The sequence below is a fragment of the Pristiophorus japonicus genome, chromosome 13 (assembly GCF_044704955.1).
Source record: "Pristiophorus japonicus isolate sPriJap1 chromosome 13, sPriJap1.hap1, whole genome shotgun sequence".
NCBI classification, from domain to species: Eukaryota; Metazoa; Chordata; class Chondrichthyes; family Pristiophoridae; genus Pristiophorus; species Pristiophorus japonicus.
Genome location: NC_091989.1, coordinates 131,115,758 through 131,259,936, shown reverse-complemented (window position 1 = coordinate 131,259,936; position 144,179 = coordinate 131,115,758).

The window sequence follows — 144,179 nt, the reverse complement described above, 5'->3', positions numbered from 1 at the left end:
CAAGGGGCCTCGCACAACGAGATTGCTAATTAATCCTCTCTCATTACACAACACCCAGTCTAAGATAGCCTCCCCCCTAGTTGGTTCCTCGACATATTGGTCTAGAAAACCATCCCTTACGCATTCCAGGAAATCCTCCTCCACCGTATTGCTTCCAGTTTGGTTAGCCCAATCTATAGGCATATTAAAGTCACCCATGATAACTGCTGCACCTTTATTGCATACACCCCTAATTTCCTGTTTGATGCCCTCCCCAACATCACTACTACTGTTTGGAGGTCTGTACACAACTCCCACTAGTGTTTTCTGCCCCTTGGTATTCCGTAGCTCCACCCAGACTGATTCTACATCATCCAAGCTAATGTCTTTCCTTACAATTGCATTAATTTCCTCTTTAACCAGCAACGCCACCTCACCTCCTTTTCCTTTCTGTCTATCCTTCCTAAATGTTGAATACCCTTGGATGTTGAGTTCCCAGCATTGGTCAGCCTGGAGCCATGTCTCCGTGATGCCAACCACATCGTATCCGTTAACTGCTATCTACACAGTTAATTCGTCCACCTTATTCTGAATACTCCTCGCATTGAGGTACAGAGCCTTCAGGCTTGCCTTTTTAATGCACATAGACCCTTTAGAATTTTGCTGCAAAGTGGCCCTTTTTGTTTTTTGCCTTGGGTTTCTCTGCCCTCCACTTTTACTCATCTCCTTTCTGTCTTTTGCTTCTGACTCCATTTTGTTTCCCTCTGTCTCCCTGCATTGGTTCCCATCCCCCTGCCATATTAGTTTAACTCCTCCCCAACAGCACTAGCAAACACTCCTCCTAGGACATTGGTTCTGGTTCTGCCTAGGTGAAGACCGTCCGGTTTGTACTGGTCCCACCTCCCCCAGAACCGGTTCCAATGCCCCAGGAATTTGAATCCCTCCCTGCTGCACCACTGCTCAAGCCACGTATTCATCTGAGCTATCCTGCGATTCCTACTCTGACTAGCACGTGGCACTGGTAGCAATCCCGAGATTACTACTTTTGAGGTCCTACTTTTTAATTTAGCTCCTAGCTCCTTAAATTTGTCTCGTAGGACCTCATCCCGTTTTTTACCTATATCGTTCATACCAATTTGCACCACGACAACTGACTGTTCACCCAGTCCTGCAGAATGTCCTGCACCCACTCTGAGACATCCTTCACCCTTGCACCAGAGAGGCAACATACCATCCTGGAGTCTCGGTTGCGGCCACAGAAACGCCTATCTATTCCCCTTACAATTGAATCCCCTTTCGCTCTCCCACTCTTTTTCCTGCCCTCCTGTGCAGCAGAGCCAGCCATGGTGCCATGAACTTGGCTGCTGCTGCCCTCCCCTGATGAGTCATCCCCCTCAACAGTACTCAAAGTGGTTTATCTGTTTTGCAGGGGGATCCCTGCATTACCTTTCTGCGCTGCTCTTCCTGTTGGTCTTCCATTCCCTATCTGGCTGTGGACCCTTTACCTGCGGTAAGACCAACTCACTAAATGAGCTATTCACGTCATTCTCAGCATCATGGATACTCCAGAGTGAATCCACCTTCGGCTCCAATTCTGCAATGCGATCTGTCAGGAGCTGCAGGCGGATGCACTTCCCGCACACGTAGTCGTCAGGGACACCAGAGGCATCCCTGATTTCCCATATCGTACAGGAGGAGCATAACACGTGTCTGAGCTCTCCTGCCATGACTTAACCGTTAGATTAACTTAAATTGGCAACAACAGTGCTACAAGTTACTCACTGATATAGAAGAGAAAAAAGAAAATCTACTTACCAATCAGCAGCATATCACTTACCCCCTTGACTGTGACATCACCTTTCTATTTCTTTCTACTTCTTTTCTGCCTTCTCCATGTAGCTGCACAAGCACGCCTCAGTCCCACAACCGCTCGAGATATCTGCGCTCCTCTAATTCTGCCCTCTTGAACATCCCTGATTATAATCGCTCAACTATTGGGGTCCGAGCCTTCTGTTACCTAGGCCCTAAGCTCTGGAATTCCCAGCCTAAACCTTTCCATCTCTCTCCCTCTCTCTTCCTTTAAGACGCTCCTTAAAAATTACCTGTTTGACCAAGCTTTTGTCACCCGCCCTAATTTCTCTTTATGTGACCCAGTGTCAAATTTTTGTCTTATAATACTCCGGAGAAGTGCCTCGGGATGTTTTACTGTGTTAAAGGCGCTATATAAATACAAGCTGTTGTTGTTGTAGATGAAAATGGCTGCTGCATTCACATTCAGGTTCCTGTTGTGGTGAGAAGATTGTAGTTGGATTCTATATCGAAAAAACAGTCCTCTGCAGGAAGACTAACCAAGGGGACGGTCCAGGATCTGGCCCATCTGAAGGTGAAGCATCTCGTACCTGTTCGCATTTACAAATCAGCCCAAGAGACGGCTGCTTACAATTGTTTCAAAAAAGAAGCAAAGCTAAATAAAACAAAACTATAAATCAGGGTGGTAAATATCACAGTAGTTCTGTTAACATCCGCAAAGAGAGAAAAAAACAGATGAACGTTTTACGTGCAGCCTCTTCATCAGAGTTCCAGTGGTTAAAGGTGGCCTGGCCTGAAAGCCATCTCTTTTTATATTGATATGGAATAGTAACCACGAGTTAACAACAAGATTTTTCTTTTAAAATCACTCTATTTCTAATATATCCTTACTATACAGTATAAATGCACACGAGGCCCATACTTGAGAGAAGGTCACTCTGTGACCAGTTACCTTTATTACCAAGACCTCCAGTGATGAAGGTGAGTGTAGCTTCCCCTTTTATACTGGAAAGTCAGGTTAGGAGTGTCTCCCACAAGTTCACCCCCTTGTGGTCAATGTTCTCACAGTGTACAACTTAGGTCAGCTTATACATGGGTTACAATGATAGTTGAATGCATGACATCACCTCCCCCCCAAAGTCTTATTGGGCTCACAGGTTAAGTCTCTCTGGTGGTTTATGCTTCCTTGTAGAGCACCTGAGTTGGGGCTCCGGTTGTTGGGTGCTGGCCTGAGTGTCTGCTGTTTGTGGTGCCTCAGGCCTGTCCAGACTGCCCACAGTGACTGGGCCCCCCTCCACTTGGTTCCGGTGTTCGGTCACCTGTGGTGGAGTAAACTCTATTTCGTGTTTTTCCTCTGCTTCTTCTATGGGGTTGCTGAACCTCCTTTTAGTTTGATCCACGTGTTTGCAGCAGATTTGTCCATTGGTAAGTTTAACTACCAAAACCCTATTCTCCTCTTTGGCAATCAGAGTGCCTGCAAGCCATTTGGGCCCTGCAGCGTAATTAAGGACAAAAACAGGGTCATTTACATCAATACATCGCGCCCTCGCATTCCTGTCATGGTAGTCACATTGTGACTGACGCCTGCTCTCAACAATTTCTTTCATAGTAGGGTGTATAAGGGATAACCTGGTTTTGAGCGTCCTTTTCATTAGCAGCTCTGCGGGTGGGACCCCTGTGAGCGAGTGTGGTCAGGATCTATTGGCCAACAGGAGGCGTGATAAGCGGCTTTGTAGGGAACCCCCTTGGATTCTGAGCATCCACTGTTTGATTATCTGCACTGCTCATTCCGCCTGGCCGTTTGAGGCCGGCTTGAACGGTGCCGTTCTGACATGGTTGATTCCATTGCCTGCCATGAAGTCCTGGAATTCAGTGCTTGTGAAGCACGGGCCAGTGTCGCTGACCAAGACATACGGTAGACCATGGGCGGCGAACACTGCCTGTAGACTTTCTACCGTGGCAGAGGATGTGCTTGAATTTAAAATGGCACACTCAATCCATTTGGAGTAGGCATCTACTACAACCAAAAACATGTTTCCCATGAAAGGACTTGCATAGTCCACATGAATGCGTGACCATGACTTGGCGGGCCAGGACCAGGGGCTAAGGGGGACTTCCCTGGGTGCGTTGCCCAGCTGGGCACACGTGTTGCACCTGCGAACACAAAATCCCAGGTCTGCATCTATCCCTGGCCACCAAACGTGTGACCTGGCAATTGCCTTCATCATGACAATGCTCAGGTGCTCATTGTGAATTTCTCTGATAAACATCTCTCTGCCCATCTGGGGCATGACTACTCGGTTTCCCCACAGTAGGCAATCGGCCTGAATCGAGAGTTCATCCTTGCGCCTATGAAACGGTTTAAATTCCTCAGGGCATGCCCCGTACGTGGCTGCCCAGTCCCCATTCAGGACACATTTCTTAACTAAAGACAGTAGCGGGTCTTTATTTGTCCAGACTTTAATCTGACGGGCTGTCACAGGTGAGCATTTGCTTTCGAAAGCTTCAACAGCCATGACCATCTCAGCATCATGCTCAGTTGCCCCCTCAGTGGTGGCTAGTGGGAGCCTGCTGAGTGCATCGGCGCAGTTTTCAGTACCCGGTCTGTGCCGAATTGTGTCGTCATAGGAGGCTAATGTAAGTGCTCCCACCTCTGTATGCGGGCCGATGCATTTGCATTTATGGCCTTGTTGTCGGCCAAAAGGGATGTTAGGGGTTTGTGATCTGTCTCCAGCTCAAATTTCCTGCCAAGCAGCTACTGGTGCATTTTTTTTACTGCAGATACACATGCAAGCGCTTCCTTTCCTACCATCCTGTAGCCCCTTTCTGCCTGGGACAGACTTCTGGAGGCATAAGCTACCGGCTGTAACTGATCATTGGCATTTACATGCTGCAACACACCCGACCCCATAGGACGACGCATCGCACGTTAAAACAAGTTTCTTACACGGGTCATATAACGTTAATAGTTTGTTGGAGCATAACAAATTGCGTGCTCTATCAAAAGCCCTTTCCTGGCTGTCTCCCTCGACCCAATCGCGACCTTTGCGTAGGAGCACATGTAGTGGCTCTAACAGCGTGCTCAATTTGGAAAGAAAGTTAGCAAAATAGTTCAGGAGCCCCAGGAACGAACGCAGCTCCGTCGTGTTATGGGGTCTGGGTGCTCTCTGGATCGCTTCCGTTTTGGACGCAGTGGGTCTGATCCCGTCTGCTGCTACCCTCCCCCCCAGGAATTCTACCTGTGGAGCTAAGAAGATGCAATTCGCCTTTTTCAGTCGCAGCCCTACCCGGTCCAGTCTGCGTAGCACCTCCTCCAGGTTGTGGAGGTGTTCTTCAGTATCGTGACCCGTGATGTGGATGTCGTCCTGCAAAACCACCGTCCTTGGAATCGACTTGAGGAGGCTTTCCATATTTCGCTGAAAGATCGCGGCGGCCGAACGAATCCCGAACCGACATCTGTTATACTCAAACAACCGTCGTGATGGTGGTCAGCTTCTTCGACTCACTCACCAGCTCCTGGGTCATGTAAGCTGAGGTCAGGTCCAATTTTGAAAAAAGTTTACCACCGGATAGCGTCGCAAAGAGGTCCTCCACTATCGGTAGTGGGTACTGATCTTGGAGTGACACCCGATTGATAGTGGCCTTGTAATCGCCACATATCCTGACCGACCCATCCGCCTTGAGCACCGGCACGATCGGGCTCGCCCAGTCACTGAATTCGACTGGCGAGATGATGCCTTCCCTCAGCAGGCGGTCCAATTCACATTCTATCTTTTCCTGCATCACGTACGGCACCGCTCTGGCCTTGTGGTGTACTGGCCTGGCGTCCGGGTTTATGTGAATCACTACCTTGACCCCCATGAAAGTGCCGATGCCGGGTTGAAATAATGAGTCAAATTTGTCCAGGACCTGTGAGCATGATACTCGCTCCACAGAAGAAATTGCATTGACATCGCCCCATTTCCAGTTCATGACAGTAAGGCAACTCCTCCCCAGCAGTGCAGGACCGTCCCCTGGGACAATCCAGAGTGGCAACCTGTTCTCCGAATCTTTGTGGGTCACGACTACCTACGCTGCCTAGCACCGGAATGATCTCCTTTGTATATGTCCGTAGCTATGCATCAATCGGCAATAATTTTGGCCTCCTGGCCTTGGACACCCGCAACCTTTCGAACTGTTTGATACTCATCAGGGACTGGCTGGTCCCCGTGTCAAGCTCCATTAATACTGGGACACCATTGAGGAGCCCTTCCATCATTATCGGTGGCATCCTAGTATATGAACTGTATATGTGCTCCACATGAACTCACTGAACTTCAGCTTCCAGCGATTTCCCCCCCTATTCATTTGGCCTCATAGGGCTTACATCGGGCCCGTCCTCGTACATCAACCTGGCTGCAGGCTTCCTGCACATACGCGCCAAGTGACCACTGACGTTGCAGTTTCTGCAGGTATATTGCTGATATGTTAACTCCCTGGTCGTTTTCCACATTTGAGCCAAGATTTTTGTCATACATCATTCTGGTCTCTTCCTCCCCTGAGATAAATGTCTGGGCTTCCAAGGTCAAGTCTTTGGTCTCAATCAGTTTCCTGAAAACCTCAGCGTGCCCGATGCCGTCAATAAAAAAATCTCGCAGCATCTCCGCTCTGCATGCATCTGTGAACTTACATAGGCTCGGCAGTCGCCGGAGATCTGCCACAAAGTCAGGAACGCTTTGCCCTTCTTGCCGCCGGTGCGTGTAAAACTGGTGTCTCGCCATGTGCATGCTGCTCGCTGGTTTAAGGTGTTCCCCGATCAACTTATTGAGCTCTTCGAACGTCTTGTCCGCCGGCTTCTCTGGCACTAGGAGGTCCTTCATCAGGGAGTACGTTCTGGATCCACAAACCGTCAGGAGGTGAGCCCTGCGTTTGTTGGCCGAATCCTGTCCCAGCCATTCCTTAGTGACAAAACTTTGCTGTAGTCTCTCAATAAAGTCATCCAAATCATCACCAACACAGTACCTCTCATCTGTGCTGCTAGTGGCCATGCTCGCGTGGTTTAAATCCCAGTTTCTTGTCGCCAATAATATGTCCTTACTACACAGTATAAATGCACACGAGGCCCATACTTGAGAGAAGGTCACTCTGTGACCAGTTACCTTTATTACCAAGACCTCAAGTGATGAAGGTGGGTGGAGCTTCCCCTTTTATACCTGAAAGTCCAGGTTAGGAGTGTCTCCCACAAGTTCACCCGCTTGTGGTCAATGTTCTCAAGGTGTACAACTTAGGTCAGCTTATACATGGTTACAATGATAGTTGAATACATGACAATTTCATTCTCAGTTGTTCCTCTGTTTCTTTCTCAATCCTTCAATCTCAGTGGTACCGTCATTCGCCAAGGTCACAGATGCCGCATTGATCTCACACTTGCAGCAACTTGTAAAGCAAAACATATTCAAGCTGAAGGGTGAGGGGAAACTGTCTAACAGGGCATGTTCCAGCAAAATCTGGGCCAGCAAATCTTTCAAAATCTGAAAAAAGCCAGGTTAATGCTTCCATACCCTTCATCAATCTATTTTAGATTTCCCTTTAATTTGTAATTTTTTTCTTTGAACTTGAAGTTTTTTTAATAGCTTGCTTTGTGAAATGGGTGTGCTGTCTTCACAATAATCTTTGAACATCACATCAAAGTCTAATCCTAGAAAAGACATTATTGCTCTTCTGTCCATCACTATAAAGTTGGCATATCAATGTGTGTCAATGTCCTATGACTGGTTACTTAATAAGTGAGGCACTCATCACTATCCTGCAGTACAGTGTCATCCACCAGTATTATGAGGTGTGCAATATATTGCATTTTACATGAAAGGTATCATCGGGAGTATAACTAGGCATGGATTTCAAATAAATAGAATACGTTTAATAGGCGTTAAAACAAGAAAATAAGCTCCGAAATAATTCAGTTACATGTTGATAGGTGAGGTCAATTCTTAAATGATTTATTGTCATCAGAACATCGAGATGAGACTTTCATTATAATCCCACCCACACATCATTATAATCCCACCCACATATCGATGCTATTTTTAAACAGAAAGAAAAGATGACGTGTTGGTATTTTGGGGCAGCACAGTTCTTTTCCCCAGTTTGGATGCTCCATCACTCAGAACTGCTCAAGACCTACTCTGAAATGTCCAATCATGCCTTACAATGAATTGCTAGTTTCAAAAATATATACAAAATTCATTTTTAGTTTATACTCTACTCCTGCTCACAGAATTTGTGCATCTTTTAGTTTTTGTGCATCCCACCAGAAAAGAAATTAAGAAACTAGCATCTGGGTAGACTTGGAAAGTATGCGAACTGAGTTGTGTGTCTTGTCAGCCTATTTCTCTATAACTTTCATAATCCTGCCACGTGAAAAAGGGGTGACGGCGTAAAGAAAATAAGACTTTGCTTGAACCTAACGACTCAAAAGATGAAAGGAATGAACACTTAGCTAGATGCAATTATTGGTTGACTCATCCTCTGCACAGACCCTGAAATGGCTGCCAATGCAGGGATAATGCTGGGGGTGATTGTCATAGGCTTGGACTCAATTACCATCAGTCTACTCTCAATCATCAATGCTATCAAGCGGCACTTACTCACCAATAACCTGCTCACTGATGTTCAGTTTGGGTTCCCCAGAACCACTCAGCTCCAGCTGTCATTACAGTTTTGGTCCAAACATTGATTACAAAAAAGAGCTGAATTCCAGAGGTGATGTGAGAGTGACTGCTCTTGACATCAAGGCAGCATTTGACCAATTCAGTGCAAAGACCAAGATCATCTTTAACTCAAGATCGGTCAGTACAAAAAACTCACTTCTGCAATATTACAGTAACTTCATGAAAAGTTTTGTCTAAGATGAGGGAGCCATTGTGTATTGAAGTAATAAAGCAGTTCTAAGTATAAATGGACATGGAAATACGAATAAAAATGTATCAATCCTGCTAACCTATATTTTCCTTTGCCCCTAATCTTTCTTCTCCATTTGTCTTTTATTTATAGCCTGTAATTTACTGTGTGCAATATTAGTGCACAATTGCTAATGCTTTTGTGTGATGTTTATTTACAACGGGTTAAATGATCCTATAAAATAGCAAAGAAATTCCATCGGAACATTGCACATGAATGTCCACAAATTAATTAAAATTTACCTTTAACCTGTGCAAATGAATGTAACCCTGCATTGAGGGAGGGACACTAACTACTCAGGATCTTGGAAAGGTCTCACTCCTTAATCTTTGTCAAGTTCTTTGTGCCTCGTGCTTTTTGATTCACCTCCAAGGGAATCTTGGATCATTTATGAAAGCTACTTCCAGCAATGTTCAAATTTTCAGGAGCTGCTGGATAGACCGTATCGCCACTGACTGGAAGCACACCTCACCAGTCACTGACTCAGCAATCATTTTTCAGGAATTGGCAGAAGTCAAGTGAAAGAAAAACTTGCATTTATATTGCGCTTTTCACGACCACCGGATGTCTCAAAGTGTTTTACAGCCAATGAAGTACTTTTGAAGTGTAGTCACTGTTGTAATGAGAAAAATGAGACTCATACTGCGAAGTGGAGACCTGTCAACTGCCTTTTGCAGCACTGAGCTTGATTCAGGGCATTAGAACTAAGCATTAGGATCCTAAAGCTTAGGACACCTCCGTTAGAAGCCTACTGCAGAGTGACTACTTTGGGGGTGATTGTCATGGGCTTGGGGAACATGAGAAGACTCAAGCGTAGGAAATAAATGATCTTTTACTCTTTAATATACTAGTGACACCTCACTACCCCTTCTCCGGGGCACTTCTGGCTCACTTGTACATTTCCATGAGTGACCTCTCAAACCATGCCCCTCTAGATCTCTCAAAATACTTTCTATGTTTTTCCTGCTTGTATTAAACTTGACTGGTCTACAGATTTCAGGTATGTGTCCAGAGTTTTTTTTAAAATACCAGTAGTTGAGTTCTGTTTTCCATATTCTAATCGAGAATCTCCCCAGAATATAGTAAATTTTTAAAAAGTTAAGCTTTCCGAATTTTGATGTCCACATGCTCTTAAAGTGCTTCAGTATTGCTGCACTGGTTTGTGATGGAGGAGCGGTGAGAGATCGTGGCGGAGGTGCGACAGATAAGGGTATGGGGCCTAGACGAGCCGAGGGCCCAGGGGCAGCACGGGCCAGCCCAGACTGTGACATGTGTGTGCACTAGGTCCGTGCAGCAAAGCAGGTCTCCAGTCGTCCTGGTTAACCCTTGCCACTGGATAAAGGCCGAGCTCTGCCAAGCCCATGTGGTGGCTGGTGTACAATGATCACCACATGTTAAAAAAATCCAAGCACAGGCATCTTTCACCCCTTCAATTGAAGTTCAGGACTGCGGGTCCTTCATTGAAACATCTGTGAACTCATGTGGAAGCAAGTCATCCTCGTTCGAGGGACTGCCTATGAATGCACCCAAAACTCGAATTTGTTTATGTACATCAAATTATGGAGCATGTTAGAAGGAGGGAAGATAGTAAAGACTTGCACTTGTCACACATATAGGGAAGGGGAAGAGAAAGAGAATTACAGGCTTGTGTTTACAGCTAAGGCAAACCAGAATTCAATGTTTAGCCAATAGGTGTCAGTATAACATTTATTCTGAGTATTTTATTTCAGATCTTAGTGTCTATTGGTATTATTTTTGCTATTAAAGTGATTGTATTTTTTTTAAATGGCAAAGTAAAATGTACAGCAAGGAAAATGTTACTTGGCTTCTCAGTCAGTATGGATGATTAATATGAAGTGTTTAATTTTGGTCTTTGGAGTTAACCGTGCTGACTGTGCCACAATAAAGCAGCCCAGTTTACCTTTTTAAAGACAGAAACTTGTTACAAAGAATGGTGGCAGCGGCCCTCAGCTAAGTCTTTTAAAGGGAAGAAAAGACGACAGGGAGGGGCTAATCGGTAGGAGAATGTCTGGGTGAGAGGGGTCATGGCGGTGATCAGGTGGCGGCGGGGGGAGGGGAGGAAATAGTGGCAACAGTCGCGGTTTGAACATGAAGTTGGGAAGTGCTCCACATTCAGGTAAGTATATTTTCTAAACTTACCTTTTTGGTGGTGGCTTGCAAAAGTCCCTTTAGAACCGCTGGTTAGGCTGCATGTAGACCTGGCTTTCCTGCACACAGCCAGCAACCCAATTCATGGCAACCCAATTTTGCATGGGGCGCCTCAAACAGGATTCAGGCCCCTTATTTGCATATACAAATGGGATCAACGCCTGTTTCAGGCATAGATACTGAACGCTTTATTTTTGCCTATACCAGTTGGAGCCTTAGTAAAGCGCCTTGGGTCGTTTTACTAATTTAAAGGCAAGTTGGTGTTGTTGTTAGGTGTTCATTTAACAGTCGACAGCGCCGTCGAATTTCTAAGTCAAGTCTTTAAAATCTTCCCTCCTCCCAACATGGTCTAGATCTCCGTTTGTTTTTTGGGGGGAGGGGGAAGAATTGATCCCAATTTGTTAGAAAGAATTGTTGTTAAAACTGAATGAATTCAAAGATCAGAAAGCCGGTCAGGGAAATGAATATAAGTCAGTATTGATAGTCCACTACCAACAGACAAAAACCTCTGACCTTTCATCTCACTCTAAGCTTATTGAACACAATGTGCATTCTCCGCAAGAAGTTTAATATGGGAAACTCAGTTAGAAAAGGTGCTAGAAAAAAGTTGTTATGTCTTGAATAAAGAGTCAGACTAGATACTGCAAGCCCAAAGTAAGGTGTGACCGTAGTCCTTTATTACAGATCTCAGAGTGCCTCTCCCACCTGTGAGGTCTCCTTATATACAGGTGCTCCCAAGGGATTGTGGGATCCCTTGGGACTCCCAGGGATAAGCCCTCTGGTGGTTAGACATGGTATTTACAGGTTTACATACATAACAACACTCCCCACCCAATGTCAATAGTGTAACTATTTATAATGTGAGTCGATCTGGGGCCTTCCTTTCCCTGGTTGATCGCCTTGGTGCAAATGCTGGTTTTGGTGAGTCGTTTGTTGGGCCTTCGCTAGGCTGCTCTGCAGCTGGCCTTGGTGGGCTGCTGGGGGTGGTGAGTCTTGCTGGGCTGCTGCGGGTGATGGGTTCTGCTTCGTGGTTAACCGCTGGGTCGGTTGCCACTTGTGAGTGTGTTGGGGGGTCGAAAAAGGTAGAGTCAATTGTAGGTTGTTCTGGATAGTCCGTAAATCTGAGTTTGGTTTGGTCCAAGTGTTTTCTGCAGGTGAGTCCATTTGTGAGTTTGACCACAAACACCCTACTCCCATCTTTGGCCAAAACAGTGCCAGCAAGCTGCTTGGGACCTTGTCCATAGTTCAACACAAATACAGGATCATTTATTTCAATTTCGCGTGACACATTTGCGCGATCATGATATGTATTCTGTTGAAGCCGCCTGCTCTCTACCTGTTCGTGTAGATCAGGGTGGACTAACGAGAGCCTTGTTTTAAGTGCCCTTTTCATGAGCAGTTCAGCGGGAGGAACCCCAGTGAGCGAGTGGGGTCTTGTGCGGTAACTCAGCAGGACTCGGGACAAGCGAGTCTGCAGTGAGCCTTCAGTTATCCTTTTCAAGCTCTGCTTGATTGTTTGAATTGCTCGTACTGCCTGACCATTGGACGCTGGTTTAAAAGAGGCAGACGTGGCATGTTTGATCCCATTGCGGGTCATGAACTCCTTGAATTCGGCACTAATAAAGCATGGCCCATTGTCACTTACAAAGACATCAGGCAGGCCATGCGTGGCAAACATGGCCCGTTGGCTTTCAATGGTAGCAGCGGACGTGCTTGCAAACATTATCACACATTCAATTCATTTGGTGTACGCATCTACAACCACTAAAAACATGTTTCCCAAGAATGGGCCTGCACAGTCGACATGGACCCTAGACCAAGGTTTGGAGGGCCAGGACCATAAATCCTCCCTGGGTGCATTACTTAACTAGGATCATGTATTACATTTGTGCATGCAGGACACGAGGTCTGCATCGATACCGGGCCACCACACGTGAGATCTGGCTATCGTTTTCTTCATTACAATGCCTGGGTGGGTGCTGTGGAGATCACAAATGAAGGTGTCCCTGCCCTTTTTTGACACCGCACCACTACCCGATTACCTGCTGGTACGGCTTTATATCTTCCTGCATCTCTAACGGGACACTAGACCAACTCCCGTGGAGCAAACAGTTTTTTACTAAGGACAGTAAGGGGTCCTGGCTCATCCAGGTTCTAATCTGTCGGGCGGTAACAGGTGATTGCTCTCGAATGCTTCCATTACCACAACTAAATCGGTGGGCTGTGCCATCTCCACCCCTGTGGTGGGCAATGACAGCCTACTGAGAGCATCGGCACAGTTTTCTGTGCCTGGCCTGTGGCGGATGGCGTAGTTGTATGAGGACAACATGAGCGCCCATCTCTGGATGCGACCGGTGCATTCGTATTTATCCCCTTACTTTCAGAAAAGAGGGATATAAGTGGCCTATAGTCAGTTTCCAATTCAAATTTGAACCCGAACAGATATTGATGCATTTTCTTTACCCCGTAAACACACCCGAACGCTTCTTTTTCGATCATACTGTAGGCCCTCTCAGCCTTAGACAGACTTCTGGATGCATAAGCAACCGGTTGCAATTTCCCAAATTCATTAGCTTGTTGCAATTCACACCCGACCCCGTACGACGACGCATCACAGGCTAGTACCAAAGGCTTACATGGATCGTACAAAACAAGCAATTTGTTTGAACATAACAGCTTCCTAGCTTTCTCAAAGGCATTTTCTTGGCTTTTACCCCATAACCATTCATCTCCTTTATGCAGTAAAGAGTGCAGGGGTTCTAACAATGTACCAAGACCCGGTAAGAAATTACCAAAATAGTTCAGGGGTCCTAGAAACGACCGCAGCTCCGTCACATTCTGTGGTCTCAGTGCGTTCTTGATTGCCTCCGTTTTCGAATCGATACTGTCCACCGTGATTCTTCTCACCAGGAATTCCACTTTGAGCATTTTAGCCTGAGCCCCACAAGTTTAAGCCAATTAAGAACCTCCTCCAGGTTCTGCAGGTGTTCGACGGTGTCCTGACCTGTAACCAAGATGTCGTCCTGGAAGACCACGGTGCGCGGGACCGACTTCAGCAAGCTTTCCACGTTCCTCTGGAATATCGCCATGGCAGATCGAATCCCAAACGGAGATCTTTGTGCATGTTGATGCAGGTGAAGCCTTTCGATGATTCTTCCAGCCTCTGCGTCATTTAGGCCGAGGTCAAGTCCAGCTTCGTGAACGTTTTCCCTCCCGCCAGCATCATAAATGGGTCGTCTGCCTTTGGTAGCGGGTATTGATCCTGCAGTGAGAAACAATTGATAGTTACTTTGTAATCACCACAGATTCTGACGGTGCCATCTCCCTTGAGGACTGGAACAATCGGACTGGCCCACTCATTGAATTCAATCGCCGAAATGATGCCCTCTCGTTGCAGCCAGTCCAGCTCGATCTCCACCCTCTCATCATGTACAGTACCACTCTCGTCTTGTGATGGATGGGTCGGGCCCCGGGAATCAAATGGATCTGCACTTTTGCTCCTTGGAACTTCCCGATGCCTGGTTCGAACAGCGAGGGGAACTTGCTTAGGAGCTGGGCACATGAGGTGTCGTCGACAGACGAAAGCACTCGGGCGCCTTCCCAGTTCCAGCTTATCTTTCCCAGCCAGCTCCTGCCGAACAGCGTGCGGCCATCGCCTGGTACCACCCAGAGTGGTAATCGCGCATCGCTTAATCGTAGGAGACCTTTACGGTAGCACTGTCAATTATGGGAATCAGTTCCTTTGTGTACATTCTCAGTTTAGTACGAATGTGAGTCAGGACTTGCTTTGAAGCCTTGCTGCACCACAATTTATCGAAAGTCTTTTGGCTCATGATGGACTGGCTTGCGCCCGTGTCCAGCTCCATGTACACCAGCAGTCCATTTAATTCAACCATCAGCATTATCGGGAGACACTTTGTGGTAAATTTGTGCACCCCATATACCTCGGCCTCCTCGGTCTGAGGCTCTGGTTCGTCATGATCCACCGTGGATCTGTCCTCCTCTATAACATGGTGGTTTGCAGGATTAGCAGGGTTTGCAGCCCACCTGCACATGCGTTGGAGGTGTCCCATTGTTCAACAGCGCTTGCAAACATATCCTTTGAAACGGCATGAATGGAAACGACGATCACCCCCACAGCGCCAACAAGGTGTTAATGGCCTTGTATTCACCACCTTTGATGGTGGACTCTGAGTCATCTGTGGACGTGCAGCTGCAGGTGTGTAAGTCCTGCTATGTACATTTCGATTCGAAAGCAACGTTACTTTGTTCACAGTACTTGCAGCAGCACTAGTGTGCTGAGAAATTTGTTTGGTATTGTCACTGGTAGCGATAAACACCCGGGCTATCGCTATGGCTTTACTCAAGGTTGGGGTCTCTACAGTCAAAAGTTTACGTAGTATTACTTCATGGCCAATGCCAAGTACAAAGAAGTCCTTGAGCATGTGCTCCAAGTGTCCTTCAAATTCACAATGTCCTGCAAGGCGCCTTAGCTCGGCAACGTACCTCGCCACTTCCTGGCCATCATAGAAATATAAAAAATAGGTGCAGGAGTAGACCATTCGGCCCCTCAAGCCCCCACCACAATTCAACAAGATCATGGCTGATCATTCACCTCAGTACCACTTTCCAGCTTTCTCTCCATACCCCTTGATCCCTTTAGCCATAAGGGCCACATCTAACTCCCTCTTGAATATATCCAATGAACTGGCATCAACAACTCTCTGCGGTAGGGAATTCTACAGGTTAACAACTCTCTGAGTGAAGAAGTTTCTCCTCATCTCAGTCCTAAATGGCTTACCCCTTATTCTTAGACTATGTCCCCTGGTTCTGGACTTCCCCAACATCGGGAACATTCTTCCAACATCTAACCTGTCCAGTCCCGTCAGAATTTGATATGTTTCTATGAGATCCCCTCTCATCCTTCGAAACCCCAGTGAATACAGGCCCGGTCGATCCTCATATGTCAGTTCTGCCATCCCAGAAATCAGTCTGGTGAACCTTCGCTGCACTCCCTCAATAGCAAGAATGTCCTTCCTCAGATTAGGAGACCAAAACTGAGCACACTATTCCATGTGAGGCCTCACTAAGGCCCTGTACAACTGCAGTAAGACATTGCTGCTCCTATACTCAAATCCCCTAGCTATGAAGGCCAACATACCATTTGCCTTCTTCACCGCCTGCTGTACCTACATGCCAACTTTCAATGACTGATGTACCATTACACCCAGGTCTCGTTGCACTTCCCCTTTTCCTAATCTGCCGCCATTCAGATAATATTCTGCCTTCGTGTTTTTGCCCCCAAAGTGGATAACCTCACATTTATCCACTTTATACTGCATCTGCCATGCATTTGCCCACTCGCCTAACCTGCAGCCTCTTAGCTCCTCACAGCTCACACCACCACCCAACTTAGTGTCATCTGCAAACTTGGAGATATTACACTCAATTCCTTCATCTAAATCATTAATGTATATTGTAAATAGCTGGGGTCCCAGCACTGAGCCCTGCGGCACCCACTAGTCACTGCCTGCCATTTATCCCAACTCTCTGTTTCCTGTCTGCCAACCAGTTCTCTATCCACGTCTGTACATTACCCCCAATACCATGTGCTTTAATTTTGCACACCAACCTCTTGTGTGAGACCTTGTCAAAAGCCTTTTGAAAGTCCAAATGCACCACATCCACTGGTTCTCCCTTGTCCACTGTACTAGTTACATCCTCAAAAAATTCCAGAAGATTTGTCAAGCATGACTTCTCCTTCATAAATCCATGCTGACTTGAACCGATCCTGTCCACTGCTTTCCAAATGCGCTGCTATTTCATCTTTAATAATTAATTCCAACATTTTCCCCACTACTGATGTCAGGCTAACCGGTCTATAATTACCCGTTTTCTCTCTCCCTCCTTTCTTAAAAAGTGGTGTTACATTAGCTACTCTCCAGTCCAGAATCGATAGACTGTTGGAAAATGATCACCAATGCATCCACTATTTCTAGGGCCGCTTCCTTAAGTACTCTGGCCTCGAGGATTTATCGGCCTTTAATCCCATCAATTTCCCTAACACAATTTCCTGACTAATAAGGATTTCCTTCAGTTCTTCCTTCTCACTGACCCTCGGTCCCCTAGTATTTCTGGAAGGTTATTTGTGTCTTCCTTCATGAAGACAGAACCAAAGTATTTGTTCAACTGGTCCGCCATTTCTTTGTTCCCCATTATAAATTCATCTGAACCTGACTGCAAGGGACCTACTTTTGTCTTCACTAATCTTTTTCTCTTCACATATCTATAGAAGCTTTTGCAATCAGTTTTTATGTTCCCAGCAAGCTTCCTCTCACACTCTATTTTTTCCCCTCCTAATTAAACCCTTTGTCCTCCTGTGCTGAATTATAAATTTCTCCCAGTCCTCAGGTTTGCTGCTTTTTCTGGCCAATTTATATGCCTCTTCCTTGGATTTAACACTATCCTTAATTTCACTTGTTAGCCACGGTTGAGTCACCTTCCCCGTTTTATTTTTGCTCCAGACAGGGATGTACAATTGTTGAAGGTCATCCATGTGATCTTTAAATGTTTGCCATTGCCTATCCACCGTCAACCCTTTAAAGTATCAATCGGCAGTCTATTCTAGCCAATTCACGCCTCATACCATCGAAGTTACCTTTCCTTAAGTTCAGGACCCTAGTCTCTGAATTAACTGTGTCATTCTCCAGTGTCAGACCTCTTCTACATGTAGAACCGATACCTCGCCATCAGAACGCTTTCCTTCAGGTGTAGATGCTCCCGGACCAGTTTGCGCAACTCATCGTACGACTTGTCTGTGGGTTTCACTGGAGCGAGCAGGTTTTTCATGAGGCCATATGTTGGTGTCCCGCAAACGGTGAGGAGGATCGCCCTTCGTTTGGCAGCGTTCACTTCTCCTTCCAGCTCGTTGGCCACGAAGTATTGGTTGAGTCACTCCACGAAGGTTTCTCAATCATCTCCCTCCGAAAATTTCTCCAGAATGCCCACAGTTCTCTGCACTGTTGTGATGGGGTTCGTCATCTGTATCTCATCACCAGTTGTTATGTCTTGAATAAAGCGTCAGACTAGATACTGCAAGCTCAAAGTAAGTGTGACCGTAGTCCTTTATTGCAGATCTCAGAGTGCCTCTCCAGCCTGTGAGGCCTCCTTATATACAGGTGCTCCCAAGGGATTGTAGGATCCCTTGGGACACCAGGGGATAAGCCCTCTGGTGGTATTTACAGGTTTACATACATAACAAAAGTGATGTTTTTCCAGTGGTTGAAGCAGCAAGAGGGAACCTGACTGGGAAACCGGAGCGGAGCCAGGGGATAAAGTACAAAAGAGAGAAGGCCCAAACAGAGTGTAGGGCTGATCAATCGCGGCACAACAAAATGGTGAAAAAATGACCTGAGGAATCAATGCAAATTTTTCATTTCCCTAAGCGGCATTACGTTTAAATACCGCTCCGAGAGCGGCCGACATTCCTTACAACACCTCCTGCAGCTGCTGGTGCTGATGCTCTGCGATGCTGCAATGGGGGAACTGAAGTTCGCATCCATGATGGTACCAGCGGCGTGTGCACCGTATGATGTCACAATCCTGGCGTATGGGGTTACCGATACCGCTAACCTGCAAGGCAAGTTTGCGGGCATCGATACTCTCACCGCGCCCGGTCACAGAGCCGGTAGAGCCCCGTTATTGCCCCCTGGAGGTACTAACGAGAGGTACTAAGGAGGCCACTTTCCCCCCGGCTGTTGCTTACCCCACTCACACATGTCACAGGGAGGTACACTGAAAATGATACTAAGAACCATAAGTTGCCAGTCAAAGTCCCGCAAAAAGTCTGTGGGCAGCTGTCAGCGTGATGAACGGACAGCACTGTTCCCTCGCCGCTGACCACAAAATCCAATCCATACATTTGGCCAAAATATGGGCCAGTATTGCAATGGAACTCAAATGATAATAATATGTTATATGTACGTTTCCTGTCACTTTTGCCATAGCAACACTCTGCACTCAGAACACTGCTGTCCAGGGTTGTTGAGGCAACAAAAAGGGCCTTTAAACTTTAAAGAACCACCTTGCCTGCACTGTTTGATGGCACTAGACAACGCGGGAGATTTCACTTCTTAAAACAATAATTTATTTTAGGCCCACTGCCAGGATGGCTGGCCATGTTACTCTGAAGCAGGCACCCAAGCAATTTCTCTTCCCACAGCCCAAGGCAGACATCCCAGCAAAGGATGACACACTGTCGGGAGTTCACCAAAATGATGGTAATGCCCTGACCTTGGGAAATCAGCTGTGGCCAGGGGCACAGCCAGGAGGACAGTGACAGCTCTACTCCTTAAAGTTGTATACCACTGGGCCCAAGAGAAAGCCTGCCTGAGTGTTGAGGGAGAGAACTCTTTGTTCTCCAATTAACGTGCTGATGACTTTATTACCACTAGATGGTGCAATGTGCACAAGATTTTGTTCAAACTGTATTTACTACATAACAATAACATGGTTTCATAAAATAATTGAAATAACACATATTTGATTTAAAGAGGTGGACTTATGACTCCACTACAACTTTTCTTTTTACCAAAAAATTGTAAATACCTCTATCATTTTTCACAAAATAAATTTTCACTGAGCAGTATTAATTATTGATTTGCTTTATTCTTGGACTTACCTTTAAATATATACACTACCATAAATTAGTATCATCTTTTTCTTAAGTCTAATAACATATGTCTTGGCCTTCACTATAAAGTCCACATCCTAAATGGATAGACACAAAGAGCCATTTTCCTTTATTATGAGCAGATATTACATTTTTTGTATATAGGTGTGAATCTCCTGTCACATTGCTTACAGTGAGTTGCAGGTTATGATTTGTGCCTTCCCTGCCTCTGTCATCCTTGAGTTGCTGGTAGTGTCTCTTTGCCCTCCCCTGTTGTTATCTTGTATTGTGGTAGTTCTGCAGTGTTGTTTGGCTCCTTGCTATCTCACAGCACCACGAACCTTCAGCTCTTCCCCTCCCCTATCATCCTCTCCCCTTTGCTCTTCTTGACCTGCCCCCCACTATTTCCTCTCTGTGTTCCCTTGCATTTGCTGTTTGTTTCTACTAGTTCTGCTGCCTTTCCTTATTTGCACTCCCTTTATTGCTCACCTTTGACTTGTGTCCATACACTTGCCATTACCTGTACCCCCACACCATTCTCTTTCCTGTCTTTAACCTTCCAGTTTACTTTCTCTCCATTCTTGTCTTTCTATTAGATTTTTTTTCTCTCTTTCCTAACTGTTGACACAGAGATGCGATGGAAATCTAGGTATGACTCAAAATCATGACATCGACACGAAGGTTACAGGTGAGCAGGAAGCGTGCGGATTATTTTTTTATTTGTTCCTGGCATGTGTGCGTCGCTGGCAATGCCAGCATTTATTACCCATCCCTAATTGCCCTTGAGAAGGGGGTGGTGAGCCACCTTCTTGAACCACTGCAGTCCCTGTGGAGAAGGTACTCCCACAGTGCTGTTAGGGAGGGATTTCCAGGATTTTGTCCCAACGCCGATGTAGGAACAGCGATATATTTTCAAGTCAGGATGGTGTATGACTTGGAGAAGAACTTTCAGGGTATGGTGTTCCCATGCGCCTGCTGCCCTTGTCCTTCTAGATGGTAGAGATCGCGGGTTTGGGATGTGCTGTCGAACCAGCATTGGCCAGTTGCTGCAGTGCATCTTGTAGATGGTACACACTGCAGCTACGGTGTGCCGGTGGTGGAGGGAGTGAATGTTTAAGGTGGTGGATGGGGTGCCAAATTAAGTAGGCTGCTTTGTGCTGGATGGTGTCAAGCTTCTTGAGTATTGTTGGAGCTGCACTCATCCAGGCAAGTGGACAGTATTCCATCACACTCCTGACTTGTGCCTTGTAGATGGTGGAAAGCCTTTGGAGAGTCAGGAGGTGAGACACTCGCCGCAGAATATCCAGCCTCTGATCTTGTAACCACAGTATTTATGTGGCTGGTCCAGTTGGGTTTCTGGTCAATGGTGACCCCCAGGATGCTGATGGTGGGGGATTTGGCAATGGTAATGTCATTGAATGTCATGGGGAGGTGGTTATTACACTCTCGCTTTTTGATGAAAGTCATTGCCTGGCAGTTGTGTGGCGTGAATGTTACTTGCCACTTATCAGCCCAAGCCTGAATGTTGTCCAGGTCTTGCTGCATGCGGGCATGGACTGCTCCATTATCGGAGGTGTTGCGAATGGCACTGAACACTATGCAATCAGCAAACATCCCCACTTCTGACCTTATGATGGAGGGAAGGTCATTGATGAAGCAGCTGAAGATGGTTGGGCCTAGGACACTGCCCTGCAACGATGTCCTGGGGTTGAGATGATTGACCTCCAACCACCACAATCATCTTCCTTTGTGCTAGGTATGACTCCAGCCAGTGGAGAGTTTTCCCTGATTCCCATTGACTTCAGTTTTACTCGGGTTCCTTGGTGCCACACTCGGTCAAATGCTGCCTTGATGTCAAGGTCAGTCACTCTCACCTCACATCTGGAATTCAGTTCTTTTGTCCATGTTTGGACCAAGACTGTAATGACGTCTGGAGCTGAGTGGTCCTGGCAGAACCCAAACTGGGCTTCAGTGAGCAGGTTATTGGTGAGTAAGTGCCGCTTGATAGCACTGTCGACAACACATTCCATCACTTTGCTGATGATTGAGAGTAAACTGATGGGGCGGTAATTGGCTGGATTGGATTTATCCTGCTTTTTGTGGACAGGTCATACCTCGGCAGTTTTCCACATTGTCGGGTCGATGCTAATGTTGTAGCTGTACTGGAACGGCTTGGCTAGAGGTGCAGCTAGTTCTGGAGCACAAGTCTTCAGCATGACAACTGGGATGTTGTTGGGGCTCATGGCCTTTGCTTTATCCAATTCGCTCAGTCATTTCTTCATATGGAGTAAATCGAATTGGCTGAAGACTGGCTTCTGTGATGGTGGGAACCTCACGAGGAGGCCGATATGGTTCATCCACTCGACACTTCTAGCTGAAGATGGTTGCAAATGCTTCAGCCTTGTCTTTTGCAATCACATGCTGGGCTCCGCCATCATTGAGGATGGAAATGTTCCTGGAGCCCCCTTCTCCTCCCGTTTAATGGTCCACCACCATTCATGACTGTATGTGGCAGGACTGCAGAGCTCTGATTTAGTCTGTTGATTATGGATTCACTTAGCTCTGTTTACAGCATGCTGCTTCTGCTGTTTAGCATGTAGTCCTGTCTTGCAGTTTCCCCAGGTGGGCACCTCATTTTTAGGCACACCTGATGCTGCTCCTGGCCTGCTCTTCTGAACTCCTCATTCAACCAGGGTTGGTCCCCTTGCTTTTTCCCTCGTGTTGATTCTCTCCCCACCCGCCGCAGGCCCGGTCTGGCAGCTATGTCCTTCAGGACTCGGTCAGCTTGGTCAGTAGTGCTGCTACTGAGCCACTCGTGGTGATGGACATTGAATTCCCTCATCCAGAGTAAATTTTATGCCCTTGCTACCCTCAGTGCTTCTTCCAAGTGTTGTTCAACGTGGAGGAGTACTGATTCATCAGCTGAGGGAGGGTGGTAGGTGGTAATCAGCAGGAGGTTTCCTTGCCCATGCTTGACCGGAAGCCATGAGATTTCTTAGGGTCTGGAGTCAATATTGAGGACTCCCAGGGCTACTCCCTCCCGACTGTATCATCATCATAGGCGGTCCCTCGAATCGAGGATGACTTGCTTCCATGCCAAAAAGGGATGAGTTCACAGGTGTTTCAGTGAAGGACCTAATATTCCAGATCCCGAACTATATCCTGAAGGGTGGAAGATGCCTGTGCATGGATTTTTTTAATGTGTGGTGGCTGTTGCACACCAGCCACCACACGGGCTTGATAGAGCTTGGTCTTGGTCCAGTGGCAAGGATTAACCAAGGTGACTGGAGACCAGCTCTGCTGCACGGACCTAGTGCGCACACAAATCACAGTGTGAGCTGGCTCGTGCTGCCCCAGGGCCCTCGCCTCAACTGGGCCCCAAACTCATGCCTCTGCTGGGCCCTGATCACTTCACTCTATGAACTCTCGCTGCTCCTTCGCCCTGACCTCGCCGCTCCTGCTGTACCTACCCACGCTCCACTCAGCGACCTGGATTTGGGTGACATCAAATCCAGTCGCCCTCTTCACAGCTCTGGCCCTCCTGCAGCAGCATGCATTGTATCTTGTAGTGGTCCCGCCGCCTTCACGCTCTTTTAAGGCCCCGACTGTAGACCACTGTGCCGCCACCCCTGGTGGGTCTGTCCTGCCGGTTGGACAAAACATACCCAGGATGGAGCAATCTGGGACATTGGCTGAAAAGTATGATTGTGGGATCAGGCTGTTGCTCGACTTGTCTGTGAGACAGCTCTCCCAATTTTGGCACAAGTCTCCAGATGTTAGTGACGAGGACTTTGCAGGGTCGACTGGGCTTGGGTGCCTCGGTCCGTCCAGTTTTATTCTTATTATTGCTTTTCGTAGCGGTTTGTTACAACTGAATGGCTTGCTAGGCCATTTCAGAGGGCAGTTAAGAGTCAACCATGTTGCTGTGGGTCTGCAGTCACATATAGGCTAGACCAGATAAGGACGGCAGATTTCCTTCCCTAAAGGACATTAGTGAACCAGATGGGTTCTTACGACAATCCAGTAGTTTCATGGTCACCATTACTGATGCAAGCTTTTTAATTCTAGATTTATTTAATTAACTGAATTTAAATTCCCCAGCTGCCATGGTGGGATTTGAACTCATGTCTCTGGATCATTAGTCCAGGCCTCTGGATTACTAATACCACTATGATACCGTTCCCGATATGCAGCATTTATTTACTTACTCACCTGTCGTAAGGAAAACAATATTTATTTATTTTCCAAGAATTAATGAAAAAACTTTCTCTGCATGGTCACTGAGGAGATCTCCTGCAAATCTCTTTCCAAATCCTCTCATTGCACCTACCCTGTTTTGTTGATCACATTTCAAGCGTAAAACCGTGGTGTCACACTTTGGACAGCACACCTGTATATATGCAAATTTCTACATCACTCTGGCACCTGACTAGCTCAAAAGTTCTATATCAGTAAATCAAAACAGACAAAGAGTAAACCAAACAAAGCACATAAAGTGAGTACATAAACTTCCACTGAAAAATGACGAAGGACATATGAATGCAACAAATGACAGTCAGCAAAAGCCACCAAGAAAAAGGGGAACCAGTGAAATTGTTTCACATACAGGCAACTCTCGATTATCCGGGTCCCGCGGGGATTGGGCTATACCGGATTTCTCCGTTAAAGCGAGTTGACATTACAGTTAATGCTTACAGTACTGCAGGTGTGCTCGAACCAATAGCTGCAGCGTATCTTCTAATCCTTGAATTCTAGTCCTCTAGATCTAAAGACCATTAGGCTTATTGATTACTTCCTGCAACTGTTCATGGCATTTTAATGAATTATGAGAGGCAGTGGACCTGTGTGCGAGCAGCAGCGGGAGCTGAGGCAAGGCAGAGCGCTTAAAAGCAAGGCTCAACAGGCAACATTCGAAAGGAACATCAGAGTTTCAAAGTGACGTCACACACACGGATTTTTAAATGCCGTTACAACGGTTTCCCATTGCATCCGTGTGTGGATAATCGAGAGTTGCCTGTATTTTCAAAATCGTTTTGGCTGCCACCTTGTATGGTCACTAACCTGTGGAACATTGCTTACAAATAAGGCTTTTAACATAGTAAACATATAAAAAATACTTAATTCCCAACAAACTCATTGACCATCAACTGTCAAATTGTCCGAGGTTTTGTGAAACTAAATTTCCCCCTCCAAAGGAGCAGGGGCTCCGTCAGGATCATGAGACGGGAGCTTCGTCCTGTTCCTGGAGTTTGTTTAGCTAGACTCTCGATCACAACGTTTTTGGGCTTCTGCCTGTGATAAAAAGTGAATTTTTACCACAGTTAATGTTTATCCATGTGCTAATGTGTTAGGAATGGTTGGAACTGCTTCCTTTCTTTTTGTGCATCTCAAGAGAACGAGAAAGCAATCAGCAGAGGGAAAGCAGCATGTTCGGGATGGATTATAGCATTATTTCAGTATGGAAGGAGTTTGTTATATTTGCTCTCTGAGTGCAGAGACAGCAGCGAGGCCACCTTTATTGCCCATCTGGAGTTGTCCTGAGAACATGGTTGAGGGGCTATTTGGACCCCCTATAGTCCTTGTTGCTCCCACAGTGGTGTTCGGTATGGAATTCAAGGATATTGACCCAATGATGATGAGGGAATGGTGACATATATCCAAGTCATAATGGTATGCAACTTAGTGGGTACTTTGGAGATGATGGTTTTTCCACAACATTCCTCCTCCTGTCCTTATTAGGCGGGAAATTGTGTTAGGGAAATTGATGGGATTGAAGGCCTGATAGTCTGCATCCCAGAGTACTTAAGGAAGTGGCCCGAGAAATAGTGGATGCATTGGTGATCATTTTCCAACAGTCTATCGACTCTGGATCAGTTCCTATGGACTGGAGGGTAGCTAATGTAAGACTACTTTTTAAAAAGGGAGGGAGAGAGAAAGCGGGTAATTATAGACTGGCTAGCCTGACATCAGTGGTGGGGAAAATGTTGGAATCAATTATTAAGGATGAAATAGCAGCGCATTTGGAAAGCAGTGACAGAATCAGTCCAAGTCAGCATGGATTTATGAAGGGGAAATCATGCTTGACAAATCTTCCATAATTTTTTGAGGATGTAACTAATGGAGTGGACAAGGGAGAACCAGTGGATGTGGTGTATTTGGACTTTCAAAAGGCTTTCGACAAGGTCCCACACAAGAGATTGGTGTGTAAAATCAAAGCACATGGTATTGGGGATAATATACTGATGTGGATAGAGAACTGGTTGGCAGACAGGAAGCAGAGAGTCGGGATAAACGGGTCCTTTTCAGAATGGCAGGCAGTGACTAGTGGAGTGCTGCAGGGCTCAGTGCTGGGACCCCAGCTCTTTACAATATACATCAATGATTTGGATGAAGGAATTGAGTGTAATATCTCCAAGTTTACAGATGACACTAAACTGGATGGTGGTGTGAGCTGTGGGGGGGATGCTAAGAGGCTGCAGGGGGACTTAGACAGGTTAGGTGAGTGGGCAAATGCATGGCAGATGCAGTATAATGTGGATAAATGTGAGGTTATTTACTTTGGGGGCAAAAACGAAAAGACAGAATATTATCTGAATGGTGGCAGATTAGGAAAAGGGGAGGTGCATCGAGATCTGGGTGTCATGGTTCATCAGTCATTGAAAGTTGGCATTCAGGTACAGCAGGCGGTAAAGAAGGCAAATGGTATGTTGGCTTTCATAGCTAGGGGATTTGAGTATAGGAGCAAGGAGGTCTTACTGCAGTTGTACAGGCCCTTGGTGAGGCCTCACCTGAAATATTGTGTTCAGTTTTGGTCTCCTAATCTGAGGAAGAATGTTCTTGCTATTGAGGGAGTGCAGCAAAGGTTCACCAGACTGATTCCTGGGATGGCTGGACTGACATATGAGGAGAGACTGGATCAACTGGGCCTTTATACATTGGAGTTTAGAAGAATGAGAGGGGATCTCATAGAAACATACAAGATTCTGACGGGAGGGGACAAGTTAGATGCGGGTAGATTGTTCCCGATGTTCGGGAAGTCCAGAACCAGGAGACACAGTCTTAGTATAAGGGGTAGGCCATTTAGGATTGAGATGAGGAGAAACTTCTTCACTCAGAGAGTTGTTAACCTGTGGAATTCCCTACCGCAGAGAGTCATTGGTGCCAGTTCATTGGATATATTCAAGAGGGAGTTAGATATGGCCCTTGCGGCTAAGGGGATCAAGGGGTATGGAGAGAAAACAGGAAAGGGATACTGAGGGAATGATCAGCCATGATCTTATCGAGTGGTGGTGCAGGCTCGAAGGGCCGAATGGCCTACCCCTGCACTTATTTTTCTATGTTTCTTCTTTATGGCAAAGGTTGCAAGGGAGTTTGATGAAATGCCACACAATATGCTTGCCAGCAAAGTTGAAGCCCATGGAATGAAAAGGAGTCGGCTGGAGGAGCGCTATTTAAAGGCAATTTTCACTTCAAGGACTGTTCTACCTCTTAACCATTCCTTTATTTCATTGAGGGCAGATTTGAAATGATAACATTTATCTAATTGCATGGGGTCTGTGTTGGCACTCGACCTCCTGCTTCAACGTCATTGTCGGAGGCTTCTTAGGTGAAGACAAAGGTGGAGAGAACGGCAGAGAGAACGGCAGAGAGAACGGCAGGGAGAACGGCAGGGAGAACGACAGGGAGAACGACAGGGAGAACGACAGGGAGAACGACAGGGAGATCGACAGGGAGAAAAACAGGGAGAAAGGCAGCAAAATGTGTCCAGAGGGCGAAGGCCCAACAGGGCTGGCATCAGGAGGCTTTATTCTTCCAGGGTATTCCGGCAGCAGTTCTCATGCATCAATTTCACTGAGGAGCAGTGTGCGCGAAGGCTAAACTTCAGCAAGGATGTGGCCACAGAGCTCTGCCATCTGCTGCAACCAGACCTCGAGCCTCAGACCAGGGTGAGGATTGCTCTCTCGGTGGCAGTCAAGGTCACCATCACGCTCAATTTCTACACCAATGGATCCTTCCAGTGTGCAACAGGAGACATCTCCAACATCTCCCAGTTTGCCGTCTATTGATCCGACCGCAAGGTCACAGATGCTCTCTGTACAGAAGGAGAAGGGACTACAGTTCCTTCCGTATGACCAGAGAGAAGCAGTACGAGTGTGCATGTGGCTTTGCCAGGATAGTGGGTTTCCCCATGGTGCAGGGCGTCATTGACTGCACCCACGTTGGTTTGTGTGTACCGCATAACAATCCTGAGGTATTCCATAACCACAAAGGCTACCACTCACTGTATGTGCAGTTGGTGTGTGGCCACACACGGTGAATCCTAACCGTCAATGCCCGCTATCCTGGCAGCAGCCACGATGCCAGCTCCCTTCCAGTCACCACATCAAGCTGGTGGCTGGTTGCTCGGAGATAAGGGCTATCCGCTCTCCACAGGGCTTTGACTCCCCTCTGCAACTCCAACACTTCTGCCTAGCTCTGATACAATGAGAGCCATGCCGCCACCAGGACTATCATTGAGCAGACCATCGGAGTGCTCAAGCAACGGTTCCGCTGTCTTGACCGCTCGGGAGCAGTTTTCCAGTAGTTGACTGAACGGGTGTCCCTATTCATCGTCGTTTGCTGCATGCTGCACAACCCTACCACCTCAGGAGGAGCAGGAGGACGAGGAGGAGGAGGAAAAGGAGCAGGAGCAGCAACAACAGCAATGGAGGAGGCAGCAAGTCCATCGCGATTCTGTAAGGGTGGTCCGCGACCGTCTCATCAGAGTTCGGTTCCAGCGAATTCCATCCCACTTCTCGGTTCCTCTGGACGTCCCCATGACCACATATATTTTACCTTCCATTCCAAAGCCCTAAAACTGGAATGAGAGACAACAGCAAACAATAATTATTCCAATCCAAATTTATATTACACCAACAAATGCTTACATAATGTATTTACTCCTTATATCCCCTCTTTGCTTTAACTATTCTAGTACTCCGCAGTATGTCCCCTGTGACTGCAGCACAACTGGTGGAAGGCTGCTGTATGTCAGGGCCAGAGACTACAGATGGCCTTGCAAGACTCCCTCGACCAACTCAGGTCTGGAAGGCCCAGCTGTAGACTGCACCACCTCAGGCTGGGCGGAGGCAGTCTGGGCTGGCTGGGTGATAGGCAGCGACAAGTGCAATGGTAGAACTCACGCGTGAACTCATCTTCTGGGGAGATGGCTGCCGAGGTTCCCTTTCCGCTTGGCCATGCTGCAGCCATTAGCTCCTGGTGTATCACCCAGTGCAGGCCCCTCTACTAAGCTAACCTCTAACGAACATGTAGTGCCAGTATCTGAGCTGGTGCCTGCGGGTGAGAGAGGCAATGATGCAGTGCTCGGTTCCTCCTCCTCCTGCTCTTCCTCCTCTTCCTCGCCCTCCAGAATTCTTGGGAGGCTCAGGTGCAACCTCCACAGCTTCTGCCTGGTTATCTGAAAGCATAAATGACACAAGACTCGAATTAAGGCGAGGGCCGTGGGATAGGAATGGAGCAAGGAATGCAGACAGTATCAGGAGCGTGAGTGATAAGGCTTTTTGGTGTGGGCGAAGTGGAATGAGAGAAGGAGATACCATTGTTGCCCCCAGCGGGGTTGACGTTGCCGCTGGCCATGGCACCCACCACCTGCCGGCTAATGAGCTTCACCACTCGCTTCTGCAGGTCAGACAGCAACCGTAATTCAGGTTCCCCTTCTTCAGTCCTCTGCTGCTCCCATCCATTATGTGCCATTTGGCCTGCAAAAGAAAGGAAGTCGTGTGAGTAAGAGTCCAGCTATGTATGTGGAAGGTGTACCCGCCATGGTTTAATAGCTGTGAATGTAGGCAAGGCATGGGATGAGGATGTGAGTGTGAGTATCTGCAGATGCTGGGTGGTTGAGTGGTGGTTTGCACAGTGTGCACAGAGGGTGAGAGGCTGGTATGGAGAAGGTGTGAAAGTATGTACTCACCTTCACCACCCGACAGAGGTTGTTGAAGATTTTCCTGCACTGGGTGAGGTGTCTCTGCACCGCTATGCTGGCCGGCACCTCCTGGGCTACCTCTTGCCACATGGCCTGGAAAACTCACGGAGATGGCCTCCTTCCCGATGGAGGGAACAGTGACTCCCCCCTTGTCTCCAGTGCTCCCACCAATGTCTCCAGATCCACATTGTTAAATCGTGTGGCCCTCTCCCTTGAAGGGGAATTTGCAGCAGCCATTTCAGAATATTCCTCAGGTCTACAGATCACTGACTGAAGTTCAACAACGCTGAAAATGAGCAGCAGCAGGTTGAAATCACCTCCCCTTTAAGAGCCAGATGGAGTCAAGGATTGAAGGCTGATTGCTGAATGGAACTCAGCTGAAATTGGGTAACTAGTTGTGAATAGTGCCCCTGCAGCACCTAGCTAAGGACATTAATGCCTCATTTACCGACCTCTTCAATCCTGGGCGAAAACGTCGAATTTCACACAATTTGGCAAAGCATCTCGCCAGGCGCTGAACTTTCTAAAAGTAAAAAGTTACTGCTCCAATCAGGGAGCTACCGAATTTCGCCCCCAAAATTCCTAGGAACTAATGGTGCTGAAATTCGGTATCACTCTGCTTGGGGGCAGTAACCGATGCAAGGTGGGTTTTCCTGCGCCCAGTATGGAAGTCCCGTCCTGCCTGCGAAATTGGGGTACCGCCCCTGAGAGGAATTGCAGCACAATGTCGGGCACTCCACTTCCGTTCGGGGGTGGAACTAGGGCGGTAAGCTCATCCAGTGCTATGTGGCTTCTCCGTGTAGTGCTGGCGCGAGCACAGGGTTCTCACCTTCCGTTAAAGGGAGGGCCGCTGCAAGCAGGGTCCTCCACAATATGCAATGGAAGGCTGTGCGGCACCACCCCATTACTTCTCGCCCCACGAGTGGAGTGCAGCCTGGGTCGTGACCCGCGAGGCTGGCGCTGATATTGCCCGTGGTGGCCTCACGAGCGATGACATCATCATCTCCAAGCTGTGGCCTGGAGGGGCTACCAGCGAGAGCAGGGTTCTCCCGGTTTGGTGCCTCTGCTAACTCCCACGCAATTTTGTGGAAGCTGGTAGCACCCCGGCCCCCCACCCCCCACGGGGCGAGGAATCGTTTACGGCCCGGGAGGCACAAACAATACAAATTTCTTCCCCACTATCTCTAAGAACATTTCCCATAAACTTCTATCCAAATCCTTCTGGTGCCACTTACACCCCTCCTCCACCCCAACAACCCCTGCCCCCCTGCCCTCACCTTCTTCCAGGTAGCCCCTAACTCACTGGGAGCAACACCACGGTCTATCTACTAGTTGCTCTCAAATATTTTAAAGTTATCTAAATACATTGGTTAATAAAATCCATTACTTCCATCTGTAGCCTTTAATGAAGCATAGTCTGAGTTCTAGTTATTAAACTTTAAAAAAATTAATTGTTAACTGAATTGTATAGAAAAACTAAAATGGGATTAAACAAATCCCGCAGGTCACAGGCTGGCTGGCTAAAACCTCAAAGTCATTTTTAAAGTGACAGAAACCAGTTCACCAAATGTAACCTTTAAATTTAGTATGGTTATTTATTTGCTCCAAGTGGTTTCAGATAATCACTATTTCTTCACACAAAGCATGTGCACAATGCTGCCATAATCAATTACACTGTCTTTTGAATCAAATTTGGACAAGTAAATTGAATCCTATTTATTTTGAGGGTGGTGGTTCTGCACAGTCAACATCAAGATCAAAGTATTAAAGAACTTAAGCCACCAAAGAAGATAATGTGACGATGGCGGAGGAAGCAGCTGTGTGGCTGAATAGCAAAAAGCAAAAGCAAAAAGGCAGAGGAAGTGCCGAATGCTTAACTCCGTGTCGCTTGGCCTTCCTCCTGCCTTCTCGGCTTGCTCTGCGACTTTTTCAGTTTTGTTCAACCTTCACACCTTTACAGTGAGACAAAAACGATCCCTCAAAAAAAAATTGTTCCCAACAAATATAAGCACCACAAGTGAAAACCTGAAGAAATAGTCCATTTTCCACAAGACGAATTTTTTTCAGGAAGCTAAACCTACATTCAATGCCAGCACTTTGATACCTGTCTCAGTAATTCTGCAAAAACACAAATCCACAAATCCAGCTCAACTAAAGTTCAAAACCACAATAGAAATGTACCTCGCCTTCCTGCACAATTGTACACATCTCCTCCTTATTTACAAATATATTGAAAGTAAGGATCTCAAATAGCAAAGATACTCAGGGTTAATGAATTTATCAAAAAAGCAACTTTCAGTGGCAGAATCAGTGGAGAAAGCGGATGGTTGGAGAATTGTGGTTATGGAAAATTGTAAAATGGAAATTAGTTGGGAGAAGATATAAGGAAGTTCCTACAAATTAAAATTTCCTTTTTCATTACTTTATTCTCACATTTATTATTTTAAAATCGAATTTATTCTTAAATATTGATTTCCAAATGATTTTTAAAATCTTTTTTCTCTTTGTACTCAAGTTACGTCTTTTATTACATACATCTGTAATTCTCGCAAAAAATATTAAGCTACTTAAAAAGTATGTCAACCATCAAGAAAATAATGTGGGCCCCAAAATTTCATGGGGTTCTGCCATAACCGTGAACCGGCAATGGCCCGATTGCACCATGTCATCTCCATTTCTAGGATTTCCCAGCCTGCTTTGTAAGTGGCAAAATCTTCAGCCACTTCTTACAAGGCAAACATCATCGGGGGCGGAGCTAGCTGATGAAGGCGTACCAGTTTCCTGAAGAGCATAAAGAGCAAGCAGCCTGGACCTTTGAAGAATGGTGAAGATATTTTTAAATATCTTGTTTGTCCCCCTTATGCAGGGAGCTAAAGGGGACATGACTGGAGTGTGATGGGGGAGAGGGGTTGGAGGAGGAGCAACTGCCCGATTTTCCAGTTGTATGGGTAGATAGGTACTCGAGATGTGTCCTCAATGATGCTTTCAGCCATCTACCTACAGCAAATTAGGTTCCCTCCCACTGACCTGATAAATTCAGATCAGCTCGAGGTTGATCCTGGTCGATCTGCTGAGATCATACCCCGTAGATTCTTGTGGCTGTCAACAGTTCAGAAAATAATTGAGCTGATAATATAGGATGGAAAAATCTCAATGATTCCTTCATATTCTCAGTAATACAGACACAAACACATTTGAAGGGACAATGCAGTGAGTTTATCCAGCTAAGTGAACTGCAAAACGTATTCTCACTTCATGAAAAGAAATTGTGATTTTATACAATTTGGGAACTTCCAAAGTAACATAATTGCTCAACTATTGATTTTTCCAGTGTGAATCTGCCTCCTCCACCTCCAAATTAACTCCAATGTGTTCATTCACAGCTTTGGCCCAAACTAAAGCACCTTGCATAACAATTACTGAATTCAAAAGCATAATACTGCAGATGCTGGAAATCTGAAATAACAAACAGAAAATGCTGGAAATACTCAGCAGGTCAGGCAGCATTTGTGGAGAGAGAAACAGATGCTGCCTGACCTGATGAGTATTTCCAATATTTTCCGTTTTTAATAACCAAATTCAATTTGGACATGGTTCTCAGTTGGTCTTTTGTTGCAATAAAGCATCTTTACTGGCCAGAAAAAAGCAGCAAATCTCAGGACTGGGAGAAATTTAGAATTCAGCAGAGGAGGACAAAGGGTTTAATTGGGAGGGGGAAAATAGAGTATGAGAGGAAGCTTGCTGGGAACATAAAAACTGACTGCAAAAACTTCTATGGATATGTGAAGAGAAAAAGATTAGTGAAGAAAAACGTAGATCCCTTGCAGTCAGATTCAGGTGAATTTATAATGGGGAACAAAGAAATGGCAGACCAATTGAACAAATACTTTGGTGCTGTCATCACAAAAGAAGACACAAATAACGTTCCGGAAATATTAGGGGACCGAGGGTCTAGCGCGAAGGAGGAACTGAAGGAAATCCTTATTAGTCAGGAAATTGTGTTAGGGAAATTGATAGGATTGAAGGCCTATAAATCCCCAGGGCCTGATAGTCTGCATCCCAGAATACTTAAGGAAGTGGCCCTAGAAATAGTGGATGCATTGGTGATCATTTTCCATTAGTCTATCGACTCGGAATCATTTCCTATGAACTGGAGGGTAGCTGACGTAAAACCATTTTTTTTAAAAAGGAGGGAGAAAGAAAATAGGGAATTATAGACTGGTTAGCCTGACATCAGTAATGGGGAAAATGTTGGAATCAATTATTAAAGATAAAATAGCAGCGCATTTGGAAAGCAGTGACAGGATCGGTCCAAGTCAGCATGGATTTATGAAGGGGAAATCATGCTTGACAAATCTTCTAGAATTTTTTGAGGATGTAACTAGTAGAGTGGACAAGGGAGAACCACTGGATGTAGTGTATTTGGACTTTCAAAAGGCTTTTGACAAGGTCCCATACAAGAGATTGGTGTGCAAAACTAAAGCACAAGGTATTGGGGGTAATGTATTGACGTGAATAGAGAACTGGTTGGCAGACAGGAAGCAGAGAGTTGGGATAAACGGGTCCTTTTCAGAATGGCAGGCAGTGATCAGTGGGGTGCCGCAGGGTTCAGTGCTGGGACCCCAGCTCTTTACAATATACATCAATGATTTAGGTGAAGGAATTGAAAGTAATATCTCCAAATTTGCAGATGACACTAAGCTGGGTGGCGGTGTAAGCTGTGAGGAGGATGCTAAGAGGCTGCAGGGTGACTTGGACAGGTTAGGTGAGTGGGCAAATGCATGGCAGATGCAGTATAATGTGGATAAATATGAGGTTATCCACTTTGGTGGCAAAAACACGAAGACAAAATATTATCTGAATGGTGGCAGATTAGGAAAAGGGGAGGTGCAACGAAACCTGGGTGTCATGGTACATCAGTCATTGAAGGTTGACATGCTGGTGCAGCAGGCGGTGAAGAAGGCAAATGGCACGCTGGCCTTCATAGCTAGGGGGTTTGAGTATAGGAGCAGGGAGATTGTGCTGCAGATGTACAGGGCCTTGATGAGGCCTCACCTGGAATATTGTGTTCAGATTTGGTCTCCTAATCTGAGGAAGAACGTTCTTACTATTGAAGGAGTGCAGCAAAGGTTCACCAGACTGATTCCCGGGATGCAGGACTGACATATGAGGAGAGACTGTATCGACTGGGTATGTATTCACTGGAGTTTAAAAGAATGAGAGGGGATCTCATCGAAACATATAAAATTCTGACGGGACTGGACAGGTTAGATGCAGGAAGAATGTTCCCAATGTTAGGGGAGTCCAAAACCAGGGGTCACAGTCTAAGGATAAAGGGTAAGCCATTTAATACTGAGATGAGGAGAAACATCTTCACCCAGAGAGTGGTGAACCTGTGGAATTCTCTTCCGCAGAGAGTTGTTGATGCCAGTTCGTTAGATATATTCAAAAGGGAGTTGGATATGGCCCTTATGGCTAAAGGGATCAAGGGGTATGGCGAGAAAGCAGGAAAGGGATACTGAGGTGAATGATCAGGCATGATCTTATTGAATGGTGGTGCAGGCTCGAAGGGCCGAATGACCTACTCCTGCACCTATTTTCTATGTTTCTCTGTTTCTATGTTTCTATCTTTGTTATTACTTCAGTAATGTATGCATGTGTGAGTATGCTCACAGATTTGTAGAGTTGTTGAATTGGGAGTGGCTTAGCCAGTCACATGATGTTCACAAGATTCAATAAACATGAGAACATAAGAAATAGGAACAGGAGTAGGCCATACGGCCCCTCGAGCCTGCTCCGCCTTTCAATAAGATCATGGCTGATCTGATCATGGACTCAGCTCCACTTTCCCGCCTGCTCCCCATAACCCCTTATCTCTTTATCGTTTAAGAAACTGTCTATTTCTGTATTAAAGTTATTTAATGTCCCAGCTTAAACAGCTCTGTGAGGCAGCGAATTCCACAGATTTGTAACCCTCTGAGAGAAGACATTTTTCCTAATCTCTGTTTTAAATGGGCGTCCTCTTATTCTAAGATCATGCCCTCTAGTTCTAGTCTCTCCCATCAGTGGAAACATCCTCTCTGCATCCACTTTGTCAAGCCCCCTCATAATCTTATACATTTCGATAAGATCACCTCTCATTCTTCTGAATTCCAATGAGTAGAGGCCCAACCTCCTCAACCATTCCTCAAAAGTCAACCCTCTCATCCCCGGAATCAACTAGTCATCCTTCTCTGAACTGTCTCCAAAGCAAGTATATCCTTTCGTAAATATGGAAACCAAAACTGCACACAGTATTCCAGGTGTGGCCTCACCAATATCTTGTATAGCTGCAGCAAGACTTCCCTGCTTTTATACTCCATCCCCTTCGCAATAAAGGCCAAGATTCCATTGGCCTTCCTGATCACTTGCTATACCTGCATACTAACCTTTTGTGTATCATGCACAAGTACCCCCAGGTCCCGCTGTAGTGCAGCACTTTGTAATCTTTCTCCATTTAAATAATAACTTGCTCTTTGATTTTTTTCTGCCAAAGTGCATGACATCACACTTTCCAACATTATACTCCATCTGCCAAATTTTTGCCCACTCACTGAGCCTGTCTATGTCCTTTTGCAGATTTTTTTGTGTCCTCCTCACACATTGCTTTTCCTCCCATCTTTGTATCATCAGCAAACTTGGCTATGTTACACTCAGTCCCTTCTTCCAAGTCGTTAATATACATTGTAAATAGTTGGGGTCCCAGCACTGATCCCAACTCTCTGTTCTCTGTTAGTTAGCCAATCCTCTATCCATGCTAATATATTACCCCCAACCCTGTGAACTTTTATCGTGCAGTAACCTTTTACTGCCAGTTCGGTTCAGGGGATCCATGATGAGGCATGTGATTGTGAGCCTGGTGGATGAACTGGTAATGTGTAGTGTGATTGTTAAACCTTTGCTAATAAACCAACTTGTTCAAAATAGCAACGTGTTGCTATGAATTCTTAAGCAAAGAACCCATGAAGCATATACATTACAACTTCAAACTCTTTATTTTCTTGAACCATTTCTTCTGCTCTGGCTGTTATTCCAGTGATTGAACATTTTTGATGGTGCTCGATATCTATGTTTCAGAACCCCTATTAGAGTACAAGGCTCTGTTGTTACTGAATCAGCCTTAATGTTGAACAACTCAATTACAATTTCCTCTATGTCAAGTAAAGTAGAAATGTATTAACTTAATGAGTCATGTGATGCATGAAAAGTAATTGGCACCATATATTGCTCATTGACCAAATCTGCTTCTACAACCAAATAATCAAAGTTATTCACTTTTAATTTCATTTAAGTAATGTTAAAGTTAACTGAAATGACACCACGATCGAAGATCTTCCAAGAAGAGAACAAGTCAATAGCAGTCTTTCTAATACTTGCATCTAGGTACCATGCACAGAGTTCATAACCTGTTTCAGCATTTCCCAATAGAAATAAAAGACACAGGCCTAGATATTCAGTAGCCCATGCAACCAGGCACATAAAATTTGTGCTGCCTGCTACTTTGCATGAATGTAGCATTCAGCTGAGCACTGAACACACTGTTGAATAGCTGAATGCTCAGCAGGGGCTCCAGGTTCGTACGAGGTTAGCTCCAATTAAAGCTAGCCTGCACAACTTAAAGGCAGTCTGCACCTCTGAAAGGGGAAGTGCCTCCTGCCTGCAACAGGTGCTTGATATGCTTGTGGGGGCTACTGTCAGAGTAATGGCTCAACAGGCCAGAGAAAGGGCTCAAGATTCTCCAATACAGCACTGGAGGCATTGATCCCAGAGGTCAACTCCAGGAGAGAGGTCCTCTTCCACACGGGGACAGGAGACCTTCCAGGGAACAGACAAGAATGCATTGGGAGCAGATAGCCAACCTGGTCAATGCCAGCAAACTAACCATGAGGACCTGGACTCAGTGCAGAAAGAAGTTTAATGACCTCACATGCATGGTCAAGATCAGTGAACTCATCTTCAAATGCCATATCCCACCATCTACACCACTAGCCTCATATACGGATCAATGCACCACACATCCATCACTCACCTACCAACAATCTCTACCAAACATGATTTAGACCTCACATTCATAGCTTCACCTCACCTGCACATTGGAAAGATTTAAACAGAGAGTTGAGGGTCAGATGGAAATGGATTTGGGAGATGACAACACATTCAAGAGCTTTACAGATGAGAGGCAACTTGGAAATGGGGAGGTAGTTTGCAAGGCAAAGGGGCTGAGGAGGGAGATGATGATGAAGATGCATTTAAAACGGAATCCAGCGTCGCACACCAAATCCAGCTTCCCCCACAGCACCGCCACGAACAGTTATCGCCGGAATGCCAGGTGGATCGTGATGTCAGTGAGTGTGCAATGCTCATTAACGGCCCAATCTGCAAAATTGATTGTCACCACCTACCTTAGTGCTGGAGGAAACAGCAACAGGGAGAGCTGGTGTGAAACATCAGGAAGCCGGCTCCAGGGACATTATTTAAAGGGATCATCAGTAATGAATCACAGCTGTGGGTTAGTGCAGTTTCAGTGCTTTCTTGTCAGCTTCACATAGTCCAACAGTCTCATTCCATGATTTCAAGGTTATTTAGTATCAGGAATGTTGTTGCAACTAAAAAGTAGCTACATTTAGTCTTTTAAAAAAATCAACTGCTACAACTAGTTACATTAGGGGGGCTGTACTGGCAGTTGACCTTGCCCTCCAGCATCTACGCTGGAGGGAACGGAGGCAGTGAGAAAGACTGGAGGAGGGCCATCAGGCTCTCAACAGGAGGCCTTCCCCTCTGAGGGTATTCCAAAAGCATTTTTCCTACCTCCAAAGGAGCAGTGTATTAGAAGGCTCCGAATCTCCAAGGAGGTGGTCACAGAACTCTACCACCTTCTGCAACCAGACCTCCAGCCTCAGATCAGGGCAACCACAGCTCTCTCAGTGGCAGTTAAGGTCACCGTTTCCCTCAATTTCTTCACCAGTGGATCCTTCCCATCTGCAACAGGAGACATAGCCAACATCTCGCAACTCACCATCCATCGTTGCATCTGGCAGGTCACAGAGGATCTGTACAATAGGAAAAAGGACTACATCCGCATCACCAGAGAAAAGCAGGATGAGCATGCATGTGGCTTTGCCAAGATAGTGCGATTCCCTAATATGCAGCACGCTATTGACTGCACCCACATGGCTTTGTGGGCACCGCATAACAATCCTGAGATCTTCCATAACCGCAAAGGTTACCGCTCACTTAATGTGCAGTTGGTGTGCGACCACAGACAGCGAATCCTCAATGTTAATGCCCGCTATCCTGGCAGCAGCCATGATGTCTTCATCCTGCGCCAGACTGGTGTGCCAGCACTCTCTCAGCCACAACGACAAGCTCACTGTTGGCTGGTCGGAGACAAGAGCTATCCTTTCTTTACCTGGTTCATGACTCCCCTCCACCATCCCAACACTCCTGCCCAGCACTCAAATAATGAGAGCCATGCTGCCACGAGGAACATCATTGAGCAGGCAACAGTTCTGTTACCTTGACTGCTCGGGAGGAGCCCTGCAGTGCTTGGCTGAGCAGGTGTCCCATTCGTGGTGGTCTGTTGCATGGTCCAAAACTTGGCCATCATTAGGGCCCAGCCCTTTCCACCAGGGATTGAGGGAGCACTTCAAGAAGAGAAAGAGGATAAGGAGGAGGAAGACAAGGAGAAAGAGGAAGATGAGGAGGACGAGGCGGACAAGTAGGAAGAGCAACCGGAGCGAGGGAGGAGGCAGCTTTCCATAAGGGCAGTTCATGACCGCCTCATCGGACCGCTGTTCGAGTGAATTAAACTTCAGATCCCCGTTGCTCACCACATCCCCATCATTCCATCCCTGTTGCTTGCCATTTCACAGCGCAAAGCTGAAAGGAGAGACAACTCAAAAGAATCCAAACTGATTTAATAAATTTCTCAATAATCAGTGAACACATATTTACAACAAAATTATTAACTATTCACCCTTGTGCAATCTTTCATTACTGTGCCTTTGCCTACTCTAGTGTTTCTAGGAAGTGTTGGTCTAGTGGCTGCAGCAGGGCTGGTGGAAGGCTGCTGAATGTCCGTGCGGGAGACTTCAGATGCTTTTGCAGGACATTCTCAACCAGCTCTGGGCCTGGAAGGCCCGGCTCTAGACTGCACCATCTCAGCATGGGCGGCGGCAGTCTGGGTTGGCTGGATGATAGGTAGCGCCAAGGGCAATGGCGGTGTGGTAGTGGTGGGAACAGGAATGATATTAGCCTGAGAGAGGACAGCAGGGCTCTGCTCCACTGACCCACTGCCACTCCGTGAGGGCAGCACCTCAACATCCCTAGCAATCTGTTGGAGCACTGATGAGGGCCTGCTAAGACACCGTGAAAGCCCCTTTGGATGGTGGTACACCCAGCCATGATGGCAGCAATCAGAGCTTGCATGGCATCAAGCTGAGACTGTTTGAGAGCAGTCTGAGCTTGGATGCCACCAAGCATAGACTGCATTACAGCACTGGGGCATTGCATCGCTTCTGCCGGAGCTGCAATAGAAGCTGCCAGGTCACCCACCACATGCGCATCAGGTCTGGGTCATCACAGCCTCTGGGAGCAAAATGGTTTTCGCTCGGGCATGGCGCAAAAAATCGCGGAATTGGTCGGGGATTTTGTAGAGGCGCTATGAGGTCATTGCCATATGCATCGTCCCCTTCCACCCCAGAAGTTAAATTGCCCCATGCAACCTACCTTAGTGCTTGGTGATGACAACGACACCTCCAGCTGTCGAATTGCAGTCGGGAACCAGATGGAGCAGTGGTATTTAAAGGCGCCATCTATGAAACTATTTTCTGTCGGACATTATTTTTTCTGCTTTCCAACAGAATCGCTGGTGGACCGGTATTAGAATTTTTACCTCAAAGTGTCTTCTGCCTCCTAACATTTCCCCTGTATAACTCACAGCAGTTTTGAAGTTAAAACATTTCTGTTGCTTCATGGGGGCTGTGCTGGCACTCAACCACCTGCTCTGACCGTTTTGGGTACTGTTGGGGGGGATGACTCAGCAGGGGAGGGCAGCAGCAGCCAAATTCATGGCACCGTGGGTGGCTCTGCTGCACAGGAGGGCAGGAAAAAGAGTGGGAGAGCGATAGTGGCAGGCAATTCTATTGTAAGGGGAATAGATAGACGTTTCTGTGACTGCAATCGAGACTCCAGGATAGTATGTTGTCTCCCTGGTGCAAGGGTCAAGGATGTCTCGGAGCGGCTACAGGATATTTTGGAGGGGGAGGGTAAACAGCCAGTTATCATGGTGCATATAGGTACCAATGATATAGGTAAAAAACGGGACGAGGTCCTACAAGCTGAATTTAGGGAGCTAGGAGTTAAATTAAAAAGTAGGACCTCAAAGGTAGTAATATCAGGATTGCTACCAGTGCCACATGCTAGTCAGAGAAGGAATTACAGGATAACTAAGATGAATACGTGGCTTGAGGAGTGATGCAAAATTCCTGGGATATTGGAACCGGTTCTGGGGGAGGTGGGACCAGTACAAACCGGACGGTCTGCACTTGGGCAGGACCGGAACCAATGTCTGAGGGGGAATGTTTGCTCATGCTGTTGGGGAGGGTTTAAACTAATATGACAGGGGGATGGGAACCTATGCAGGGAGACAGAGAGAAGTAGAATGGGGGCAGAAGCAAAAGATAGAAAGAAGAAAAGTAAAAGTGGAGGGCAGAGAAACCCAAAGCAAAAATCAAAAAGGACCACATTGCAGCAAAATTCTAAAGGGGCAAAGTGTGTAAAAGAGACAAGCCTGAAGGCTCTGTGCCTCAATGTGAGGCGTATTCGTAATAAGGTGGACGAATTAACTGCACAGGCAACAATTAACGAATATGATATAATTGGCATCACGGAGACATGGCTCCAGGGTGACCAAGGCTGGGAACTCAACATCCAGGGGTATTCAATATTCAGGAAGGATAGACAGAAAGGAAAAGGAGGTGGGGTAGTGTTGCTGGTTAAAGACATTAGCTTGGAGGATGTGGAATCTATATGGGTGGATCTGCGGAATACCAAAGGGCAGAAAAAGCTAGTGGGAGTTGTGTACAGACCACCAAACAGTAGTAGTGAGGTTTGGGGATAGCATCAAACAAGAAATTAGGGATGCGTGCAAAAAAGGTACAGCAGTTATCATGCGTGACTTTAATCTACATATTGATTGGGCTAACCAAACTGGTAGCAATACGGTGGAGGAGGATTTCCTGGAGTGTATTAGGGATGGTTTTCTCGACCAATATGTCGAGGAACCAACTAGAGGGCTGGCCATCCTAGACTGGGTGATGTGTAATGAGAAAAGACTAATTAGCAATCTTGTTGTGCGAGGCCCCTTGGGGAAGAGTGACCATAATATGGTAGAATTCTTTATTAAGGTGGAGAGTGACACAGTTAATTCAGAGACTAGGGTCCTGAACTTAAGGAAAGGTAACTTCGATTGTATGAAACGTGAATTGGCTAGAATAGACTGGCGAATGATACTTAAAGGGCTGACGATGGATAGGCAATGGCAAACATTTAAAGATCACATGGATGAACTTCAACAATTGTACATCCCTGTCTGGAGTAAAAATAAAACAGGGAAGGTGGCTCAACCGTGGCTAACAAGGGAAGTTAAAGGTAGTGTTAAGTCCAAGGAAGAGGCATATAAATTGGCCAGAAAAAGCAGAAACCCTGAGGACTGGGAGAAATTTAGAATTCAGCAGAGGAGGACAAAGGGTTTAAATAGGAGGGGGAAAATAGAATATGAGAGGAAGCTTGCTGGAAACATAAAAACTGACAACAAAAGGTTCTATAGATATGTGAAGAGAAAAAGATTAGTGAAGACAAATGTAGGTCCCTTGCAGTCAGAATCAGGTAAATTTATAATGGGGAACAAAGAAATGGCAGACCAGTTGAACAAATACTTTGGTTTTGTCTTCATGAAGGAAGACACAAATAACTTTCCGGAAATACTAGGGGACCGAGGGTCTAGTGAGAAGGAGGAACTGAAGGAAATCCTTATTAGTCAGGAAATATTGTTACGGAAATTAATTAGATTGAAGGCCTGTGAATCCCCAGGGCCTGATAGTCTGCATCCCAGAGTACTTCAGGAAGTGGCCCTAGAAATAGTGGATGCATTGATGATCATTTTCCAACAGTCTATCCACTCTGGATCGGTTCCTATGGACTGGAGGGTAGCTAATGTAACACCACTTTTTAAAAAAGGAGGGAGAGAGATAACAGGTAATTATAGATTGGTTAGCCTGACATCAGTAGTGGGGAAAACGTTGGAATCAATTATTAAAGATGAAATAGCAGCGCATTTGGAAAGCAGTGACATGATCGGTCCAAGTCAGCATGGATTTATGAAGGGGAAATCATGCTTGACAAATCTTCCATAATTTTTTGAGGTTGTAACTAGTAGAGTGGACAAGGTAGAACGAGTGGATGTGGTGTATTTGGACTTTCAAAAGGCTTTTGGCAAGGTCCCACAGAAGAGATTGGTGTGCAAATTTAAAGCACATGGTATTGGGGGAAATGTACTGACGTGGACAGAGAACTGGTTGGCAGACAGGAAACATAAGAACATAAGTACATAAGAATTAGGAACAGGAGTAGGCCATCTAGCCCCTCGAGCCTGCTCCACCATTCAACAAGATCATGGCTAATCTGGCCGTGGACTCAGCTCCACTTACCCGCCCGCTCCCCATAACCCTTAATTCCCTTATTGGTTAAAAATCTATCTATCTGTGACTTGAATACATTTAATGAGCTAGCCTCAACTGCTTCCTTGGGCAGAGAATTCCACAGATTCACAACCCTCTGGGAGAAGAAATTCCTTCTCAACTCGGTTTTAAATTGGCTCCCCCGTATTTTGAGGCTGTGCCCCCTTGTTCAAGTCTCCCCAACCAGTGGAAACAACCTCTCTGCCATGTTCTTGTCTATCCCTTTTATTATTTTAAATGTTTCTATAAGATCACCCCTCATCCTTCTGAACTCAACGAGTAAAGGCCCAGTCTACTCAATCTATCATCATAAGGTAACCCCCTCATCTCCGGAATCAGCCTCGTGAACCATCTCTGTACCCCCTCCAAAGCTAGTATATCCTTCCTTAAGTAAGGTGAACAAAACTGCACGCAGTACTCCAGGTGCGGCCTCACCAATACCCTGTACAGTTGCAGCAGGACCTCCCTGCTTTTGAACTCCATCCCTCTCGCAATGAAGGCCAACATTCCATTCGCCTTCCTGATTACCTGCTGCACCTGCAAACTAACTTTTTTGGGATTCATGCACAAGGACGCCGTTTGCGTGGAGCCTTTCCTGCGCCTCCTGCGGACGAGGTTGACGGGACTGGCTCTGCAAGGGCCGGGCGTGGAGGTCGTCCTCTCGGCTTACGCCGATGACGTGCTCCTCGCGGTAGAGGATCCCGCTGACCTGCGGAGGATGCGTGAGTGCCAGGAGATTTACTCGGCCGCGTCCTCCGCCAGGATCAACTGGGAGAAATGTTCCGGACTCCTGGTGGGTCACTGGCGGGTGGACTCCCTGCCGGAGGAGCTCAGGCCTTTTGCCTGGAGCACGACCCATCTCCTCTATCTGGGAGTCTACCTTAGCCCCGACGAGGGAGCCTGGCCGGCGAACTGGCAGGAGCTGGAGGCCAAGGTCGCCGCTCGCCTAGGGCGCTGGACAGGACTGCTCCGAGTGCTGTCCTACAGGGGTCGAGCGCTAGTCATAAACCAGCTGGTGGCCGCAATGTTGTGGTACCGGCTGGTCACTTTGACCCCTCCCCCTGCGTTTGTCGCCAAGATACAGAAGAAGCTGGTGGACTTCTTCTGGAACAACAGGAAGCACTGGGTCTCTGCTGCGGTCTTGAGTCTCCCGCTTGAGGAGGGCGGTCAGTCGTTGGTGTGCGTCAGCGCCCAGCTCGCGACTTTCCGTCTTCAGACCCTGCAGAGATACCTTTACGTCGAGCCCCCTCCTAGGTGGTGTGCTCTGGCGAGGTATTTCTTCCGCCAGCAGCGCGACCTCAATTATGACACGCAGCTCCTGTTTGTGAACTTGGGGGGTGCCAGGACCGCCCTCCGAGAGCTGCCTGTCTTTTACAGGGAACTCATCAGGGTCTGGAACAAAGTCTCCACCAAGCGCAGCTCTCCGCCGGCTGGAGTGGCGGCCGTCCTGCAGGAGCCGCTGCTCGGGAATCCGTACCTCCACGACCGAGGTTTTATGTGGCGGTCGGAAGAGAGGGCTGTGGCTGGTGAGGTGACCAGGGTCAGGGACCTGCTCGATGGCGGAGGAGCGGGCTGGATGGCGCCAGACATGCTGGCGCGGCGCCTAAACTCTGCCAACGTCCGCCACGCGGCCGATGCCATCGAGTCGCTAAAAACAGCTCTGGGCCCTGACTCCGTTAGGTGCATCGAGGAGGCTCAAGCACCGTGGGGAGATCCCGTCCGAACTGACCCCCGTCCGGACGGAATTCCTCATCGGCGCCAAACCCCGGAACCTCCCTCGGGGGCCGGCGCCTCACAACTTGAGCCGCCTCGGGGAAATCCCCTCCGTGCCTTTCAGTTCTGCGCGGAGGGGTTTCCTGTACGGGCTGCTCCTGCACACTCTCAACTTTGCCATCCTCGCCGGCCGTCCGGACACGCCATGGCGTACCATCTTGCTGTCCGGAGGAGGCGGGGGTCCCCGATGGAGGGCACTCTACGCAGGGGTCCTCCCACTATTCATCTGGGACTTGGCCTGGAGGGTGGTGCACGGAGCAGTGCCGTGCAATAAATTTTTAAGCCGGTTCACGGACTCCCAGGCCGCCTGCAATTTCTGCGGTCTGGAGGAGTCCGTGTTCCATGTTTTTATTGAGTGCACGAGGTTGCAGCCTCTGTTCCATTATTTGAAGGGGCTGCTCCTGAAATTCTGGCTGCACTTCAGTCCCACTCTCCTGATCTTTGGGCACCCTGTGTGGAGGGGAGCGGGTAGGTCCGAACGCCTCCTCATAGGACTGCTCCTGGGCACGGCCAAGGGTGCCATCAGCCGGTCCAGGCAGCGGGCGGTCGAGGGGGTCGTTCAACCTGACTGCCTGCCTCTCTTCCGCTCTTACATCCGGTCCAGGGTGTCCTTGGAGATGGAGCACGCGGTGTCCACCGGTACGCTCGCGGCCTTCCGCGAGAGGTGGGCACCGGAGGGACTGGAGTGCATCATCACGCCCGGCAACCAAATTTTAATTTGATTTTACGTTTTAAAGTTTAATTTGTTTTCATTGCAGGTGCTTTTAGTGTCCCCCTCCCCTTTTATAGGGGGCACTGGAAAATTTTGATTTTAGCGCCCCAAAAAAACCAAAAAAAAAAGAAAGAAAAAAAAAAGGGGCCTTGAAAATGTCTGCTGTGTCACCCAGGCGGGTGGCATGGTTTTAATGTTTATGTTTATTTTCAGGTAAACTCAAAAGAGTTTCATGCACAAGGACCCCCAGGTCCCTCTGCACCGCAGCATTCTCCCCATTCAAATAATATTCCCTTTTACTGTTTTTTTTCCCCAAGGTGGATGACCTCACATTTTCCGACATTGTATTCCATCTGCCAAACCTTAGCCAATTCGCTTAACCTATCTAAATCTCTTTGCAGCCTCTCTGTGTCCTCTTCACAACCCACTTTCCCACTAATCTTTGTGTCATCTGCAAATTTTGTTCCACTACACTCTGTCCCCTCTTCCAAGTCATCTATGTATAGTGTAAACAGTTGTGGTCCCAGCACCGATCCCTGTGGCACACCACGAACCACCGATTTCCAACCCAAAAAGGACCCATTTATCCCGACTCTCTGCTTTCTGTTAGCCAGCCAATTCTCGATCCATGCTAATACATTTCCTCCGACTCCGCGTACTTTTATCTTCTACAGTAACCTTTTGTGTGGCACCTTATCGAATGCCTTTTGGAAATCTAAATGCGCCACATCCATCGGTACACCTCTACCCACCATGCTCGTTATATCCTCAAAGAATTCCAGTAAATTAGTTAAACATGATTTCCCCTTCATGAATCCATGTTGCGTCTGCTTGATTGCACTATTCCTATCTAGATGTCCCGCTATTTCTTCCTTCATGATAGTTTCAAGCATTTTCCCCACTACAGATGTTAAACTAACCGGCCTATAGTTACCTGCCTTTTGTCTGCCCCCTTTTTTAAACAGAGGTATTACATTAGCTGCTTTCCAATCCGCTGGTACCTCCTCAGAGTCCAGAGAATTTTGGTAGATTATAACGAATGCGTCTGGTATAATTTCCGCCATCTCTTTTAATACCCTGGGATGCATTTCATCAGGACGAGGGGACTTGTCTACCTTGAGTCCCATTAGCTTGTCCAGCACTACCCCCCTAGTGATAGTGATTGTCTCAAGGTCCTCCGTTCCCACCTTCCTGTGACCAGCAATTTTTGGCATGGTTTTTGTGTCTTCCACTGTGAAGACCGAAGTAAAATAATTATTTAAGGTCTCAGCCATTTCCACATTTCCCATTATTAAATCCCCCTATTCATCTTCTAAGGGACCAACATTTACTTTAGTCACTCTTTTACGTTTTATATATCTGTAAAAGCTTTTACGATCTGTTTTTATGTTTTGCGCAAGTTTACCTTCGTAATCTATCTTTCCTTTCTGTATTGCTTTCTTAGTCATTCTTTGCTGTTGTTTAAAATTTTCCCAATCTTCAAGTTTCCCACTAACCTTGGCCACGTTATACGCATTTGATACTCTCCTTTATTTCCTTGGTTATCCACGGCTGGTTATCCCTTCTCTTACTGCCCTTCTTTTTCACTGGAATATATTTTTGTTGAGCACTATGAAAGAGCTCCTTAAAAGTCCTCCACTGTTCCTCAATTGTGCCACCGTTTAGTCTTTGTTTCCAGTCTACTTTAGCCAACTCTGCCCTCATCCCACTGTGGTCCCCTTTGTTTAAGCATAGTACACTCGTTTGAGACACTACTTCCTCACCCTCAATCTGTATTACAAATTCAACCATATTGTGATCACTCATTCCGAGAGGATCTTTTACGACGAGATCATTTATTATTCCTGTCTCATTACACAGGACCAGATCTAAGATAGCTTGCTCTCTTGTAGGTTCTGTAACATATTGTTCTAAGAAACAATCCCGTATGCATTCTATGAATTCCTCCTCCAGGATACCCCGTGCGATTTGATTTGACCAATCAATATGTAGGTTAAAATCCCCCATGAGTACTGCCATTCCTTTTTCACATGCCTCCATTATTCCCTTGATTATTGCCTGCCTCACCGTGAAGTTATTATTTGGGGGCCTATAAACTACGCCCACCAGTGACTTTTTCCCCTTACGATCTCTAATCTTCACCCACAATGATTCAACATTTTGTTCATTGGAGCCAATATCGTCTCTCACAACTGCCCTGATATCATCCTTTATTAACAGAGCTACCCCACCTCCTTTCCCTTCTTGTCTATCTTTCCGAATCGTCAAATACCCCTGTATGTTTAATTCCCAGTCTTGGCCACCCTGCAACCACGTTTCTGTAATGGCCACCAAATCATACCCATTTGTAATGATTTGTGCCGTCAACTCATTTACTTTATTTCGAATGCTGCGTGCGTTTAGGTAGAGTGTTTTAATACAAGTTTTTAAACCATGATTTTTAGTTTTGACCCCTCCTGCAGCCCCTATATATTCATTGGCCCTTTTTGTTTTTTGCCTTGGGTTTCTCTGCCCTCCACTTTTACTCATCTCCTTTCTGTCTTTTGCTTTTGTCTCCTTTTTGCTTCCCTCTGTCTCCCTGCATTGGTTCCCATCCCCCTGCCATATTAGTTTAACTCCTCCCCAACAGCACTAGCAAACACTCCCCCTAGGACATTGGTTCCGGTCCTACCTGGGCGCAGACTGTCCGGTTTGTACTGGTCCCACCTCCCCCAGAACCGGTTCCAAAGCCCCAGGAATTTGAATCCCTCCCTGCTGCACCACTGCTCAAGCCACGTATTCAACTGAGCTATCCTGCGATTCCTACTCTGACTAGCACGTGGCACTGGTAGCAATCCCGAGATTACTAAGAGAGTTGGGATAAACGGGTCCTTTTCAGAATGGCAGGCAGTGACTAGTGGGGTGCCGCAGGGCTCAGTGCTGGGAGCCCAGCTATTTACAATATACATCAATGATTTAGATGAAGCAATTGAGTGTAATATCTCCAAATTTGCAGATGACACTAAGCTGGGTGGTGGTGTGAGCTGTGAGGAGGATGCTAAGAGGCTGCAGGGTGGCTTGGACAGTTTCGGTGAGTGGGCAAATGCATGGCAGATGTAGTATAATGTGGATAAATGTGAGGTTATCCACTTTGGTGGCAAAAACACAAAGGCAGAATTTTATCTGAATGGCGGCAGCTTAGGAAAAGGGGAGGTGCAACGAGACCTGGGTGTCATGGTACATCAGTCATTGAAAGTTGGCATGCAGGTAGAGCAGGCGGTAAAGAAGGCAAATGGTATGTTGGTCTTCAAAGCAAGGGGATTTGAGTATCGGAGCAGGGGGGTCTTACTGCAGTTGTACAGGGCCTTGGTGAGGCCTCACCTGGAATATTGTGTTCAGTTTTGGTCTTCTAATCTAAGGAAGGACGTTCTTGCTATTGCGGGAGTGCAGCGAAGGTTCACCAGACTGATTCCCGGGATGGCAGGACTGACATATGAGGAGAGACTGGATCGACTGGGCCTGTATTCACTGGAGTTTAGAAGGATGAGAGGGGATCTCATCGAAACATATAAAATTCTGACGGGACTGGACAGGTTAGATGCAGGAAGAATGTTCCCGATGTTGAGAAGTCCAGAACCAGGGGACACTGTCTAAGGATAAGGGGTAAGCCATTTAGGACTGAGATGGCGAGAAACTTCTTCACCCAGAGAGTTATTAACCTGTGGAATTCTCTACCGCAGAGAGTTGTTGATGCCAGTTCGTTGGATATATTCACGAGAGAGTTAGTTATGGCCCTTACGGCTAAAGGGATCAAGGGGTATAGAGAGAAAGCAGGAAAGGGATACTGAGGGAATGATCAACCATGATCTTATTGAATGGTGGTGCAGGCTCGAAGGGCCAAATGGCCTACTCCTGCACCTATTTTCTATGTTTCTATGTTACCATGAGAGGATGCTTAGCCGAAGACAAAGGTGGTGGCAATTTTAGAGGGAAAGGCATCGAGAGAGTGAGAGAGAAAGGCAAAGATAAAGAGAGGGAGCACTACAGGGAGAAGGCCATGGATAGGTACAGGGAGAGGTAAAGGTAGAGGCAGAAGACAAAGACAGTCAGCAGCACAGGGAGAACCAGAGTCAGCAGCACAGGGAGAACCAGGGTCAGCAGCACAGGGAGAACCAGAGTCAGCAGCACAGGGAGAACCAGGGTCAGCAGCACAGGGAGAACCAGGGTCAGCAGCACAGGGAGAACCAGGGTCAGCAGCACAGGGAGAACCGGAGTCAGCAGCACAGGGAGAACCAGAGTCAGCAGCACAGGGAGAACCAGGGTCAGCAGCACAGGGAGAACTAGGGTCAGCAGCACAGGGAGAACCGGAGTCAGCAGCACAGGGAGAACCAGGGTCAGCAGCACAGGGAGTCAGCAGCACAGGGAGAACCAGAGTCAGCAGCACAGGGAGTCAGCAGCACAGGGAGAACCAGGGTCAGCAGCACAGGGAGTCAGCAGCACAGGGAGAACCAGGGTCAGCAGCACAGGGAGAACCAGAGTCAGCAGCACAGGGAGAACCAGAGTCAGCAGCACAGGGAGAACCAGAGTCAGCAGCACAGGGAGAACCAGGGTCAGCAGCACAGGGAGAACCAGAGTCAGCAGCACAGGGAGAACCAGGGTCAGCAGCACAGGGAGAACCAGGGTCAGCAGCACAGGGAGAACCAGGGTCAGCAGCACAGGGAGAACCAGAGTCAGCAGCACAGGGAGAACCAGGGTCAGCAGCACAGGGAGAACCAGGGTCAGCAGCACAGGGAGAACCAGGGTCAGCAGCACAGGGAGAACCAGAGTCAGCAGCACAGGGAGAACCAGGGTCAGCAGCACAGGGAGAACCAGGGTCAGCAGCACAGGGAGAACCAGAGTCAGCAGCACAGGGAGTCAGCAGCACAGGGAGAACCAGGGTCAGCAGCACAGGGAGAACCAGAGTCAGCAGCACAGGGAGAACCAGAGTCAGCAGCACAGGGAGAACCAGGGTCAGCAGCACAGGGAGAACCAGGGTCAGCAGCACAGGGAGAACCAGGGTCAGCAGCACGGGAGAACCAGAGTCAGCAGCACAGGGAGAACCAGGGTCAGCAGCACAGGGAGAACCAGAGTCAGCAGCACAGGGAGAACCAGAGTCAGCAGCACAGGGAGAACCAGGGTCAGCAGCACAGGGAGAACCAGGGTCAACAGCACAGGGAGAACCAGAGTTAGCAGCACAGGGAGAACCACAGCAACATGTTGCCAGAGGAAGAAGTAGCCACAGGGCTGGCAACAGGAGGCTTTACTCATCCCGGGTATTCCGGCACCAGTTCTCCTACATCAATTTTACTGAGGAGCAGTGTATGCAAAGGCTGCATTTCAGCAAGGACGTGGTCACAGAGCTCTGTCATCTGCTGAAACCAGACCTTGAGCCTCAGACCAGGGTGAGGACAGCTCTCTCAGTGGCAGTCAAGGTCACCATCGCGCTCAATTTCTACGCCAATGGATCTTTCCAGTGTGCAACAGGCGACATCTCCAACATTTCCCAGTTTGCTGTCCATTGCTGCATCCACAAGGCCACATGCTCTCTGTACAGAAGGAGGAAGGACTACATCTCCTTCCCTATGAGCAGAGCGAAGCAGCACGAGCGTGCATGTGGCTTTGCTGGGATAGCGGGCTTCCCCATGGTGCATGGCACCATTGACTGCACCCATGTCTCTTTGAGGGCACCGCATCACAATCCTGAGATCTTCCATAACCACAAAGGCTACCACTCACTGAGTATCTATTCGGTGTGCGACCACACACGCAGAATATTCAACCTCAATGCCCACTATCCTGGCAACAGCCACGGTGCCTTCATCCTGTGGCCAGCTCTGTTCCAGCCTCCAAATGAAGCATGTGGCTGGCTGCTCGGAGACAAGTGCTATCGCTCCCCACCTGGCTCATGACTCCCGTCTGCAACCCCACCACTCCTGCCGAGCACTCGTACAATAAGAACCATTTGCTAACAGGCACACCATTGAGTAGACCATCAGAGTGCTGCAGCGACGGTTCCGCTGCCTATTCGGCTGAGCAGGTGTCCCTGTTTGTCGTTGTCTGCTGCACGCTGCACAACCTGGCCATCATGAGGGCACAGCCGTTGCCACCAGGCATTACCTCAACAACAACAACAACAACAACAACTTGTATTTATATAGTGCCTTTAAAGTAGTGAAACATCCCAAGGCACTTCACAGGAGTATTAAGAGACAAAAAATTTGACACCGAGCCATATAAGGCGAAATTAGGGCAGTAGACCAAAAGCTTGGTCAAAGAAGTAGGTTTTCAGAGGCAGAGAAGTTTAGGCAGGGAATTCCAGAGCTTAGGGCACAGACAACATAAGGCATGGCCATCAATAGTTGAGCGATTATAATCAGGGATGCTCAAGAGGGCAGAATTAGAGCAGTTCAGACATCTTGAGGTGTTTGTGGGGCTGGAGGAGATTACAGAGATAGGGAGGGGCGAGGCCATGGAGGGATTTGAAAACAAGGATGAGAATTTTGAAATCGAGGCATTGCTTCACCGGGAGCCAATGTAGGTCAGCGGGCACATGGGGTGATGGGTGAGCGGGACATGGTGTGAGTTAGGACACGAGCAGCAGAGTTTTGGATCACATCTAGTTTACGTAGGGTAGAATGTGAGAGGCCAGCCAGGAGTGCATTGGAACAGTCAAGTTTAGAGGTAACAAAGGCATGGATGAGGGCTTCAGCTGTGAATGAGTTGAGGCAAGGGCGGAGACAGGCGATGTTACAGAGATGGAACTCGGTGGTCTTAGTTATGCTGCGGATATGTGGTCGAAAGCTCATTTCAGGGTCAAATATGACATCAAGGTTGCAAACAGTCTGGTTCAGCCTCAGAGAGAAGTTGGGGAGAGGGATAGAGTCAGTGACTAGGGAACGGAGTTTGTGGCGGGGACCGAAAACAATGACTTCAGTCTTCCCAATATTCAATTGGAGAAAATTTCTGCTGATCCAGAACTGGATGTCGGGCACGCAGTCTGACGAATTAGAAACAGTGGAGGGGTCGAGAGAAGTGGTAGAAGGTAGAGCTGGGTGTCATCAGCGTACATGTGGAAACTGATGCTGTGTTTTCAGATGATGTTGTCAAGGGGCAACATGTAGATTAGAACTAGGTGGGGGCCAAGGACAGATCCTTGGGGGACACCAGAGGTAACAATGTGGGGGCAGGAAGAGAACCCATTGCAGGTGATTCTCTGGCTACGATTGGATAGATAGGAATGGAACCAGGCGAGTGCAGTCCCACCCAGCTGGACGACAATAGAGAGATGTTGGAGAAGGATAGAGTGGTCAACTGTGACATTGATTAGAACCGTTTCAGTACTGTGGCAGGAGCGGAAACCTGATTGGAGGGATTCAAACATGGAATTACGGGAAAGATGGGCATGGATTTGGGAGGCGACAACACATTCAAGGACCCCAGGAGGACCAGGAAGAGGAGCAAGAGAAGCAGGAGGAGGAGCAACATCAGGAGGATGAGGAGGAGCAGGAGCAGCAACAGCCGCGATGGATGAGGCAATGACTCCATCGTGATCCTGCAAGGGACGTCACGACGGTCATCAAACTTCCCAGTTCCTCTGGATGCCCTTCCATACCAACTCCCCAACACTCAAATGGATGTCGTCTTGGAATACGACCGTTCCAGGGATGGACTTGAGCAAGCTTTCCATGTTTCGATAAAGGTAGCCGCTGCCGAACGAATGCCAAATCGAGGCATTGATGTGTGATCTGTGCAGAGCTGTGTACAATGCGGGAGGCGGACTCCTCCATGCTCTGTACCACTTCCGACAGGCTCTCGGGTGTCCTTGCCATTGCGCCTTTCATGTCGGAGTGCATGACCATCACCCTTTGTGTGAATGCCTCCCCATCGAGGTCCTCATCTGAGTCCTGTGCAGCAGAACTTGCGTGCGAACTTGCCCTCTTGGGAGATGGCTCCCGAGGTTCCTTTCCCCTTGATCGTGCTGCAGCACGATAGGTCCTGGCGCATCACCCAGTGCAGACCCCTCTACTAAGCTAATGTCTAAGGACTGATAGTGCCAGTATCTGAGCTGGTGCCTGCAAGTGAGAGAAGCAGTGACACAGTGCTTGGCTCCTCCTCCTCGTCCCCCTCCTCATCCTTGTCCCCTCTTCTCCTCCCTTGCAATTCAGTTGGGGGGCTCCGGCATAGGCTGCTCATCTGCTGCATGGTTATCTGAAAGCATATATGGCACAAGAGTCATGTTAAGATGAGTGCAGTGGGGCAGAAATGGAACAAGGAAGGCAGACAGTACGCGGAGCTGGAAAGTGATAAGGCATTCTGATTTAACGGGGAAGTGGGATGAGAAGAGGGGATAAAGATACCATTGTTGCCCCCAGTGGGGTCAACATCTCCGCCGGCCATGGCGCCCACCACCTGCTGACCAATGACATGTACGTCCAAGTCAGTCAGCTGGTGCAGTTCAGCTTCCCCCCCGTCCAGTCCGCTGCTGCTCCCTTTTGTTGTGTGCCATCTTGGCCTGCAAAAGAAAGGAACCTGTGTGAGTAAGAATCTGTATGTGGAAAATAAGCCTGCCGTGATTAAATAGCTGTGAATGTAGGCAAGACGTGAAATGAGGCTGTGACTGTGAGCATGTACAGATGGTTGGTGGCTGCTTGCTGGGTTAAGTGCTGGTTTGCAGAGTGTGCATAGACAGAGGCTCAGAGGCTGGTATGTAAGGGTTGAGCAAACATGTGCTCACCTTTGTCCACACAACTGAGGTCGTTGAATTTCTTCTGGCACTGTGTTGGGCTTCTGTTGACCATGATGCTGGCCAGCACCTCTGCGGCCACCTCTGCCTACTTGGCCCTAAAAACCCGTGGCATTGGCATTCTCCCATATGGAGGGAACAGTGCATCCCTCGTTCTCTCCACTGGCCCGCACCAATGTCTCCAATGCCAGGTCATTGGACCGAGTGGCCCTTGTAAGAAGTATTGGAGCAGCCATCGCAGATCTTCCTTCCAGCTCTCAGTTAACTCCAGCAATGATGAAAGTGACCAGGTTTGCCTGAAATGACATCCCATTTGAGAACTGGAATGAGAAGGAGGCTGATTATTGCTGAATGACAGTAAGGTGAAATTGGGTGCAGCTCTGGTAATAGCGCCCCTGCAGCACCCCACTGAGGTCATCAGCACCGCAGATACCACCTCCCCTCATTTCAGAGGTGAAAGTGCCCAATTTCCCAAATTTTGCAGCCCATCTCGCCGGTCACTAAGTGTTTAGATGACAATTAGCGCTCCAAATGCAGTGCTACCGAATTTCACCACCTCCAACTTTTCTTACATGGCCCATTCCAGGGCTATGATGAATTTCTAGCCCTATTCTGCTTTTCGATTTTTCCTGCCAAAGTGGATAACGTCGCATTTTTCTACATTATAAGAACATAAGAACATAAGAAATAGGAGCAGGAGAAGGCCATTCAGCCCCTCAAGCCTACTCTGCCATTCAATGAGATCATGGCTGATCTTCTACCTCAATTCCACTTTCCTGCACTAGTCCCATATCCCTTGATTCCCTTACTATCCAAAAATCTATCAATCTCTGTCTCAAAGACTGAACATCTAAAGCCCTCTGGGATAGGGAATTCCAGATATTCACCACCCTCTGAGTGAAGGAGTTTCTCCTCATCTCAGTCCAAAATGGCCAACCCCTTATTTAGAGACAGTGATCTCTGGTTCTGGACTCCTCAGCTAGGGGAAACATCCTCCCTGCATTTACTTTGTCAAGCCCTGTGAGAATGTTCAATGTTTCAAAGTCATCTTGTAACAAAGGCCAACATACCATTTGCTTTCTTAATTGCTTGCTGTATCTGAATGTTAACTGATATGTCCTTACTGTACAGTACAAATGCACACGAGGCCCATACTTGAGAGAAGGTCACTCTGTCACCATAACCTTTATTCCAGCACTGAAGTGATGAAGGTGGGTGGAGCTTCCCCTTTTATACCTGAAAGTCCAGGTTAGGAGTGTCTCCCGCAAGTTCACCACCTAATGGTCAGTGTTCTCACGGTGTACAACTTAGGTCAGTTTATACATGGGTTACAATGACAATTGAATACATGACATCACCTCCCCCCCAAAGTCTTATTGGGATCACAGGTTAAGTCTCCCTGGTGGTTTACGCTCCCTTGGAGAGCACCTGAGTTGGGGCTCTGGTTGTTGGGCGCTGGCCTGAGTGTCTGCTGTATGCGGTGCCTCAGGCCTGTCCGGACTGCCCACAGTGACTGGGCTCTCCTCCACTTAGTTCGGGTGTTCGGTCACCTGTGGTGGAGTGAACTCTACATCGTGTTCTTCCTCTGCTTCTTCTATGGGGTTGCTGAACCTCCTTTTTGTTTGATCCACGTGCTTGCGGCAGATATGTCCATTGGTAAGTTTAACTACCAAAACCCTATTCCCCTCTTTGGCAATCACAATGCCTGTGAGCCATTTGGGCTCTGCAGCGTAGTTGAGGACAAAGACAGGGTCATTGACATCAATACATCGCGCCCTCGCATTCCCGTCATGGTAGTCACATTGTGATCGGCGCCTGCTCTCAACAATTTCTTTCATGGTGGGGTGTATGAGGTATAACCTGGTTTTGAGCATTCTTTTCATGAGCAGCTCTGTGGGTGGAACCCCTGTGAGCAAGTGTGGTCGGGATCTATTGGCCATCAGGAGGTGTGATAAGCGGCTTTGTAGGGAACTCCCTTGGATTCTGAGCATCCCCTGTTTGATTATCTGCACTGCTCGTTCTGCCTGGCCGTTTGATGCTGGCTTGAACGGTGCCGTTCTGACATGGTTGATACCATTTCCTGCCATGAAGTCCTGGAACTCAATGCTTGTGAAGCACGGGCCATTGTCGCTGACCAAGATGTCCGGTAGACCATGGGCAGCGAACATTGCCCGTAGACTTTCTATCATGCTTGAATTGAGAATGTCACACTCGATCCATTTGGAGTAGGCGTCTACTACAACCAAAAACATTTTTCCCATGAAAGGACCTGCGTAGTCCACATGGGTGCGTGACCATGGCTTGGCGGGCCAGGACCAGGGGCTAAGGGGGGCTTCTCTGAGCGCAATGCCTAGCTGGGCACATGTGTTGCACCTGCGAACACAAAGTTCCAGGTCTGCATCTATCCCTGGCCACCAAACGTGTGACCTCGCAATTGCCTTCATCATGACAATGCCCGGGTGCTCCTTGTGGAGTTTTCGGATGAACGCCTCTCTGCCCATCTGGGGCATGACTACTCGGATCCCCCATAGTAGGCAATCGGTCTGAATCAAGAGTTCATCCTTGCGCCTGTGAAATGGTTTAAATTTCTCAGGGTATGCCCTGTACGTGGCTACACAGACCCCATTCAGGACACATTTCTTGACTAAAGACAATAGCGGGTCTCTATTAGTCCAGACTTGATCTGACGGGCTGTCATGGGTGAGTCTTCGCTTTTGAAAGCTTCAACAGCCATGACCATCCCAGCAGCATGCTCGGTTGCCCCCTCGGTGGTGGCCAGTGGGAGCCTGCTGAGTGCATCGGCGCAGTTTTCAGTGCCCGGTCTGTGCCGAATTGTATAGTCACAGGCGGCTAACGTGAGTGCCCACCTCTGTATGCGGGCCGATGCATTTGCATTTATGGCCTTGTTGTCGGCCAAAAGGGACGTAAGGGGTTTGTGATCTGTCTCCAGCTCAAATTTCCTGCCAAACAGGTACTGGTGCATTTTTTTTACAGCATATACACATGCAAGCGCTTCCTTTTCTACTATCCCATAGCCCCTTTCTGTCTGGGACAGACTTCTGGGGGCATAAAACCGGCTGTAACTGACCCTTGGCATTGACATGCTGCAACACACACCCGACCCCATAGGACGATGCATCGCACGTTAAAAAAGTTTCTTACATGGGTCATATAGCGTTAACAGATTGTTGGAGCATAACAAGTTGCGTGCTCTATCAAAAGCCCTTTCCTGGCTGTCCCCCCAGACTCATTCGCGACCTTTGCATAGAAGCACGTGTAGCAGCTCTAACAGCGTGCTCAATTTGGGAAGAAAGTTACCAAAATAGTTCAGGAGCCCCAGGAACGAACGCAGCTCCGTCGTGTTACGGGGTCTGGGTGATCTCTGGATCGCTTCCGTTTTGGACGCAGTAGGTCTGATCTCGTCTGCTGCTACCCTCATCCCCAGGAATTCTACCTCTGGAGCTAGGATGACGCACTTCGCCTTTTTCAGTTGCAAACCTACTCGGTCCAGTCTGCGTAGCACCTCCTCCAGGTTGTGGAGATGTTCTTCAGTATCGCAACCTGTGATAAGGATGTCGTCTTGAAAAACTACCGTCCTTGGAATCGACTTGAGGAGACTTTCCATTCCTATGTTTCGTTGAAAGATCGCGGCGGCCAAGCAAATCCCGAATGGCCAATTTTTGTACTCAAACAACCCCTTGTGTGTCGTGATGGTGGTCAGCTTCTTCGATTCACTCGCCAGCTCCTGGGTCATGTAAGCTGAGGTCAGGTCCAATTTTGAAAAAAGTTTGCCACCAGATAGCGTCGCAAAGAGGTCCTCCGCTCTTGGTAGTGGGTACTGGTCTTGGAGTGACACCCGATTGATGGTAGCCTTGTAATCACCACATATCCTGACCAACCCATCTGCCTTGAGCACCGGCACAATCGGGCTCGCTCAGTCACTGAATTCGACTGGCGAGATGATGCCTTCCCTCAGCAGGTGGTCCAATTCGCCATCTGTTATGTATGTAACATCTATGTAACACCACTGCAATACTGTATATACTTAAACAATGCACACCTTGGCTACAGGGAGTAAACTTGTGGAAGACACTCCTTACCTGGTCATCCAGGTACATAAAGGGAGGTCCCACGCAGGGTCATCACTTCTTGGTCCTGTAAATAAGGTTCAGGTCATAGAGTGACCTTGTCCATAGAATGTGCCTCGTATGAGTTTTGTGCCATTGAGAAAGGACATTACATTGGCGACGAGAAATGGGAATCAATGACCCACAAGAATGGCCACCGATATCCTGGAACAATCGTATTTCAGGACGACATCCAAATCACGGATCGTGAAACCAAGGAACACCTCCACAACCTGGTGGAAGCACTACGCCGACTGGACCGGGTAGGCCTACGACTCAAGAAGTCTAAATATGTGTTTTTGGCTCCTGAAGTTGAATTCCTCGGCAGGAGGGTTACTACAAATGGGATTCAGCCCACCGAATCCAAAACACAGGCGATTCAACAAACACCCAGGCCCGACAACACATCAGAATTACATTAATTTCTGAGACTCTTGAACTATTTCAAGAACTTTCTGCCAAACTTAAACACATTATTGGAGCCACTTCACGTACTCCTACGTAAAAATTATAATTGGTTTTGGGGGGACTATCAAAAGCAGACTTTCAATCAGACACGAAACCTACTTTATTCAAATAAATTATTGACCCTATACAACCCCTATAATAAATTAGTTCTGACATATAATACATCGTCCTATAAAATTAAGTACGTATTACAACAGAATAATACTCAGGACCAACTACAACCTGTGGCTTATACTTCCAAGTCACTCTCTCAAGCAGAACAGAAATATAAAATAATTAAAAAAGAGACACTCACATATATCTATAATATAAAAAAAAATATCAGTACCTTTTTGACAAGAAGTTCAAATTAAAAACAGACCACAAACCATTAACATCCCTGTTGTCAAACAACAAGGCTGTCAATGCCAACACATCAACTCACATACAACGATAGACTCTCACACTGACTACCTATGACTACTCCATCCGACACCGGCCTGACACCAAAAATTGTGCTGACGCGCTCAACAAACTTCCACTAACCACCACCGAGGGGGCAACAAAGCAAAACACTAAAATAGTCATGGCCATTGATACCTTTGACAACACAGACTCCCCCATCACAGCCCGCCAGATCAAAATCTGGACAGAGATCCCCTCCTATCTCTAATTAAAAAATATGTCCTAACTAGAAATTAGACGCCCACACACAGAACATGCCCTGAGGAGGTCAGACCATTTCACAGACAAATAGATGAACTCTCCATAAGACAACCAAATAATCATGCCCCAGAGGGGCAAAGAGACATTCATCAGAGAACTCCACAACAAACATCCAAACATGTATATACTTAAACAATGTACACCTTGACCACAGGGGGTAAACTTGTGGAAGACACTCCTTACCTGGTCATCCAGGTATATAAAGGGAGATCCCACGCAGGGTCATCACTTCTTGGTCCTGTAAATAAAGGTTCAGGTCATAGAGTGACCTTGTCCATAGAATGTGCCTCGTATGAGTTTTGTGCCATTGAGAAAGGACATTACACCTTCTAACTTTTCCCGCATCACGTACAGCACCACTCTGGCCTTGTGGTGTACTGGCCTGGCGTCCGGGTTTATGTGAATCACTACCTTGGTCACCATGAAAGTGCCAATGCCGGGTTGAAATAGTGAGTCAAATTTTCCAGGACCTGTGAGCATGATATTCGCTCCACAGAAGAAATTGCATTGACATCGCCCCATTACCAGTTCATGACAGCAAGCCAACTTCTTCCCAGCAGTGCGGGACCGTCCCCCGGGACAATCCACAGTGACAAACTGTTTTCCGAACCTTTGTGGGTCACGACTACCGTGGCGCTGCCTAGCACTGGAATGATCTCCTTTGTATATGTCCGTAGCTGTGCGTCAATCGGCAATAATTTTGACCTCCTGGCCTTGGATGCCCACAACTTGTCGAACTGTTTGATACTCATCAGGGACTGGCTGGACCCTGTGTCTAGATCCATTGATACTGGGATGCCATTGAGGAGCACTTTCATCATTATTGGTGGCGTCCTGGTGTATGAACTGCATATGTGCTCCGCATGAACTCGCTGAACTTCAGCTTCCAGCGATTTCCCCCAGTGTCCATTTGGCCTCGTAGGGCTTACATCTGGCCCGTCCTCCTCGAAAATCAACCAGGATGCAGGCTTCCTGCATATACGCGCCAAGTGACCGCTGACGTTGCAATTTCTGTAGATATATTGCTGATACCTGCAAGCTCTGGCTGTGTGTTTGCCTCCACACCTCCAACATAAGCTGTTGTTGGAAACAAAAGGTCCAATACCAGTCGATCGTCTCTGACTGTCTCTGTAACTGTCCTTAAATGCACCATTGACCAGTGTTGATGGCCCCATTACTGTCCCTTGCGATGGCATGAATCGCCGTTCAGCTTGCCATTGTATCTGTTGAATTCCCCCTTTGGGTTCGACTACATGCTCGGACATGTCCGATTGCCCTTGTCTGCCTGGAGAACTTTGTGTCGCGTTAACAATGTTGACTCCCTGGTCATTTGCCGCATTTGAGCCAAGATTTTTGTCATACATCATTCTGGTCTCTTCCTCTCCTGAGATAAATGTCTGGGCTATCAGAGCCGCCACTTCCAAGGTCAAGTCTTTGATCTCAATCAGTTTCCTGAAAACCCCAGCGTGCCCGATGCCCTCAATGAAAAAGTCTCACAGCATCTCCGCTCTGCATGCATCTGGGAACTTACATAGGCTCGCCAGTCGCCGGAGGTCTGCCACGAAGTCTGGAACGTTTTGCCCTTCTCGCCGCCGGTGCGTGTAAAACCGGTGTCTCACCATGTGCATGCTGCTTGCTGGTTTAAAGTGTTCCCCGATCAACTTACTGAGCTCTTCAAAAGTCTTGTCCGCCGGCTTCTCTGGCGCTAGAACGTCCTTCATCAGGGAGTACGTCCTGGATCTACAAACCGTCAAGAGATGAGCCCTGTGTTTGTCGGCCGAATCCTGTCCCAGCCATTCCTTAGTGACGAAACTTTGCTGTAGTCTCTCAATAAAATCGTCCCAATCATCACCAACACAGTACCTCTCGTCTGTGCTGCTAGTGGCCATGCTCGCGTGGTTTAAATCCCAGTTTCTCGTCGCCAACGATATGTCCTTACTATACAGTACAAATGCACACGAGGCCCATACTCGAGAGAAGGTCACTCTGTGACCAGTAACCTTTATTCCAGCACTGAAGTGATGAAGGTGGGTGGAGCTTCCCCTTTTATACCTGAAAGTCCAGGTTAGGAGTGTCTCCCACAAGTTCACCACCTAGTGGTTAGTGTTCTCACGGTATACAACTTAGGTCAGCTTATACATGGATTACAATGACAGTTGAATACATGACATTAACTTTCAGTGATTTGAGAACAAGGACACCCAGGTCCTTATGAACACCGACACTTCCTAATCTCTCACCATTTAAAGCATATCTTTTTTTCTACCTTTTCTACCAAAGTGGATAACTTCACATTTCTCCACATTATATTCCATTTGCTATGTTCTTGCCCATTCACTTAGCCCATCTATATCTCTTTGAAGTCTCTTTGCATCCTCCTCATAACTTACATTCCCACCTAGCTTTGTATCATCAGCAAACTTGTATATATTATATTTGGTCCCCTCATCCAAATTATTGATGTAGATTGTGAATAGCTGGGGTCCAAGCACTGATCCGTGCAGCACCCCAATAGTTAAAGCCTGCCAACCTGAAAATGACCCGTTTATTCCTACTCTCTATTTTCTGTCCATTAACCAATCCTCAATCTCAGGCTGTAGGGGGCCCACATTTACTTTTGCTAATCTTTTTCTTTTTATATACCTATAGAAGCTTTTACAGTCAGGTTTTATATTCTATCTGCCACATTCTTGCCCATTCACTTAGCCTGTTTATATCCCTTTGCAGTCTCTTTGCATCCTCCTCACAACTTACTTTCTCACCTAGCTTTATATCATCAGCAAACTTGGATTCATTATACTCGGTTCCATCATCTAAGTCATTGATACAGATTGTGAATAGCTGAGGCCCAAGCACTGATCCTTCCATACCCCACTAGTTACAGCATGCCAACCCGAAAATGACCCATGTACTTTTACTCTCTGTTTCCTGTCCAATAACCAATCCTCAATCAATGCTAATATATTACCCCAATCCCATGAACCCTAATTTTGTGTAATGACCTCTTGTTGAATGCTTTTTGAAAATACAAATTCACGACATCCGCTGGTTCCCCCTTATCTACCCCATTAGTTACAACTCAAAAAACACTAATAGATTTGTCAAACACGATTTCACTTTCATAAATCCGTAATGACTCAGCCCAATCATATTCTGCTTTTCTAAGTCCCTAATAATTAATTGGATTTGAATCTGCAGTCAGAGGCTTCCTGTGGGCAGATGCCTCCAACCCGCATAAAATCTACAAACTTACCTTTTGCTTCGGGATCCATGAAGACTTGCATCGGTCTATGGTTCACGTGGGCCAGCCCAACCAATCAAAGAAAAGGATCCCCATTCATTCTAATCCCATAAGCATGAATGAGGACCACAGAAAAAATAAATTTATCATAACAAATAAATAAAAAGAAAATTACATGTTTAAAATTAATTAAAATAGAATATAATTAAACATTTAAAACAAAAATTGAATTTTTTGAAAAATAAATTAAAATGTTTTAAAGAGGCTAAAAATAACCTTGGGCTCAATTTTCTCCATTCATTTGCGGCGTTTTTTTGGAACGCGCCGTTTTTTTTTGGCATATTTATTTTTTTCAGAGTTTCCCTCTGTGATGTGCGCCAGCGTAACTGACTTAGTTACGATTTTTTTAGGCCAATATTTTTCTACATCATAGTCTGCGCCATTTTTTTTCAATTGTTCGCAGTTTGGCCGACGTTTTTTTCTCTTAGGTCGGTGTATCTGGCCATTCCTGAAAAACCTACTGGTGAGTTAAGAAAACCAGCGCACATTCACCAATCTGCGCTGAAAGATGCCACTGTTTTTAAATCGAAGATTTTGGAGGGAGTCAAGAACACTCTAAAAATCAATAATAAATTTCAACATTTTTTTACCTGTTAACGTAAAAGTGTAAATTTCTTGGTTTTCAGAAGTTCTCACATTTATTTACTCACTCACACGCCACCACCGAATGTCTTGAAGCAGGGCTGGAAGGTCGTTGGTTTGGCTGGCAGAATCGACCCCGTGCCCAGACACAGTGCCTTGATGCTCGGCTACAAAACAAGCAGTGGGAGGAGAGGCGGTAGGAGAGAAAGAGAGCGAGGTGCCGATCGGAAGACTTGGAGCCCGGGGAGCGAGGTGCTTCTGCACTGAAGACTGCAATGTGTGTGGGTGGGGGGGGGGGGAAGGAGGGAGAGAGAGAAGAGTGACCTTGGGGAGAGAGAGAACTGCGAACCTGTCCCACCTGCCTGCTTTCTTGCCGTTTTGAGCTTTTTTCAAAGGTTTAATTTATGGAGGCAATACTGATAATGCCATACCTTGTGCGAGCCTTCTGCATCATGGTGCTATGTAGGGGACAATTGATTCGACTTCATCGCATCAGGAACATCAGAGCCCATAGGGTGCTGGGCAGGAGGCCTTACCCACCTCGGGTATATCGAGACAGGCGTTCGTACTTCCACCTGAGTGATGCAGACTGTGTCAGGAGGCTGCGTTTCCACAAAGAAGTTATAACTGAGATCTGTGAGTTGGTCAAAGCAGACCTGCAATCTAGAAGCATCAGGAGGACAGCTTTGTCAGTTGAAGTGAAGGTTACAACTGCACTTTCATTCTATGCCTCCGGAACGTTTCAAGCTACAACTGCGGATGTGTGCGCCATCTCTCAACATGCAACACATGTCTCCATTCGCCAGATCATGGCTGCACTATATGCATGGAGGAATGACTTCATAAAGATCCCCATGACTGCCCAAGCAATCCATGACAGGGCTGTATTGATTGTACCCACATTGCCTTGTGAGCACCTTTGGAAGATTCCGAGATGTACAGGAACAGAAAAGGCTTCCACTCCATTAATGTGCAGCTCGTGTGTGACGACATGCATCGCATCACGTCAGTCAATGCAAGATATCCTGGCAGCACCCATGATGCATTCATCCTACGCGACAGCATTATATCTGCCATGTTTGAGCAGCAGCAGCCAGAAGGGCAGAGCTGGCTACTGGGAGACAAAGGGTACGGCCTCGCCACCTGGCTCACAACACCCCTACGCGTAACCTGGACGGAAGCTGACCAGAAATACAATATGTCGCACATTGCGACGCGCAGCATAATAGAGAGGACCATCGGCATCTTGAAACAACGTTTCTGATGCCTGGATCATTCCGAAGGCTACGTCTTGTACTTCCCTGAGATTGTCGGTCAGTTCACTGTTGAGTGCTGCATGCTGCATAACTTAGCCATAATGAGGCAGCAGCACCTGGTAGTGGAAGACCCACCTGCGGTGAGAGTGGCTGATGATAATGATGAGGAAGATGCAGATGATGAGGAGGAGGAGGGTAAGGAAGCCATGCAAGTGCCTGAGGCTGGAGCACGATGGCGGAGGAGGGTGGGCCAGTGTGCCCCTTTGACGATTGCTTGAGCTTGCACCAGCAGCTCATCCATGAACGCTTTACTGATGCCTGAGGGCTCAGCGACTATTCCACATAGACATGTTTACGGTTTGGAGCTTTTCCGTAATGTTGTGTTGTGTTAATGGAACATGATTCAGTTTTAATGTAAAATATATTTTATTCAAAAGCTTACAATTTACTTAACTTAACTTTAATAAAATAATTCTTTACTTTACTTTAAGATCACTCTTTAAGATCACTTAAAAACTTTAAGATCGTTTAAACTTGTAAATTTACATAACTTACAATAAACTTTTAATTTGAGAACAGTTACAACAGTAACAATAATAACAACAACAACAGATGCAAGGAAAGGCTGCACCCATCTCTCTGCCCCCTTATTCTAAGACCGCCCGCTGCGTTTAGTCTTGGATTCTCCACCACCCCTGCCCACAGACGGTGGCGCAGTGTTTCTGGGCTTGGTAACAAGCTTATTCTTTCTAACATCTCGGGTACTAAACACCTCTTGAAGGTTGGGGCGGGGGTGAGGGGGCGTCAGGCAGCAAGTTGGAAGGTCCTGCTTGGGGCTCTTCAGAGGCTGGTGTGAGAATTGAAGTGGGAGTGACAGTTGATTCTGTCAGTGGGCGCGGGGTCTGGGCGTGCTCCATTATTGCAGCAGCTAACTCCAACATGCCGTCCCTCATGCGCCCTGACAGTGTCTCAACGACTTACAACATTCCCTCCCTCATGGTCAGTGACAGTGTTTGCACTACCTCTGACATTCCCTCCCTCATGGCCACTATTCCCTCACTGATGGTCCCGGATATCATTCCCATTTCTCGTGACATTGCTGTTACTTCTCCCGACAGTCCCGCTACCTCATCACTCACCCCACTGATGGCGCCCAGGAGCAATCAGGTAAGGTCAAATGCTCTCCGCACTCAATGACATTATCTGGACCACATCTGTTTGACCCTGCACCTCAGGAGAGCACAGTCAAGCTTTCCTTCCCCTCCTCCCCATGGCTGTGGCTCGCACCCCACCACTGGGACCCGCAGCCTGGGACGGTGGGGCTCTGGGTGTGCCTCGCTGCACCACACCACTGGGACCCACAATCTCGGAAGGTGTGAAACCATGGAATGACCTACCAACACTCAAACCACTTGTCATGGAAGGGGTTGTCACTTCCTCAAGCAGCACCTCCTCCAAAGTCAGTACAACAGTGGGAGCTTCATCCAGCTCCATCCCCTCCCCCTCAACCCCATGTTCTTGGTCTGGAAGGTGGGATTAGAAGATGTTCTCCTCTTCAGCCTCGTCCTCATCTGAATTTTCTTCTGCATCATCAGGGTTGATCTCAATTTCTGCAAAAGATAAGAGAACAGTCAAATGGTTAGCAGCAGAGGAGGGGACAGGGTGGGTGGCATGAGTAGACTCGCACATCGCAGACCAGGCAGCAGGCTGATTTGAAGGACCATGATGAATTTGCAGGACTTACCTTCTCCCTCGAGTGTGGACCCAGCTTGTGAAGTACTGATTGTTTTTGTCCAGGGAGGACCAAAGCAGTGACCCTCTCTTTCAAGGGAGTCAGTGGGTGCAGTTTTGCCGGGCCTCCTCCTGTTCGAGTTCTTTCCCTTTTATTATGTGCCATCTTCCTCTGCACAGATGAAAATGCAACTTTTTGGAGAGGGTGTCTTTCTGCTGGGTGGGACATACAGATGGTCACATTGACAATTGCAATTCCATTGAATAAATGAAAATATTACTTACACTTACTACTTGACAAAGGTCCTGCCACTTCTTTTTACACTGGCCTCCAGATCTCAAGGTGGTCACCATTGCACAGTAATATATGAACATAAGAACATAAGAAATAGGAACCCCTCGAGCCTGCTCCGCCATTCAATACGATCATGGCTGATCCGATCATGGATTCAGGTCCACCTCCCTGCCCACTCCCCAAAACCCCTTATTCCTTTATCGTTTAAGAAACTGTCTATTTCTGTCTTAAATTTATTCAATGTCCCAGCTTCCACAGCTCTCTGAGGCAGTGAGTTCCACAGATCCACAACCCTCTGAGAGAAGACATTTTTCCTCGTCTCAATTTTAAATGGGTGGCCCCTTATTCTAAGATCATGCCCTCTAGTTCTAGTCTCCCCCATCAGTGGAAACATCCTCTCTACATCCATCTTGTCAAGCCCCCTCATAATCTTATACATTTCGATAAGATCACCTCTCATTTTTCTGAATTCCAATGAGCAGAGGCCCAACCTACGCAACCTTTCCTCATAAGTCAACCCTCTCATTTCCGGAATCAACCTTGTGAACCTTCTCTGAACTGCCTCCAAAGCAAGTATATCCTTTCATAAATATGGAAACCAAAACTGCACGCAGTATTCCAAATGTGGCCTCACCAATATCCTGTACAACTGTAGCAAGACTTCTCTGCTTTTATACTCCATCCCCTTTGCAATAAAGGCCAAGATTCCATTGGCCTTCCTGATCACTTGCTGTACCTGCATACTAACCTTTTGTGTTTCTTGCACAAGTATCTCCAAGTCCCGCTGTACTGCAGCACTTTGCAATCTTTCTCCATATAAATAATAACCTGCTCTTTGATTTTTTTCTGCCAAAGTGCATTATCTCACATTTTCCAACATTATACTCCATCTGCCAAATTTTAGCCCACTCACATAGCCTGTCTATGTCCTTTTGCAGATTTTTTTTGTGTCCTTCTTACACATTGCTTTTCCTCCCATCTTTGTATCATCAGCAAACTTGGCTACGTTACACTCGGTCCCTTCTTCCAAGTCATTAATATGGATTGTAAATAGTTGGGGTCCCAGCACTGATCCCTGCGGCACCCCACTAGTTACTGATTGCCAACCCGAGAATGAACCATTTATCCCAACTTCTTCCATTTCTTTTGGTGGAACTTTTATGTGACCTCTGCTGGTGTCCAGCTCCTGCCATCTGTTCTCAATAACAGTAACTAGTGCCTCCACTTCTTCCTGGAAAAATTCTTGGTCCTTGCATTGCATTACATCTTGTACTGATCCAGCTGCGATTTTTCCAATGCTCTCACACAGCACTCCTTTTTACACACATAACCGACTCTTTAAAAATGTCCGATTGCAAATCGGAGCTGTACTGAGCGACATCAAAAATGTAACTTTTTTTTCCGCGCATGTGCAGAAAGTGCGGGTTCACTTTTTGGTGCAAACAGCAGGCTCCAACCCCCAAATTCGAATTATACATTGGGGAAACTTTGGCAAATTAATTCTGCCGCATTTCTGGCCTAGAAAAATGGCCGCTACTCTGGCAATACACCAGAAAACGAGGTTGGGGAAAATGGAGTCCCTTATCTTTCTGTACATGTGTTTTAATGTTTAAATGAACGACAAAACATTATTTTAATGTTTTTTAAAACTCTTTCTTTGATAGAAGCAGGCCTTTCGCCTGCTTTTACCTGGTGCAAGAATTTCACTGACATTCACTGGGCAGAAGTTGGGCAAATAGCCCTTTTCCCGGGGATGCGTGAATTCTCTTGACAGATCGCGAGTTCTGGGTTTTTGCGCATGCCTAAACCCAGAACTTGCATAGCCCCTATGGGCGCTCCTCATACATGCCCCTAGAGGCCGCAAATTATAGCCCATTGTTATTACTCATGTTGCCTCTGGTTCTTCTGGCAATCACCTTAAATCTGTGCCCTCTGGTTATTAATCTTTCAACCATTGGAAACAATTTCTCTTTATTTACTCCATCTAAATCCTTTGGGCTAGCAATTTCACTCACATCGTAGGCACCCGATCATTAGCGGCATTCCGGTGGTTGCGTCTTTTTAACCGCTGGAATACAGCTGGTACGCGCTCCTGAGGTTTTCGGGTCCTCGATGTTGGCGGCAGAGAAACCTAGCGATAGCGGACTCAAGCGGGCGGCCAAAACGGGAGAAAAGTCAGCGAGCATCTTACCTTTAGAAAGGGAAGCAGAACCTCTGTAGAAAACGGCCGGAAAACTTCTCTGCGCATGCACCCACGATTTCGGGGTCAAGGGTGACACTGCACATGCGCAGAGAAGAGAAGGACAACACTCAACATTTTCAAGCTGCAGAGGTTGGTTTATGTCAGTGAGAGAGGAGTTGTGAGGATTTTTGAGGTTTTTTGAGGAGTATTTAGTATCTTGACAATTATATCATATAAAATAATATAATTAATACTATAATTAAAATAATAAATCTTAAAAAAAAATGTTTTTTAAATAATTAGATTGAAATATATATATAAATAAATATCAATACAATGGAGAATCAAGCCATGGAAGTGGAGAGGGAGTTATCTTGGAGGAAAAGGGCCACTCGCTTCTCGGAGAAAGCCCAGGAGTCATTGGTGGAGGAAGTGGAGGCCCGTTGGAATCAGTTAACACGGGGTGGGCGAGGGAAACCGTCACCGTTCGTGTACCAGCAGTTATGGCGAGAGATCACTGAGGCGGTGTCCTCCATCACGCGCGTGATGTGGGGGCCGAACCAGTGCAATGGTAGAATGATGTCGTTGGGTCTGCGAGAGTAAGTATTAACTTTTATCAAGCATTGACGATTTACTCTTTAGTGACACGTTTTATTACGTTGTAAAGCTCGGTGTCATTTTTATTTCCCATCATCGATCTCAGTGTGTTAGTCCTCTATATTTTCATGTGTTCATCATGCAACATTTGCATGTTAACAAAACTTAAATCGTGCACTTGTTGACGAAAAGACTGGGGGACGGTTAATTGGGGATGTGTACTTATTGTATATTTATGTATCTATGTATGTGTGTTCGCTATTAGTAGCTGTCAAATTAATTCACATTTTTTGTCACCTTTGCAGAAAAAACTAGCTAGCTATATGGCGGAGCTCTGCAAAATGGGCAGTGGTCCGTCGAAGACTATTCATCTGACGGAACTCGAGGAATGCACTGCAGCGCTGACAGGAGCGTATGATCACACTGCCACGTGTGTTGGTGCCGAACTTGTTCTCCCGGAGGATAGGTCTGCATAATCCTTGGATTGTACTGCGGTCATGTAATTCAATCTTACAGTAATATAATGTAGAATGTAGTGTAATGCTGGGAGCAAGAAATGTTGTTGGTTGTGACATGATTTTTTTGGTTGATGATACTCTGCCACTTGGAAAGCAAACTGTTTGGGGCTCAAGTTTTGTTATGTCATGTACTTTCTCTATACTTTGCTTATGATAGTTCCATGTAATGATTCTCGGTTTGTTCTCCACATAAGCCTGTGCAAAGTGAATTGCTCTGATGTTACCTCTGACCCCTCCCCACCCTGCCACCACCATTAATGTTATGTTTTTACAGTTGCAGAGGTGGAACCACCTGCCCCTCCCAGAGAGGAGTCATTGCAGGGAAGAACAAATGAAGAGATGGTGGAAGAGACGGAGGAGATGGTGCTGCAAGAGCTGGAGGAGACCACTTCTCAAAGCGTTGTAATGGTGGTGGTACAGGAGGAGGGAGGGGTGGCGGGACTTGAAGGGTCCTTTCTAACGACGGCCACCGGTTCCTCGTCGGATGAAAGCGGGATCAAGCGGAATGCAACAGCGCACACCGACCCCGATGGTAAATCCGCGATGGCTGATCCATGGAACTGTCCAGGATGAGCATCGACTTGATTCAAGAGCTCCTCCAGTCCATTGCTGGGTTGTCCGAAAACATCGTGGCTTTAGCAGCTCACCAATCGGAGGACATGGCGGAGCTGCTTGCTGTGGTGAGGGAGAACAACCAGACAGCCAATGTCAATGGTATGCGGCAATCAACGGTCATGGGATATGGTACTGCACCCCAAGGTGTCATACCACCAATGGTGACAGCACCTGATCGTCAGGAGGAACTAGTTTCTTCCAACTTTGAAGCTGGGTCCTCAGCACCTCCATCTTCTCCAGAGCCCCCAAACATAACGCTGCCATTGTCGCCCCCCCCCCTCAGCAGACACGCTCGAGGTGCTGTGCTGGTGCACGACCCACTGATCCCGACGTGGGCAGGGCCAGGGGTATTGATAGTGGGAGGAGGAGGGTGATGTGGAGTATGACAAAGACACTCAAAACCTCAACACAGGTCTGTTGTGGAGAAAATAATTGTTCAATTGCTTGATCAAGGGAGACACAGTCTACACCAGTTCCTTAACTGGGTGCCTTCCCAACCGTTCTCCTCGAACACTTTAGGAGTTGCTCCTTTATACAGAATTCTTTGCAAAGTCATCATTTACATTATCATTGGTCAGTCTTTCTACCGCGTGACAATTTTTCACTTTCTTACAGCTTGTTAATTTTAACTTTGTTAATTGTTCCAATATTGTCCTTGGGTATGAACAGATGCATCCTGCATCCTGCCTCCTGCCAATAACAGGAACTCACGTCCTAGAACGTAAGACCTTCGTTCTGAATAACAGGAACTTACACCATTGTTCTGCGGTTGCACCTGATCATTTTACCACATAAGCAAATTGTGTTTTTGCCTTCCTAATATAAAACATGTTTAACTCTTTAATTCCCCCTTCAAGGGGGTCAGGGCCAAGGGTCGGAGGGGATTGGGGAGGAAAGGCATTGGGAAGGTGGCCGCAGGTAGAATTGTGGGAGGGTGCAGGGGTGTTTTCAGTGCTGTTTATACTGTTGTTCATGTTGTTGTTGTTGCTGTTGCTGTTTGTTGTTCATAATGTTTGTTGTTATCAGAATTGGAATTCATAAAAATATGTTATTTTATTACACTGTTAAAGTTTTATACTAATTACAAGTTTTATATAAAATTTTAATGAACTAAACCATTTTTGTACTGTATCTCACTCACTTCTGGAAAGGAGAGAATATATCCCATTTTACAACTTTTAGGAAACACAACTTTAAATGTGTTATTGCCGGTGTCTCTTGTAAACTCATACCTCATTTTGGATGACCTAGATCCAACTGACTGGGGTTTTCTTCATGCTTGTGAACACCATGTAACTGGGTAAGCTACTTACAATGCAACAGCTCTACCAACCTGTGAGCATCCTCACAGGCGCATACATTACAGTTGTGACACCTCCTACAGTTGAATAGCCCCATGACCACACTGTCAAGACACATGAAGAATGGTTACTTGGATGTACACCTAGTGACTTACACCCTCCTCCCCGCCCCCCTTCCAGGTCTCCTTGTATACCCAGTGACTGACTCCCTTTTCCCTCCCCCTCCCCCTCTCCCAAGGTCATTATGTACACATCGTGATTTGGATGAGGGCCCATTGCGTGGACACAACCCCTCCTCCCTCCGCAGCCCCACTACAGCCAGCATCAGTAAAGGGGAGGAGGGGGAGGTTTGGGTGGGGTGGGTCTGCTTTGGAGCAGGACTGTTTAAAAAAAAACGAAACCCACAGCGAAGGGAATGACGAAAGAGAGGGCAGAGCAAAGTAAAGGTCCCGAGGGATTAGAAGGGCAGGCGTATGAAATTACAACATGCTTCAGCTATGCGCTTGTTCCAGACTGCTTGTGTATATTTTGTGGGAACATCGATTGGCTGATTACATTGTGGCTTGAGTTCTGCCATGTTTTGGGTGAATATGAGGGTATTTCCCTCTGACAGTGAGCCCCTTTCCCTCTCTGTACTGGGAGTTAATTCAGTGCCTGGTCTGTGTGTGAAACAGTGAGCCTCTTTGAATACCCCTTTGAATATGAGAACTTTTTAATTACACAATCCAATAATTTGCAAGGCTTTTAGAGGTCACAATCTTTCATAGACTTCCTGATACAAAATGTTTGCACGTTGGTGAGGTGATGTTTCAGTCCACCGCAGAGTCGAAGTGTGAATTAGCTAACACAAAAGCAAATTATAGCAGAAACTCAGCATATATGTCAGCCCCAAGCCTACTGATCAAAAGGTTCTGTAAATTACATTCAAAGATACAAAAGTTAATTTTCTGCATAGAATCACTTAACTACAGTACTGGTGATCATCTTGTCGAAACTTCACATTTCTGTTAATATGTACACCACATATAATTAGATTTGCATCAAGAATTTAAAGGTTTGCTTCATTATCCACGATCTTCTGGCCCACTACAAAGCTGCAAACAATATGAGGGAGGCATAATGCTGGGCCCAAGTCAGGTAAGTACTTCAGAAATGGACGGTTTCCATTGGAGCGCCAATGGGTGGTAGCGGGCCTTTAAAAATCTTTTTATTGGAATTTAGCGCTGGGAGTGAATTTTCCGCGATTTCTGGGTGTCCAAAGTGGGCGGGCGATTTGCAGCAACACCGGCGGTAACCGGGAGGTGAAACGGGCGGTACATGGGCGGTAACTGGAGGCGGTAAATGGACGATGTGAGAGGAAATTCTAGCCTGGGGCATCCCTCCTGAAGTGTGGTGACCAATATTGAGCACAGTACTCCAGTTGGGGCCGAACTAGTGTTTTATATAGGTTTAGCATCACTTCCTGGTTTTTGTACTCTATGCCTCTATTTATAAAGCCCAGGAGGCCTAATGCTTTATTAACTGTTTTGTTAACCTGCCCTGCTACCTTCATGAACAACCACCTCCAGGTCTCTCTGTTCTTGCAATCCCTTTAACATTGTACCATTTAGCTTGTATTATCTCTCCTCATTCTTCCGACCAAAATGTATCACTTCATACTTTTCTGCAATTAATTTCATCAGCCATGTGTCCACCCATTCCATCATGTTGAATCATTTGTTGGGCCCTTGCTGGGCTGCCTGGTGTGTTGGGTCCTGCAGGGCTGCTGTAGATGATGGTTTCTGCTTTGTGGTCAACCGTGGTGCCGGTTGCCACCGGTGTGTATGTTGGAGGATCAAAAAAGGTAGGGTCCAAGGTGGGTTGCTCAGGGTAGTCCGTGAATCTGAGTTTGATTTGGTCCAAGTGTTTCCGGTGAATGAGTCAGTTTGAAAGTTTGACCCGAAACACCCTGCTCCCCTCTTTGGCCACAACAGTGCTGGGAAGCCACTTGGGACCTTGTCCATAATTTAATACAAATACAGGATCATTGACTTCAATCTCGCGTGACACATTTGCGCTATCATGACATGCACTTTGTTGAAGCCGCCTGCTCTCTACCTGTTCGTGTAGATCAGAGTGAACTAACGAGAACCTTGTCTTAAATGCTCTTTTCATGAGCAGTTCAGCAGGTGGGATCCCAGTGAGTGAGTGTGGTCTTGTGCGGTAGCTAAGCAGGACTCGGGATAGGCGGGTCTGCAGTGAGCCTTCAGTTAACCTCTTCAAGCCTTGTTTGATGGTTTGCACTGCTCTCTCTGCCCGACCATTGGACGCCGGTTTAAACGGGGCAGATGTGACATGTTTGATCACGTTACAGGTCATGAATTCTTTGAACTCAGCACTAGTAAAACATGGCCTGTTGTCACTCACCAGGACATTGGGTAAGCCATGTGTGGCAAACATGGCCCGCAGGCTTTCAGTAGTGGCAGCGGACGTGCTAGCCAACATTATCTCACATTCAATCCACTTGGAGTACGCGTCTACAACCATAAGGAACATTTTACCCAAGAACGGGCCTGCATAGTCGACATGTACCCTAGACCACGGTTTGGAGGGCCAAGACCATAAACTTAGCAGCACCTCCCTGGGTACATTGCTTAACTGCAAGCATGTATTACATCTGTGAACGCAGGACTCTACGTCTGCATCGATACCGGGCCACCACACGTGGGATCTGGCTATCGCTTTCATTATTACGATGCCTGGGTGGATACCGTGGAGATCATTGATGAAGGTGTCTCTGCCCTTCTTAGGGACCACTACCCGATTGCACCACAGAAGGCAGTCTGCCTGTATAGACATTTCATCTTTGTGCCGCTGGAACGGCTTTATCTCTTCCTGCATTTCCACTGGAACACTGGACTACCTCTCACGAAGCACACAGCTTTTGCCTAGAGATAATAAGGGATCCTGGCTTATCCAGGTTTTGATCTGCCGGGTAGTGACGGTTGATTGCTCACTCTCAAGTGCTTCCATAACCATGGCTAGATCTGTGGGCTGCGCCATTTCCACCCCCGTGGTGGGCAATGGCAGCCTACTGAGAGCATCCGTGCAGTTTTCTGTGCCTGGCCTGTGGCGGAAGACGTAGTTGTATGCAGACAATGTGAGTGCCCATCTCTGGATGCGGGCCGATGCGTTGGTATTTATCCCTTTACTCTCGGAAAACAGGGAAAAAAGTGGCTTATGATCAGTTTCCAATTCGAATTTTAGCCCAAACAGGTATTGATGCATTTTCTTTACCCCATAGACACATGCTAATGCTTCTTTTTCAATCATGCTGTAGCTCTCTAAGCCTTAGACAGACCCCTGGAAGAATAAGCAACCGGTTGCAGTTTCCCGAAATCATTAGCTTGTTGCAATACACACCCGACGCCATATGACGACGCATCAGATGCTAGTACCAAACGCTTACATGGATCATACAACACAAGCAATTTGTTTGAGCATAACAATTTTCTCGCTTTTACAAAGGCATTTTCTTGGTTTTTGCCCCAAACTCATTCGCCCCCTTTTCGTAGTAAGACATGTAGTGGTTCTAGCAGGGTGCTGAGACCCGATAAGAAGTTACCAAAGTAGTACAAGAGTCCCAGAAACGGCCGCAGCTCCGTCACGTTCTGTGGCCTCGGTGCATTCTCGATTGCCTCCGTCTTCGCATTGGCAGGCCTGATGCCGTCCACCGCAATCCCTCCTTCCCAGGAACTCCACTTCAGGCGCCAGGAAAACGCACATCAAGCGTTTTAACCTGAGCCCCACCCGGTTGAGTCGACTAAGAAGCTCCTCCCGGTGCTCGGCTGTGTTCCGACCTGTGACCAAGATGTCGTCCTGGAAGACCACAGTGTGCGGGACCGACTTCAGTAAACTTTCCATGTTTCTCTGGAATATCGCCACCACTGATCGGATTCCAAACGGGCAACTATTATAAACAAAAAGACCTTTGTGCGTGTTGATGCAGATGAGGGCCTTCGATGGTTCCTCCAGTTCCTGCATCATGTAGGCTGAAGTCAGATCTACCTTCGTGAACGTCTTTTCTCCCGCCAACGTTGCAAAGAGGTCATCGGCCTTTGGTAGTGGGTATTGGTCCTGCAGGGAGAAACGATTGATAGTTACTTTGTAATCATCACAGATTCTGACGGTGCCATCTCCCTTGAGGACAGAGACAATAGGACTGGCCCACTCGCTGAACTCGATCGGTGAAATTATGTCCTTTCGTTGTAGCTGGTCTAGCTCGATCTCTACCCTTTCCCTCATCATGTACGGTACTGCTATCGCCTTGTGATGGATGGGTCACGCCCCAGAATTAGGTGGATCTGCACTTTTGCTCCTTGGAATTTCCCGATGCCTGGTTCGAACAGCGAAGGAAATTTGTTTAAGACCTGGGCACACGAAGTGTCGCCAGCGGGCGATAGCGCTCGGATGTCATCCCAGTTCCAGCGTATTTTTCCCAGCCTGCTCCTGCCGAGCAGCGTGGGACCATCGCCCGGCACCACCCAGAGTGGTAGCTTGTGCACCGCTCCATCGTAGGAAACTTTTACGGTAGCACTGCCGATTACAGGAATCAGTTCTTTAGTGTAAAGTTCTTAGTCTCATGGGAACTGGAGTTAAGACTGGCCTTAAGGCCTTGTTGCACCACAACCTTTCGAAAGTCTTTTTGCCCATGATGGACTGGCTTGCGCCCGTGTCCAGCTCCATTGACACCGGGAGTCCATTTAGTTCAACATTCAGCATTATCCGGGGACAATTCGTGGTGAATGTGTGCATCCCATATACCTCTGCCTCCTCTATCTGAAGCTCTGGTTCATAGTGATCCTCCGTGGATCTGTCCTCCTCTGCAACGTGGCGGTTTGCAAGTTTAACAGGCTTAGCAGTTTGCCCGCACACTCGTTGAAGGTGTCCCATTGTTCCACAGCCCTTGCAAACATATCCTTTGAATCGGCATGAATGGAAATGATGATCACCTCCGCAACACCAACAAGTTGTTAATGGCCTTGCATTCATCACCCTTGATGGTGGACTCTGAGACATTTGCGGACGTGTAGCTGCAGGTATGTGTGACCTGCCCTGTATGTTACGATTTGAAAACAACAACACTTTGTTCACAGTACTTGTAGTAGCACTTGTGTGCTGAGAGATTTGCTTCGTATTGTCACTGGTGGCAATGACCGCCTGGGCTATCGCTATGGCCTTAGCCAAGGTTGGGGTCTCTACAGTCAAAAGTTTGCAAAGTATGGTTTCGTGGCCAATGCCAAGTACATAAAAGTCTCTGAGCATGTGCTCCAAATGTCCTTCAAATTCGCAATGTCCTGCAAGGCGTCTCAGCTCGGCAACATAACTCACCACTTCCTGACCTTCAGACCTTTTGTAGGTGTAGAACCGGTACCTCGCCATCAGAACACTTTCCTTCGGGATCAACTGCTCTCGGACCAGTGTGCACAAATTGTTGTACGGTTTCTCCGTGGGTTTCGCAGGAGTGAGCAGATTCTTCATGAGGCCATACGTTGGTGCCCCACAGACAGTGAGGAGGACCACCCTTCGTTTGGCAGCGCTCTCTTCCCCATCTAGCTCATTGGCCACAAAGTATTGGTTGAGTTGCTCCACAAAAGTTTCCCAATCATCTCCCTCCGAGAATTTCTCCAGGATGCCCATTTTCTCTGCATCTTTGGGTTCACTATCTGTATCTCGTTGCCAGTTGTTGTGTATGGAGAAAGAGTCAGACTGAACACTGTGAGCTCAAAGTAAAGTGTGACCTTAGTCTTTTATTGAAGGTCTCCAGAGTACCTCTCCAATCTGTGAAGTTTTCTTAAATACCTGTGCTCCCAAGGGATTATGGAATCCCTTGGGACTCCGGGGATGTGCCCTCTCGTAGCTGTACAGAGTAAATACAAGTCCACATATATAACACATCCCATCTGGACCAGTCACTTAAACACTTTAAGTACTTCCAGCCTTTTAAGTACCTTGCTAGTGCTGTTGGGGAGGAGTTAAACTAACATGGCAGGGGGATGGGAACCTATGCAGGGAGACAGAGGGAAGTAGAATGGGGGGCAGAAGCAAAAGATAGAAAGAAGAAAAGTAAAAGTGGAGAGCAGAGAAACCTAAGGCAAAAAGCAAAAAGGGCCACATTACAGCAAAATTCTAAAGGGGCAAAGGGTGTTCGAAAGACAAGCCTGAAAGCTCTGTGCCTCAATGCGAGGAGTATTCGGAATAAGGTGGACGAATTAACTGCGCAGATAGCAGTTAATGGGTATGATGTAATTGGCATCACGGAGACATGGCTCCAGGGTGACCAAGGCTGGGAACTCAACATCCAGGGGTATGCAACATTTAGGAAGGAAAGACAGAAAGGGAAAGGAGGTGGGGTGGTGTTGCTGGTTAAAGAGGAAATTAATGCAATAGTAAGGAGGGACATTAGCCTGGATGATGTGGAATCGGTTTGGGTGGAGCTGCGAAATGCCAAGCGGCAGAAAACGTTAGTGGGAGTTGTGTACAGACCACCAATCAGTAGTTGTAAGGTTGGGGACAGCATCAAACTAGAAATTAGGGATGCATGCAATAAAAGTACAGCAGTTATCATGGGTGACTTTAATCTACATATTGATTGGGCTAACCAAACTGGTAGCAATGCAGTGGAAGAGGGTTTCCTGGAGTGTATTAGGGATGGTTTTCTAGACCAATATGTCGAGGAACCAAGCAGGGAGCTGGCCATCCTAGACTGGGTGATGTGTAATGAGAAAGGACTAATTAGCAATCTTGTTGTGCGAGACCCCTTCGGGAAGAGTGATCATAACATGGTAGAATTCTTTATTAGGATGGAGAGTGACACAGTTAATTCAGAAACTAGGGTCCTGAACTTAAGGAAAGGTAACTTCGATGGTTTGAGGCGTGAATTGGCTAGAATAGACTGGCAAATGATACTTAAAGGGTTGATGGTGGATAGGCAATGGCAAATATTTAAAGATCACATGGATGAACTTCAGCAATTGTACATCCCTGTCTGGAGTAAAAATAAAACGGGGAAGGTGGTTCAACCGTGGCCAACAAGAGAAATTAAGCATAGTGTTAAATCCAAGGAAGAGGCATATAAATTGGCCAGAAAAAGCAGAAACCCTGAGGACTGGGAAAAATTTAGAATTCAGCAGAGGAGGACAAAGGGTTTAATTAAGAGGGGGAAAATAGAGTACGAGAAAAAGGTTACCGGGAACATCAAAACTAACTGCAAAAGCTTCGATAGATATATGAAAAGAAAAAGATTAGTGAAGACAAACGTAGGTCCCTTGCAGTCAAAATCAGGTGAATTTATAATGGGTAACAAAGAAATGGCAGACCAATTGAACAAATAGTTTGGTTCTGTCTTCACGAAGGAAGACACAAATAACCTTCCGGAAATACTAGGGGACCGAGGGTCTAGAGAGAAGGAGGAACTGAAGGATATCATTATTAGGCGGGAAATTGTGTTAGGGAAATTGATGGGATTGAAGGTCGACAAATCCCCGGGGCCTGATAGTCTGCATCCCAGAGTACTTAAGGAAATGGCCCTAGAAATAGTGGATGCATTAGTGATCATTTTCCAACAGTCTATCGACTCGGGATCAGTTCCTATAGACTGGAGGATAGCTAATGTAACACCACTTTTTAAAAAGGAAGGGAGAGAGAAAGCAGGTAATTATAGACCGGTTAGCCTCACATCAGTGGTGGGGAAAATGTTGGAATGAATTATTAAGGATGAAATAGCAGCGCACTTGGAAAGCAGTGACAAGATTGGTCCAAGTCAGCATGGATTTAAGAAGGGGAAATTATGCTTGACAAATCTTCTGGAATTTTTTGAGGATGTAACTAATAGAGTGGACAAGGGAGAACCAGTGGATGTGGTGTATATGGACTTTCAAAATGCTTTTGACAAGGTCTCATACAAGAGATTGGTGTGCAAAATCAAAGCACATGGTATTGGGGGTAATATACTGACGTGGATAGAGAACTAGTTGGCAGACAGGAAGCAGAGAGTCGGGATAAACGGGTCCATTTCAGAATGGCAGGCAGTGACTAGTGGAGTGCTGCAGGACTCAGTGCTGGGACCCCAACTCTTTACAATATACATCAATGATTTGGATGAAGGAATTGAGTGTAATATCTCCAAGTTTGCAGATGACACTAAACTGGGTTGCGGTGTGAGCTGTGAGGGGGACGTTAAGAGGCTGCTGGGTGACTTGGACAGGTTAGGTTAGTGGGCAAATGCATGGTAGATGCAGTATAATGTAGATAAATGTGAGGTTATCCACTTTGGGAGCAAAAATGCGAAGACAGAATATTATCTGAATGGTGACAGATTACGAAAAGGGGAGGTGCAACGAGACCTGGGTGTCATGGTTCATCAGTCATTGAAAGTTGGCATGCAGGTACAGCAGGCGGTGAAGAAGACAAATGGTATGTTGGTCTTCATAGCTAGGGGATTTGAGTATAGGAGCAGGGAGGTCTTACTGCAGTTATACAGGGCCTTGGTGAGGCCTCACTTGGAATATTGCGTTCAGCTTTGGTCTCCTAATCTGAGGAAGGACATTCTTGCTATTGAGGGAGTGCAGCGAAGGTTCACCAGACTCCCGGGATGGCTGGGCTGACATATGAGGAGAGACTGGATCAACTAGGCCTTTATACATTGGAGTTTCGAAGGCTGAGAGGGGATCTCATAGAAACATACAAGATTCTGACGGGACGGGACAGGTTAGATGCGGGTAGATTGTTCCCGATGTTGTGGAATTCCAGAACCAGGGGACATAGTCTTAGGATAAGGGGTAGGCCATTTAGGATTGAGATGAGGAGAAACTTCTTCACTTAGAGAGTTGTTAACCTGTGGAATTCCCTACAGCAGAGAGTTGTTGATGCCAGTTCATTGAATATATTCAAGATCTTAGATATGGCCCTTATGGCTAAGGGGATCAAGGGGTATGGAGAGAAAGCAGGAAAGGGATATTGAGGGAATGATCAGCCATGATCTTATCGAATGGTGATTCATGCTCGAAGGGCCGAATGGCCTACTCCTGCACCTATTTTCTATGTTTCTATGTTTCTATGTTTCCTCCTTATCTATTTTTATCTCGCTCAGTATCCTGACACCCTTCTAGTTTACCACAGCTTTGGCAAATTCCTCTACCTTGGTAAATACCGATGCAAAGTATTAATTTAGTATTTCAGTCACCCCTTCTGCCTCCACCAATTGTTCTCCATTTTAGTTCCTAATTGGCCCCATTGTTCGTCTAACAAGTTTTTAAATGTTAATATGCCTATAGAAGAGCTTTAGATTCCCTTTTTATGTTAGGTGCCAACCTATTCTTGTACTCTCTCTTTGCTCCTCTTATTTCCTTTCTCACTTCTCCTCTATACTTTCTATATTCAGCCTGATTCTCCCTGGTATTTTATTTATTCCAGGATGTGGGCGTCACTGGCAAGGCCAGCATTTATTGCCCACCACAAATTGCACTTGAAAAAGCCGCCTTCTTGAACTGTTGCAGTCCTTGTGGGGAAGGTACTCCCACAGTGCTGTTAGGGAGGGAGTCCCAGGATTTTGACCCAGCAACGATGAAGGAATAGCAATATATTTCAAGGATGGTGTGTGACTTGGAGGGAAAGTTGCAGGTGATGGTGTTCCCATGCACCTGCTACCCTTGTCCTTCTAGCTGGTAGAGGTTGCAGGTTTGGGCAGTGCTGCCAAAGAAGCCTTGGCGAGTTGCTGAGTGCATCTTGTAGATGGTACACACTGCAGCCACGGTGCACTGGTGGTGGAGGGAGTGAATTCTGAATGTGGTGGATGGGGTGAAAATCAAGTGGGCTGTTGTGTCCTGGATGGCGTCGAGCTTCTTGAGTGTTGTTGGAGCTGCACTCACCCAGGCAAGTGGAAAGTATTCCATCACACTCCTGACTTGTGCCTTGTAGATGGTGGAAAGACTTTGGGGAGTCAGGAGGTGAGACACTCGCCGCAGAATCATCATCGTCATCATCATAGGCAGTCCCTCGAAACGAAGGAAGACTTGCTTCCACTCTAAAAGTGAGTTCTCAGGTGACTGTACAATCCAATACAGGAATTAGAGTCTCTCTCACAGGTGGGGCAGACAGTGGGTGAAGGAAAGGGTGGGTGAGGAGTCTGGTTTGCCGCACGTTCCTTCCGCTGCCTGCGCTTGTTATCCGCATGCGCTCAGCAATGAGACTCGAGGTGCTCAGCAACCTCCCGGATGCTCTTCCTCCACTTAGGGTGGTCTTGGGCCAAGGATTCCCAGGTGCCGGTGGGGATGTTGCACTTTATCAAGGAGGCTTTGAGGGTGTCCTTGAAACATTTCCTCTGCCCACTTAGGGCTCGCTTGCCGTTTAGGAGTTCCGAATAGAGCGCTTGCTTTGGGATTCTTGTGTCGGACATACGAACGATGTGGCCCGCCCAACGGAGCAGGTCGAATGTGGTCGGTGCTTCGATGCTGGGGATGTTGGCCTGATCGAGAACACTGACGTTGGTGCGTCTATCCTCCCAGGGGATTTGCAGGATCTTGCGGAGGCAGCGTTGGTGGTGTTTCTGCAGCGCTTTGAGGTGTCTACTGTATAAGGCCCACGTCTCTGAACCATACAGGAGGGCGGGTATCACTACAGCCCTGTAGACCATAAGCTTCTGCTAGATTTGAGGTCCTCGTCTTCAAACACTGTCTTCCTCAGGCGACCGAAGGCTGCACTGGCACACTGGAGCCGGTGTTGGACCTCGTCGTCGATGGCTGCCCTCGCTGATAGTATGCTCCCAAGGTATGGAAAATACCCAGCCTCTGATCTGCGCTTGTGCCACAATATTATCAAACTGACATGTGTCATACACCCCATTTTTCTACTTCACTTACTCTCTAACTCCTTTGTCATCCAGGGAGCTCCTGTTTTTGTTGCCCTCCCTTTCCCCCTTGTGGGAATGTACCTAGATTATACCTGAACCATATCCTCTTTAAAGGCCGCCATTGCTTCATTACATTTCTGACTGCCTGTCTTTGACTCCAATTTAACCAGGCCAGATCCCTCCTCAATTTTCTGAAATTATCCCTTCCCCAGTCAAGTTTTTTTATTCTAGATTGCTCCTTGTCTTTCTCTATAACTAATCTAAATCTTCATCATCATCATCATAGGCAGTCCCTCGGAATCGAGGAAGACTTGCTTCCACTCTTAATATAACTTGTTAAGTGGCTGTACAGTCCAATACGAGAACAAAAATCTCTATGACAGATGGGACAGATAGTCATTGAGGGAGGGGGTGGGTGGGACTGGTTTGCCGCACGCTCCTTCCACTGCCTGCGCTTGTTTTCTGCATGCTCTCGGCGACGAGACTCGAAGTGCTCAGCGCCCTCCCGGATGCATTTCCTCCACTTAGGGCGGTCTTTGGCCAGGGACTCTCAGGTGTCAGTGGAGATGTTGCACTTTATCAAGGAGGCTTTGAGGGTATCCTTGCAATGTTTCTGCTGCCCACCTTTGGCTCGTTTGCCGTGAAGGAGTTCAGAGTAGAGCGCTTGCTTTGGGAGTCTCGTGTTTGGCGTGCGAACTATGTGGCCTGCCCAGCGGAGCTGATCAAGTGTGGCCAGTGCTTCAATGCTGGGGATGTTGGCCTGGTCAAGGACGCTATCGTCGGTGTGTCTGTCCTCCCAGGGGATTTGTAGGATCTTGCGGAACATCGTTGTTGGTATTTCTCCAGCGATTTGAGGTGTCTACTGTTCATGGTCCATATCTCTGAGCCATACAGGAGGATGGGTATTACTACAGCCCTGTAGACCATGAACTTGGTGACAGTTTTGAGGGCCTGATCTTCAAACACTCTTTTCCTCAGGCAGCCGAAGGCTTCACTGGTGCACTGGAGGCGGTGTTGAATCTCGTCGTCAATGCCTGCTCTTGTTGGTAGGAGGCTCCCGAGATAAGGGAAGTGGTCCACGTTGTCCAGGGCCGCGCTATGGATCTTGATGACCGGGGGGGGGCAGTGCTGTGCGGCGAGGACAGGCTGTTGGAGGACCTTTGTCTTACTGATGTTTAGCATAAGGCCCAGGCTTTCGTACGCCTCAGCAAATACGTCGACTATGTCCTGGAGTTCAGCCTCTCTATGTGCGCAAACGCCAACGGATCCATCACAGACCCAATCCACATTCCGACCAGGGTCAAGCAGGGCTGCGTCATTGCCCCAACCCTCTTCTCAATCTAAACCTTATGATACTATGGTCACTATACCTGAGACACTCCCCCACTGTGACGTTCTCCACTTGATCCACTTCATTCCCCTAGACTAGATCCAGCAATGCCTCCTTCCTCGTTGGGCAGGAAACACATTTATCATGAAAGTTCCCTGAACACACTTCAGAAATTCCTTCCCTTCTCTGCCCTTAATTTAACAACTGCCTCACTCAGGATTGGGGTTGTTAAAATCTCCCATTATCACTACTCTATAGTTCATGCAGCTCTCAAAAATGTAATTGCAAATCTGCTCCTCTATCTCCTTCCCGCTATTTGGTGGTCTATCATATACGCCAAGTAGCGTCGATGATGCCACCTTACACACTAGTGCTTCCGATATGTAATGTTCCCCGTAATTTTTTTTGGGTGCATGGCCCCTTTAAGGGGTTGCACGAAGCCAGTCCCGGGCTGTGTGGGACTGGCAGAGAGCTGCATGGTCACTGCCGATCTGTCTTCCTTTTTCCTCAACCAATGATTCCCCTCCACCGTATTTGACAGGGCCCTCGACCATGTCTGTTCCATTTCCCATTCTTCTGCTGAAGGTCCATTTCATGGCTGATGAGGAAACACAGGGAATGAAAACCCTTGACCCTAACAATGATCCTGGAGTGCTCATTGGGTGCAGGAGACCCAGCAGAAGTTCTTGCGGGAGATGGGGATGTTAGAGCTCTTCTGAGATTCCCGCTGACTGCCAATGTGCAAAGGGGCCTGGTTTGGATAGAACCTCCATCCACTCAACTCACTAACTTTTCATGTTGAACTGTGCTACTGCTGGCACTCCTTATAAAGAGTTGCTGATACCTACTGTCTGTCTAACACCTGGCCGAAATTGCCCCCCGCCCAAAACGGGGCGCCCGCACCACATTTCAGCATCCGGTATTGCCAATATGGATGAGATGGTATTAAGATAGAAATTCGGCTTTTTCAGGCCCAAAACAGAGCGGAGTGCTAATGCCTGATGGTAAGGGCTGCTTTCAGCGGTGTGACTGCGAAATTCCCCTCCGAGCCATTTGATGCAAACGATGCAGCTGCTCCCTGGCCTTCTTAAAGGGCAGGATTGGCAGCTGTGTCTTGAGTTTGTTTTGACCTGCATCCGAGGAGATGGCTGCAAGGGGAGGTTTGAGGAGGGCCAGCTGTTTCAGCGACGCAGAACTCAAAACTCTAATCAAAGGTGTGGAGGGAAGGAGGCAGCTACTATTCCCTGAAAGTGGCAGGAGACCAACTCGAGGCGTCTTCACCGAAGCCTGGAGGGAGATAGCGGAGGAGGTTTCGGGGACCTCCATTCAACAGTGGACCCCCAGCCAATGCAGGAAAAGGCTCACCCGACCTGATTTGAGTGATGAAAGTGAGTACATGCTGCCCTAACTCCTCACATTACATCTGCCAGACTCTCCTTCACCTTAACGTGTTTCTCACCAACATTACTTAGGGCTAGATTTTCGGCTTCATTGTCGATGATTTTCTCGGCTGTACAGCTGTTTTTCCACCTGGCGAAAGTTTCCACATAAGTTTCTTCATGGTATTGCCCACATCTGAAGATGCCCGCCGGGACCAAACTGCCAGGGCATAAGTTTGGCCAATGTCCAGATCGCCAAGAGAACCGCCCTGTAAAAGCTGCTTAAACAGGGTGGTAAGGGGGGACTCTACAAAGAAAGGTAAGTTAAAAGTTCTTTATTTTTTATTTTAAAACAGCGATTAGGTTTAAAACTGTCTTGGGAATGCTTTGTACGTTTTTATTTTTTATTATTATATTTTTTTTTAAGTTTTCCCCCCTCCCTTGGCCCAACCGTAGCCTCGGACTAAATTTTAGTACTTACCATCCATTCCAGTAACGACCGCCCATGTTACGAACTTTCCACTAAGCCGCCGAGAAAACCGCCAACAATGAGTGTGCAGCACCCATTTTTTCGCTGGGCAATTAGTTTTAATTGCTTTAAACATAAAAATAGAAATTCTCACCAGCGTTACTCACTGAACATTAGCGGTGCTTCTCAGCGGGCAATTAGGCATTGAGGGGCTTTAGGGAAAGTCTAGCCCATGGTAGCTGAAGTGCCTGTTGATTGCTAAGTCTGTGGACTCAAGTTTCAGCCTGAGTTGCTCCTATTTTTTTGGAGCAACTAGTTCAGAATGGAGCATCTTAGAAATTGCAATACTTGGCATTGAGTTTGCTCCAGTTCTAGTGAGTTAGAATAGTTTCATTTTAGAACAGGTTATTTTTTCAAAATGGGGTGTGTCCAGCCACTTACGCCTGTTTTGCAAGTTTAGGCAGCGAAAACTTACTCCAAACTAACTTAGAATGGAGTAAGTGTAGATTTTTGTACGCTCAGAAAAACCTTGCCTAAACTTATAAATCAGGCATAGGGAACGAGAGATAGGGGGGGGGGGGGGCGGTGGGGCGGTGGTTGGGGCTTTACAAACATTAAATATTTCAGCAATAAAATGTGTAAAGTCCTGTCCCCTCAGTACAGATTCACACGAGGCATATGGTGAAGTCAAGGTCACTCTGGACCTGCACCTTTATTTCACAGCTCTGGAATGCTGCACTTGCCTGAGAGCTGTCCTTATATACCTGTCTCTTGCCAGTGCACCCCTTGTGGTAAGGTATGCTGGTGGTTACAGGTCATATCTTATTACAGTCATGTATAGCATGTTAGGATACAGTTATATATAATAATGTAAGATACATGACATCACCCTCCCCCAAGGTCTTATTGTCTTTATAGGTTCAGTCTCTCAGGTGGTCTACACTCTCGCGTGGAGCGTCTGAGTTGTGGTTCAGTTGTTTGCCTTGGTGTCTGTTTTTCTTTGGGTGTGGTTGCTGGTATCTCGCCTGGGCTGTCTGTTTCGATTGGTGTGATTGTTGTTGACTCGCCTGGGCTGTCTGTTGGGATTGCCCTTTCCTCAGGTTGTTCCCTCTGTCTGTTCACCAGGTGTGGTGCGAGTTCCACATTGTAGTCTGCCTCTGGTTCCGCAGTGTTGTTGGTAAATCTGCTTTTAACTTGGTCTACATGCCTCCGGCAAGTTTTGCCATTGTCCATTTGCACTACCAGTAGCCTGTTTCCTTCCTTGCCCGTTACTGTCCCTGCAAGCCATTTGGGACCCCTGCCATAGTTTAGCACAAACACTTTGTCCCCTATCTCATTCCATCTCCCCCTCGAATTTCTGTCATGGTACTCAGTCAGCTTACGGCGCTTTGCCTCAATGATTTCGTGCATGTCTGGGAGGATTAATGAGAGCCTTGTTTTTAAAGTCCTTTTCATCAACAGTTGCGCGGGGGGGATCCCAGTCAGTGAGTGCGGACGAGATCTGTATGCCAGCAGCAGTCGCGACAGGCGACCCTGCAGCGTGGGACCTTGGATTTTAAGCATGCCTTGTTTAATGATTTGACTGCTCTCTCCGCCTGGCTGTTGGAGGCCAGCTTGAACGGTGCCATCTTGACGTGATTTATGCCGTGGTCAATTATAAAGTCTTTGGAATTCTGCGCTGGTGAAGCACGGACCATTCTCACTGACCAATATGTCAGGGATTCCGTGCGTTTTCAAACATGGTTGCGAGGCTCTCCACAGTGGTGGAGGTTGTGCTCGAGTTTAAAATGGTGCATTTGATCCACTTTGAAAATGCATCTACAACTACGAGGAACATTTTGCCCATGAATGGGCCCGCATAGTCTACGTGCACTCGCGACCACGGTTAGGTAGGCCAGGGGCTCAGTGGAGCCTCCCTGGGGGCATTGCTGAGTTGGGCACAAATGGTGCACCTTCGGACGCAGAGCTCCAAGTCCGCGTCAATACCAGGCCACCAGATGTGGGATCTGGCTATGGCCTTCATGAGAACGATCCCCGGGTGCTTGCGGTGGCGCTCCCAGACAAATGCCTCTCTGCCTCGCAGAGGCATGACTACTCGGCTGCCCCACATCAGGCAGTCTGCTAGTAGTGATAGCTCATGCATGCGCCTGTGAAAGGGTTTTAATTCCTCGGGGCAGGCATCGCGAGCCTCTGCCCAGTCACCGGTTAGGACACATCTTTTTACTAAAGATAACGTGGGGTCGCTGGCCGTCCAGGCTCTGATTTGGCGAGCCGTCATGGGCGAACCTGTGGACTCAAAGGCATTAATTGCCATGACTCACAGTCCTGTCCATCAGACCCTTCCGTGGTCGCCAGGGGTAGTCTGCTGAGCGCATCGGCACAGTTGTCTGTGCCTGGTCTGTGCCTTATGGTATACTCGTAGGACGCCAGCATGAGTGTCCACCGTTGAATTCGCGCCGAGGCGTGGCGTTTATTGCCTTGCTCTCGGATAGGAGGGACGTGAGGGGCCTGTGGTCAGTTTCTAACGTGAACTTGGCCCCGAAAAGGTATTGGTGCATCTTTTTGACACCGTACCCGCACGCGAGCGCCTCTTTCTCTACCATTCCGTACCCGCGCTCCGCCCGCGAAAGTGACCTGGAGGCATAAGCTATGGGTTGTAATTTGCCTGCACTATTGACATGTTGCAGAATGCACCCGACCCCATACGCTGACACATCGCATGTGAGAACTAGCTTTTTACCTGGGTCAAAGAAAGTCAAAACACTGTTGGAACACAGAAGATAGTGTGCCTTATTGAAGGCGCGTTCCTGGGCGTCCCCCCAAAACCAATTGCACCCCTTCCTGAGTAGCACGTGCAGAGGCTCAAGCAGTGTGCTTAAGTTCTGCATAATGTTCCCAAAGTAATTGAGTAGCCCAAGAAAGGCGCGCAGTTCTGAGACATTCCGGGGCTGGGTGCCAGGCGAATTGCTTCTGTTTTGGACTCTGTTGGGCGGATTCCATCAACGGCAATCCTTCTGCCCAAAAATTCAACCTCGGGTGTGAGAAACAGGCACTTGGATTTCTTGACTCGTAGGCCTACCCGATCCAACCGCTTTAGTAATTCCTCCAAATTACGGAGATGGGAGTCGGTGTCCCTGCCCGTGATAAGTATGTCGTCTTGAAATACAACCGTCCCCGGGATGGACTTGAGCAGACTCTCCATGTTGTGCTGGAATATGGCAGCTGCCGACCTGATGCCGAATGAACATCTATTGTACATGAAAAGGCCTCGATGTGTGTTGATGGTTGTGAGTAGCTTGGATTCCTCGGTCAATTCTTGCGTCATATACGCAGATGTGAGGTCTAATTTTAAGAAAAGTTTACCTCCAGCCAATGTGGCAAATGAATCCTCCGCTTTGGGCAGCGGGTACTGGTCCTGTCGGGAGACTCTGTTTATGGTAGATTTGTAGTCCCCACAGATTCGTACGGATCCATCAGGCTTCATGACTGGGACGATGGGACTTGCCCAGTCGCTAAATTCCACAGGTGATATAATGATTTCCTGCAGAAGCCTGTCGAGTTCGTGTTCAATCTTTTCCCTCATCACATAGGGTACATATAGACCGGTCTAGCATCCTGTGTGATGTAGATTTTGACTTTGGCCCCTTTGAAAGTGCCCACACCTGGCTGAAAGAGATGTTCAAATCGTTTTATAACTGTTGAGCAGGAAGTCCGTTCCTCTAATGACATGGCATGGACATCATCCCATTTCCAGTTTAGTTTTGCCAGCCAGCTTCTCCCCAGCAGTGCTGGGGGGTCTCCGGGGACAATCCACAGAGGAAGTCAGTTTACTGTCCCTTTGTGTGTGACAGAGAGCATGGCGCTGCCGAGGACTGGTACGATTTCTTTGGTATAGGTCCTTAGTGTGGTGTCGACCCTTGTGAGTTTTGGTCTGTCTCTTTTATGTGGCCACAGTTGTTCAAATTGTTGAGCGTCCATGAGAGATTGACTCGCTCCCGTATCCAGCTTCATGTTGGCAGATATCCTGTTGAGTAGGACCCTCATCATTATAGAAGGCATCCTGTTGTAGGAGCAGCGGCCATTTATCGTGTTGACCCCCTGTACACCGGTGTCCCGGGTACTGTCCCCACCATCTTCTGGTCCGCTGTCCGACCCATCTGATTCGTATACCAGCCGAGCTGCCTTTTTTTTCACATATGGGCCAAATGCCCTGTATATTCACAATTTCTGCAAACAGTCTGCTGAAATCGACATCCCCTTGACGAGTGCCCACCCCCCACACCTCCAGCACAGACCTGTTCCATTGTTCAAAGAGTTCCCAAAGAATGAGCTGCGTCTGGCTGATCTCTCTTGAGCTTCTCTCAGTTTGTAGTTGATTGCTCGCATTGTGGGTTGATGAGGTGTGAACGGCCGTTCCTGTGGCCCTTGATGGCCTCTGCCTGCTGTCAAGAGCCTGTCCTCCCGGTTTTGTCTATGTGTGGTGGTAGCAGCTTGTTTAGTGCTGTGAACTTCTTCTTCCGATATTTCGTTAGTTGTTGTACCTGCATTGTAAATCAACCTCGTTTCTTCTTCCCCTACCAAGAATGTCTCTGCAACCAGTGCTGCTGCCTCTAAGGTCAGGTTCTTGGTCTCTGTGAGCTTTCGGAATATGCCTGCGTGGCCTATTCCTTCAATGAAAAAGTCTCTCAGCATTTCTCTCCTCAGTTCATCGGAGAACTCGCATAAACTAGCCAACCTCCAAAGTTCCGCCACGAAGTCGGGTATGCTCTGGCCCACACAGCGTCTGTAGTTGTAGAACCTGTGTCTGGCCATGTGTAGGCTACTCACTGGCTTCAGGTGGTCTCTTACCAGTGTGCTCAATTCTTCAAACGACTTTCTTGCTGGTTTCTCGGGTGCCAACAGATCCTTCATTAAAGCGTATGTTTTCGAGCCACAGCTGATCAAGAGATGGGCTCTTCTCTTGTCTGCCTTATCGTCGCCTAACCAGTTTTTGATTACAAAGCTTTGCAGGAGCCTTTCTATAAAGTCCTCCCAATTGTCTCCCGCATTGTACTTTTCATCTGATCCATTGTTCGCCATTCTGTGGATTCTGTAATCCTGTAACCCGTCGCTACTGTAAAGTCCTGTCCCCTCAGTACAGATTCACACGAGGCATGTAGTGAAGTCAAGGTCACTCTGGACCTGCACCTTTATTTCACAGTTCTGGAATGCTGCACTTGCCTGAGACCTGTCCTTATATACCTGTCTCTTGCAAGTGCACCCCTGGTGGTAAGGTATGCTGGTGGTTACAGGTCAAATCTTATTACAGTCATGTATAGCATGTTAGGATACAGTTATATATAATAATGTAAGATACATGACAAAATGGACGTTAAGTGGGCGTTAAGCATACAAAAAAAGAAGGAAATTCTAGCCCTCAGACTTTTTCGAGCCGATCGAAATCGACGTTAAGCAGTGCAATGCATAGCGTGCTTCCTACACATCGCGCGTGGATCCATGAAGGGCGATAAATAGTCATAAGCTTGAAAAATAATCTAGAGGCATTAGTAAAGTAAACTTAAAGTGACATAAGTTATTGTAGAGCCTCGATTGAAAAAGTATTTCTACAAATACATTGACATGATATTTTACTATTAGAGTTATTCTAGTCCTCTGGGTATTTGCACTGTATACATGTATGTGACAAACTCAAATTCCTAAACTGTAGCAAGATATCACGACCACCACGGTTTCCAACTCCCACATACATTTCTCTCCCAGCTCCATTACAGGTGACTGGCGATTTGAAAGCCAACTGGAAAAAATTCAAACAGCTGTGGGACAGCTATGAAATTATCACAAATATAGGACTTTTAAGGAGCTCTTTCATAGTGCTCAACAAAAATATATTCCAGTGAAAAAGAAGGGCGGTAAGAGAAGGGATAACCAGCCGTGGATAACCAAGGAAATAAAGGAGAGTATCAAATTAAAAACCAATGCATATAAGGTGGCCAAGGTTCATGGGAAACTAGAAGATTGGGAAAATTTTAAACGACAGCAAAGAATGACTAAGAAAGCAATAAAGAAGGGAAAGATAGATTACGAATGTAAACTTGCGCAAAACATAAAAACAGATAGTAAAAGCTTTTACCGATATATAAAATGGAAAAGAGTAAATGTTGGTCCCTTAGAAGATGAGAAAGGGGATTTAATAATGGGAAATGTGGAAATGGCTGAGACATTAAACAATTATTTTGCTTCGGTCTTCACAGTGGAAGACACAAAAACCATGCCAAAAATTGCTGGTCACAGGAATGTGGGAAGGGAGGACCTTGAGACAATCACTATCACTAGGGGGGTAGTGCTGGACAAGCGAATGGGACTCAAGGTAGACAGGTCCCATGGTCCTGATGAAATGCATCCCAGGATATTAAAAGAGATGGCGGAAGTTATAGCAGATGCATTCGTTATAATCTACCAAAATTCTCTGGACTCTGGGGAGGTGCCATCGGATTGGAAAGCAGCTAATGTAACGCCTCTGTTTAAAAAAGAGGGCAGACAAAAGGCAGGTAACTATAGGCCAGTTAGTTTAACATCTGTAGTGGGGAAAATGCTTGAAGCTATCATTAAGGAAGAAATAGTGGGACATCTAGATTGGAATAGTGCAATCAAGCAGACGCAACATGGATTCATGAAGGGGAAATCATGTGTAACTAATTTACTGGAATTCTTTGAGGATATAACGAGCATGGTGGATAGAGGTGTACCGATGCATGTGGTGTATTTAGATTTCCAAAAGCCATTCGACAAGGTGCCACACAAAAGGTTACTGCAGAAGATAAAGGTACGCGGAGTCAGAGGAAATGTATTAGCATGGATCGAGAATTGGCTGGCTAACAGAAAGCAGAGAGTTGGGATAAATAGGTCCTTTTCGTGTTGGAAATCGGTGGTTAGTGGTGTGCCACAGGGATCAGTGCTGGGACCACAGCTGTTTACAATATACATAGATGACCTGGAAGAGGGGACAGAGTGTAGTGTAACAAAATTTGCAGATGACACAAAGATTAGTGGGAAAGTGGGTTGTGTAGAGGACACAGAGAGGCTGCAAAGAGATTTAGATAGGTTAAGCGAATGGGCTAAGGTTTGGCAGATGGAATACAATGTCGGAAAATGTGAGGTCATCCACCTTGGGAAAAAAAACAGTAAAAGGGAATATTATTTGAATGGGGAGAAATTACAACATGCTGCGGTGCAGAGGTCTTTATGCACGAATCCCAAAAAGTTAGTTTGCAGGTGCAGCAGGTAATCAGGAAGGCGAATGAAATGTTGCCTTCATTGCAAGAGGGATGGAGTACAAAAGCAGGGAGGTCCTGCTGCAACTGTACAGGGTATTGGTGAGGCCGCACCTGGAGTACTGCGTGCAGTTTTGGTCACCTTACTTAAGGAAGGGGGTACAGAGACGATTCACGAGGCTGATTCCGGAGATGAGGGGGTTACCTTATGATGATAGATTGAGTTGACTGGGTCTTTACTTGTTGGAGTTCAGAAGGATGAGGGGTGATCTTATGGAAACATTTAAAATAATGAAAGGGATAGACAAGATAGAGGCAGAGAGGTTGTTTCCTTTGGTCGGGGAGACTAGAACTAGGGGGCACAGCCTCAAAATACGGGGGAGCCAATTTAAAACCGAGTTGAGAAGGAATTTCTTCTCCCAGAGGGTTGTGAATCTGTGGAATTCTCTGCCCAAGGAAGCAGTTGAGGTTAACTCATTGAATGTATTCAAATCACAGATAGATAGATTTTTAACCAATAAGGGAATTAAGGGTTATGGGGAGCAGGCGGGTAAGTGGAGCTGAGTTCACGGCCAGATCAGCCATAATCTTTTTGAATGGCGGAGCAGGCTCGAGGAGCTAGATGTCCTACTCCTGTTCCTAATTCTTATGTTCTTATGTTCTTATGTTCTTACGCAAATTCATGCAGAGATGCAGAGAGCAAAACATCAAACTAAACTTCGATCAGTTTGAATACAAGAGCTCCAAGTAAAATACATGGGACACGTACTGTCTAGTGATGGACTCAAAGCTGACCGAAGCAAGTGTCGCAATCAACGAGGCTAGCTCATTGAATATGTTCATATCACAGATAGATCGATTTTTAACCAATAAGGGAAGTAAGGGTAATGGGGAGCAGGCGGGTAAGTGGAGCTGAGTCCATGGCCAGAACAGCCATGATCTTTGTGAATGGTGGAGCAGGCTCGAAGGGCTAGATGGCCTACTCCTGTTCTTAATTCTAATGTTCTTATTATAACGGGTTGAGACACTGAGGAACACCTCCGCAACCTGGAGGAGGTGCTACGCCGATTGGAACGGGTAGGTCTGCAGTTGAAAAAGGCCAAGTGCGTGTTTTTGGCCCCAGAGGTCGAGTTCCTGGGCAGGAGGGTTGCCGCAAACGGCTCCGACCCACTGAATCAAAAACTGAGACGATTCGCCGGGCGCCCAGGCCCGGCAACACGTCGGAGTTGCGATCATTGCTGGGACTCTTGAACTATTTTGGGAACTTCCTGTCGAACTTAAGTACATTGTTGGAGCCGTTACACATGCTCCTCCATAAAGGTTGTGGATGGTCTTGAGGGGATTGTCAAGAACGGGCTTTCAATAAGACGAGGAAGCTGCTGTGTTCCAACAAACTGTTGACTTTGAATGACCCCTGTAAAAAAGTGGTTTTAACATGCGATGCGTCATCCTACGGGGTTGGGTGTGTTTTGCAGCAGGGTAACGATGACGGCCGACTCCAACCGGTGGCTTACGCCTCCAGGTCGTGCTCCCAGGCAGAGCGTGGATACGGCATGGTCGAGAAGGAGGCACTCGCGTGTGTGTACAGTGTGAAAAAGATGCACCAGTACCTTTTCGGTAGACGGTTTGAGCTCGAGACGGACCACAAGCCGTTAACATCCCTGTTGTCTGTCAGCAAGGCTGTCAACGCTAATGCGTCAGCTCACATACAGCGATGGGCCCTCATGCTGGCTGCGTATGACTACACCATTTGGCACCGGCCAGGCACTGAAAATTGCGCTGAGGCGCTCAGCAGGCTCCCACTGGCCACCACCGAGGGGGCGTCGGAGCAGAGCGCCGAGATGGTCATGGCCGTCGAGGCTTTTGACACTGCGGGCTCCCCCATCACAGCCCGCCAGATCAAACTCTGGACCAACAGGGACCCTCTCCTATCCATGATAAAGAAATGTGTCCTAATTGGGGACTGGGCGCCCGCACACAGGGCGTGCCCCGAGGAAGTCAGGCCGTTTCAGAGACGGATGGATGAACTCTCCGTCCAAGCCGATTGCCTTTTATGGGGCAGCCGGGTAGTCATGCCCCAGAAAGGAAGGGAAGCGTTCATCAGGGAATTCCACAGTGAGCACCCTGGCATCATGTCAATGAAGGCCATTGCCCGGTCACACGTGTGGTGGCCGGGGATTAACTCAGACCTGGAACACTGGGTTCGCAGGTGCATGACGTGTAGCCAGCTGGGCAATGCCTCCAGGGAGGCCCCACTCAGCCTGTGGCCCTGGCCCACCAGGCCATGGTCACATATTCACGTGGACTATGCGGGCCCGTTCATGGGAAAAATGTTCCTGACCGTTGTCGATGCATACTCAAAGTGGATCGAGTGCATCATATTGAACTCGTGCACGACATCCATCACTGTGGAGAGTCTGCGTACGGTTTTCACAACCCACGGCTTGCCGGACATCCTGGTCAGCGATAATAGCCCGTGTTTTACCAGCCATGAATTCCAGGAGTTTATGTCAGGCAATGGGATCAAGCATGTCTGGACAGCGCCATTCAAGCCTGCCTCCAATGGCCAGGTGGAACAGGCGGCCCAAGTCAAAAAGCAGGGCATGCTACGCATCCAAGGAACCTCCCTTCAGTACCGCCTATCGCGCCTCCTGCTGGCCTGCAGGCCCCGGCCGCACTTGCTCACGGGAGTCCCGCCAGCGGAACTCCTCAGGAAACGCTCGCTCAAGACGCGGCTGTCCCTCATTCACCCAGCCCTAGCAGACATTGTTGAGGGCAAGCGCCTGTCCCAAACCAAGCTCCATGATCGAGACTCAAGGGGGAGGTGTATAGAAATAGATGATCCGGCATTTGTTCTTAACCATGCTTTGGGACCCAAATGGCTTGAGGGCACCGTAATTGGCAAAGAAGGAAACAGGATCATGGTGGCCAGACTAAACAATGGGCAGATATGCTGCAAACACTTGGACCAAGTAAAGGCAAGGTTCAGTGCAGACACGGAGGAACCGGAAGAAGAGCATGATGAGATAGCACCCACACCACTGCCAGCGCACGAGCAACAAAGTCAGCCCTTAGCATGCACAGTCCCTGCGGCCAGGCCGGAATCACCTCAAGTGACAGAGACGCATGCCGAGGCTCAGCCACTAGAGCCACAACTGCGGCGCTCCACAAGAGAGCGCCGACCACCCGATAGACTTAACCTCTGAAACTAAAAGACTTAAGGGGGGAGGTGATGTCATGTATTTCACCACCTTGCAATGACTATAAGTATGTAACTGTAACTCATGCATACTGTACCTGTACCCTTGCAATGCACACCCTGACCACAGGGAGTGAGCTCCTCACCTGGGCTCCCAGGTATAAAAAGGGAGGTCCCACCCAGGATCAGGACTCTTCAGTCCTGGAACTAAAGTGAAGGTCACAGAGTGACCGTGTCTGATATATCCATGCCTCGTGTGAGTTTGTAACAACGTGCAAAGACACTGCATATGGTGCAGAGACACTACAGCCAGCACAAAGCTTGCTCGGTCGCCGCACAAAGACAAACATCCCAATCGCAAATGAATTACTCAAACCAAGAATCATACACAACATCATCGTCAACAAAGAAAGGAACCATGCCAAACAAGTATACTACTACAACAGAGGTACTACAGCACTTCCTACACTGCAGGAAGGAGAAACAGTGAGACTCAAACAAACACGAGAAAGCAAAGAGTGGCAAAAAGCTCAGGTTCAGAAACAAGTTGCCATTCGTTCATATCAGGTCATTACAGAAGATGGCCATGAGTATCGCAGAAATAGGAAACATCTGAGAAAGAGCGCTGAGACATTCATCCAAACTCCAGAGATCTCAGTGACACCCACAGACGATCCGCTGCCAACACAGCCAACTAACACACGAAACAGCACTTCAATGACAACGCGTGAAAACAAGGATATGTTGCCTGATATTTCCCCTCAGAGCACTGATAAAGGGACAAAAGCAATCAGTGCACAGAACATCACTGAAACAACGAATTTGAGGCGAAGCAACAGAATCTGCACAACACCAAAATATCTGGAGCACTATGTACAGAAATAAGAAATTATGGACACTTTGATAAAGAATTAATAAGACAAGAGACATGTTAAACTTGTAGTTGTTTAATACATGTATTCATAAGAAGTTAACTACCAATTTATATTGAAGCTAACTTTAATTCATTTTTGTTTCTTATGAAAGGAGAGGTGTAATGAGATAATCTATAGCGCCCTCTGGCTAGGTGGTATCGATATACTGTATCGCCCCCTCCAGCTCTATAGGGAGCTGTATTGAGAAAGAGGGTCTGTGAAGGAATGCCACCTTAAGCTCCACATGGCAGTCTGAAATCTCCCAAATAAATAGATTTAAGTTGAACCAAGAGTGATCAAGAGTGTTCAAGAGGCTATAAAATACAGAGGCTACACGAGATCTGACTGCTGCCATTGTGGCTGGGTCCACCACTGTCGACCGGGGGCCTAATGGTGTCACCCCATTCCACCGGCCTGTGCTCCAGCAGCTTGGTTGGGGGTGTGGGGTGCTGCCCTGGGGGAGTGTCACTGGCTTCTCGGACCAGGATACCAGGGCTCTCCGGTTCACAGCAGCCCCGAGCCAAGACCTACCACTCCGCAATTAATGCCAACCATGGTTTCTCCCCAGCCACCTCCGACTGAAGGCACAGAGGAGGATGTGGCACAGTCTGCAGCTGGCCCTTCCAGGGCCAGAGCTGGTCGAGGGCGGCCGAGATGGACATCTGTAGCTTCCTCTATAGACATTCAGCAGCCTTCCCAAAGCCATGAGGCAGCCACAGGGGATACACTGCGGCATAGTGTAAGGATAGGGCTGCATAAGATGGTTAATAAGGAGTTGCACAAGGGTAATAATTAATTATGTAACTGTTTGGAAACCCATTGTTTGGGTTCTAATAAATCTTTATTTCATGTTTGGAATTTGTGATGAGGTCTCTCATTTAACTGTGCGGGAATGATGTTGAAAGGGCTCACAGGTTGGCCTATGGACATGGCCAGATGCAGGCTCAACTGGGCATTCAGTTATGTGAAACGTGCAGCTATCAGACAGCTTTGTGCTTCCCTTGCAGGGTCACGATGGCAACGGCGCCTCCTGCGTGGTTGCCCAACCGCATCCTGCTCCTCCCACTGTGCCTCCTTGTCCTCATCTTCCTCCTCCACAGGTGCCACTGCTACCTTGTCCTCCAATGGCTGGGCCCTCATGATGGCGAGGTTGTGGAGCATGGAGCACACCACCACAAATATGGAGACATGCTCAGGCGAGTACTGAAGCACACCCCCTGAGTGGTCCAGGCAATGGAACCTCTGTTTGGGAATGCTAATAGTGTGTTCGATGATGGTCTTGGTGACCATCAGACTCTCAGTGTACGCGAGCTGTGCAGCAGTTCGAGGGTTGCGCAGAGGAGTCATGAGCCAAGTGCTCAGTGCGTAGCCCTTGTCACCCAGGAGCCATCCGCAATCTTCATTGGGACCAGTGAAGAGGCGTGGCGCACCGCACTGGTGCAGTATGAAAGAGTCATGGCTGCTGCCCGGAAACCGGGCATCTACTTGCATAATTTTGCGGTTGTGGTCGCAAACGAGTTGAACATTGAGGGAGAGGAAGCCTTTGCGGTTTCTGAATTGCTCGGGAGTTTGTTGGGGTGCCCTGAGAGCGACATGAATGCAGTCAATGACCCCCTGGACCCTGGGGAAGCCCGCAATGTGCAGGAATGCAGTCTAGTGTTCCAATTGCTTGTCCCTGGTCATAGGGAAGGAGATGTAGTCAGCCCTCCTCCCTTCTCCTATAGAGCATCTGTGACTTCCCGTGTCGACGTGAAGACTGCAAACTGCGAGATGTTGCACATGTCCACAGTGGCAGCTTGGAAGGACCCAGTCGCAGAAAAGTTCAGGGTGATAGTCACCTTGGATGCCGCGTTCAGGGCTGTGCTCACCCGTGCCTGTGGCTCCAAATCTGCCTGCAGGAGATTACAGAGCTCAGGCACAATGTCCTTCCGGAATCTTAGTGTGCGCAGGCACTGATCATCATTCATATCAGTGTATGAGAATTGCTGGCAGAAGACCCTTTCTCGATATGGCCTGTCGTCCCCGCGCCCCCCACATCTGTATGGCCATCTTGCTCTGTGAGGTGGCTCATTGGCTTCTCCCTGCAGCTCTGCTGCCTCCTCCACCCATGCTGGCTGCTGCTGCCCAGCATCTGCCACCGCTGCAGGCTGCCTCCTGGCCTGCTGGCCCAGTATCTGGTGCGGGGGGGTCCGCGTACCTCACTCTCCTCCTTAGGGGATGCCGTTGCTGAGGGCCTTTGTGTGGCAGCTCTCTGGCCTCCCCTCTGTCACCATCTCCCTGGCCCTTTCCATGCTGGGCCGCAATGATACCTGCAGCCCTTGCCCGCTGCCTCTGCAGCCGTTGCCCCGCGGCACACACAATATGCAGGAGGAGTCGGCCTGCCAGCACTGCCCCCATTTCAAAGCCCTCCACAAGCCCAGCCTCCTCAAAGTGGCCTCCATGTTCTGCAGGCGGAAGGCGCCTCTAGCACTCGCAAAGTAGCGTGCACTGTCGCCTTGCACTGCTAGTGAAACAACACAAGAAAGTTGGCGACACAAAATCCATTGAAAGCAACACACCTTTAAGTCACTCCGGCGGTGTGCATCAGGAACTATGTACCACCCGAAAAAACCAATTCTTGGCACCGCCCAGCGCTGGGACGACTTTTAGAGGGTAATGGGGCTTCTGGCCCGGGACCTCGGTGGTGCGTGCAGCGATGACGCACTTAGGAGTGTTGACCAGCACCGCCGCAGAAATGGGGGAGAAACGGTGCAGTGATGCACGCCGCCAGACAACCGCGGCAGGGCAATTGGGCTTTCGGCGACCATTCCACAAAAAGTCAGCGGCCACTCCACTCCGCAGCCTGGCTGTCGATTTGTGGTGGTAACAGGTCTTAAGGAGAGGGGCCATTTTGGCCCCCAAATCTGTACTTATCAATTGTCAAATGACCAACAAGTGACTATCTTTCTTGAATCTTATTGTGGAGTCTCTTTGGGATTGAATTGGCTCCAATGTGTCATGCTTAGCAACTGCAGATTTGAACTGATTCAAACCTGTGGGCAATACCTGATCCAGATAAGTCCGTATAGTTTGGAGAATCTTAAGTGGATTTCTGCCTAGGATCTGGCTTACCAAAAAATAAGTAACAGAAAGGATAGCCTAGATATTATGCTGTCAAATGGGCTAAGACTTCCTTTATAATAGGTGACAAAGTAATTTCAGGCACGCGCTTGTAGGTTTATATCTACAAGCTAAGTCATCATATGAAAACATCTGTCAACACTTCACCAGTGACTTGTACCAACAACAGATGATGTATGTACTATGGCGGGTAAAAAACATTATTAAAAGCCATCATCTTTTCAGGTGAATCTCACAACTTGCACTGTCAATTATTAACCACATTCTATTGAACAACAGCAACAACTTTAAATATACCCAGCATATAAATATACTGCTTAAAAACAAAACCCTAGCCTTATTACTAGTAAAAGAAACGTTTTAGTATATTTTCTTGGCAATGCAGAGAAGACTATTTGTATGCTTCAGGGATTTCAAGCTTAAAAACGATTAAATCTGTGAATAAATGCCTGCTTATTCAGCTTCAGAGAAAGTTCAGTCATGTGTGTAATAATATGCAAAGGCAGCCTGCAACACAACAAAGTATTATTTTCGTGACCTTGTCTGAAAATAGCAGTTATAAAAAAGATTAGAGCACAGAAAGCAAACTTTCATTAAAAAAGCCAAGTATTTCTTCTGAACTGAACTAGGTAGTATAAATGTGTCGGTTGTTATAAATGACTTGCATGCACAGAGATATATAAGATGATGTATGAAGTCTGTTAACCCAGTACTTTATAAAATAACTCAGATTAAAGGTAAATTGCTTGTAAAGTTCGTCCAGCTAGTGCTCAATTTAGATAAAAACACCAAAAAAAGGCTAATTTAGTGCTTTTTAAAAGGCCATCTCTTGATTTGATTTTGTTGGTCCCTGTGTGATTAAAGATGATTGAAGGTAAGTTTCATTCAGGTGCTGCGGTCAGTCTACTGTGAACTCTGCTGCGCTGCTTTTACCAGGGGGAATCATGTTCACATGATGGCAGAGATGAGTTACAGGCTAACTGCTTCATCAAATATGGTACACCTGCTGCAAACTACGGATGGTAGAACAACTCAAGAGAAAAGGCATGTAAGTTTAATCTTATTCTTCAAATACAGTTCAATCATCTTAGACGCAATTAAGCAGTGAAACCTAAAACCAGTCCAGCCAATTGAAAAAACATATGTAAGAAGAGGATAGTAATTCCAAATGACGTTCTACATTCCTGCCCAAACTATTTTTACAAAGATGTTAATGCCTGCCTAAAAATAGTGCTCACTGGAATATAGTACGGGCACATCAGGCATTCGTGTGTGAACTACATGGATTGGAATTTCTACCTCAAGCTGACACTAGTCTGTGGCAGCAATGGCAGAATGTAGAAAGTTGTTCCCACAGTCACTCTTTTGTTGACTCTTTAGGGCAGTTAAAATTGATTTGCTAAAATGCTGTTCTGTGTAAAATGCAAACACTTCATACTCCTAATAATTTTGTAGTGCAGCAAATTCACGAAGGAAAAAAAATGCTTCAGGCACAAAATGTAATGGTCTCTTATTGTAATATGCTATTTGAGATTTATGTCTTGCTACTTTCCTGGTCCAGTGTTACATGGAATATGCATGAAAACATACATCATGCACTATCATTTAGGAATAAATGTTGAACAAAATTGAAAATATTCAATTGTTCAAATTAGGCCACTTTTAGTTCATTTCCAAATACTTGAACAAACTACTTATTTTTTACAAAATACATATTTTTGTCATTATTCAAGGGAATAAATGTCCTTTTGTGCACACAATGGCATTTCAATATTCTGCAATGTTTTGTACATATTTTTCCTCATTCTCCAATATTCTCCCTGTTTACCTCCTTTGATGGTAGCAAATTTCAAATGCATAATCCGAATGACCATTCTTAGTTTGAGCATCTTTTAAGCAGACAATTTGACACTAAGAGCAATGCGAGCCAAGCTGACAACGTTAATAAAATACTGCGGATTCTGGAAATCTGAAATAAAAACAGAAAATGCTGGCAATACTGCATGCCAGGCAGTATCTGTGGAGAGAGAAAAACAGAGTTAACGTTTCAGGTCAATGACCTTTCATTGGCACCAATGTTGGAGATGTCTCCTGTCACTTCCCAAGAAGGATCTAAAGGGGACAATATGTTTATGCTTGGCCTCCTCCTGTGGCTGCCTGCTCTCTGCTATTCTGCACCAGCTTCTCGTGCAAGAAAAAAGAGCGTGTTAGAGTAAGCCTCGTGAGATGCTTTGCAAATGTGCATGTCAGGGTTGAATAGTGTGAAATATGGCAGAGGTGTGAGGAGGTGAGGGAAGTGATAATGAGGACTGTAGCATGTGCAGAGTGCTGAGTTAGCAGCAAAAGGAGGTGAAGTGATTGAAGGGGACTGGTGGGAAGTGGGGGAGGGAAGGGTTGTGAGTGCCAAGGCTACAGGTGATGCAGGGCTAAGCAGAAGTGATGGAAGATATGAATTAAGCATCTAACCTTAGTAGTCCTTGTCAGATCATTGAACTTTTTTCTTCATTGCAGCCAGCTCCTTGGGGCAACTCTTCTGGCCTTGACCCACTCTGCCGCATCTGTCCAATTTTGCCATGCGGATACCTCTTTGTACTGAGTGGAAAGATGAGGTCCAACCTCCTTAACCAGCTCCTCCAAAGCTGCATCTGAAAAGCTATGAGCCTTCACAGTAACTCTTCTGCCTACCTTTTCAGTGGTGCTCAGAATGAAGTTAATTGCAGTCACAGTGCATCTCCCATATAAGGGCTGGCTGCCTTTAATTGATGCCTGTGCGGTCTAATTTCACACCCACTGTTAAGCAAGCAGCCAAGGAAAAGCATGAGCAGTGCTGGTAATTCGCTTATTTCATGCAAAGCAGGCACAGGGACCAATTCAGTGCATCCTCCAAACCCACATGAACAGGCCTGACCATTTTGCCCCCGTTTTCAGTCACTTACGAATTTCAGTCTCACTAACAGAGTATTAAACTTAGATTAAAAATGATCAGATATAGGAAGCGTATTAAAAAGCAGCTTTCTAAATGTACAGACATTTCTAATATCAAGTTTCATAATCACAAAAAAGAACTATATTAGCTACATACAATAGCTCCAACAAGAGAAAGCCAATTCTTGAATCAATTCTTGAAAGACTAAATACTAGCAAAACTGTTAAATCTCAGTTTATTTGTCAAGAATCGTTTGCACATAAAAAGGAGAATTTAATCAAATATTACTGAATAACAGAACACGACAAACTTATTCAGACCATTGTATTTTTTTGCCATAGATAATCTGTGCGGTGGTAGAAAGTGTGATATATTCTTACGACATCACCAAGAAACACACTACACACAATGGTTCCAATTCAGAAACTGTCATCATCTGACTTTGCCACATGATCTTTTATTATTTACATCAGTAGTTGCATTACCACAGTAGTTCACTAGGTGGAGCAGTAGTCCAATAGGGGAAGCTTTATTACACTTCTCCCTCTTTAATGAAGAAGCAATCATAACAAAATCATCATACATAACTTGCATGGTTATACACAACAAAAGATATGGGGCTAGAACCTCCCATTTTTTTGCATGCTAAATGCCCACTTAACGCCCATTTTACCGTTGAAATTATGTATAATGCCCATATATCGCCCATTTTTAGGAAACTTATTGCCGAGCGTTACTATCCCCATGTGCTTAACGGCGGGAAAAAATATTACTGCCCGCCCACATTTATTGGGCGGAATCAGCAGAATGGGCGAAATCAACGCCCATAATATCGGCCAGCGTTACTTTCCACATTGATTTAACGCCGAGATTCAATAATACCGCCGCCTACTTTTTATTGTCGTAAAGAGCACATTTGGCGAAACTAACGCCCAGGAGATCGGCCACTGTCACTTTCACCACCTCACACACAGATCGCCCACAATATCGCTCGCCCAAAGAAACACCCAGAAAAAGTGCAACTGTTCTGAACGAACGCCAGCGGTGTGGCTGCCATTTTTAAAATCGCAGGTCGTTTCATTCAAAAGGCTGCCTCAACTTCGAGGGAGTTTACATTGACTCTGGAGTTCTTCTCAGGTGAAGTGAACAGCTCAACAGACATATTTTCAGACTCTGGACTATTGGGGCTTTACTCCAGGTGTAGTTTAGTGAGGAAATCATTGCTTCTGAACAATCGCTATTATACTTTCAATGCAATGGGGCCACCAAACACTAACTGTGCTTAAGCAGCGCTTCAGATGTCTTGACCACTCAGGAGGACAGCTACAATACAATCCTGAGCAAGTAGCTAAATTTGTGGTCGTGCGCTCGATGCTGCACAACCTGGCTATCATGAGGGGCCAAGCATTGCCAAAAGACGCTGATGCTCCACCTCAGGAGAGAGAGGAAGAGGACGACGAGGGGCTGAACGCTGAACTAGGGCCAGACAATCAGGCTGGCTATGCAACCATGCCCATGACCCCCTTCAGACCGCAGGAAAGGGCCCGTGGTGGCTACATATCTGCAAGACTCTTGAGCTGATATCTGAACGATTTGCCTGAAAGAACGTTGATGTGAGTGACAATGCTGACACACTGCTGTGTGTGTGCAGCTCAGACATCAATGGTGGCCATCACCTTGGTGCCAATTAAAGTTTACGTTGATTGATGTTAAGTTGTATTTAACCCTTTCTTGTTAAGGAATCACCAGTGTGTAATGGTGCAGCTATCTGAGACAATGTGCAACAAGATTATGTGGTTATGTTCAACAACAAAAATTTTCTACCAACATTGGTCTGAAATCATAAGTATCACAGGCAATAACACCCAACCCCCACCTACACCCCACTTATTCCATTATTGACATAAAAAAAATGTTCAACATGTCCAGCAACAGAATACAAAGGCAAAGCAGGAGCATGGTCCCAGCCCCCATATATTACAACAAATTGCACACACCGAAATGGAGATATAACACCTGTGGACATGCACCGCACTTTCCTTCCACCCTCCCCTTCTTCTCCCCACCTCTACCCCTTCCCCTCTTCGTTCCACGGCGCCTGGCCGAGGAGCTCCTCATTGTGGGGTATGAAGGTGGTTGCACGGGTACAGGAGCGGGGATGCTGAGGGGGCAACATTCTCTGATGCAGAAGCAGGATCTTGGTCCTTGCCCTCATCTGTCGTTTGCAGTGGTGTTGCGGAACCTCGGGTGGAGTGCCGTGCTTGGGGACCACTGGAAGGCCTGTGGCAGCAGTGTTCCTGGCTATCGTATCCAGGGACTCCGCCATGCACAGATTGTACTCGGTCGCGATGGCCAGCTGTCAGGATATGCCCCCCAATGCTTCGATGAGCTGATCACCAATGTCTATAGTCCTCCTGGACAACTGTATCATCTCTCCGCTCTCATGTGGCGCTCATGGAACAGACCTGCCACATCCACGAGACCTCCGCGAGATCATAGAAACATAGAAACATAGAAAATAGGTGCAGGAGTAGGCCATTCGGCCCTTCTAGCCTGCACCGCCATTCAATGAGTTCATGGCTGAACATGCAACTTCAGTACCCCATTCCTGCTTTCTCGCCATACCCCTTGATCCCCCTAGTAGTAAGGACTTCATCTAACTACTTTTTGAATATATTTGGTGAATTGGTCTCAACAACTTTCTGTGGTAGAGAATTCCACAGGTTCACCACTCTCTGGGTGAAGAAGTTTCTCCTCATCTGGGTCCTGAATGGCTTACCCCTTATCCTTAGACTGTGACCCCTGGTTCTGGACTTCCCCAACATTGGGAACATTCTTCCTGCATCTAACCTGTCTGAACCCATCAGAATTTTAAACGTTTCTATGAGGTCCCCTCTCATTCTTCTGAACTCCAGTGAATACAAGCCCAGTTGATCCAGTCTTTCTTGATAGGTCAGTCCCGCCATCCCGGGAATCAGTCTGGTGAACCTTCACTGCACTCCCTCAATAGCAAGAATGTCCTTCCTCAAGTTAGGAGACCAAAACTGTACACAATACTCCAGGTGTGGCCTCACCAAGGCCCTGTACAACTGTAGCAACACCTCCCAGCCCCTGTACTCAAATCCCCTCGCTATGAAGGCCAACATGCCATTTGTTTTCTTAACCGCCTGCTGTATCTGCATGCCAACCTTCAATGACTGATGTACCATGACACCCAGGTCTTGTTGCACCTCCACTTTTCCTAATCTGTCACCATTCAGATAATAGTCTGTCTCTCTGTTTTTACCACCAAAGTGGATAACCTCACATTTATCCACATTATACTTCATCTGCCATGCATTTGCCCACTCACCTAACCTATCCAAGTCACTCTGCAGCCTCATAGCATCCTCCTCGCAGCTCACACTGCCACCCAACTTAGTGTCATCCGCAAATTTGGAGATACTACATTTAATCCCCTCGTCTAAATCATTAATGTACAGTGTAAACAGCTGGGGCCCCAGCACAGAACCTTGCGGTACCCCACTAGTCACTGCCTGCCATTCTGAAAAGTCCCCATTTACTCCTACTCTTTGCTTCCTGTCTGACAACCAGTTCTCAATCCATGTCAGCACACTACCCCCAATCCCATGTGCTTTAACTTTACACATTAATATCTGTGTGGGACCTTGTCGAAAGCCTTCTGAAAATCCAAATATACCACATGAACTGGTTCACCCTCGTCCACTCTACTGGAAACATCCTCAAAAAATTCCAGAAGATTTGTCAAGCATAATTTTCCTTTCATAAATCCATGCTGACTTGGACCTATCATGTCACCTCTTTCCAAATGCGCTGCTATGACATCCTTAATAATTGATTCCATCATTTTACCCACTACTGAGGTCAGGCTGAACAGTCCATAATTCCCTGTTTTCTTTCTCCCTCCTTTTTGTAAAAGTAGGGTTACATTGGCTACCCTCCACTCCATAGGAACTGATCCAGAGTCAATGGAATGTTGGAAAATGACTGTCAATGCATCCGCTATTTCCAAGGCCACCTCCTTCAGTACTCTGGGATGCAGTCCATCAGGACCTGGGGATTTATCAGCCTTCAATTCCATCAATTTCACCAACATAATTTCCCAACTAATAAGGATTTCCCTCAGTTCCTCCTTCTTACTAGACCCTCTGACCCCTTTTATATCCGGAAGGTTGTTTGTGTCCTCCTTAGTGAATACCGAACCAAAGTACTTGTTCAATTGGTCTGCCATTTCTTTGTTCCCCGTTATGACTTCCCCTGATTCTGACTGCAGGGGACCGACTTTACTAACCTTTTTCTCTTTACATATTTATAGAAACTTTTGCAATCCATCTTAATGTTCCCTGCAAGCTTCTTCTCGTACTCCATTTCCCTGCCCTAATCAAACCCTTTGTCCTCCTCTGCTGAGTTCTAAATTTCTCCCAGTCCCCGGGTTCGCTGCTATTTCTGGCCAATTTGTATGCCACTTCCTTGGCTTTAATACTATCCCTGATTTCGCTTGACAGCCACGGTTGAGCCACCTTCCCTTTTTTATTTTTACGCCAGACAGGAATGTACAATTGTTGTAGTTCATCCATGCGGTCTCTAAATGTCTGCCATTGCCCATCCACAGTCAACCCCTTAAGTATCATTCGCCAATCTATCCTAGCCAATTCACACCTCATACCTTCAAAGTTACCCTTCTTTAAGTTCTGGACCATGGTCTCTGAATTAACTGTTTCATTCTCCATCCAAATGCAGAATTCCACCATATTATGGTCACTCTTCCCCAAGGGGCCTTGCACAACGAGATTGCTAATTAATCCTCTCTCATTACACAACACCCAGTCTAAGATGGCCTCCCCCCTAGTTGGTTCCTCGACATATTGGTCTAGAAAACCATCGCTTATGCACTCAAGGAAATCCTCCTCCACCGTATTGCTTCCAGTTTGGCTAGCCCAATCTATGTGCATATTAAAGTCACCCATTATAACTGCTGCACCTTTATTGCATGCACCTCTAATTTCCTGTTTGATGCCCTCCCCAACATCACTACTACTGTTTGGAGGTCTGTACACAATTCCCACTAACGGTTTTTGCCCTTTGGTGTTTGCAGCTCTACCCATATAGATTCCACATCATCCAAGCTAATGTCCTTCCTAACTATTGCATTAATCTCCTCTTTAACCAGCAATGCTACCCCACCTCCTTTTCCTTTTATTCTATCCTTCCTGAATGTTGAATACCCCTGGATGTTGAGTTCCCAGCCCTGATCATCCTGGAGCCACGTCTCTGTAATCCCAATCACATCATATTTGTTAACATCTATTTGCACAGTTAATTCATCCACCTTATTATGGATACTCCTTGCATTAAGGCACAAAGCCTTCAGGTTTGTTTTTTTTAACACCCTTTGTCCTTTTAGAATTTTGCTGTACAGTGGCCCTTTTTGTTTTTTGCCTTGGGTTTCTCTGCCCTCCACTTTTCCTCATCTCCTTTCTGTCTTTTGCTTCTGTCTCCATTTTGTTTCCCTCTGTCTCCCTGGATTGGTTCCCATCCCCCTGCCATATTAGTTTAACTCCTCTCCAACAGCACTAGCAAACACTCCCCCGAGGACATTGGTTCCGGTCCTGCCCAGGTGCAGACCGTCCGGTTTGTACTGGTCCCACCTCCCCCAGAACCGGTTCCAATGCCCCAGGAATTTGAATCCCTCCCTGCTGCACCACTGCTCAAGCCACGTATTCATCTGCGCTATCCTGCGATTCCTACTCTGACTAGCATGTGGCACTGGTAGCAATCCCGAGATTACTACTTTTGAGGTCGGCGCCATCCTGGGGATAAATGTGGTGCCCTGTGGTGAGGTGCTTGGGGCCTCAGCCTGCATGGAGGCAGGAATGAGCGGAGGACCACTAAATGGCCTTGGGATGGAATGGCTTCTGGAGCGTGGCGATGCAGGTTCCTTGAATTCCGCGCTCTCACCCGTGGAGATCAGGCCCAGCGGAGTGATGGGTGAAAATCGGAGCTCTTCAGCACCAGATGTTGGATCATCCGGAGAGTCGGGCCCCGCCTTTCTGGCCTCTGTGGTCTTGCCTTGGGATGTGCTGCTAGCTGAGCTGCAAAACACAAATGAGGTTATTAGAGGAGAAGGGGGTGCTGGGGTCACAAGGTGAGTCCAGCGCTACACACAGCACATGCACGACAAATGCACCACCGCTCTCAAAATCATCACAGGCATCACATTTCATGACCATCAACACATTTGCATTGCAATGATTTTCATTAGGCCAGCATTATTTCTAGGACAATTTTAGAAATCATCAATCATATATGATTGTTCGGATATGAGTGGATGTGGCATCTATTGAATTCACATCATGCAATGGTGTAAGCTTTACTCACGTCGCATCACTTCAGGGTCTGTAGATGCATCCGTGGCTGTACGGGGGTGTTTCCCCATGAGTGCGAGCACCCGCTCATCCATGTCAGTGATGTCGCTGGGGACTGATGGCCCCCTCACCCTTCGCCTTTGCACGGACCTCATCGTCGATAGCTTCTTCTGTATAAGGTGACAGGACGATATGGCATGAGATCATTGATAGGTACTGTCACAGAGACTGATACAACACATAACCAACAGATGTAATCATGATTATTATGAAAATTATCATTCTTTACCGAAAGACATACACCGTGAACGCAGGCTTTGAGTAAAACATTCCCGGTAAAAGTGAAAACCTCACGTCTGCAGTTAGTCACTCATGACTGTTACAAATCAAATTATATAAATACATAAGTACATGTAAATCAATGTAATACTTACTCTTGCAGATCCCACAAGGTCGTTCCATTGTTTGTGGTATTGGTTACCCTCACGAACCTCGTTGGTCACCGACGAGACCATCTCTGCTATCTCTGTCCATATCTTCTGGTAGGCCTTTGGGGTGGACTTCCCGCGCCCTCCCTGTGTCAAATTACCCCAGTGTGACTCGACCTCCTGCAGGAGGGTGGTCCGAGAATCTCCTGGCTCTTTTGCACCCTCCAATGTGCCCTTCTCCCATCTCACTGCTCTCTCCTGCATCAGTCTCCTCAGCGTGCTGTGATGCCTCCTCCTCGCTCTCCATTATAGGCCAAATTCAGGCAAATATGTGACTGGTAACAGCTAATTTTTGTTTGCCTACTTGTTGTGAAGTTCTAAGGTCTCCCTCCTTCCTCCCAAAGCAGCCACACCACACCCAGACATACCTTCAGTCCCTCTGAGCTCCCTCTCTCTTTGTCTCCTCTTCTGCGCATGTCATGATGACCCTTGACCTCCTGAATTGCTAAGGACGGCCACACTTTACGGCAGAAGGTCAAAAAATTTTAACTCTACCACCCATTTCATATCGCTCGCGGTAATGCCCATTTTCAAAAATGGAGACTAGATACTTTGAGAATGGGCGAGAAGCCGGCGATCGAAAAACCCTTTTTTACCGCTCACGGCTGAAATAACGCCCATTTTTGGGTGATAAGCGAATAAGCCAATGGAGTTATTTTTCCATATTTACAAATCAAACTTAACCACTGGTTTTCTGTTTCGAAGAGGATACCTTTTGTTCTCAAACAGAACTTTCTACTCATGCTTTAGGATTGAACTCATTCTAGGCTGAGCCTGAGGAGAGTTTTTCTCCAAGAGCAACCCTTGATCTACATTTGAACTCTCTACAGATTTAGACTGTTTGTGCCTGACTCGGATTCAGACTTAAATTCTGACTTTCTCTTGGACTTGTTTCCAGTACATTTGATGTAGGATTTGCTATTGGTACTCTACTTGGAACAAGACTATCTGACTTATCAAAAATAATCACGGGATTGCTACCAGTGCCACATGCTAGTCAGAGTAGGAATCACAGGATAGCGCAGATGAATACGTGGCTTGAGCAGTGGTGCAGCAGGGAGGGATTCAAATTCCTGGGGCATTGGAACCGGTTCTGGGGGAGGTGGGACCAGTACAAACCGAATGGTCTGCACCTGGGCAGGACCGGAACCAATGTCTTAGGGGCAGTGTTTGCTAGTGCTGTTGGGGAGGAGTTAAACTAATATGGCAGGGGGATGGGAACCAATGCAGGGAGACAGAGGGAGACAAAAGGGAGGCAGAGGCAGGAGATGGAGGGAAGATGGGGGGGGGGGGTGGGGGGCGGAGAGGCCCGGGGTGGGGAACAGGAAGGGCCACTGTGCGGCAGAATACTAAAAGGACAAAGGGTGTTAAAAAAACAAGCCTGAAGGCTTTGTGTCTTAATGCAAGGAGTATCCGCAATAAGGTGGATGAATTAACTGTGCAAATAGATGTTAACAAATATGATGTGATTGGGATTACGGAGACGTGGCTCCAGGATGATCAGGGCTGGGAACTCAACATCCAGGGGTATTCAACATTCAGGAAGGATAGAATAAAAAGAAAAGGAGGTGGGGTAGCATTGCTGGTTAAAGAGGAGATTAATGCAATAGTTAGGAAAGACATTAGCTTGGATGATATGGAATCTATATGGGTAGAGCTGCAGAACACCAAAGGGCAAAAACCGTTAGTGGGAGTTGTGTACAGACCTCCAAACAGTAGTAGTGATGTTGGGGAGGACATCAAACAGGAAATTAGGGATGCATGCAATAAAGGTGCAGCAGTTATAATGGGTGACTTTAATATGCACATAGATTGGGCTAGCCAAACTGGAAGCAATACGGTGGAGGAGGATTTCCTGGAGTGCATAAGGGATGGTTTTCTGGACCAATATGTCGAGGAACCGACTAGGGGGGAGGCCATCTTGGACTGGTTGTTGTGTAATGAGAGAGGACTAATTAGCAATCTTATTGTGCGAGGCCCCTTGGGGAAGAGTGACCATAATATGGTGGAATTCTGCATTAGGATGGAGATTGAAACAGTTAATTCAGAGACCATGGTCCAGAACTTAAAGAAGGGTAACTTTGAAGGTATGAGGCGTGAATTGGCTAGGATAGATTGGCGAATGATACTTAAGGGGTTGACTGTGGATGGGCAATGGCAGACATTTAGAGACCGCATTGATGAATTACAACAATTGTACATTCCTGTCTGGCGTAAAAATAAAAAAGGGAAGGTGGCTCAACCTTGGCTATCTAGGGAAATCAGGGATAGTATTAAAGCCAAGGAAGTGGCATACAAATTGGCCAGAAATAGCAGCGAACCTGGGGACTGGGAGAAATTTAGAACTCAGCAGAGGAGGACAAAGGGTTTGATTAGGGCAGGTAAAATGGAGTACGAGAAGAAGCTTGCAGGGAACATTAAGGCGGATTGCAAAAGTTTCTATAGGTATGTAAAGAGAAAAAGGTTAGTAAAGACAAACGTAGGTCCCCTGCAGTCAGAATCAGGGGAAGTCATAACGGGGAACAAAGAAATGGCAGACCAATTGATCAAGTACTTTGGTTCAGTATTCACTAAGGAGGACACAAACGCCCTTCCAGATATAAAAGGGGTCAGAGGGTCTAGTAGGGAGAAGAAACTGAGGGAAATCTTTATTAGTCGGGAAATTGTGTTGGGGAAATTGATGGGATTGAAGGCCAATAAATCCCCAGGGCCTGATGGACTGCATCCCAGAGTACTGAAGGAGGTGGCCTTGGAAATAGCGGATGCATTGACCGTCATTTTCCAACATTCCATTGACTCTGGATCAGTTCCTATGGAGTGGAGGGTAGCCAATGTAACCCCACTTTTTAAAAAAGGAGGGAGAGAGAAAACAGGGAATTATAGACTGGTCAGCCTGACCTCAGTAGTGGGTAAAATGATGGAATCAATTATTAAGGATGTCATAGCAGCGCATTTGGAAAGAGGTGACATGATAGGTCCAAGTCAGCATGGATTTGTGAAGGGGAAATCATGCTTGACAAATCTTCTGGAATTTTTTGAGGATGTTTCCAGTATAGTGGACAAAGGAGAACCAGTTGATGTGGTATATTTGGACTTTCAGAAGGCTTTCGACAAGGTCCCACACAAGAGATTAATGTGCAAAGTTAAAGCACATGGGATTGGGGGTAGTGTGCTGACGTGGATTGAGAACTAGTTGTCAGACAGGAAGCAAAGAGTAGGAGTAAATGGGGACTTTTCAGAATGGCAGGCAGTGACTAGTGGGGTTCTGTGCTGGGGCCCCAGCTCTTTACATTGTACATTAATGATTTAGACGAGGGGATTAAATGTAGTATCTCCAATTTTGCGGATGACACTAAGTTGGGTGGCAGTGTGAGCTGCGAGGAGGATGCTATGAGGCTGCAGAGTGACTTGGATAGGTTAGGTGAGTGTGAAAATGCATGGCAGATGAAGTATAATGTGGATAAATGTGAGGTTATCCACTTTGGTGGTAAAAACAGAGAGACAGACTATTATCTGAATGGTGACAGATTAGGAAAAGGGAAGGTGCAACGAGACCTGGGTGTCATGGTACATCAGTCATTGAAGGTTGGCATTCAGGTACAGCAGGCGGTTAAGAAAACAAATGGCATGTTGGCCTTCATAGCGAGGGGATTTGAGTACAGGGGCAGGGAGGTGTTGCTACAGTTGTACAGGGCCTTGGTGAGACCTGGAGTATTGTGTACAATTTTGGTCTCCTAACTTGAGGAAGGACATTCTTGCAATTGAGGGAGTGCAGCGAAGATTCATCAGACTGATTCCCGGGATGGTGGGACTGACCTATCAAGAAAGACTGGATCAACTGGGCTTGTATTCACTGGAGTTCAGAAGAATGAGAGGGGACCTCATAGAAACGTTTAAAATTCTGACGGATTTAGACAGGTTAGATGCAGGAAGAATGTTCCCAATGTTGGGGAAGTCCAGAACCAGGGGTCACAGTCTAAGGATAAGGGGTAAGCCATTTAGGACCGCAATGAGGAGAGACTTCTTCACCCAGAGAGCGGTGAACCTGTGGAATTCTCTGCCACAAAAAGTGGTTGGTGCCAATTCACTAAATATATTCAAAAGGGAGTTCAATGAAGTCCTTACTACTCGGGGGATCAAGGGGTATGGCGAGAAAGCAGGAAGGGGGTACTGAAGTTTCATGTTCAGCCATGAACTCATTGAATGGCGGTGCAGGCTAGAAGGGCTGAATGGCCTGCTCCTGCACCTATTTTCTATGTTTCTATGTTTCTATGAATTATTCCAACTTTCAACTTCTTCCACATCTGTCGGTAAAATATGATCAATGTGAACAAACCTCACCTTTCCACAATCAAACATCTTGACCAAATATGTACGAGGATCACATATCTTCATTATTCTTCCTGCTAACCATTTGAATCATTTATGGTGATGGTTCTTCACTAACCTTTTGATTCAATTTCACACTTCTCTCTCTTACTCTACCTCTATCATGGCTCTCTTTCTGCCTTAATTGTTTCTCTTCTACTGAGTGTGCCAAGTTTGGCTTTAACAATGAGAACCTGGTTCGTCGCTGTCATTTGCACAACAACTCTGCTGGTGCTCTACCAGTAGTTGTATGAGGAGTATTACAATAAGTGATTCGAAAATTTGCCAGTTTGTGGTCCAACAACAACTTCTGTTTCTTTGGATTTGGATCCAACATTTGCTTGATGAGGGCACATTTTACAATTTGGACTGTGCGCTCTGCTGCACAATTTGAAGCAGGGTGGTACAGTGGAACCTTGGTATGTTTCACACCATTTCTGCTCATGAACTGTGCAAAGTTTTTTGAATAGAATTGCAGCCCATTATCAGACACAATTTCTTCTGGGAGACCATATGAAGAAAACAATCCTCGCAAATTGTCTAGTGTTTTACTTGTTATTTTCCACATCAGAAACGTCTCTTCCCACTTCGAATGACTATCAATCACAATGAACAATTGTTGTCCTTCTAGTTCAGCAAAATTTACATGTAACCTTTGCTACATCCTGGGAGGCCCTTTCCATGGCTGTAATGGTGGTTTCTTGGTCACCGATTAACATGTTGTACACTGACTTATGATGTACTCTATGGGCTAGATTTTCCACTTTTGTGCAGATCATCCAAAAATGGACGTTATTTCCAAAAGTGTCAACGTCCATAGCAACGGCATGGCAACGGTCGTTTCCCACATTTCAGGAGGTCAGGAGTCATCATTACATGTGCAGAAGAGGAGAGAGAGAGGGAGCAAAGAGGAACTGAAAGCGTGTGTGGGTGTGGTGTGTGCTTGTTTGGCTGTTTTCGGAGGTAGGAGGGAGATTTTCCAGCAGCAAAAAGAATTCAGAGCACAAATAATGTTGTTCCCACCGAATTTTTTGCAGAAATTTTTTTTTTACAATGGAAGGGATGGAGGAGGCGACACAGCATGCTGTGGAGACTGACGCTGGCGAAAGCAGTGAGGTGGGAGAGGAACAATTGGGAGGACGAAAAAGAACGAGGAGGTCGAGTCACGCTGGGGTCAATTAAATCCCACCCCAAAGGTCTACCAGAGGATATGGACCGACATAGCCGAGGTGGTTTCATTGCCGACCAATGAGGTGCGTGAGGGCAACCAGTGCCACAAGCGCTGGAACAACCTTGTCGGATCTGCCAGAGTAAGTATTACATTTATTTACATGTACTTATATATTTATATAATTTGAATTGTAAGTGTTATGAGTGATTAAAATCAGATGTGATGTCTTGTAATTATATCAGGAATATTTTACTCAAAGCCTGTATTCACGGTGTACGTCTTTAGGTAAAGAATGATAATCATGATTACATCTGTCGGTTATGTGTTGTATCAGTCTTTGTGACAGTACCTAGCAATGACCTCACGCAATGGTCTCATGCCATGTCGTGCTGGTGTTCCCTTTTACAGAAGAAGCTTTTGAGGAATAGAGCCGAGCAGAGGCAAACAGGTTGCGGGTCACCAGTCATCAGCGACCTCACCGACATTGAGGACCGGGTGCTGGCACTAGTGGGGAGCCACCCCTGGTCGGCCACGCAAGCAGCTACAGAACCTGATGTGATGCCATTGAGTAAAGTATACACCATTGCATGATGTAAAGTCAATAGATGCCACACTCACTCATATCCGACCAATAATATATGTGTGATATATTCACAAAGCACAAGCACACACAGCTTCCTACATAGCAGGCAACTCTCTCGGAAGCCTCTGGAATCTGCCTGGTTCTGTTTATTATTAATTCTGCAATTGCAGTACACAATACGTCCACATCCACAGTGTGGAGCTACAAACCTTACAAGCTTACAGACATTACACTTCTCCCTCCTTAATGAAGAAGTTATTATAACAAACATTATACATAACTTTCATGTTTATACATAACACAAGATAAAACTTATTTTTTTCCATATTTACAAATTTAACTTTATCACTTGTTTTCTGTGTCGAAGAGGATACCTTCGCTCTCGAACAGAACTTTCCAAACACGGTGTTGATTTCACACTCATTCGAGGCTCATCCTGACGAACGTTTTCCTCCATGGAATTTCCTTGATTTTCATTTGAACTCACTCTAACTTCAGGCTCTTTGTTTTCCTGACTCGGACTCAGACTTACATTCTGATTCTCTCCTGGATTTGTTTCCAGTATATTGGATTTAGGATTAGCTGCTGGTGTATTAAAACTATCTGATGAGTCAGAAATAATTGAATCATTCCCACCTTCAACTCCTTCCATGTTTGTATTTAAAGTATGATCAATATGAACAAACCTATCCTGTCCATTATCAAACATCTTTACCAAATATGTGCGAGGACCACTTATCTTCACCACTCTTCCTGGTAACCACTTTAACCATTTATGGTGATGGTTCTTCACTCTCACCTTCTGGTTTAATTTCACACTTCTCTCTTTTACTTTACCTCTATCATGATTCTCTTTCTGTCTTAATTGTGTCTCTTCTATGGACTGTGCCAAATTTGGTTTTAACAACGAGAATCTGATTCGTGGCTTTCATTTGAGAAACAACTCTGCTGATGTTCTACCAGTAGTTGTATGAGGAGTATTTCGATATGTAATCAAAAAATTAGCCAATTTTTGATCCAATGACAACTGTCGTTTCCTTGGATTTGGCTCTAACATTTGTTTTATGAGGGCACATTTTACAATTTGTACAGTGCGCTCTGCTGCACCATTCGAAGCAGGATGGTATGGTGGAACCTTGGTATGTTTCACACCATTTTTGCTCGTGAATTGTGCAAATTCTACTGAACAAAATTGTGGTCCATTATCCGAAACAATTTCTTCAGGGAGGCCAAATGAAGAAAATAATTTTCGCAAAATGTCCAATGTTTTACTTGTTGTTATTTTCCACATTGGAAACACTTCAACCCACTTCGAATGGCTATCAATCACAATGAACAATTGTTGTCCTTCTAATTCAGTAAAATCAATATGTAGCCTTTGCCACACTCTGGGAGGCCATTTCCATGGCTGTAATGGTACTGGTGGTGGTTGCTTGCTTACCGATTGACATGTTGTACATTGACTCACGATGTACTCTATATCTTTATCAAGAACTGGCCACCATAAATAACTGCATGCAAAACTCTTGGTCAAACACATTCCCAGGCGCTGGTCATGGAGGTCTCCTAATAATTTGGACCTGAATTTATTTGGTATAACCACTCTTGCACCCCACATGATACAATCTTTATCGACTGATAATTCATTCCTACAAATGAAGAATGGATGTGTATCTTTGTCTGTTACCTGGTTTGGCCATCCATTTGCAATATACTTATACACCTTTGACATCACTGGGTCACGTTTGGTTGCTCTCCCAATCTCTTCAGCTGTGACTGGCAGTTCATCAATGTATGAAAAATAAAACACTTCTTCCCTATCGGGTGTAACTTGTGATGGGGAAGGCAATCTAGACATTGCATCAGCATTACTGTGATCAGCTGATGGTCTGTATTCAATATCACATGTATATGCTGACAAAATCAAAGCCCATCTCTGCATTCGGGCTGCAGCTAATGTTGGAACTGGGGACTTTGGATGGAGGATTGCTGTTAGGGGCTTATGGTCTGTAACGATGGTAAACTTATGACCATACAAGTATTTGTGAAACTTCTTGACCCCAAAAATTAATGCCAAAGCTTCCCTTTCAATTTGCGCATAATTACTCTCACTGGCACTGAGAGTGCGTGAAGCAAAAGCAATTGGTCTCTCTTCCCCACTACGTGATACATGAGACATCACTGCCCCAACTCCATACGGAGAGGCATCACATGTTAGCTTAATCTCCTTAGTTATGTCATAGTGAACTAACATGGTGCTCTCTACCAATTTGCTTTTACACTCCTTGAATGCTGTATCACATTCTTCTGACCACTTCCAATGGACCTGTTTTTTCAAAAGTTCATTCAGTGGATGTAATACTGTAGCCAAATTTGGTAGGAACTTCCCATAATAGTTCAAAAGACCCAAGAATGAACGAAATTCAGTGACATTCCTGGGAGTGGGTGCTTTTCTGATTGCATCCAATTTTTCCATGGTTGGATGTAAACCATCTTTCTCTGCTCTGTACCCTAAGTACTCCACTGAGTTTTTAAATAACTCACACTTACGAGCAGACACTCGTACTCTGTGCTTCTCTAGCCATTTGAGGACTTCATTCAATATGTTATTATGAATTTGCCTATTTGGTGCTGAAATTAGTATGTCATCCAAGTAACATACTAACCCTTTAATACCTTGCAAAATCTGGTTCATCACCCCTTGGAATATGGCAGGGGCAGAAGACACTCCAAACGGTAACCTATTAAATTGATATAGGCCTAGATGAGTATTTATAGTCAAACATGACTTGGACTCCTCATCTAGTTCAAGCTGTAAGTAGGCATTCGTAAGATCCAGTTTTGAGAAGATCTGACCACCTAGAACAAATCTTCTATATTCGGCAATGTATTGGGGACATTACCACATAATCTTACCTTACCATCGGACTTAGGTACAACAACAATGGGTGTAGCCCAATTACATCGATCTATCTTACAAATAATGTTCTCAGTCTCTAGTCTTTTGAGTTCTTGCTCAACTTTCTCCTTGAGTGCATATGGTATGGAACATGGCTTGTAGTAAACCAATCTAGCGTCCTTCTGTACCCTGACACTCGCCTTGAAGCCTTGGATCGGACTGCCCGTTTCACAGAACACCTTTGGATACTTCTTGATAACCTCATCCGTTGATGAAAAGCTCGCTTCCACACAGAAAATCTTACTCCAATCCAGCTTCAGTGAGCTCAACCAATTTCTTCCTTGTAAGGCAGACTTGTCTTCTTTCACTACTATGAGAGGCAAGTTCTGAAATTGATCTTTAGATTTCACCGGTACGGGGATATGACCTACCACAGGAATTTTCTCTCCCGAGTAGCCTCGCAGCTCTATCTTGGATTTCTCCAGTTGAAAATCATGCAATTTGTCGCGGTATAGTGACTCCGGTACTACACTCATGGATGCACCTCTTGAATCCCGCAACATCTTTGTGGATTTTGATGCTTTCCGAATCGCTGTCCGTAAACCTCGTGCTCCTGATGACGTGTAACTCTAACATCTCCATGTCCTGTTGTTGTTCTTCCATGTTATGAGTCTCTTGGGATTTCTACTCATAGCTTTGAACGCTGGACTCATAGCTTTAAAAGCTGGTTTACCCTTCATTCGGCATACCTTCTCAAGATGCCCAGTCTTTCTGCAGAAGAAACACTCTGCCTTCACGTATGGACAACTTTGAGCAATGTGTTGTCCCAGGCACCTATAGAACAACTTCGACGCTCTGTTAGAATTTCCAGTTTCTGAGACTTTGGGCCCCCACCGTCTTTTACCTTGAATCTGCAGGTGATTTACCTCGGTTGATTGACGACCGCAATTATTATTTAATTCTCGGAAATATTGTTCAGCCATGCCAATCGACCTTGCTGTCTAACAAGCAATCTCAAAAATCAAGTCATCCGTCGTCAATAACTTCCTTCTGATTGCATCATTTTTCAACCCACAAACAAAACAATCCCATAATGCTCGGTTTTGAAAGTTTCCAAAATTACAGTGCATCGATAGCTTTTTTAATGCTACGATGTAATCACTGATACAAACATCAGTCTTTTGATGCCGAATCCCAAAACGATAGCTTTCAGCAATTTCTAACGGTTTGGGGTTATAGTGCTGCTCCAGCTTCATTAAAATCTCTTTCAGTGTTGTGTCCTTTGGCTTGTCAGGCACAAGCAGATTTACAAGGGTTTCATACAATGCCGGACCTGCCTCCGATAAGAAGATCGCTCTCTTACGTTCTAACACAGCCCGTTTTGGACTGCATTGTCTGGAACTTCGATGATGTTATTTGCAGTGAAATACATTTCTAGTCGATCCACATATGCTTTAAAACGTTCCCCGTCATGTCTATATTCCCCCAAATGTCCCAATACACCTGCCATTTTAATCTCTCGCTGTTCACACCGTGTGCTGTATTTTACCTCGGACTTTGTAGCTTTTTCCAAAGACAGAAACTTCCAAAGTCTCTCTGTCGGCTGGCTGAATCCTTCCCCAACAAAATTTAAGCTTTAAATCATCCGAAAAATCCCATCTCGCCGCCAAATGTGATATATTCACAGAGCACAAGCACACACAGCTTCCTACATGGCAGGCAGCTCTCTCGGAAGCCTCCGGAAATCTGTCTGGTTCTGTTTAATGATTAACCCTGCAATTACAGTTCACAATACAGCCACATCCACAGTGTGGAGCTACAAACCTTACAAGCTTACAAACATTACAATATGATAGATGAATGATAAAAATGTTCTCTAAATAATGATGGCCTCATGAGAATCATTGCAATGCAGAATTTGGTGCTGGTCATGAAATGTGATGTCTGCGATGATTTTGATAGCGGTGGTGCTTTTGTCGTACATATGCTGTGTGTAGCGCTGGACTCACCTTGTGACACTAGCACCCCCTTCTCTTCTAATAACCTCATTTATATTTTGCAGCTCAGCCAGCAGCGCGGCCCCATGCAAGACCACCGAGCCCAGAAGATGGGGGCGCGGGACCGGACTCGCCAGACGATCCTCCATCTGGTGCTGAGGAGCCCCGATTCTCGGCCATGGATCTGCTGGGTCCTTTCTCCATGGATGACAGTGCTGACTTTGTGTAGCCTGCATCGCCAAGCTCCGTAATGTAGTCCACACCAAAGACATCTAATGCTCATGCGGCCATTCCCACCTCCACTGTGGAGGTACCGGGCCCAAGCACCTTGCCACAGGGCACCCAAGATGTCTCCAGGACGGTGCCAACCAAGCGGAGGTTGGTTCGATGCAGCAGGTTTGCTCCATGAGTGGCAGAGCTGAGCGGGGACATGGTAGACTTGTCCAGCAGGAGTGTTGACATAGGTCAGCAGATCCCAACAGCATATCCCAACTGCTGGCCAGTATATCTGCCGCCATGACGGAGTACATGCCGCGGATGGCCGAGGCCCTGGAGGTGATAGCCAGGAACACTGATGGCAGAGGCCTCCCAGTGGTCCAGGAGCAAGGCACTGCACCCCAAGATGCCGCACCCCCATTACCAATGATACATGAAAGCCAGGAGGAAGATCTTGCTTCTGGCTCGGAGCACGTTCCCACCTCGGGACCGTTCTCTCCTGTATCCATCCAACCAGCGGTTCTGTTGTCATCACCCCCCCCGAATGAAGCAGCACCTGAGGAGGTCCTCGGCAAGACGGCTTGGAGTCAGGAGGGGAAGGGGAAGAGGTAGAGGTGGGGAGAAGTGGTGGGGGGGTGGGGGAAGGAAAGTGAGGTGCATGGCTGCAGGTGTTGTCTTGGTCATATTTTTATGTTGTTGCTGCTATTTTGTTGGGAGGTTTGGGGGAAGGGGGGAGGGGGCTACCTTGTTGTTTTGGATTTGTGTTCTGTGTTGTTGGAAATGTTGAACATTTGATTGATCTAAATGTTATAAAATTGCTGTGGGGTGGATGGGCCAGGGTATTTTTTACAGTTATAATTATGATTTCATACAAACGTTCTTATTAAATGTTTTTTATTTAAAATAACCTTGTTGCGCATTATCTCAGCTAGCTGCACCGTTACACACTGCTGATTCCTTAACCACAAGGGGATAATTAAACTTAACTTGAATCAACTTAAACTTTAACTGTCACCAAGGTGATGCACACCATTGATGTATGAGCTGCAGACAAAGCAGTGTTGCAGTTTTGTAAATCCCACCAACATTATTTCAAGCAAAGCGCTCATTTATGAGCTGCTGACGTAAGAGTCTTGCAGCTATGTAGCCGCCATGGGCCTTTTCCTATGGTCTAGAGGGGGGGTGGGTGCATGGTGTCATCGTCAACCTGATTGTCTGCCCTGAGGTCAGCATCCGGCTCCTTGTCCTCCTCTTCCTCTTGCTCCTGAGGTGGATCGGCAATTCCTTCTGGCAATTCTTGTCCCCTCCTGATAGCCAAGTTGTGCAGCATGGAGCACACCACCATGAATTGAGCTACCTGCTCAGGGTGGTATTGTAACTCACCTGGCAATGTGCGTACCTAAGACGCTTTGCGGGACAGTGCGAATTTGCAGGATCCTTGGGGGAAATGTTGCGGGACTTTGTCGTGCTTGGAATTGGCCACGATGTCATTCTTCGCAAACTGCTGTCTGCCGAATCCCTAGATCTGAGCAAGGCCATCACGATAGCCCATGCCTTCATATCCGTGAGTGATAACATGAAACAGATATCTTCACAGAATCAAAGCTCACTGGCAAGTACTGTGCATAAAATAATGTTTTCAGCAGGCAGAACAGCACAGGGCAGGGCGTACACGACTGCAGAGGCCAGACCTAGGCCTAGAGTGACTCAGAGTCCGCCGTGGGGCGTGAATGCGTATCCATTAGCACCATGTTGGCGCTGCGGGGACAGCCATAGAGCTCATCAATGTCGATTCAAGCCCTATGTGTGCAAGGGCTGTGGAACAATGGGCTACCTCCAGCGAATGTGCAAATGATCTCTGACTCACCATGTGGCAGAGTCAGGAGAGGACAACCGATCCAGCGAGGATCACGATGAATGAGCAGGAGAGGCAACTGAACCTGAGGATGAAGAGGAAGTATATGGGATACACACCTTCACCACCAAAAGCCCTCCGATAATGTTAAAAGTTGAACTTAACGGCACTCCAGTCTCCATGGAACTAGACATGGGGGCGAGTCAATCAGTTATGAGCCAGAAGACATTCAAGAGGCTGTGGGGCGACGAAGCACAGTGACCCAAGCTGATCCCGATTCAGGCAATGCTGCACACCTACACCAAGGAACTGATACCAGTTATTGGTAGTGCAGACATAAGAGTATTCCATGAGGGAGCAGTGCACGATTAATCACTGTGGTTTCAGGTGATGGGTCAACGTTGCTTGGTAGAAGGTGGATGGGGAAGATTCGATTGAACTGGGAAGACCCCTGCGTACCTTCTCCAGCGATCGATGTCTCCCCTTCTCAAAGGCTGAGCAAACCCCCACATTCAACTGAACCAGGCATCGAAGTGCAGATCCATTTGCAGATCCCTGAGGCACAGGCCACTCATCACGACCACGAGGAGGTGAAGATCAACCGAGCAGCGGTACAGGCGCGGTACCCACCACCCAAAGCCGACGACCTCTTCGCGACGATGGAAGAGGCTCCAGGTTGACCATGCGGAGTGGGACTCCGACTGAAATGATCCGAATGCGCCTTCCCGGCACCAGGGGCAAAATCCCTGTGGCAGTCGGCATCATGGACATGGACGAGAGGACGTCTAGACCACGGGACGAGAGGGCATCCAGACCACAGGACGAGAATGCATCCAGACCATGGGACGAGAAGGCATCCAGACCACGGGACGAAGGTGCATCCAGACCATGGGTTGAGATAGCGTCCAGACCACAGGATAAGACAGCATCCAGACCACGGGAGGTCGCCACAATGGAACGGAGTAATGTGTCGCCCAGCAAGGAAGACGACTGGGTTTGGGGCAAAGGTAAAGGGGCAACCGCTGAGAAGGCTAGGAATCCACCACATTCCAATAAGTTGTTTGCACTATGTAACCCATGTGAACGGTCCTTCGCGGCCAATGATGTACCATTGCACGGGGTCGGGGGGACCTTGCAACAAGCCAAAGTAGTGGGTGAACACCAACCGGTCGTATCTGTATCTGACAAAGTACTTGTAACAAGTGATGTATTATCACACGGGTTCGGGAGTGTTGTACAGCAAGCCAAAGTAGAGGGTGAACCCCAACCAGTTGTATATGTATCTAACAAAGTATTAGTTTGTAGCAAGTGATATGTCACCGCACGGGGTCGGGAGTGTTGTGCAGCTAGCAAAAGTAGCGGGTGAGCCCCAAACAATTGAGCATGTATCCAATAAGTTAAACAAAGCAGCAGCCTGTATTCACGGGACTAAAGCGACGTACCAAAGAGTATGTGCTCGATTCAGACAAGCCGCCCATCCCACAAGTTTGGGAGAGCAGAGGCACCGTTATCAATGCATTGTTTCAAGAATGTCTAACACTGTCTGTGCACTGTAACATGATCCGCCACAGGCCAGGCACTGAGAACGGTACTAATGCCCTCAGTTGGCTACCATTGCCCACCACCGGGGTCGAAATGGCGCAGCCTGCAGAACCTCTCGCGGTCTTGGAAGTGCTAGAAAGTGAGGGGTCAACCGTAATGGTCCCTCAGGTTAGGACCTGGACCAGCCAAGATCCCACGTTACTGCCTGCCAAAGGTGAACTGCTAGACGGGATGTTGCAACCTATCCATCGCAAAGACAAAAGGCCTATCCCAACGTTGCAAAGTAAGGCAGGGCAGATACACACAGTCAGTGGTCCGGAGCCCCCATACTATGGCCTAGGACCCACGGGGACCACTAGGTCTCCCGCCACTACCGAAAGTCCAGGGCCATTGCAGCCAGGATGGGCTTGCTTGACCTCAGGGTCAGCAACACTAGCCCAGAGCAAGCAGCCCAAATCACTAAACCAAGCACCATGCATGTCACGGTAGACACCCTACAGACCCGGCTATCCTGGGTGCTACACAGTCACCAGACAGAATCACGCAGAGCCTTCTGTAGGCCAACAGCAGAAAATGCATCATGATCGCACGGCCCCACTGCCACCCCCCCGCCCCCCCGGACCCCCGCAACATCAGAATAAATTATGTAGACCATATTCAGGGCCCCTATTGGGCCGCAAGCACCGCATTAGCCAAGGGTGGGGAATGGACTGTATGTGTTGCAAACGGAGCGTTTGATTGTGAAATCGTGCACTGGGCTACCGCGTAAAGCATTTGGACTAGACCAAACTGCGACCACAGATAACCAGGAACCACTATGAAAGAACCTGGCCCCCAGCAACCCACCAACATGATCAACTTCGGCGTCAACCACGAGGATGAACCCACCACATCAGGCGATTGACCCAGAGATGCGGGGCACAGATTGCAAATAACTTGCACATAAGACTTTGGGGGAGAATGATGTTATGTATATATGTAAACCTTACCAAAATGTAAGTCTTGCCACCAGGGGGCACACCTGTGGGAGACCTAAGAGTCACCTGTGCACCCTGGGGCAAGCAGGTTTAAAAGTTGATTCACCATGCTGCTTCGGCACTCTGGAGTCTGAATAAAGTGACCAAGGTCACAATAGTTTGAGCTTGCGATACAGTCCTGTGGATTTATTCTGAACACAACAAGGAGGACCAGACGTTACACCCCCCGCAAGTACAAGGAGAAACATTCTTACCTCTACTTTCCCGACACCACCTGCCTTCAGAGACTGCGCTTCCACAAAGAGGTTATCACTGAGGTATGCCAGCTGATAAGGGCAGACCTGCAGCCTGCCAGCACCATCAGAACTGCACTGTCCGTTGAGGTCAAAGTGACCGCGGCACTGTCGTTCTATGCCTCGGGTTCTTTTCAGGCCAAAGGTGGCAACATTTGCGGACTTTCTCAGCATGCCACACATCGCTGCATTAGACAGGTCACCGAAGCTCTGTACACACGAAGGAGGGACTTGATCAGCTTCTCTATGACCAGGGAGGCACAGAGTAGGAGGGCTCTAGGTTTCTCCAGAATTGCAAACTTCCCAAGGTGCAGGGAGTAATAGACTGTACTCACATAATGATGCGGGCACCTTTTCAGGATGCTGAGGTTTTCTGGAAGCACAAGGGATTCCACTCCCTGAATGTCCAGCTGGTTGTCGACCACCAGCAAATTATACTGGCAGTGAATGCTCAATTTCCGGGCAGCATCCATGATGCGCACATTCTGCGTGAGAGCACTGTATCTGACTTGTTTAACAATGAGCCACAAGGTCAATGCTGGATGTTTGGGGACAAAGGATATGGCCTCACCGCCTGGCTGATGACCCCGCTGCATGACACCCACACCGAGGCCGAGAGGCGATACAACGAGAACCACAGAGCAACTCACAATATCGCGGAGAAAACCAATGGAGTGCTAAAGCAGTACTTCAAATGCCTGGACCACTCAGGAGGTGAGCTACAATACCACTCTGAGCAGGTAGCTCAATTCGTGGTGGTGTGCTCCATGCTACACAACTTCACCATCAGGAGGGGATAAGAATTGCCTGATGAGTGTAACAGTCCACCTCACCAGAGAAAGGAAGAGGAGGATGAGGAGGCGGACGCTGACATCGGCCCAGACAATCAGGCTGACGCTGAAGCCATTCCCCCACCCCCCTGTAGACTGCATGAAAGGACCCATGGTGGTATGATAGTTACAAGAGCCTTACGTCAGGAGCTCATCAATGATTGCTTTGCCTGAAAGAACGTTGGTATTATTTACAATGCTGACACACTGCTGGGTGTGCAGGTCATACATCAATGGTGTGCATAACCTTGGTGACAGTTAAAGTTTACGTTGATTGAAGTTAAGTGTGATTATATCCTTTGATGTTAAGGAATCACCAGTGTGTAATGGTGCAGCTATCTGAGCCAATGTGCTGCAAGGTATTGTTAAATAAAAAACATTTAAACCGAACATTAGTCTGAAATCATCAGTATTTCTGTACAAACCAACCACCGCCCTCCCCAACCCTTCCCCTTCCCCTCCTGACTCCAAGCCGCCTGGCTGAGGTGCTCCTCAGGCGATGCTTCATTGGGGGAGGGGGTGGGGGTGATGGCCGAAGCGCTGCTTGGATAGACACGGGAGAGGATGGTCTTGAGGTGGGAGCATGCTCTGAGCCAGAAGAAAGATGTTGCTGCTGGCTCTCATATGTGTTTGGCAATGGGGTGCATCACCTTGGGGTGCATTGCAGTGATCTGCGACCACTGGGAGCTCTCTGCCACCAGTGTTGCTGGCTACCAGCTCCAGGGTCTCCTCCATCCCTTCCATTTAATATGTTATTTGTTGGACAAAAACTTAGTGCCAACTATGTTCTTAGTGCTTAGTGGGCTTTTTGCTGCTGGTGAATCTCCGTCATGCCTCCCACAATAGCCAAACAAGCACACACTACAGCTATTAATGCTTTCAGTGCCTCTGAGCTACCTCTCTCTCTGTCTCCTCTTCTGCGCATGTCATGATGACCCTTGACCTCCAGAATCGCGGGAATCAAGCGTTGCCATGCCGTTGCTAAGGACGGCCACACTTTACGGAAGGAGGTCAGAAAAATTGAATGCTACCGCCCATTTGATATCGCTCGCAGTAACGCCCATTTTCAAAAATGTAAACTAGGTGTTTTGAGAATGGGCGAGAAGCCGGCGATCTGAAAACCCTTTTTTACCGCCCACGCCGGAAATAATGTCTATTTTTGGACGCTAAGCACAGAAGTGGGGGTTCTAACCACATATCTTTATCTAGAGCTGGCCACCATAAGTAACTGCGTGCAAAACTCTTGGTCAAGCACATTCCCAGATGCTGGTCATGAACATCTCTGTACAACTGCAGTAAGATCTCCCTGCTCCTATACTCAAATCCCTTAGCTATGAAGGTCAACATACCATTTGCCTTCTTCATTGTCTGCTGAACCTGCATGCCAACTTTCAATGGCACCCAGGACTCGCTGCACCTCCCCTTTTCCTAATCTGCCACCATTCAGATAATATTCTGCCTTCATGTTTTTGCCACTAAAGTGGATAACCTCACATTTATCCACATTATACTGCATCTGCTATGCGTTCGCCCACTCACCTAACCTGTCCAAGTCACCCTGCAGCCTTTTAGCGTTCTCTTCACAGCTCACACTGACACCCAGCTTAGTGTCATCTACAAACATGGAGATATTGCATTCAATTCCCTCATCCAAATCATTAATGTATATTGTAAATAGCTAGGGTCCCAGCACTGAGCGCTGCTGTACCCCACTAGTCACTGCCTGGCATTCTGAAAAGGACCTGTTTATCCCGACTCTCTGCTTCCTGTCTGCCAACCAGTTCTCTAACCACATCAGTACATTATCCCCAATACCATGTGCTTCAATCTCTTGCATGGGACCTTGTCAAAAGCCTTTTGAAAGGCCAAATACACCACATCCACTGGTTCTCCCTTGTCCACTCTACCAGTTACATCCTCAAAAAATTCTAGAAGATTTGTCAAGCAGGATTTCCCTTTCATAAATCCATGCTGACTTGGACCGATCCCGTCACTGCTTTCCAAATGTGCTGCTATTTCATCTTTCATAATTGATTCCAACATTTTCCCCACTACTGATGTCAGGCTAACCGGTCTATAATTACCCATTTTCTCTCTCCCTCCTTTCTTAAAAAGTGGTGTTACTGTAGATACTGGATTCTTTTCCCTTTAATCTGTTTCAGCGAATTCACTGACACACGAACACTTTTAGTCTTAGCAACATAAGACCTTTATTAGAGATTCTCCGGCCGGGACCTGTTAAGATAAAGGGAACACTCTCGATTCGAGTCTGTCCACCTTTCTCCTGACAAGTCTCATAACAATACAAAAGCTCAACACTTATACATTGTTACAGCAGAACACATTTGAGTGACACTCAGTTTATACAATCATTGGTCGATTTCCCCCATAGCATACCCAATTGCAGGCTAACAACTCTCCAAATAGGGCGGGTTCCAGGGATGTGTTTATTGTTTCGATTTTCATAGCATTTCCCTATTTCATGGCTGAATATAGCAGCCCCTCGTCTGACTCATGTCTAACTTTTGCTTTTTCGCGTAACTCGTGTTTGACCACAACTCTGAGTAACCCCTTTTTGTGCTGACATTGTAGTTATCACAGCTTGACATCTTTGGTCAGCCATTTACCCATGATTCCCTATCTCCATCCTTTTGCTACCTTCTCTAGCCATCTACCACTTTCGCAATCCTTTTTCACATTCTTATTACATTAGCTACCCTCCAGTCCATAGGAACCGATCCAGAGTCGATAGACTGTTGGAAAATGATCACCAATGCATCCACTATTTCTAGGGCTACCTCCTTAAGTACTCTGGGATGCAGACTATCAGGCCCCAGGGATTTATCGGCCTTCAATCCCATCAATTTCCTGAACACAATTTCCCACCTAATAAGGATTTCCTTCAGTTTCTCCTTGTTACTCGACCCTCGGTTCCCTAGTATTTCCAGAAGGTTATTTGTGTCTTCCTTCGTGAAGACAGAACCAAAGTATTTGTTTATTTGGTCCGCCATTTCTTTGTTCTCCATTATAAATTCACCTGAATCTGACTGCAAGGGACCTACATTTGTTTTCACTTAGCTTTTTCTCTTCACATATCTATAGAAGCTTTTGCAGTCAGTTTACAGTCAGATAACTTTATGACCATACATGTATTTGTGGGACTTCTTGACCCCAAAAATCAATGCCAAATCTTCCCTTTCTATCTGCGCATAATTACGCTCACTAGCACTAAGAGTGCGTGAAGCAAAAACAATTAGTCTCTCCTCCCCACTAACTAGTACATGAAAGATCACTGCCACAACTCCATACGGAGAGGCATCACATGCTAGCTTGATCTCCTTCGATACATCATAATGAACTAACATGGTGCTCTTTCCCAACTGGCTTCTAAACTCCTTGAATGCTGTGTCGCATTCTCCTGACCACTTCCAATGGATCTGTTATTTCAACAGTGGATGTAATACTTAGCCAAATTTGGTCGGAACTTCCCATAATAGTTAAAAAGACCGAAAAATGATCAAAGTTCAGTTATATTCTTGGGAACAGGTGTATTTCTGATTGCATCCAGCTTTCCCTTGTTTGGATGTAAACCATCTTTGTCCACTCTGTGCCCTAACTATTCCACTGAGTTTTGAAATAACTCAAACTTGTGAGTAGTCAATCGTACTCTGTGCTTCTCTAGCCTTTTGAGGCCTTCATTCAATATGTTATTATGGATTTGCTTTTCGGTGCTGAAATGAGTATATCATCTAAATAATATACTACCCATTCAATACCTTACAAAATCTGATGTGGCCCTTATGGCTAAAGGGATCAGTGGGTATGAAGAAAAGGCTGTGATGGGGTACTGAGGTGAATGATCAGCCATGATCATATTGAATTGCGGTGCAGGCTCGAAGGGCCGAATGGGCTGCTCCTGCACCTATTTTCTGTGTTTCTATTTTTCTATCCTTTACTCCCTTGTCGCTCAAAAATCTGTCTACCTCTGCCTTAAATATATTCAAAGACCCAGTCTCCACAGCTCTCTGGGCAGAGAATTTCATAGATTTACAATCCTCTGAGAGAAGAAATTTCTGCTCATCTCAGTTTTAAATGGGTGGCCCCTTATTCTAAGACGATAGGCTAGATTTTTCATTATTTTTGCATGCATAACGCCCACTTAACGTCCATTTTACTGTTCAAATGAGGTGTAACGCCCAGATATGCTCATTTAGCCACAAAATGGAAACTGACGCCCATTTTTTGGACACTTATCAGCGAGCGTTACTTTCGCCATGCACGTAACGCCGGGAAAAAATAATACCGCCCGCCCACTTTTTTTGGGCCGAATCATCAGAATGGGTAAAACCAACGCCCATAATATTGCCTAGCATTACTTTCAGCATGTGATTAACGCTGAGCTTCAATAATTCCAACCGCCCACTTTTCTTTTGTCATAAAGAACACATTTGCCGAAACTGATGCCCAGTATATCGCCCAGCTTCACATTCACCACCTCGCACACATCTCGCCCACAATATCACTCGCCCAAAACACTGCTCTGAAAAAGTGGAACTGTTCTGAACTAATCACAGCGGTGTGGGCGCCATATTTCAAATCGCAGGTCGCTTCATTAAAAGGCTGCTTCAACTTCGGGGGAGTTTGGATTGACTCTAGTGTGGAAATTATTGCTTCTGATCAATTGCTATTATACTTTCATTGGAATGGGGCCAACCATTTTTCAGCCTGTATCGATTAATACACAGAGTGCAAATGGCACAACGTCTAATGCACACTATTCTGTGCCCAATCTAAGATGTGCCAGAATGAGGAGGAGGACCCAACCATACACACCCCGCACTTACAGGGAGAAGAGGTCTTACCTCCGAGAACACCTGCCTTCGGAGACTGCGTTTCCACAAAGTGGTGATCACTGAAATATGCCAGCTCATCAAGGCAAATATGCAGCCTACCATCAGGACATGGTTACTGCACAACATAACCATAGAGTTGGGGGTAATATATTAGCATGGATAGAGGATTGGATAATGAATAGAAAACAGAGAGTAGGGATAAATGGTTCCTTTTTGGGTTGACAATCAGTATGCAGTGAGGGATCAGTGCTGGGACCCCAACTATTTAGATTCTATATTAACGACTTGGAGGAAGGGACTGAGTGTAACGTAACCAAGTTTACTGACGATACAAAGATGGGAGAAAAAGCAATGTGTGAGGAGGACACATAAAATCTGCAAAAGGATATAGACAGGCTAAGTGAGTGGGCAAAAGTTTGGCAGATGGAGTATAATGTTGGAAAGTGTGATGTCATGCACTGTGGCAGAAAAAAATCAAAGAGCAAGTTATTATTTAAATGGAGAAAGATTGCAAAGTTCTGCCGTGCAGCGGGACCTGGGGGTACTTGTGCATGAAACACAAAAGGTTAGTATGCAGGTACAGTAAGTGATCAGGAAGGCCAATGGAATCTTGGCCTTTATTGCAAAGGGAATGGAGTATAAAAGCAGGGAAATCTTGCTACAGTTGTTCAGGGTATTGGTGAGGCCACACTTGGAATACTGTGTGCAGTTTTGGTTTCCATATTTACAAAAGGATATACTTGCTTTGGAGGCAATTCAAAGAAGGTTCACTAGGTTGATTCCGGAGATGAGAGGGTTGACTTATGAGGAATCGTTGAGTAGGTTGGGCCTCTACTCATTGGAATTCAGAAGAATGAGAGGTGATTTTATTGAAATGTATAAGATTATGAGGGGGCTTGACAAGCTGGATGCAGAGAGGATGTTTCCACTGATAGGGGAGACTAGAACTAGAGGGCATGATCTTAGAATAAGGGGCCGCCCATTTAAAACTGAGATGAGAAGAAATTTCTTCTCTCAGAGGGTTGTGGAACTGTGGAATTTGCTGCCTCAGAGAGTTGTGGAAGCTGGGACATTGAATAAATTTAAGACAGAAATAGACAGTTTCTTAAATGATAAGGGAATAAGGGGTTATGGGGAGTGGGCAGGGAAGTGGACCTGAGTCCATGAGCGGATCAGCCACAATCGGATTAAATGGCAGAGCAGGCTCGAGGGGCCGTATGGCCTACTCCTACTCCTATTTCTTATAAGAACATAAGAACATATAAATAGGAACAGGATTAGGCCATACGGCACCGCTGAGGCACCCCACTAGTTACTGGATGCCAACCAGAGAATGAACCATTTATCCTGACTCACTGTTCTCTGTTAGTTAGCCAATCTTCTATCCATTTAAATTATGATTTGCTTTTCTATCTTTTCTGCTGAAGTGGATAACCTCACATTTTCTCACATTATACTCCATCTGCCAAATATTTGCCCATTCACTTAGCCTGTCTATATCCCTTTGCAGATTTTTTTGTGTCCTCCTCACAAATTGCTTTCCCACCCACCTTTGTATCATCGGCAAACTTGGCTACATTACACTCGGTCCCTTCATCCAAGTCATTAATATAGATTGTAAATAGTGAGGTCCCAGCATCGATCCCTGCGGCACCCCACCAGTTACTGTTTGCCAACTGGAAAATGACCCATTTATCCCGACTCTCTGTTTTCTGTTAGTTAGCCAATCTTCTATCCATGCCAATATATTACCCCCAACCCCATGAACTTTTATCTTGTGCAGTAACCTTTTATGTGGCACCTTGTCAAATGCCTTCTGGAAGTCCAAATACACCACAAGCACAGGTTCCCCTTTATCCACCCTGTTCGTTACATCCTCAAAGAACTCCAGAAAATTTGTCAAACATGACTTCCCCTTCATAAATCCATGCTGACTCTGCCTGACCGAATTTTGCTTTTCCAAATGATTTGCTACTGCTTCCTTAATAATGGACTCTAACATTTTCCCAAACACAGATGTGAGGCTAACTGGTCTATAGTTTCCTGCTTTTTGTCTGCCTCCTTTTTTAAATAGGGACGTTACATTTGCAGTTTTCCAATCTGCTGGGACCTCCCCAAAATGCATCCACAATCCCTGCTGCTATTTCAATTAAGACCATATGTTCTTATGTTCTTTTTTTGAGGTCAAGGTCACCGCGGCACTGTCGTTCTACGTGTCCGGTTCCTTTCGGGTCTCCGCGGTCGACACTTCCCCTCTGTCTCACAATGCCACACATCGTTGCATTAGACAGGTCACAGAGGGCCTGTATGCATGTAGGATGGACTTTATCAGCTTCCCCATGACCACGGAGGCTCAGACTGACAGGGCTGGAGCATTCTACCGCATTGCTAAGTTCCCCAAGGTGCAGGGAGCAATACAGTGTACTCACATCGCCATGCGAGCATCTTCTCAGGACCCAGAGGTTTTTCGTAACAGAAAAGGATTTCACTTCCTGAAGGTCCAACTAGTTGTCGACCACAACCAGATCATAATGGCAGTGAATTCCAAATGTCCGGGCAGCTTTGATGAGGCTCACATCCTGCATGAGAGCGCTGTCTCTGACATGTTTAAGAGTCAGCCACGTGGACAATGCTGGATGCTTGGGGACACCCGATATTGCCTAGCCACCTGGCTGATGACCCCCTTGCGTGACACCCACACCGAGGCCGAGAATCGATACAACGAGAGCCACAGAGACACATGCAATGTGATCTAGAAAACAATTACTGTGCTTAAGCAGCGCTTTAGATGCCTGCAGCACTCAGGAGGGGAGCTACAATACAACCCTGAGCAAGTAACTAAATTTGTGGTTGTGTGTTCTATGCTGCACAACCTGGCTATCAGGAGGGGACAAGAATTGCCGTAAGGGACTGATGTTCCACTTCAGGAGAGAGAGGAAGAGGAGGACAAGTAGCTGGACGCTGACCTAGGGCCAGACAAGCAGGCTGACTATGCAACCATGCCCACGCTCCCCTCCAGACCACAGGAAAGGGCCCATGGTGACTAAATAGCTTCAAGACTCTCACGTCAGCTCAGAAATGAGTGATTTGCCTGAAAGAACGTTGCTGTAATTGAGAAAGTTGACACACTGCTTTTACCTGTGTAAGAGATTTAAAACATATAAAAATTAAATTTAAACACTTGAGGCCCACGTAACTCCAGCTTGTGTGCTGCACAGCGAATCTAGGCCTCCGACTGGAATCGCTACGTTCCTCCAGAACCATCAGGTACTTTCGTAGATTTTTTTTGAGTCGGAGGCATTCGTACGAAGGAAGCTTCGAACCGCAATTTTCCCCCCGGTATCTCTCAGCAATTTCCAGGGGCTCAGGACTGTAGTGCTGTTAGAATCTCCTTCAGTTTGACGGGAACAAGCACTTTTTTCCGGATTTCATGCACACCAGGGCTTGCTTCAGTCAAGAAAATAGCTCGTATTCTTTCTAAAACTACCTGGTTACTGTTTTCACCCTCTGGGACTTTGACAATACTATTCGTGGTGAAAAACATTTCTAGCTACTCCACATAGGCTCCAAAAGTTTCTCGGTCATGATGAAACTCATCCAAGTGCTCTATTATTCCCATAGGCACAGCCATCTGGATTCTGGCAATGTCGACAGTTCAGTCAAGTGTGCTTGTAATTTACCCTGGATTTTTAGCTGTTCTGCAAAACAAAGAACCTCTCAAAGTCTCTCTGTTAGTTGGCTGGATAATCCACCAACAAAGTTTTTAGCTAGGGAATCCAGAAATCCTATCCTCATCGCCAATGTGATATATTCCTAAGAAATCACTAAGAAACACACTACACAAAATGGCTCCTGTACAGAAACTGTCACCATGTGACTTTGCCACATGATCATTTATTATTTACATCAGTAGTTGCATTACCACAGTAGTCCACTAGGTGGAGCAATAGTCCACTCTGGTTTGCTCTATTACAGAAAGCAGCTATTGGGGCAGTCACATATGCTTGTAATTACATACAAACTAGATTATTTGCTCCTGTTTCTCATAACACAAGATTCTACATACTTAATCACTAGTACTTGTTTCCCCATCAACCAAATGCACCTGCCAAAAGCTTCTGTGTGAGACAAAGGTCAGGTAATTTAATTTCCCCAGCCACTCAAAATGCAATACCTGAATGATTCCAAACTATTTACATCACTTCTTTAAGAGAAGAATCCATTTCTGATAGCTTCTGTGTATTTCATTACAGAGTGAAACTGATATTTAATCAGTTGGCCTCATTTACGTAAAGCTCCAGTTGTTGCTAAATAGGACTGGTTTTCCCTTCAACTGTCCAAATTAACATTTTCCTCACCAATACAGTTTCAAATTTAATTGGAGTAAATAGGAAAGCAACAACATACGTCTTTGATCGATGGAGATGAACTGCAGCGGGTTATAAAGAACTGGAGACGAAAAAGAATCAAAATAGGCTGAGCTGTAGCAAAAGACGTGTTGGTTTATTCAAAGCAGACAAGTTGTTTTGCAGCTTTGACAAGTTGAAAAGCAAGGCTTTGGTCCCTGGTGAGTTGACAAGTGGAATTTTCTAATATGGTTCAGCTTCCATTCATCCATAATAAATGTATTTTTAACCTGCTTTTCCCCCTAATATTATTTGAGCTTCCAGTCTGTAAGAATAATACACCCACAATAACTAGATCAGAAGTAAGCAAATAACATTTGCAACTTCAGTCTGTATGTTGCACAGCTACAAAATTGTTACACACTAGTACAATTTGCAGAACCTTCCTTATTTGCTCCTTTGTTCATTACACTTTGTCTTCCTTTATTTCATCCCTTTTTATTATTTCTACTTTCCTGTCTCTACCTTTTTCCGATATCTGTCCTTTCAGCCTAATCCCCTTGTTGTGTGATTGCTCTCTTTCATAATCAATAAATGTATTCCCTCAGAGTTTTTTAATATTTGCTTCCACAATGTGTTTCATAGTTTGGCACAGGCACTGGGCAACTTGCTCTTGACGTCTGTCTTTGATCTTTTACATTGTCCCAATGAAGCTCATCACAGGCTTGAGGGGCAGCATCTCCTCTTTCTACCAGGCACTTTACAGCACTTAATATTAACTTGAATAACTTCAGACCTTTGCCACATTAGTGCAGTGGTCCTGTTACTGGACTAGTAATCCAGGAGCCTGGAATAATAATGCAGAGAACGCAAATTTGAGAATTTGAATTCAGTTTTAAGAAGTATCAGTAATAGTCACCACGAAGCTGTCAGATTGTTGTAAATGTTACGTCTGTAATGTACTTATGAATGACTCCATGAAGCAATGTGTTGTACTCAAACTGTATTGACCTTGGTCCTTTATTCGTAAATCCAGAATGAGGCACAAGCATGGTGAGCAGCCTTTTATACTGGGCCCTGCACACCTATGCAGGTGACCCTCAGGTCTCCCACTGTAGTGCCCTCTGGTGGTCACCCTCTAGTGGTGCCAGCATTGTATATACACAGTGTAAACCTTATTGATTGTACATCAGGTAACAAGTCTCCATCTTATGCAACTATACAGTGACTACACAGAGATTATATCTATAGTCTGCATATATAACATCACTCTCCCCCAAGTCCTTTGTGCCGATTACCTTTGCACTATGTGCTCTGGCTTAGCTCTCCCCAGATTTAAGTGCCAATAGCCCTTGCACCTTGGCTGTGCTTTGGCTTGGCTCTCTCCCTGTTAACGCCCAAGTCCTTTTGCCACAACGTTGGGTAGTGGTTACCAGTTTGGATGGTTTGATGCTGCAGTGAAGGTTCCAATGGGTTCTGGGTGTGATCCATGTGTGTGTCCATGGCTACACACATCCATTCCTCCCACCCCACACAGTGAGATCATGCAGCAGGCCCATTACATTAACATACAGGATCAGACACAGTGCAATTAAAAATAAAGAAAGTTACAATTTGTATCATGACACCTTGGTTCAGTGACTTACATTCATTGCGTTTTGTGGCCGTGCGCCAGGATTGGGTAGATTGCATTCATGGTTCAGTCATGGTAAGTATTGAGGTAACAGTACAGGTATGCGAGGACGCAGGTTCCAGAGCAACCGGACAGGGTCCTAGTCGTCTGATAGTGGCGCTGCACCCCCTGTTAGCGGGGTGGGCTTGGTTCGCTCACCTAGCCAGGACTCAGGGCCTTTGCCGTTGCCTAGTGGTGGGCAGAGCCACACATGTATGTGGCCTCCCTGACCTCCTTTGAGGGCTGCAGAATCTTCTGCCTGCTCTCTAACAGTGTTGGGAACCTGGCTGTTCCAGGTCCCGTTTGGGGAACTCGTTGGTTCTGATCTTTCGCTCCCGGACATGGCCGAGGAAGCGACTGGGTCTGGGGGCTGCGCCGTCTCCACCCGGGTGTTGGGCAACGGCGGCCGATTGCACGTCTTGGCGCCGTTTTTGTTTCCAGGTCTGTGGCGAATAGTGCCATCGGGTGCCTGCAGTGTGGGATAGACCTGGGGCAGGGTATCAGGATCTGTGCCTTCACCCTCCTGAGGTCGCTGGCCTATAACTTGTGGGGACACCTGGGGCAAGGCATTCGGATCAGCGCCTTTACCCTCCAGAATTCGCTCGCTTGCTACTTTTGGGAACACTCTATTCCCGACATCTCGCAATAACATTTTGTTCTTTACACTAGGACTGGTACCAACATCTCGAAACAACATTTTGTTCACAACCTTAATCGGTTCGTTACATTGATTGCCATGCATACAATGTCTTTTTAAGTTCAGTTGGTTGCAGGTCTCCTTTAAAAGAACCCTGCTGACTTTACCCCAACAAATCCTTTGTTAGACATCACGTGTTGGTCCCTCAGCATTGCACCTCGTGATGTGGCTGTGGCCATGTTTTTTTTCAGCCACGCTGCATCTCGCTGCAGCAGGGATGCCATCTTGCCTCTGTCCTCGAGGTCGACTGCCTTGATCCTTCTCTCCCACGATTCTGCCACAAAAGCTGGAAGAGTGCCTGTGACTTCGATCTTCCTCCCCAGGAGTCCTGCCATTGGAGCCGGGAAGGTACTTTTAGGTTGTTCCGGTCGGATCATTGCCACGCAATCGTGATGGACGGTCTGTGCCTCAGGTGCTGTGCTGGTCTGTTCTCTGGTGCCTGGCCCAAGCGAAGGTACGGTTTTGCTCTGCCTCTGAGCATGGAGGACATCGATTGCTGGAGTGAAGAGGTCTTCCCATTTCCACTGGATCTTCCCCATCCACCTTCTTCCGAGTAGCGTTGGACCATCACCTGCAACAATCCACAGAGGTAACTTGCGCACCACGCCCTTATGGATTACACTTACATCCGCACTTCCAAGGACTGGGATCAGCTCCTTGGTGTAGGTGCGCAACTTTTCCTGTACTGGAACCAGCTCGGGTCATTTTTTTTTTCCGTAGCCTCTCAAAGGCATCCTGGCTCATCACTAACTGGCTCGCTCCCGTGTCCACTTCCATGAAGACTGGAACGCCGTTTATCTCGACTTCCATCTTCACTGGAGGACAATTGGTGGTGCAGGTATACACTCCATACACTTCTTCTTGGGCTGAGCTGCCTCTCTGGCCAAATCATCATACTCCCCGCTGGAGTCAAAGCCATCTACCGACTCCTCTGCTAGATGATGGGTCATATTTCTTTTACACATATGCTGGAGGTGGCCCTTTGTCCTACCGGCTTTGCATACATACTCAGCAAACCGACACTGGTGAGCCCTATGGTTTCTTCCGCAACGCCAGCATGGTGCTACTCGATTAGCACCCCTCGGCGGACTTTGAGTTCTGGAATCCTGAGGTCTGTGCTCTCCGCCCTGGACAGAGTCAAGTTCTACAGTCTTGCCTGTGAAAGGCACCATTCTGTGTACAGTACTTGCCGGGTTTGAGTCCACAGGATGAATAATTTGCTTGGTGCTGCAAGTCGAGGTCATGAACGCCTGACTGATGCTGATGGCCTTCTGCAGGTTGACTGTGGTGTCGGCAGATAATAGCTTGTGAAGGAGGCCCTCGTGGCCAATTCCCATGACGAAGCTGTCTCGCAATGCTTCGCTGAGATGCGTGCTGAAATCACATGGTGCCGCAAGTCTCCTGAGGTCGGCAGCATATTTTGCAATCTCCTGGCCCTCAGGTCTGCAGTAGGTGTAGAATCTGTGCCTGGCCGTGAGGATGCTCTGTTTTGATTTTAGTTGGTCGTGAATCAGTTCAGTCAGCTCATCGTATGCCTTATCCTTGGCCTTTGTGGGTGCCAGAAAGTCCCTGATGAGGCGGTAGACCTCGGACCCACAACTGGTCATCAGTATAGCCTTGTGCTTCTCTGCCAATGTGTCCGTCTCCCCTGCCAGGTTGTTTGCCACGAAATATAGCTCGAGCCTTTGCATGAAGGCATCCCAATCATCACCCTCTGCGAAGTCTTTTAGTGTGCCAAAGGTAGCCATAATCGTGTGAAAATCCATATTCTTGTCGCCAGTTGTTATGTCTGTAATGTACTTATGAATGACTCCATGAGTCAATGTGTTGTACTCAAACTGTTGTGACCTTGGTCCTTTATTCGTAACTCCAGAGTGAGGCACAGCATGGTAAGCAGCCTTTTATACTGGGCCCTGCACACCTATGCAGGTGACCCTCAGGTCTCCCACCACAGTGCCCTCTGGTGGACAGCTTCTGTCACAGAGGCAGGAAACCCCGGTCTCCACCAGTTGCATCCTCTAGTGGTGCCAGCATAGTATATACACAGTGTAAACCTTATTGACAATACATCAGGTAATATGTCTCCATCTTATGCAACTATACAGTGACTACACAGAGAGTATATCATAAATCTGCATATATAACAGGAAAGACCTAACTGGTTTACAAATGTCCTTCCAGGAAATAAACCTGCCGTCTTTACACCCTTTGTTTATGTTTGACTCCAGTCCCATACCCATGTAGTTGGCTCTTAAATGAAGTGGTCTAGCAAGCCATTCAATTGTATCAAATTGCTCCCATGGTTCAAGAAGGTCCACCACTGCCTGCTCAGTGCAACTACGGATGAGCAATAAATACCAGTTTGCTAGCGATGCCCATATCCCGAGAATGAATTTTTAAAACATTATTTCTGGCGGTAGATGCTGGCAATGTGGGATGGATGCACCAGAGTTTCCAGGGATAGGTGAAGGAAGCAGATTGGTGCTTGGCTGGTAAGTGGTCTCAGCATCTTATGTTTAGAAGTGTTCCTACGCATCTCAATATCTAATCATATGATAATGTAACCCAGGGCTGTAACAATAGTACTTTCTTTTGATCTTCCTCCCCCAACACTGACCAGGAACACTATGAGTGCGCACACCAGAAATGCCCAGTGCATGGAGCAGGATCTTAGAGCCCTGACTTCCTGTTGGCCATAATTTAAAGGCACCAGCACCAACACAGTTAAAGGAGAAGGGACAGTTAAAGCCCTATTGGAGAGTCAGAAAGAGTTTTGTTTTGCAGGACAGGATAACTATCTGGACACCATCTGACAAAGAATGGGATGCTTAAATAAATGTATGTCTTCCACAAGCTGTGATTCACATGTCAGTGGTATTTTCCTTCATTTAAAAGTTCTGTCCTCTGTAGTCTGTTGTGCCATGGTTCGAGGGCAGCAGCACCTCAAGCAACAGTCAGGACATCCTTCCAGTTTTCCTTGGGAGGAGCTGGTTAAGAGAGTGGCAATGCTGTAGGTGGAGAAATAGGGATATCAAGTGAAAGTGTGAAGAATGATGCTGTGGGAATAAGAGGAGGGTAATGGATTGAATGTGAACCTTCCCTTATTATTCAAGGCAACATGGAGCAGTTGTGCTTTCAGGTGTGGAGGGAGGGGGTTCCTCATCTGATGGGGAAACAGATATCTGTGGTTCAGGAGATGCCAAGACCAATGATTTCAGCAGCTGACAAGAGGGATTGTGGTTGTTTCTTCTTGTTTGCCTGCAAATAATCTATATCGGGAAAGAGCAGGTGGCACATTACTGAACGTTGCATCCATCACTGAGTGTGAAATACTAACAAGCATTCTGCAACAAGTTCAGAAGTAGTAAAACCATTTTTTTTATTCAAAAAGACAGATAATGTCTCAACACCAGCTCTGCAATCATGTTAATCATTTGAAAGCTGGATTTGATTTAAAAGATATTATTTTGAATATAAATCATAAGAAACTGGTCAAAAATACTATAAGAGGCAAGTACATTGTGTGAAACTAGTTGTTTCAGTTGCTTTAATTGATCTAATCCCCACTCTGCTGCTCGAAGTGGGAAGCCATTGTACTGCATGGTAACTCTATCATAATAAACTGTTTATTCCAACTGATAACAAGAGGAGGGTCTGATGTGACCTGAGGGAGTCAGGCAGAAAGCTCAAAGCCCACTCACAGCCTATTAGTATCTTTGAGGCTTCCCTTTGCTAGAATTCAAGCACACAATGGCTAACTTGCAAGCTTGGCTGAAGATGGAAGACCAGAATGCTGTAGTTCTACAAAACTAATTCTTGAACACCAATTCACTAGTGGCAGAATTTAATAATTCAAGTGGAGCATCAATTTCCTTTATAAATGGAATTTAAACATATGGCCCCATTTTGTATAATTAATTTTTTAAATTGCAAAAGATGGTGAAGTATTTAAAAAAATAACGAGACTGCATTTTGGTTTTTTGTACTCAGTTACATTTTTCCTCCTAGTTTCAGTGTTTAATCTATTCCATGATTTACTGTTGATAATATGTCAGTTAGTAATAATCCTGATAATTGATACCAATTATTAATCACCTTCCATTTCTTTCCCATTATTCAACTATTCTTGCCAGTTAGCCTTTGAACAACAATAGAATAACAAACAGCTGTTCGTTTTCATCTCTACAACACATTAGGATCGAGAGTTTGAATCATTTCTTATTAATTGATCACTGACTGATGCTAATTGGCCCATGACATCACTCATTATCAAGAAGCAATTACACATGTCTTCATATTGAATACAGTCAATTTCTCTCGGGATAATAGGATGCTTCGGCATAACAAATAAAGCAATTAATTGCTCTAATCAGAAGTTTACCTTTCACTGAATTGAACTGATGAAAAACTTTGTACATGGTGGAGATAAATTGAATCAAAGCCATTTGCTTTTCAAAAGGCTAACAAGTAAAACAAGTACAGTACAGAAAATTGTAATAATCAAAGCAAATTTTAATAGGCAACTAACAATTGCACATTTGACAATTAGGCTGGAATCTTCCCAGCCCTGCGAGGGCGGGTTTGGAGGTGGGCCCGCTGTGTTTGACAGCGGGGCGGAAGTCCAATCTGAACCCGCCTCCTTGTGAATTTCTCAAATGCCGGCTCTGCCTGTGGTTTGCAGACCCGAACTAAGCGGCGTGTTGGCAATCGAGATAGTAAAGAAGCTGCTTAAAGCTATTTAAGCAGCACTTTACAATGTCCTAACCATTTTACCAAGTTTTTTACGAAGTTCCCGTCCCTCGGGGATCACGTCAGGTAAATGTGTTGGCTTCTCAACAACACTGGATTGGTTTGACGAATTGACAGCTACAAAAGTCGTATAAAAACTACCATTTCACAGCTGTTTAAATTCCAATATTACAAGCTGGAGCCTTCAGGATTTGGAATACACCTTTCAGCTTTATGGAGGTTTGAAGTGTTTGCAATGAACTCTCTATCCAGTATCACCTCCTTGAAACAACCTCTCTCACCATTGACAGATCGCTTCTGTCATCTCAACTTCAACTGCCATCTATTCCATCAGCATCGGTGCATTGAAAAAATCTCAGCTTGGTCCTCATAATCCCACCATGATCAGTCCCAACACCAACATCACCAGGCACACCAGCAACACCGACAAGAGCACCAACCTTCTCCTGCACAGGACACAGGGCATCAGCACCCAACCACATTGCTGCCTGAGACACCAGGCATGGCCTC